The sequence below is a fragment of the Dromaius novaehollandiae genome, chromosome 15 (assembly GCF_036370855.1).
Source record: "Dromaius novaehollandiae isolate bDroNov1 chromosome 15, bDroNov1.hap1, whole genome shotgun sequence".
In the NCBI taxonomy this organism is placed as follows: domain Eukaryota; kingdom Metazoa; phylum Chordata; class Aves; order Casuariiformes; family Dromaiidae; genus Dromaius; species Dromaius novaehollandiae.
In genome coordinates, this window is record NC_088112.1 from 19,034,570 (window position 1) to 19,173,385 (window position 138,816).

General features: G+C 41.6%; 1 protein-coding gene and 1 long non-coding RNA gene across 4 annotated transcripts; one reads left to right on the forward strand and one right to left on the reverse strand.

Annotated features, from left to right (window-relative positions):
* The first annotated feature begins 8,018 nt into the window (after positions 1 to 8,018).
* Positions 8,019 to 85,267, forward strand: TRPC7 (transient receptor potential cation channel subfamily C member 7). Its single transcript, XM_026101928.2, has 12 exons — positions 8,019 to 8,789; positions 33,484 to 33,666; positions 50,056 to 50,220; positions 56,725 to 56,941; positions 61,805 to 62,038; positions 63,663 to 63,927; positions 71,187 to 71,382; positions 74,759 to 74,980; positions 77,802 to 77,882; positions 81,103 to 81,156; positions 82,732 to 82,807; positions 83,509 to 85,267. The coding sequence occupies exons 1-12, from the start codon at positions 8,037 to 8,039 to the stop codon at positions 83,649 to 83,651; spliced, it is 2,589 nt and encodes an 862-aa protein (XP_025957713.1). The 5' UTR covers positions 8,019 to 8,036; the 3' UTR covers positions 83,652 to 85,267.
* Positions 85,268 to 92,137: 6,870 nt separating this feature from the next.
* LOC112984249 (uncharacterized) lies at positions 92,138 to 120,102 on the reverse strand. 3 transcript variants are annotated; one of them, XR_010391765.1, is made up of 8 exons: positions 119,226 to 120,102; positions 117,010 to 118,191; positions 114,885 to 115,033; positions 106,456 to 111,977; positions 95,928 to 98,548; positions 94,856 to 94,932; positions 93,654 to 94,686; positions 92,138 to 92,467 (listed from the first exon to the last, which is right to left on the reverse strand). It is a non-coding gene; the product is annotated as an uncharacterized LOC112984249 (long non-coding RNA). The 3 variants fall into 3 exon arrangements; XR_010391766.1 differs by having other exon boundaries at positions 93,654 to 94,932; positions 118,009 to 118,191; XR_010391764.1 differs by having other exon boundaries at positions 93,654 to 94,932.
* Between the last annotated feature and the right edge of the window lie 18,714 nt (positions 120,103 to 138,816).

The window sequence follows — 138,816 nt, forward strand, 5'->3', positions numbered from 1 at the left end:
CTCTTCCTCCAGGCAGCGAGCCCCTGCCGCTCCCCGGGAGCTCTCGCTCAGCCGCACGGAGGGGATAAGGATGCGGCGCCGCCTCGACCGCGCCGCCGGCGGCTGCAGCACCGCGGACAGCACCCGCCCCGTCCGGAGCCGCTGAGCGGCCGTTCAGCACCGCGGACAGCGCCGGCCGCCGCCGCCGCCGCCGCCATGGGGGGCCGCGCCCGCGCAGCGCCGCTCCGCGCCCCGCGCCTCTAGAGCAGCCCCGGCCCCGACGCGCACATGTAAGCGGCTGAGCCCCGCGGGGCCCCCGGCCCTCCCCGCGCTCCCCCGACTAGCGCCGCGACCGAGCGCCGGTGCCCACTTGCGTGCCGGGAAGTTTTGCTGGGGTTGGGGGTGCCTCGCTGCGCGGTGGGGGTCGGTGCTGGCGTTGCGCTGGGCGGGCGGTGGAGCGCGCAAGCGGCTCGGCTTGGTACCCGCTGAGGGTGTTGGCAACCTGCTCGGTCCCCGTGTGCCTCGAAGGGCTCTGTGTCTGTTGCCGGCTGCATGGTTTGGACCCGCGCGGTTGTCTTCTCTAGTAGCCAGGTGAATTCTTTAAAGGGTTGTTCGTGCTGGAAACAGAGGCATGGCCAAGGCGAAGGGAGACAGGTGTAAATATGGGACACTGTTTGCAGCTTGTTTGTACTTGCTGGGTCTATTGGGTGTCAGGAGTCCTTCTCTCCATGTTTTTTTTTTTTTTTCCTTGTAATAGCTATAGAGTGATCAATGAAGAGAGGTGCAGCAAATGGGAAAATGATATACACCTAGAACTGAGATTTCCAGTTCTTTTCAGAGCATTTTCTTTCTCTTTTTAATGGAATTGTTCGTTGTCATTCAGCATTACACTGCCCCCTGCTTGCACAATTAGAAATATTCTTAGATACTGTCTTCAGTAGTAAGAATTTATGAATGAACAAGTATTCCTCTGTTGTGTTCTGGATACGGTCTAAGTCTGAGTTTCAAAGTGCTTCAACAGCAAGGATAAATTATTACTAGTTGTCAAGGCCAGGTTTAAAAAAGCATTTTCAGGACTGATTTTTTTTTTCCCACAAACGAGCCAGTACATTGGGTGGCCAAACAGGTTAATGAATGGACAATGGAGGAGAATGTAAGAATAGTCTTGTTTTCCTTGTATCTTGTACGTGTTCTGTGATAACACTTCATTTTTCAATCACATTTAGAACTTTATATAAAGGGAAAGTGGGGGGAAAGAACAGTAAGTATTTACAAAACAAAAGATAATTGATTACAAGAAACAAGGTGCTTATTTTACAGTCTCTTGTGCTATTGTCTATTGGTGAGTGACACTGTCTGGAATAGGAAAGAAAATGCTGATGCTTAGTTGACAAGGAGGAGACAAAAGAGCAGTATATGGGGTTTTGTGAAGGTTTTTTATGAAAAAAACAAATCCCACTTCCTTATTCAAACCAGTGGGCAGAGCTGCCTCCCAGTCTTCCTGTAGCGGTTTTCCCATCTTCAGCGATGACCTGAAAATTAGATGCTGATAAAGGTTTGGTGGTCTGCCCTTAATATTTTTGTGGGGTTTGGACTCAGACCTCATGCTTTATGACAACAAGACTATGAGAGTGTTACTATATATCTGTTCATCAGACTAATGACCTGAAAGACTGGGTTGTTTTTTTTTTTTTCCTGTCTGAATATTTCTCACTCTGCCACTTCTTACAAGGATATGAGAAGGTGTGGCTTTGCTGCTTGCACCTGTACCTTGTACAAGGGAAGCCTATTTTCAAAGTTTGACCTTGAAAGATCATTTTCTTTTAGCTATATGATCAGTGGGAATGGGTGTGGGGGGGGGAGGGTATTGCTTCCTACAACTGCTTTGTAGGACTGCTCTGAAAATGAATGAATATCTGGGGCATATAGCACCTTTTCCCCAATGAAAACTTCAAAAAATTCTATTAATGATTCCTGGTTATTTATGCAACTTTTCATATTGCAGAAGGACCACATCGCTAACAGCATTTAGATAGTGCTTTGCACGTCCTAAGATTAAGTAAGATGGTGCTTACTCATTTAAAAGCACAGTAAGCTTCAGAATAAGTTGCTTAATCAAAAGCTACCATCCCAAATGATATTCAGACTGCATACTCTTAAAATATTTGTCTTAAATTTCTTTTTGACTAAAGATTGATGTCTTGTCTTCAGATATTAAGATATATCCAAAGATATTGGAGAAAATGTGGGTATCAGAGAGCTCTGGTAATATATGCCTGTCCAACATTTGGAATGCTAGAGTAGCTTATTGCATACAAGATAATTAATTATGTGCAGTGTGTGTTCAGTCTGTGCTCCTGGCCTGAAGTCTGGAGTCTGCTACAAAATATGTTGCCCTTTTCTTAACTAAAAGGCACAACATCTTAACATTTTTGCCCAGAACAATTTGATTTACTATTTTAAATGAATTAATTTCTGTGTCTATTTGTGTCTGCTTGTAGAATTTCATTTCCTTATTTCTTGTTCATTTTTATTGCATATCTTGGGTGATCGCGTTTTCTGTGTGGAGGAGTTCATAGGGAAAAACAGTCGATTCGATGTATAAAAACTGTGGCAAATCCAAAGAGGCCTCGGGAAATCTTGTAGCCTTTTTATATCCTGATTCTTTTTAGAAATATCGGTGTAAGTAGAAAGAAAAATAACAAATAAAAAAGTGACAATCTGACAGTTTCTGAGGCTCTGCAGGAACCAAGGATAGTGTTTTCAAAATGGCTTTCGGAAACTTAAATTTCATTTTCAACAAGGCAGTACCAATGCCTCATCAAAGCTTAGTGTGATTTTTACTTTTCCCAATGTAGGCACAGTAAAGTTAGGAGGTTCCTTAGCCTACGTTCCCTCTGTAATAGTGGATGAAGGGGGCAGTCGAAAGGGCTCGAGGGAGCCTCCTGCCAGCCTCTCCCCACAGACTGTGACAGGAATCCCAGGAAGCCATCAGAGAACATAAGTTCCAATGCTGCATTTGTAAACGTCCTTCTCAATTTTTAGATTTTTAGGCATGTAAAGTTTGGCATCTCCTGACATTTCCAGAATTGCCACAGTACCTAATACCCATTGATTTCTGTACATATTCAGGCTTTAGATGTTTTAAGAACTCAATTAAACTCAGCCCGTCCTATAGGACTTTAAGATTCTGTTTCAAAGTTAGGTGTAATGACACTTTAGTCCTTTGAACGTTTGCTCAAAGACTAGGTAGCAGCTCTGCCCCTCCAGATGTGCTCGTACTGTTCAGGGATGTGCTGTGTGGGTCCACAGAGGCAGCAGAGGGTCTGCATGGCAGAGGCTTGAGCCTGCAGAAAGGAGTATAGCGGAGAAAGGACATTTGCTGGAGCAGGCTCAATACGAAGCAATCGGTTTCTTCCCTGTCTCTCCCTAGTCCTGCAAATCTGGCACTCAGAGCAACTAAGAGAGGGCAGCTGGGAGATTTTCCAGCTTCAGCAGTATTTTCAGGGACACCACATCAGGAACAAATCCTATGTTATGCGTTGCTCCCCTTTCAGATGTTGAGAGTCTCAGCTCCTATTACCTTCAGTAGATGACACAAGGGCCTGCTCTTAGTCACTTTAATTAGGAGCCTCAGATGCTCCTCAGGAGGACCTGTTAAGAGCTAAATCACCTTTCAAAAGTGATTACCTTTCTTCTTCACTCACCACAGGAGTCCAGCCATCCTATGGCCACCTCAGCTGTGTACAGCTGGATACACATTGCGGGGAACAGTACCTACACCCTGAATTTTTTGGTTTCCTTTTCCCAGAACATATTCTCTCCGAAGACACTGCATACGTTGGCATTCTTTCCTAGAAAAACACAATATTTAATTGCAGTGCTTGATGAGTTTGATCACTAGCTGTCTCAATAAAATATGCAAATACAAAGTCATTTCAATGCAAAGCACCTTTAAACAAAAATGGTAAGATAAATGCAATCAAGTTACAATTACATTTTTTAAGAAGACACATTACACAAGCTCAGTAAATATGATTAGTTCTAAAACTGCCTGCACATAACTGAAAAGGAGAATAGAAAAAGGTGCTGAGTACAGTCATGACATTAAAGTAGGGCTGAGTTTCTAAAATCTTCACCTGCTGCATATATTACTCTTTGCACTGCCACTTCTCTATCACGACTCAGTGCTCAGGTCAAACTTAATTATAACTTTCTTTTCAGAACAGGAGTTGATAGCTGAACATTTCTCATGAAATTATTCAAAGTTAGAAGTATAATTTTTTATTCATCTCCTACTTTCTATAAAGATGATAAAGTGCAGTGGCTGAGATATTGATCTTCCCTGCTCATGCAAAAGACTGGGGGTCATAACTTATCTGAGGTGAAGCCCTCTGAAGTAGGATGCTGTTGCCCTTACCTGCAGGCAGTGGATATCAAGTCTGTGCTGTCAAGGCATCCCTACAGAACATACAATTTGCACAATGTTTTATATTAATTATCTTTTTGGAGAGAAATTAAACTTTTCTGCTGCTTCTTTTTCTGATGCAGTTTATGTCACTAGAAACAGCGTTTGAAACCCATGTTCCCTCTAAATTGGGAAAAGTGAAGTGAAGGTCCTGGTTTTGGCATGTTATTATATATACAACAGATGGGTGTGAATTAGCTCTGGGCCAAACTCTAACCTCTTTTCTCAAGCAGAGCTCTTAGAACTTATCCAGTGGTAAAATTTTATATAGCTCCATCATTTTATATAGTTATATATTACTCTGGGTGTGTTGAGGCAAGTAGGTTATGAGCAAAAGATTATCCATCCCACCTATCTGGGTTCTCATTTGTAGGTGGTAATAGGTCAGGAGACAAAAGCTTTCTAAAAAACAAAATACCACAAACTTCACTTAGACACCAGGCATTCTTCAGCAAAATATCTAATAGATTCCTCTCTGCTGGAAATGCTCCATATTTCTGAGCTGCTTCCGGTACTAACCATTAAATACAACAGCAAATATAAGCTCATCAAATATCTTATCATACAACATTTCTAGAACATAAAAATGGTTTATTTTTGAACTTCAAAAAAGCCAAGTGGAATTCCTTCTGATTAAAACAGCAATTTCAATTAACTGCCATGCAATATTTAGCCACGTGTACCTGCTACTCTCAGGTGTCATCACTGAGCAATCATTGGAGCTAGATCAGTTTCCACTTGATCCCAGCAACAGTTGCTCTGAGCCATCACCACTTCTTCCTTTTGAGGTGCTTACCATTTTTAGAGGTTTGATTTAACATCCAAGAAATCTCAAGACTTTAAGGTGCTTTCTGGTACCATAAGTCCCCACTGAACAAAGCCATGGTTCAGAAGAAAAGTGTTTATCTGTATGTTTTGTTCTTGCTTGAATTCAGTAAGACTTCAGGACAGGTTTAAAACCTAAATGATGTCCTGAATAGCTAAAGACATGAGCCCTAGTTTAGATAAAGGCATTTGCATATGGTTAAATATTTAATTTTAAGCATGTGTTAGTCCTGTTGACCTCACTGGCACTGCTTGTGAGATGAAAGTTAACTGCTGGGGGCGATGTGTGAGTGCGTGTGTAAAATGCGGGCTCTACTGAAATAAATGGGATTTCTGCGGCTGATTTCAAAGGGTCCCAATTTTACCCCAGGCATTCTGCTGCTTTAGAGACCTCAGTCTCCATCTTAGTGTTAGATATGTTAATGATCCAGTTTTTGTAGCTGTTATTGTTTTCTCTTGTAGAAAACTTCAAGCAACCTTAGGAATGAATTTACTTAATGTAACTCCTTCATCATCCTTCCATCTCTAATCTCTGCCTACTTCCTGAATTTTCCTCCTGACTGGAATGGATCAGTTTTAAGAGTCATGTAGCACTTTATCTCTGAGCAGAGTATGTTATAATACACTCAGTTTCTTCCACTTTTTATTAAGTTGCTCTACTGATGCATTAGAGCTTGGTGGGAGAGGTTCTTTCTTCATTATGAACCTAGTGGGAAAGGTTCTTATTTCATTATGAACTTTACTTTCAACTTTGTATGGTCACAAAATTGCTTTCTTAATACTTGTTTACATTTTAATGCAGCTGCTAAAAAGTTGCTGTAAAAATTGTATTAAAAAAAAACCCTCTCTTCACAACTAGTTTCTGCTCTAGACCAGTGAAAAAGGGAAGAATTAAAGAGATAGATACATACATATGTACATATTAATTCCATACAGAGAGTTACCTTGAGAATTTCTGTGTCCTAAAACTCTGAGTATTTTATTCTTTCTGGGACAGTTTTTCTGCCTTTTCGCTGCTTCCCTTACTCTCTTCTCCTCCTAAAGAGCATATTCTTGAAGGCATTGTATCTTCTCCGTATTGTGTCCTGGCACCTTTACCTCTTGTTATTCAGGGCAACACTTTCAAACTCCCACAGTGTTTTTGCAGAGCAACACATGAACTTTTCATTGACTGAAGGTCAAAACTGACTTGGAGAACAGATGGAGTGTCGAAGGATGAACCTTTGCCACCCACTGAGCATTATCACCTGCTTATTTATTACATGTGCCCACTGCAGTTTAGAGGCTCCTGAAGTTTTTACCCAAGTGATTTAGAACTTGCCACTGGACTTAGTACAAGTGCCTTGTGAAAATGGAGAGTTGTTTTTACCTTTTTACTCATTGTATTCTTTGGGCTTTTTACTCAGTGTGTTCTTTGGGCTTGGAAGGTGATTTACTCCCAGTGCTTAGGGTCTAACACAGGAGGACTATGATTTTGTTGAGATGCTACTGCAATAAAATAAAATTAAAAAAAAAGAGCAAGAATGAACAGACAGTAAATGAAAAGTGTGAATCTTTCAAAAACACTGAGAGATTTAGGATTTCAGTTAATTTCATACAACTGGGTGTCTAATTCCTCTGTGAGCTCAGTTGCATATAGCATAGGTTTCTTTGGGCGTTCCACAGAAGATGGGATAGGAAGAATAATTTGTCTCCACCAACTCCAGGTAAAGGCATTTCACTCTCACAATCAGTGGGGAAACTAAATGAATTTCTCATCCATTCATAACTTTGCCTTCTGTTTGTGGTCAGATACATGTCATCTTGTCTTCCTGCAGTAGCTCTCCAAAAGCTGCTAGCTTGAGAGTGGCATGAGCCCCAATCAGGAGTTATACCAGTGTTTATATACATATATATATATATATATAGTGTGTATATATATAGTATACCAGAGTAGTCCCTGGATTTGAGTACTTATCTTTAGAATAGCTGCCAAATGTATTTCAGTGAGAAAATTATACAGTCTCTAATTAAACTGTTCTGGATCAGGAAACAGGAAAATGGTATTACGTAGCATGAGAACAAGATGTGAATGTACTTTTGTCTTTGTAGCAGCTGAAACTTAGCAGAATGTGCAATACATTTATCCCTGTCATATTTAATGTCAGAATCTCTCCTGCCTTGCACAGATGAGTACCACCTAAGGTATGTTTAAGGCCATAATTCAATACCATGGAATTTAATTGCCTGAATGATACCATTAAACCTATGTGCTTAAAGTTAGATGTGTGCTTTTTAATGTTATGGAACATAGTTTATGGGCCTGATCTGAAGTCTATTGAAATGGAGAGTCCACCAACTTTCTTTAGCTTGCCTCATATCCTCAAGGATAAAACCCAAGAATAGTAATTTGGAGACACATTATGTTGTGGACACCATTCCTAGATACTACATAATGGGATTCCAAGAAATGAAAATGGAAAACAATGTGTTTATGCAAATTTTTTCTGCCTGCTTCCAAGTTAAGAGTCTTCTGGAGTATCCCTGTCAAAATCCACAAGGGTTTAAACGTCAGAAGAGAGCTTGGCTGCAGTTCAGCAAAACTCTCTTTTATTCCGCATGTATCCTAAGTGATTTTTAAAATGTGGTTCAGATCATATAAAGCTGGAAAGATTAGATCCTAACGAGACGTTACTTCAGGTTATGTGAGATTGTGAATTTTGAAGAGTATAACCAACCATACTTTCTGGTTTTCTGCAGGTTGAGAAACAGCAATTATAAAAACATGCATCGAAGGCACACAACCCTTCGTGAGAAGGGCCGGAGGCAGGCCATCCGGGGCCCAGCCTACATGTTCAATGAGAAAGGCACTAGCCTGACTGCAGAAGAGGAACGCTTTCTGGATTCTGCAGAATATGGCAACATTCCTGTTGTGCGAAAAATGCTGGAGGAATCCAAAACCTTGAACTTCAATTGTGTTGATTACATGGGACAAAACGCCCTACAGTTGGCAGTAGGGAACGAGCATTTGGAAGTGACGGAACTCCTCCTTAAAAAGGAGAATCTAGCTCGAGTTGGGGATGCACTTTTGTTAGCCATCAGTAAAGGATATGTGCGCATTGTGGAAGCAATATTGAACCATCCAGCCTTTGCACAAGGACAGCGTCTCACACTTAGCCCCCTTGAGCAGGAACTGAGAGATGATGATTTTTACGCCTACGATGAAGATGGAACTCGGTTCTCCCATGACATTACCCCTATCATACTTGCTGCCCATTGCCAGGAGTATGAAATTGTCCACATCTTACTTCTAAAAGGCGCGCGGATTGAAAGGCCGCATGACTATTTTTGCAAGTGCAACGAATGTATCGAGAAACAGAGGAAAGATTCCTTTAGTCACTCTCGATCGAGAATGAACGCCTACAAAGGATTAGCCAGTGCTGCTTATTTGTCTCTTTCCAGTGAAGATCCTGTCCTTACTGCTTTAGAGCTAAGCAATGAATTGGCCAGACTAGCCAACATTGAAACTGAATTTAAGGTAATTCACCACCATGCCTTTTTCCTGGGGCTGAATGTGTTCAGGGTACTCTATATTCCACATGTGTAACCAAGTCTTGATACACAGTTTTGGGGGAGGGAGGAAATGGAAGCTACAGAAACAATCTCAGAAATTCAAAGTGAGAAATCAGATACCAATACAGCCAGGTGAGGGGAGGATTTGATCTGTATTTTGACCTTATGAAGTCTTTTATTGCAAGTGAAAAGGTATGCTTGGGAATAAATTATTCCCACTACAATACTTGGTGAGGAAGAGGGCAAAACAAAAATGAAGATTTTCCTATTTCTTTAAAAGGTAGTTTGTAAGAGTTTAACAAATATTATTTCCTTCTGTGAGGCATGAAAATCGAGCACTTTCATTGCTGTTTTTAAGAATATAGAAGGAAATAGATCAGACTTTCCTCCACCATTTTGTATGTAAAAGAGAGATTTATTAAGTGTGTGTTGCCAGAGAAATGTCATGCTATCCTCCAAATCCATAGCCATTTTGAGCAACTGGTGAGTAGCAAAGTAAGATATTAACAAAGCTGCATGTTAATGCCTTTGATTTTCATGCCTTGCATTTTCAGAATAGTCTCTTTCAATTCTTACTGCTCCAATTGCAAATACATGCATATTACGAACACAAAATGTGTTAGCCCTATGGAGGGAGGAGCATAAAAGTTCTGAAGAATGTTACAGGCAAAAATTATCACTCAGCATTTCAAATGTGTTAACTGCGCATAGAGCCAGGTCACTGTACCTCCTCCAGTTAATAAATATTTGAGACTGAGTATCACATATTACAGCACAGCCATCCTTCCTCAGAATTTTTATGTTGCTCACTGTGATTGCTTAGAATGTGTATTTTTGCAGCAGGAATAAAAACTAGATTATTTTGCCCCAAAAGCAAAGACTCTTATTTCTTATAAGAAAGGTAAGTCTCTTTTGTCTAGCAATCTGTTTCAGAGGCAAAGGTGTAGAGAGAGGTTGGCTTATTGGTTTAGGAATCCAGTAATTTAGTCCAGTTATAATTACAAAAGGTATAAATTACGTACTTCTGGTGCTCTGCAAAATAATTTGACTATGGTACAATGTATCTTAATGGCTGATTACTGCTTCTCTATATGACGGATTTCATGAAAAAGGGGGAGAAAAATTATCAGGATATTGTTTCGATATTTATAGTCCTGCCAAGCATAACAGTGGAACTTGCAGAACTCTCTCTTACAAGTTATTCAAGATTTGCATTATCATAATAAGTTTCTAAATGTCCAATGTCATTTGCATTATTTCTCTAAGTCATTTACATGGCATAAATAGCATTGTCTCCCTTTCTAAAATAAATTAGTCATGAAAAAGCTCATTTTCAGCAGCTCAGTCATCAACCTAAGACCATTTTCTGGCTTATGACTATTGTGCAGCTACAATCACGATTGATGACACTGGGGTAATAAAATCCATGTTCTGAGTAAACTGGGGTAGGATGCCTGCCAGGAATCCATTATTTTTGATTTAGAGAACTATTCAAGTGTTCTAGCATTCTTTTCAGAATTTACAACTATACCCTCTCTAATCTAAAAGTGACAAGAAACACATTCTGAAGCTATTTCCATTGAAACTAAGTAGAAACTCTATAACAGACAGAAGAAAAAAAAGAAGCAAGCCACTGATCTCTTTTAGGAATTAGATTAGGGCAAAATCTTGCAAATTTTTTTACCCGTGTGAATAAGAATTGGAAGGATCCAACATGATGAAAATTTAAAAGGGATTTTTCATTGCCTGTCATTCGGTCCTGGCTTTGGGACTGTCCCTAGTGAAGCAGCCTAATTGAGTTCAGTGAGACTGGCTGCTTGAGCGAGGGTTACTCCAGCGTGAAAGCACTCACATCCACCGTTAACAACATTAATATCTCATTAATGTTCCAGTTTCTTTGCAGTAGGAAAATATACCCTAGGTGGAGCATCAGCAGCTCCAGTGTTACATGCTTGTCAGCTCTGATAAGTGTCTTGCTGCATAAATGTAAATATATTTCTACCAGAATCCCTCCTTTTGTTCATTAAGCTGCCAGCGTGGTCTAGACCAGCACTGGCAGGTACATGAATCCTCCAGAAGCAAACAAGGGATCGAATGTTGAACAGTCTTGTGAGGTTTACCCTGCAGCTCCCCAGCATTAACAAATGGTTGCAAGTAAATCAATAGAGGGAAATTACCAGGAATCCTCTGCCAATTTATTGGTTTTTTTTCAGGAAAGTCTTCCTATTCCATCGCTTTATTGAAGATCCTCTGCAACACGCATCTACCTGTGCTAGTGAAGTAGCTCAGAAGTCAAACCCCTACCAATAGTTCACTTCAAATTTGTCACATTCTTTCAATATATTGTTTCCAGAAATAATAAACAACTGAAGTACTATAATATATTCTCACTGTAGAGAAAATGAGAATATGTATTTATTGAAAGATGTTTATTCTTATTAACATAATCAATGTGACAGAATAGAGTAAGAGTACAGTAGAATTTTTTTCACTGAATATGACAATTCATGATTTTTATGGCTAGAAAAAAAGAATGCAATTACTGAAAATGTATTTAAGAAGCCTGCAAATATGAAAAATTAATGAAATCAGACAAGCTCTGGAGGATATTTTGTGTCTTAAAATAATACTTTCCTCAACTTTTACTTTCAGTTGCTGAAGTTCTGTAATTACCATCAGTGCTCAACAGATTTAAAAAATTATCACTTATGATTATTTGAGAATAGTTATTTCTATGCAAGCTTAGCAATACCATTTGCAGGAGGTATAAAGAGTCCTTGAAACTGAAGGACATGAGTAAGATTTTAATAACGTAGGTGGACAAATAGTAATTAAGGTGGTTAGATAACCTACCTCTGAAGAAACTCCTAGCATGAGCTAATTAAAATATAAATGCGGTGTCTCTCACCTGCTGCTTGCTGCTCTAACTCTCATATGCAATAGCATCATTCAGCACACCAGACTAGCCGAGGGGCCAGGAAATGCACTACGTTTTTGGAGAACATTAATTTTATTTTTAGCGTTAAGGCTTTCTGTACAGATATGAAATAAAGCAGCCATGTAAACCCCACTAAAGGGTAAAAGTTGAATCAGTTATGGTTGGCCACAATTTGAGAGAGACTCCAATGAAGATCACTGAGTGACAACCATTTTATCAGTTCTTTTTTACAGAGGTAGAAGCTGAATAAGTTGTTCTCACCCTAAATCGCTAGATTTCAAGATTTACCCTACAGTCTTTATTCAATTCCTTTCCAAAAGTGTCACACATCACAAAGTAACGTGGGAGTAAAATTAAGGAAAAAATGGGAGTCTAGACATACTCTAAATCTCGCTGCTGGCCCTCTGGAGCCTTTCCGTCAATCGATCAATAGGGCCTTTAAGAGCATAAGTAGGCATCCTGGCTGTCGCTCTGAAGTGGATGTACTGCCCTATTGAACTCCCTTTCTGATGTGCTGATTTTGGCTCAAAAGCAAGATTGAGATAGTCCACTACTGTGTGGCTTTCCACACGCTGAAAAGAATAATAAGAGTGGAGGCTTGGAGCTGGAAGAAAGATGGAAGCTGTCAGAGCCAATCAATACTGATAGTTTTACCGGAGCAGATACTCCACTGGGGTGAAGCAGTGCTTTTCCACTGAAGGCTGGAGGAGTCCACAGCAGACGAGCATCTGTTCCACTGTTTAGAATAAATGCATGGTTTGGATCAATGTTACTCAGCTGTTATTGCAAGCAAATGTCAGCTTTTGTAAGGCTTATTGATGACAAAAAAAAGAAAACTATTAAATAATATTATGTTGGTATAGAAATAATTTCTGCTTTTTTCCTTAAATCTTTCAGTGCCAAAGTCTTTCAAAAAAGATATCTTTTCAATGTGAGAGAACTTTGAAAGACATAGAGCTCTGATTCATGGATCTAAAATTAAAAAATTCAACCCCTTTCCCCCTCCCCCAAAATAAGGCATGAAAAATATTGAACTGGCCATTTCTACTGAAAATTTTCAGTGTCTCTGGCATTGTGATTCCATTAAGCAACTTAGCAATTAGCCTAGAAACAGGGTTGGGGTAGGAACTCCCCTCCCACCTCCCCCCCCACCAAGATGGGGATTCTTGAAATTTCAGGAAAGAGGGAAGCAATGTCCAAGTCACTGTGGCTGCTTGCAGACCTTTGTGCAATGAGGCCCCTCATCAGTGGAAAACAGCCCAAGCCAAAAACCAGCCTTAACAAGCTGCTCTGCCATTCCTACATATCTCATTTGAAAACTCAGAATTAAGAACTAGGTCATGACTTTCTCCTTTTCTGAATTTTTCGTTGTGGGTAAAAAAAAAAAAAAAAACAGCAACATTCACTGGGGCCTGGGCAATGCAGATCAGGAGCCTAATTTAGTCCTGCCCTTTTGGGGAGAGACAGAGGGTGGCCTTTCTCCCTTTGTAGATGAGAGGGATCCAAGCTCTACTAGGCTACAGTTAGTTGCCATCTCCCCCAAAACAGCCACATATTTTAATCCCTGGTCTAATGGCTCTTTCCCACCCTTTATGGAAAAATAAAAAGAGCATTAACTTTGTCCTGTATTTCTGTTTTAATTTTACTTCTGCCATTTTAATTGAAATAAACCCATCAGTTTCCCACCCAATCTGGCTTACAATCTGCAGAAGCGTGGCATGTAATGAAATTCAACCTTAGAATTTAGGCAAATTATAGTTTAATACCTCCCAATCAGTGTGTATATATCTCACATTGTGTTAAGATATTATACGGCTTCTAAGTAGGTCTGAGTGTTAAACACAGCTGACTATAAAGGGAGATGTTAAGCATCTGAAGCTACAAGGGCATGCTGAGCATTTACTTCAATTGAAAAATCTATGTACATTTCCATTTTTTTCAAAACTAGCAGACATTGTACCTGAGTCGTAAAACAAATAATCCTTCACTCATCGACCAGTTGTATCCCGCTGCTTTTACTCATGCAGGTAAACCTGAACTCACTTCCAGTATCAATAACATAGGTAGGACTTGTCCAAAAGAACAAGCTACTGCCCAAGAATCCAGCTGGTGAGAGCTGCTCTCTGATTTGGAACAGACTTTGGCCCAGAGAAATCAATCTCCCTCGTTTCACCTTGGTGCGAAGATGTATGCAGATGTCTGCATAGGTGCCAGCTGTTCGCAGCCAGGTGACTCATTTCAAAGACTGGAATATTAAAAGCAAAGTCAACAGAATCATTTTCATATGTCCATTTTTCCCCTTAGGATATTACTTTTCTAGCAGACAGGCTGCAGAAAATGCCCTTGCAACTGTCTCTTACATGAGACCTAATATTACTACGCACGTTTTGAAAACAGTGAATGAAATAGAATAGTAGCTCTGTTTACTCTTTCCTAAAGCTGTGTCTGTGTGTGCTCCTGTTTCTGGTGCAATCCCACTCTACACACAGGTTGGTTTTACAGCTTCTCACACTCCCAAAATAGCAACCTGACTACATGCTTCGAGATCAGCGAACATCCTTGTGACGAAGACAATCAGCCAATTCATTCCATTTAGCAATCTGGGCAAATTAAATTACAGAATTGCAAAGGAGGCTATGAAAAGATCTCACCAATCATAAGTGGTAAATAAGATCTCAGCTCATGTTGATTAAAACGTTACTGAAGGCCTGATCAAAACCACCACCTGGAAGACATATGGTGTGTGGTCTTTGTTTATCTATCCTACCAGCATTGTCGGTTCCCTTACTGCAGCATAACATGTTTTGTTTCTAAATGAAACGCCTCTTGCTGTCACTCTACTTTTAACTGTTGCCCTTTCTTTAAAAAATGTTGGGATGTGTCTTGATGAAATGATCCAAAAGCTCGGCCTCGCTGTGAACCTGCTCTGCTGGGCACCTGAGCAGGCGTTTCCAGAGTCAGCTGATAGACCACAACTGGCTGCTGGGCTGTGGGGACTGGTGGCTTGTGTGGCACCAAGTCAAGTGTGTAGTTGCCTAGAGAGATGCCTACAAGGAACTACTTGTCCTCTCAGTGGGGCTGCAGTAATGTAAGACAGCTGAGGCTCAAATCCCTAAATTCTGCTACCAAAAGACTGGCAAAACAGCCCAGGAGACATGATGATCTGTAGCAGTTAGTGATGATTTGGCATTCCTGCAATGTAACTCTTGTTCCAGTAAGCCATCCCCACTGTTTTCCTACCCAAATGCAAATTGCTAACTTCATAGCATATGCTTGATGTAAACTTAATAGAAATGACCTTGTAAAGTTTCTCAGTATTTCTGACCTTATCTCTGCAAATGAGGAATTGGGGCCAGATTCTGCACTTTGAAGATGCCACTGTACTGCTGCTGCAAAGTAATAAGAATTTGAATGGTTGGTTATATCTTGCTGAGGAATCGCAACTTCACAGTGTTGCATAACGGCTCCCAGCCTCGTAATTTCTCAAGACATCTGCAAATCATGGACAATGGTGAGGATAAATACATTACAGACTGTAAACTGCCTTGTTTCTCCAGTAAGGAGATCCATGTTGATTGCTAAAATAAATTGGTACCATTTGATTTAATAGAATAAGTCTAACTCATCAAATAGAAAATAAATAGATTATTTTTTAATTTTTAAACTTGTGGGAAAATAATTGTGGTTGTAATAAACATAGAGAATATAAAAATAATGTAAAGTCTTAAGAAAACTTGAAAAGAGCTAACTGCAAAAGTAAGACTCTGTGATCCTGGCTGAGAAGCATTTTGAGATGAAAAGTACATGCTACATGGAGTTAAAAATCATAATTAAGCTATTGCTTTTTGAAATGAATGAATGATTAAGGAAAGAGAAATGAGCACAAAATATCAGGAAAAAAAACAGTAGGAAGGGAAATATTTTGGGAGAATAGAGGATAACGATGAGCTTGGAAAGACAGAAAATTTCTTGAAAAACATCAGGATGGAAAATAGTAACACTACAATCTAAAAATCGGAAGGTAGAACATGTGCTTCCTATCAGAACCGAACAAACTCTTGTATTTGTTTGCTCTCTGTATGTATTGACTATGTGATTGGAGGCAGCTCCTGAGACTCTTTTCCCCATGAAGAAAGACACTGTTGTGGGAACCTCCCTCATTAACCTCATGTAAATCGATCACTTAATTTTTCTCTTCTGGACTGCTCTTCCTTGAATGACTCTCTTATCCCTCCACAGTCTCTTGCCTTAAACTACTCTCCGGCAGGAATCTTGCTTTTGATATGTTTGGGAACAGCTTTTAGAAGTCATATTTATTACCTAAATAAGATGCTCTTTGGAGTTCTGTTGGTTTGTTCATCTGGTCTTACTTTAGTTTTTCATTTAATTTTCCAGCATTTCTGTTCTTTTTTATTTTTCTCATCCAGACAGGACTGGCACTTTTAAAAAGGTGTCTTTTTACTTGCACTGTTTAACTTTGCTGGGCTTGGGCAAAAGAAGAGTTTCTTCTTCTAAAGTCTTTTACGATTAGTGGAGTATATTCGCTCCTTTTTTGCTGCTGTTCTTATTTTCTCTTCCACAAGTATCTTCAGTCTTACATTCCACCTGCTTTGAAAATTAAGCATCACCATTATAAATTATTTGGCATATATGAACGGCTACTGTTACCAAGTGATCATCCAGGTCCCGTGCACAGCTGTAAAGCAAATATAAAAATGCCTAAAAATGTAGCCTTTGAATCAATCATACATGATTTATGCTCTGTTCCCTTCCCTTCACCCACTAAGCTTCTGACTTCACAGTTACCTGCATCACTGGATGATCTCCAAAAATAATCATTCAAATCTGGAAAACAGTAGGACTTGGTGGTACTTGTCATGCCATCCATGTATCGTTCAACATAATACATGAAGTATTTTACAAACTATTTGGCAGTATTTTTCATCCAGTCATTGCTGATGAATGGTGCATATTAAGTTGATAAATACATCCAGTCCCTTGTTAGGTATAGTGTATATATGTCTTTTGCTCCAAAAGCCATTCATTGCCTTTGTTTTAAAGTCAGTATTTGTATATTTGGACCCCATGCGAAAAAATTAAGCACTTCATATTCACTTTTCAAACACATGTTAATCATTTTAGGCCATGTCAGATACGCTGTAACATTTTTATTGTGCAAATTATGTGACAGAGTAATTAACAGTTTTGTCCGGTATTTTGTAGTTTGATGGAGTTAAAGGATAGGGTACATGTAAACTGATCTTGCCGTAACAGTTGAGGCTGATGTAGCCCTTGTATCTCCCCTTACTCCCAGGTCATTAAAACCACCGTTTCCGGGTGCACCCCTTTCCTCTACTACCTCTTGTAGCTCTTATTGCTAAATTTCCATTTCAGAGAGCAGATTATTCAGCTCCATCCCAAATTAATGCCTGATAACACTAGGCTTTGATGTAGCTGGGCCAGAAACATCCTTTTCAGACCCATTTTGTGCTGCAGTCTACAGCCCAATTAGTTTGTTCTCTGCTCCTTCTCTTGGCTTTACACTGCATCAGCATCTTCAGCTTTTCTAGCAGAAATCGGTGATGCCTTTGAGATCATCTGGATACCCAATGTCAAAAGCATGCCTCACTTAATCTGTTACCCAAACAACCGGGATCCCTGAGAAAGAACAAAAATGCATACATTACTGGATGCGTTTGCGCTCTGGAGTCCAGGCAGAAGTGTTCTACACTGCAGTCTGTGGAAATGATGAAAACTGGTAATTCTAAATGTACACTATAATCTACAGTCTTTTTTCCAGTTACTTTTTTTGGATCTGAGTGTTTTCTGTTGGTCTTCAGTGAGAACGTTGTTTTTTGACACCCCCTCTTCCCCCAGCCCCCGGGGTCAGGGGTGTGGTTTGGTATTTTTTAGCCTTGGCAAAGAACTGGTTGTCCTTTTTTCTTTTCTTTTCCCTCTCACCTAAAAGCTAATTTTCTCCACTGCCTTGAAAACACATGTATTTAAAAGGTACAGTTCTTTTTTTGCAATTTTCACTTGTGCAAAGCAAATGCATTAGCAGGTGGACCAATTACGCAACTTAAAATGCAGGTCCAGTACAGGTACATAATTCAAGTCCCAGTAAAGCAGGAAAGTACATTTCCCATTATTAAAATTTTACCATATTTTTGGAGCTATTTAGATGTCGAAATAAGAGAAAAAATTAAAAATTATCATGGAAATAGCCTGGGAGAAGGAGAATATTTTTAACACTTGTAGTGAAATCTGTGTTCAGCTCACTAAGTGGGACACCACACATGAAGAACTCATTCTCCATGCTCTTTTTTTCAGAGACAAATGCACTACTAATAGATGTTAAATTGTGTTTGCCTTGATAGCTAAATTAATTAATTGCAGACATATTTTGCATGGTGTGCAGCAGAGACTGCGGCAAATGGATGCAGAGAATCCTCCTGACCTTAAAAAACAAACTTGTAACTCTTCTATTGCTCTCTTTAAATATTCATAAATTAAAAAATTCCTTTATATTTTGAAGGCTGTTACTGTAAGTGCTCTTTCTATGCCTGTTCTGTGATTAAATTATTTTGTGCCTGGCACCTTGCTCAAGTAAAATGGTTTTAAAATGTTGCGTGTGAAGAAATTCTCCAAAGATTTTCAGAGTGGCTTAAAACTGATGCCAAAGCCATGATGTCCAGTGCAGTCTTGAAAAATATATCTGTGTATGTGAATGTATGTTAGCATCTGTCTGTGTCTACTCACAGTGAGGCAGAATGATAGATGCTGTGGTCGATAGTTAAGGGTATAATTTGGCCATCTAAATCCCACATCTACACCTGGAAAAAATAAGACTGTAATTAGTGAAAGTTGCAACAATAATAGTAACCACTGAGCAGTCGTGTAAAATTGAATCTTGGCCACCACCTACAAGCTCATTTAACCTACTCTTTGGATGACTGGGTGACACTGTTAAACTCTCGTGGCAAACTTTAGTTAAAAAAGAAAGAAAAAAGCCCTGAAGTTGAGAAAATACTTTCTGCAGGAAAACATTCTCCTCCCTTTCCCAGAGGAATAAGCCCATGTCTTTGTTTTGAAAAAGAGTGGAGGGGATAAAAGATTCTTTCAGCATGTCAAGTCAGACACAATGTTTCAATATCAAAAAGTGGAATCTTTTCATTGATGACTAAATGGTTTTGTCCCCTCACAAGCTATTTGGAAGAAAATTTTGCACTTGGAGATGGCAAGCCAGAAAGAACTTGAAAACATCTTTGCTTCCCCTGATGCTACGGCAGGTGGACCTTCTGGCAATGGCAGTTTGCACACCATCAGTGCAATGTTTATTACCTTTTACAGCTCTTTGGGAAGCAATTTCTAGTTCTACTCGTTTAAGAATGGGCTGCATTGCAATTGTGTTTCCACTTTGATTGCACATAAAAGCCCTGGTAGTAGATCGGGATGCCACCTTTGGTAAGCAACAGACATGACCATAAAAATCCATAAGCTTTAATGGGAGGCAACAGGTGAATCTAGCGAACTGTGTGCAAAGAAGCAGCAGTGGAAACCATTAATGTAACAAGAAAGTGGTCTTAGCACAGCTCGCTCACCATTGTCAAGCATTTTAGAAGCATTTTCATGCAGAAAAGTTTTAAGGAGAACAATGTGACCTTTTAGCCAGCTATAGAAATAAGCGTGAAATTTGTAGCAAGTTGGTTAGGAATTGAGCTTAATTCAGCTGCTTTAAGGTCATTTTTCTCCTGCAATTTCACTGTCTTTTTATAAATTAATGCAGCTCCTCCTCTATCAAAAGGACGTGTCTTTCAAGTTGCAGAATTGCTATTATTTGACACACTTTTAAGGACCTACAGAGCCGGAGTTGATAAGGGTGGTGAGCAGAGTATCTCCCATACATACAGGTAATCACAGTGGGGAACGCTGCATAGCAACAGAGGGAAAAAACAGCAATTTTAATAGATATTTCTTCCCTGCCGGGAAAGTCTGGCATTTAATTTCAGAATCTGAAGGTTCAATATTTCAGCAAATGGCTCTGCCTTCACAAGAGCAGCTGCGTTGCACCAATACACTGCATAAATGGCTAGTGATTTTTTTTTCCACTCTTGTGGCCTGATGTAGCGATTTCACAAAGTCCAAACAGATTTTAAACACTGACTGTGATTGAGGAATTTAAAAACTAATTTAGGTTGTGTGGGGTGATTTTTATAAATTATTCTGAACTGTCAAAGCTTAATGGCAACTTATTTTATTTCACCACATAGCATAGCAATACTGAGCCATGATTTTCAGGAAATATATTCAAATATGTGATGCTTTACATAGAGTAACATGGAGCCTATTAAGATATCTAGAAGAAAATGGCTTGGAGTTGAAAGATCTTTTTTCATTCTTCATCATTTGTGCAGTTGGAGTTGTGTCATGTAAAGGTTTTAATTTTATTAATTTGATGAAATTAATAAGAAAGGAAAGGGCGTGAAAGGAAAGGCTCTAGTAAACTTGAAGTTTTGATGAATGAATATAAGGGAGAGAGACACTTACCTTTGACATGGACCATTTCTGGATATTCGGTAGTCAAGGTAAAGACTGATAGAGCTTGTAATGTGTTAATCAAGAATGGGAAGTGTCTTGACTTAATCAAGAATGGGAAGTGTCAGAAAGAAGAAAACTGCCATTTTGAGGTAATTTGTTGTGAATTTGCAGAGGATTTGTAGGAAGGTAAGGTTAAATACAAGGTTATATTAAGTTACAGTTACTATGACTTAAAAGCAAGTGAAATAATGTTAGATTAATTGAATATAGTCTTAAGTTTGTTGTGAAGTCTTATACATCACGTAAGCTGAGTAAAGTGAGTTAGCTGGTTTAAGTAGCTTCTGGGAGATCTTTCACCCAACGTGATGTTATGATGTCTGTTCTTCAACTCATTCCTGCCTCTCTGAGACTGTAAGCTAAGAATATTGTTTGTTTTTAGAGCTGATATTGGTTTTAGAAATGATGATAATTTGCTCACATTGTATTAGTACTTTGTGTGCAAACACAGCTCACTACAACAGCTTTTTGAGTACAGATGGTTAAAAGGATGAACCTAACAGACATAATGACTGTCACAAGTCTAACAGACTGACAACAAAGAGTTAGAAATAATTTAAATATTTTTAATTAAACTTGAAAACTTCAACTTTCCACTATTTCTTGATTTCCTCATGATTAATTCATACTTTAACACTCTGTATTTTTTTAAAAGCTTTAATATGGGAGAAAAGCCTCAGTACTCAGGGTAAAATCATGGCTCGGTTGGTCATCCTATCGTCTTTGGGTCAGTCAGGGTTGAAACCATGATTTCACCCTGGTCCTTGAGGGGTGACATACAGAAGAGACATTCAAAGTGAAGCTGGTGCAATGATCTGTGAGTTAGATCTGAAGCCACCGACTGCCTCATACGTGACTCTCTGTGTAGAAATAAGGAAAAACCTGCCAGGGTTTTGATTAAAAGATCCATCACAGCAAATTAATCAATCCAGCAGTCATATTAGTTCAGACACTGCCAAAAGCTGCAGTTCTCGACCAATGCGAGGACTTTAGGGAGAGAAAGATTAAAAGCGAGTATCATAAGTTATTGGAAATATATTACGGTTTAGGGCATAATCAATTAGAAATACAGGCAGGTTCAAAGGTATGGATTTAGATATATATTTAATTCAGACAGTAAAACACTTTACTTACACAGAGATGTAGCAGCTGTAGGTCGTAATTATGCTCTACCTCTGCCTTTCCCAGCAACCTAGACTAGCCCGTAATAATTTGCCTTTGTCCCTCCAGCCCCTAAATGAGAAAAGGGAGATGATTTCTTCCTCCCCGTCTCTCAGTGCCATGCGCGGCTGAGTAGCTGGGATGCAGGAGACTCGGTTTGTGCAGGGCAGGCGGAGGAGCTGCGGCAGAGCCAGCCCCAGGACTGCACTCGGTGGCCTTTGCTGCTCCTTGGGAGGGCAGCAGCATGTGCTTCTCTGCCGAGTCTGCTGCCAGGTGCTGGTAGCACTGCAGGAAACTGGGGGAACAAGTTGGGCAATTGCCTGTGTTCGCTTATAGTGGTGGAGTGTTTTCCTTTCTTACCCATCAAGCACGCAAGGCAAAATGAGTCCTAGCATCCAAAAATGGTGCGCCTACTAGATGGTAACTCAGAGAGGGCTCCTGCCATTCAGAATCGGTTGTGTTTAAAGGAGAAAAAAAGCATGTGGGTCCTTTCCACGCTAGTCACCAGACCTTCCTGCAAAAAGACAGAGTTTGTGTGACTTTGGACTTGCCCTCGTCAGCAGGCTCACCATTCATTTTAGAGAGTTTCCTCTGAGCACTTGCTGATATAAAATTATGTAGTAATAGAACTACCGTTTCTCCTCCCCTTGGCGGTAAATTGTACCAAGAGGGTATATTCCAGAATGCCAAAGACCAAGTCATTTTTCAAGAAGACAAAATCCAGTTATTGGTGAGGGAAACAGATAGGAAATGATGCTATCCCTATTGCAATATTAAGGGAAGTATTGGTAAGCTTTATGTTTAATTAGTAACATCAAATGCCCAAGTTTCCAGCTAACAGCAGCACATTGGTTTTTAGGGAATAGTTAGGAGTCAGACGTTTTATTATGACCAAGATAACTGAATTCCAAAAACTACTGCTCATTATTCACATTGGGCAAGGATATCTACTGCAACTACAAATGAGCATAATTAGGACTATTGCTCTGAATAGAATACTAATACTAGCTCGGCAGATGGGAGAAGGGAGGCAGGTACATTTATCCAAGGCACTGCAGAGAATTAATAAAGTATTAATGAATGTAAACAGACTAACACATTCTGAGGATCTTAAGTCTGACATTAAAGTGGATGCAGATGGGAAGTGGTTTAGTTTATCCCTCATTGTATTGTTAATTGTTGTTATTGTAGATAATTATAATGAACTCATCCTCACTGCATCTAGACAGACTATGCACTGGATTGTGGATAAACAGGAATGGTATACAAACAATTTTATACTGCAACAAAATGGTACTAGGTACTTTAGTGTTCATGGCTTTTGGCATTTATATGATCAAAAATGGCAGTTTCCTGGAATATAATTTGTTGCAGAGAATTTTACACCAGTACGGTGTGGAAGTTACTCATTGCCAAGAGTGTCATTTTGTTGTCACTATCCAAGCCTCAGGAACTGGGCTCATTTCAGAACTGAGAAATGTAATTATACACTTTTTATATTCACATTTCTGCTTAAGACAGCACTGCAGCATCACCTTTCAGTCTGCGCTTCCTAGAGAGAGGACTGGTGTCCATCCCTGTGGTCCAGGTGGCCAGGAGCGCTCAGTGCTGGAGTTCTGCCAGCCCCACGCCTGCAGCTGGGACCCGAGTGTGCAGAAGTGCTTCCCGGCTAGTTAGAGCTGTGGGGACCTGAACTTGGACACTCAGCGTTTTGCACTCTGCTTGTGCTTGTGACTTGCTAGGGACCAGTTTTCCGAAGTGCTGGTGTTGTTGGACATTGGGAACTTCTGCCGGTTGGCTGTTTAGGGTCTAATTGGGATCATGTGAATTTTAATTATGGATGTAGGGGTATCATTACTCACAGTTAAGCTATCATTCATTTGCAGGTTGGATTTAGGAGGAATCTCTCTCCTAATATAGAGGTGCAGCTTGTAACCGAAACACTGATGAGAGACAGCACTTGTAGAGCCTTTGAACATATAACCATGTTCTTTAAGCAAGTTTAATAAACACGGTCAAATGCTATAGCAAAAAAGCCTGGAGAATATGTGAAAGGAGGGACGTGGCTCAGCGGTAACATTTTTGCTCCGATGCATCTGCCAAGTCACACCTGCAGGTTTGCTGCCCATTCTCCTGCTGCTTGTAAGTGGTCTATTAAAAAAAGATAGATGATAAAACAAGTTGACTTCAATGCTGCATTGGACTCCCAGCCTTGTGAAATGCATATGGGATAAAAGTGGAATTCTCTCTGTATGAAGATGGATAGTAAGGCTAAGATAAAGGTTCTTCTAATGCAAGGGACATTTGTGGGTCTTTTTCTTTCCCCCCCCCCCCCAAATAAAAAGCCATTTCTCAGTTTCATGTCCCCACATGAGGAGCAAGCAAATATTTGAAGATAATATAGAGGCACTGAGAGTTTTGCACTGCATGATGATGTACTTGGTTTTGCCTCTGGCATTAACAGATCCTAAATTCTTCTTCACCAGGAGAATTAGCAGGGTATTATTTTGAAATATGTAGTCTGTGCTTCAGAGAAGCTGTTGACAGGACATAGGGAGAAAGCCTCTCTCCTGCACTGAATGTATATATTCCCCGCACTTTGCATGCCAAAGCATTTACCTAATACCTCTGTGTAGCCTGTTTTGTTTGCATGACATCCAGGGACTCTACAGTTTATCTTCTAGAAACAGGTGTTTCAGAAAAAGCATTCAAATGAGCTTGAGAAAATCTGCAAGAAGGAAAAAAAACCCCACATTTTAATTAGTTGAGGAAACAAAAACATGTGCTTTACTTGTGATGTGGGTTTGAAAACCAGCTGAGATTATATAAAAGAGAAGTACATCAAGCATCAAATGCCATCTTATACCGAGAAGCTGCTATGCCAACCTTGAGATTTTAAACATTCTGATTTTAAAAAATTGTTGTCAACCAGCATAATTTCTGTTCTCTGGGTGTTTAAATATCTCCAGAGCCTTGGAACAAGGTGGCAGCTCTATGCTGAATAGCATTCTTGTTTCTGTGCACATACGTGCCACGGCGATGCTCAATAACAGCACTTGCTGGCGAGTAAGAGCCGAGAGCTGGTGGCATAGCGAGGTGTGCAGGGTCTGGTGTCATGCTGAAAGCTCTGCTGCTACGCACCAGGCTCCGTGCAAAGCCCCTGGCACAGCAGCAAGCTCCCTGAAAGCACCCGGAGAAAGCACGTGGTATGTGTGCTGGGACATGGGAAGGAGGGGATTACTTCATTCGCAGTCATCTTGCCAGACAATGAAAACTGTGGGGAATAAAGTCACTTCAGGGCAAAGGAGCAGAGGAGCTGGAGGTAGTCTTTAGGCAACTTCATAGGTGTATTTTTAAAAAGGATCACACTCTGTTCAGGGTCAGGGCTTTAAATAAGTCAAGTGATCTGCTAACTTCAGTGTACACAGTGTTCCCCTGTACAGGGACCGTATTTTACATCTCTCAAGTAGAAAAAAATTCAACATAAGTGCTAAAAAAATTGAGTGGACTGGTCTTGAAATCTCAATGCAGAGAATCTAAAGTTTAAGCTAAAGAGTCAGGGCCATTTGCAATTTTTGCCTTCATCCTCAGTCCTTAGCTCTTTCTTAAGGTTAGGTGAATAGATTGCTGTCTTTACTGCCTAAAACGATCTTTTTTTGCCATATTAATTTTTAGGTTAAAAAGGAAAATAAAAAGCACATTTCAAGAACTTTGTTTAAAAAAAACATATAAAGGGATATCAAAGGGAAATGTTTTGCATTTTCCAATGTTTTTATTTGTGGAAACAGCTCACTGAATTTATTCAGTTGGTTTTGGTCCAACAGAAGCTGTGCTTCACAGAAAAACAGAACAATTTGCCAGAAGCAAATTTAAGTAGGGTTGGTAGGAAAATAACAGGTAGAGTGCAAAATAGGTAGAAACAGAACAGGTGGATGCAAACCTTTTTTTCTCTGCTGCTCTTGATAGTTCCCACACTGAAGTTCTTGCAACATTCAGCAATAAATAAGTTTATGGGATCTGTTTCTCATACCTATCACTTTAAATGATGTTTTTTGCTCTGCATTCACTATTATGAACTGACTATGGGTATAAATTTTAGTGCACAGTGAGGTTTATATTGAGAAATAAGAAAGAAACAACCTTCTGATTAACATAATTTATATTTGACAAATGAAACATTATTGTACAAAGTTACTCCTACAGCCTGGACTTGTGGAGGATGCTGTAAAAGCACTGTTACAAATTTTAAGGGATTTCCTAAGTCCGTCACAGAAATCTTTAACATCATTCTGGTTAGCTTCTTTACTGATTTGACATGTGTACCAGAGTGGTGTAACATGAGATGCAAAGTCCATGGGTGGTTGGTTTTTTCCTCTTCCACCCTCTTCAGCAACCAGCTTCTGTGCACCCCCCCCCCCCCCCAAGAGATGAATTGCAGCTAGGAAGCCCACCCTTTTTAGGAGAAAACAGGCATGCAAAAACAATTCTTATGGCAAACCAGCCTTAATGTATCTGTCACTGAAATCCCTGTAATGATGCAAGGGATTAGATTTTCATGGCTCATTGGAAGCCATACAATTTTCGGTCCTCAGTCAACTCGTACTTGTTTTCTGAACTCCTTCGAGCAAAAATAATGATGTGAGCACAAATAGCACTGCCTGCTTTGCCCTTGGGCTCCTTGATTGCACTCATCTTTCAGTATCTCCTGATTCTTTCTCGTAGGTTTTAAAAGCACTCTTTGCCTAGAAGGTATTCCCCCTCTGCACAGCCATTCTGCAGCCTGGTGCTCCTCGGAGAGCAAACAGTTGTCACGCTTATCTTGGCTCCCTTTAGAAAGGTCCAAATTGTTTGGAAAGCAACAGACACACATTTTTGAAATGTCAAACTCTTATATGTGAACAGCTTGTTTATTATATTATGCTCATAAGGGGTGAAGAAGTCAAGTTCTGGATCATTGAAAAAAAGATCCGGCGGCATCTGTTGCTACCTCTAGACATGCTTAGCAACATGCACCTGAGTAGTGCAATGTTTTAGACGAGCACTTGGCTTTATTTTCAGAGACATGCCCACCCAATATGACACAGTACACCTGAAGTTCCAAAAACCACCGGTGTGCTGCCACTTGGGAAGCAAGTGAACAAAAATCAACTTGATGTTGTGCTTTCTGGAAAATCAACTGTACAGCCTTGGCATCCTCTATGCCAACAGGCATTTAGACTGGAAATAAATAGAAATGCGCTCAGCTGTGTGCACAGCTATCAGCGGTCATGTGCACGGTTGACAGAGCCCTTTGGAAGTGGTGTGAGGGCAGCACTGCCCAGCTGCCAGATGCCGGGGTGCCGCGTGCTTCGGGAGAGAGCGTAATTACACGAGCTGGACCAATGCTAGGCCGTTTCTTAGCCTCTCCTCTCATCGCCTTCCCTCTCGCAGATCTTGTGCTGTTTTTCCTTCCTAAGTATATGGCCAGTCAGAGACAGTGTAAATACCTAGAAGGAAATTTGTCCAACAGCTTCATATTTCATCTGAAATCTGATTAGTAAATATTTATAAGTGCTTTGAATATTTGAAATGATGGTTTATTTCAAAATGCATTTCAAATCTAGCATGAAATACTACTGGTCTTTTTTTTCTTCCTCCTCTGTCTCCTTCTCTCATTTTTCTTTTGTCTCTACAAGCTTTTTCATTTCAGGGATTTTCTGTTCCTTTTTTACAGAATTACTCCTCCATCTTATTTCCTTTCTGCTGTTTCTCCTCAAAATGGTAGTCTAAGCGATGCATTATTTCTGTCTATGCACGTGTGGTGTAGATTAAATATAAATAGCCAAGAGCTTCAAGGAAACATAAAGAGAGGGTCTATGCAACGTGCTTATACTGTTCATTTGCACAGTAAATTTCATGCTCCCCAGGAGTGCCAGATTTACTGCCGAGTACACAGCTACTGAGCTGCTTACAGATGGGAAGCTGGATTCAGCAGATGTGTGTCATACAATTAGTCTGTGAATGCACTGAACACGTGTAGAGGCTTTCTGGTGCTGTGATAGCCCCAGCCACGGATGCTGGACATTCATCTCCATTAGCTCCAGAAGCCTTGGATTGGTGGGGAAACCCTCAGATTACAATGGACTCTATTTATGAGACATAAAGTGTGTGATGAGCACCCTGTGTCTGCTCCGCTCTTTCTTAATTAACTTTTATTGGATAAATAAATGTGTGTATTGATAAGCAGCTTTGGGCTGTAATTTTTTTCTAGAAAAAGTCTGTAGATGAAATCATTCTGAGCTAGATATGTGGTCATATATTTGAAAGGAAACTAATCTGTGATACTAGCTTTCCTGATCAGAAGTCTGATCTTGTAGCTTCAGTAAAGGCTAACGGAACATTTAGTTGTATACAAGGTAGCAGTATAGACTACGAATCTTGGAATTACCTGTGGTTAGGATATCTAGTGATGGGCTGTGATTCCTGCCCTGCTTTTTATGCCTGTTATTCAGAAGCAGTTATTAGAGTGAATTTAATTACATGTCCTAAAAGATGTCATATGCAGTGATTTTCATGAATAGGGCACTTGTACAGGTTGCTCCGTATTTGTGTGTCATGCACCATCCTGTGGGTCTATTGCCCTATTTACTGTGGCGACTGTGCAGTGAATAATCTCCTACAGCAATTACAACCAAGAAAACTGCAAGCTCATTGACCTAGTCAACTCATTTTACTTCCAAATTCCTGAAGTCTGAAAAAAGATTGCTTCAGCAAAGCACTAAAATGCATGCTTTCAATTATTTCCTCAACATCAGTGGGACTTAAACGTAAACCCAAGCGTATTCTTGAATCTGGGCCTGGGAAGATAGAAGGCTCAAAAGAAATTTTTGAGGGAGCTGGAGGATGTTTGTAATTGCATATATAGTGGTTTGATCCTGTTCGTTTCTGAACCGTTGGCACCACTTCAGTTCCTGGTGAAAGCTCATCTGCACTGAGGGGTTCAGCAAATCATAGACCTGTTCACAATATGTTGCAGCATCAAGGCCAGATTTCGCAGCTTCCCATCCAAAATGCTCCTGAAAAAAATGCTGGCATTTCAGAGGTACGCTCCCATGGATGAAGAGGTTCTTCTTCAATCCTTGACTGTAATTGTTTTTGAAATATTTATCTTTTCATTCACTAACTAAAATAGGTGGCTGGTCTTACTTTTTCCCATTTCCTTTAACTTTTTACTCTGTCTGTTTCCCTCTGACCTGAAACAACTCCTCTCTGAAGGGATCTGGGTGATTTTGAACAGATGTAGAGACATGACAGAGTTCATTTAGAACATAATCAACAGATAATAATAGGGTACTCAGAGAAATTGCAGTGAATGACAAGTACCATCAGCCTTTTCAAAACAGCAAAATTAGACATTTTTAACTCCACATGTACAACAGTGTCAGAAGAAGCAGGAAATGACTAATTTGGAATCTTTTTATTATATTCTAGTTTTTAAAAAATGATATTGTAGCATTCTCAAACATTATCCTGATCCTTCTCTGTTCTCTATAAGCAATAAAACCATGTTCCATATGTTATTTGAAGTAGACCGACTCTCTCGTATACTTACTGGAACCCTTCATCTTCTCTGCTTGACAGCGCTCAGCATGTCAGGATGAGGCCCCAGTGTGGTTCATGTATGATTTGTGGGCTTTCGTTACTATATAGATTGATCTGACCTATGAAATTCACAATCTTCAAACTTCTGTAATGTGGGATTTAATCAGAGTACTTAGGAAAGTTTGGGCTATTGTCATTGTCTAGATACAAAATGCATCCATTTTGCCTTGCTGCAGAGAGAACTGAGCTGAATGTCCTCTCTTCAGCCATCAGTTTGCTGCTGCTGCAGGAAAGGAAAGTTGTTCGCTTGCTGGAGAAGCCACAGCTCATCCAGACAGCCCAGAGGCCACTGAGGACCTTGGCTTTGCTTGCTCCAGCTTCAGATCAGGTGTTCAGGCTAAAAAGCAGCCCAGACTGGTAGGATCTGCCTGGCTCGTGGCTTGCAGATGGGACGGTTCCTGCAGGAAAGTACTTAGGCCAGGAGGGCCTGGTTTGGGGGCTGAGCCTGGATTGCGGAGGCAGGTGGTGGTGTCAGGACTGCCCCTGCCCTTAGCACCCCAGTGACATGACGGCAGTCTGTCCTGCTGTCTCCTGTCAGGATGCACCTAAGGATCTGATCTTCAAGTTGAAAACCTTGGTGTAACTAACAGTAAGCGGAGATGTGTTCTGCTGCTCTTTCACATCTTTGCCCTGACTGTTGCCCCCATACCTCACTAACTGCTGCCCTGGGACAGCAGGTCCTACACAAAAGCCAGACCCACCGTTGTCACAGTGCTCCTTCATTCAGCGTAGTCCTGTATGCTGGGTCTCTTGCTCCCAAACGTGTGAAATGCATGTGATCTGTACAGCATTAGCAGAGAAACCAATACAGCAGTACATCCAGCCCACATTTTGCTTGCAAACCTTCCAGGCAGGCTTCCCTCTGCTTTTTACCCTTTACGATGACTCCCAAGTCAGTATTTTAAACACCAGCAGGTCATTTCTCTTGCTTGCATTGCCAGAGCTATCGTATGCAAGCCAGAGACGTGAGAAGCTTGGCTGGTGGTCTCCTAGTAATGTCAGATTTTAGTGAGGATATAGCCATTAACCTGTGCTTCCAAAGGAAAGGATACATTAGGAGAATCATTGAGTGCTGTATTCGCACTGTCAGACAGAATAAGCTTTTTATGCTGACCATGAGCATGAAGTAAGTCAGTGCAATGATCTTTATGACAGGTGCTACTGTAAGTGGGATCTAGTCAGAAGATGCAGCACGTCCAGTGATCCTTGAGGCCTCTCTTAAGATGTGTGAAGGCTCTCCTGACAGCAGTAAGCTGCCCTCCTGCCCACTTGCACATTGGCTGGAAGGTTGTTTACTTAATTTTATCCTTTATACCTTCTGTATCTTGGGTGGATTCTGTTGCTGCTTTTGTCAACTTAAAAATAATTTTGAACACAAAAATCTTTGAATCACAAAATTCTGAAAATGTGTAAAACCAATAGAAACATTAAGCTTGGAAGAGATGTGAATGAAGTTGGGCCTTGACTGAGTGTACCAGCTTGTCATTTACAGTTGCTTTAGAGGCACTTTCCTGGCTGCTCACGGAATTGCTTTCCTTAAAGAAAGCAGAAGAAGAAAAATAATTTGAGCTAATACATATTCACTGTTCAGATGATGTGGAAATGGTGACGAGAATTACCTAAATATGCTGGCTAAGAGATAAGCTTGTGAACTTTTCAAACAGTGTATAAATAGAGAATGGTATTAAAACTTAGCAAAGTTCTCACCCTTAATTTTATAGCCTTCTGGACTAATTAAGTGTCTCCATTACCTGTGGAAAGTAGGCATTTCCTTCCCAACCTACATCTATTCTCAGATCTATCTACATTTGCCATCCTTCACAGTTTCTGCATTTACTTCCAGGCTGCAATTTCTGTTTGGGCATCTATTCTTTCAGTGAACAGACAAGCTTTCTATTTATTGAAATTCATCTTGGCATGGTGAAGATTAAAGCACAGAATTGATTAGAGGGGAGTGCTTTGAATCCATAAAGTACAATCTGTCTTTCATTTACATTTCAGACCTTACTTCACCCTATATTTGATAACATTCACCCTACAAACTCTATCTTCACAAAATGTTTGGGAACTAGATTTAGATGCAAATGTACAATCACTTTCTGCCTGGCTGTGAACGTGTCTTAAATCTTAGACCCTTAAACTGGCACTTTTACAGGCGTCTCAGTGTCCCAGTTTCTGCTATGGGGCATGCACTACCAGAGATAAGTACGCATTTGTTGGTATATTAAGACTCCTTTTAATTATGATTTTGAGTTTTTGCTGAGCACCATTTAAGAACACTACAATTAGGACATGCTGTCTGGTTACAATTCTCAAGGAGGAAAAGGGAAACCTGAATTCCAACCTTTTGGACAGGTAAAAGGATGTAAAAGCACAAGTTCCAACTCTCAGAAACACTGATGTGTTGGCTCTTCCTCACGTCTCCTTCGTGGCCTCTTCTCCTCAATACCCATCTGAGATGGGATCTTCCCCTTTCTGTGAGACTGCTCTAAATGCTTCTGGATGCCTGTGAGTGTTGAATTTTTCTCCACCGAGTGGAATAGCTCTTCCTCTCTGATATATGCTGTAAGAGATCTGCCATGGGGTAGATGTCTTGCTCCCCAGGAGAACTCATGGCTGGGAACCCAAAGCAGAGACAGGCACCACATTTTCCCTATCATTCCCTTACGGGGCTAATGTGAATCCCAGTTTTAGTGCCAAACTCTCATGCATCCAATAACAAGCCTAGGTACTAAACTCAGGCCTGGTGATTCCCCTGGGTTGCAGATCTTTAAAAGTGGATGCTGCCCAAGCAAACACTTATGTGTTAAAAAGGCAGCACAGTAATATTGTGTTATCCTGACCTAACTTAGGAAGGAAAAGTCTTCAGCACACAGGGCAACATGTGACAGACTATAAGTGGATACTAGATGAAAGATTAAATGTAAACAGAGTTCGGGGGGGAGGAAGAAAGGGGTTAACCAATGGCAAAAAACTGTATCAAAAAGTCATCAACCCAACTTGTATTAGAAAGTATTTCATTATGAAGAACATCTCATTTCTGAAGGGGATTAACTGTCCAAAGAAATTTAGTCACCTCTAAGAATAACACCATCTTTTAGACAGCGCTATGCTGCCTAATTAACTACTGTTTGCACAGTGCTTTGAGATCTTTGGCTAACAAGGAAGGCACGTTGCTATGTGTAAATGTTAGAACTAATAATTTACAAAATATAGGAGTACAAAGGAGTATCATTTCATCAAAGCCAGGTTTAACGATCTTCTTTGGTTGCTTGCTTAATTAGATAAGCTGCTGAATTTAATTAACTCATCAACCTAATTTGAAAAGATCTCTCAAGTCAGTAAGAGCTTGTCTTATGCCTCTTATTTCTATTTGTTGCACCAGGTCTTCAACATCACCATTTTATTAGTGTATTAACAGTAGCCTTAATTGTGTTCTAGTTTATTGCCTTTGCTCAGGTGGTGCCATTTTCCTCACTTTTTTTAAATGCCAGCATGTGAAAATCAATCATGGTTTAATTTAAGGCAGTGAAATTGCTCTTACAGCCTTCTATCAAGTCAGCTATGTGCCATCCCTTTTCCCATAAGTATAATTTGGGTTTGTAAGGTGGGAGGGGTTTTTTTTTTTCCCAAGATGAAATTATTTCATAGGAGCTCATGTTGAGTTTCTGAGGTCATGTTCCCTAGAGAAATACTATGATAGCAATTATTCTCTGGATACTCGTTTAGGACTGGTTAACCAAACTGTTAGGTAATAAAATTTAAAGTGAAATTGATATTACAACTATATAATTCATTTGAACCCATCTGGATACGATGCCACAGCTTGATGAAACAATCTGTAACTCCTTGAAAGTTCCTGAAGAAAGAGTTGGAGTTACTAAGAAAAAATCTAAATTGTAAAACTTTCTGTAAACTCAAACCCATTGGATTGACCTCTGTTTGACCATCTTTTCGTATTCCTAGAAGATATACCACACAGTGAGGAAAGGTGAGGTGATTGCTTAAAATACCATACTTCAAAATTTCTCTGTAAAATATCTTACAAAACTTATTGTTCTGTGAAGTGTATTTTATCATGCTGTAAAACATGTTGCTGATAGGAAAACTGCTAATCGGTTCTGGGAGAAGTTCATGTATATTTGTGAAAAGCGAGCTATATCCTAGATGAAACAGGTCCTTTCTTCCTATTCCAGCCAGGAGGTTTTGCAGAGATAACCTTGCTCTCAGTTGCTCTGTCTTGCTTTTTTTGATTTCATTTTGCTTGTCTGAGGCATGCTTTCAAGTGCATAACCAAATAGCACGTGTCTCTGTTTTCCCCTAGAACGACTATAGGAAGCTATCTATGCAATGCAAGGACTTCGTTGTGGGGGTGCTGGACCTGTGCAGAGACACTGAAGAAGTGGAGGCAATTCTGAACGGAGATGTGAACATACATTTGTGCCCTGAGCACCATCGGCCAAGCCTGAGCAGAATTAGGCTTGCTATTAAATACGAGGTCAAAAAGGTAAGCTTTTCCTTTAGATGTCTGGTGAATCCATCTTGTCAGCTAAATACTGATGCTTTGATGCCAGTTGGAAAATAATAAATGAAACATAGATTGCATTGAGCCCAGGATTATCCCTTGGATTTTAACATTTTATGGCATGATCTGCATTTTTTCACATGTTTTATTGTTGAGAAGAAAATTTGCAAAGTATGAGTTACAGCAGGCATGGCATTGCTTTTAAAGTGATAGAAGTGGATGTACGAATGGCACGAGGGACGTCCACATGGCACAGAGCTTCTTGTGCAGGCCACAGCTGTGAATCTGTGAAGGGGTCAGCAGGGACCAAAGGTTGTTACCATGACAGATTTCCTTCCTTCACTCTGATTTGCATGAAGAGGAGGGGTGAACCTGGCAGAAGCTCTGGCAGCTTTGACCAGAAAATTATAAAAGCAAAGAAATTAAAGCAGCTTCTCACCCTCCACATACAATCTGTCTTTCCTTCAAGCCAGACCTTCACCATAGGCTGAGGAAATGGCTGGACTTTGCAGCCTGACTAAAGTCAGCAGATCAAATTTCCAGTCTCACCTCAGTCCTCTTTCAACTGCACCTTGACCATCTATCTCTGATCCACATCTGGCAGTACTTACACTCCACAGCCACTTGCAACCATGAGGTCTTACCTTTTGTGTAATGTTAAAGAGCTAACATATACAAAAAGCAGCAATTTTGTCATAGGCAAGAGCCCTTAACTGAAGTCTGATGGAAAGCAGAATTCAGAATTAAAAGAAAACAGGTGGAATTTCACTCAGAATTTTATCAAAACCTCAAAGATCAATGTTTGGTGAACATTTTGTTTTTGTTTTTTAGAAGTATGTGGAAAAAGATAAGTATAGGTTTAAAAAAAAAAAAATACATCCCCAGTTCCCACTCTTACAAAGCTCCAGACCCATATTTTAGGACTTCAGGTTTCCAACAAATTTTGATTTTTAGTGTCACTGATTCACCAGTTACAGAGGAGTGTTTTATATGAAAGACACTCAAAACTCCTCTACTAATAAAAGAAAGATATATATTTTAAGGGAAAATATAAAGACTGTTTGACTTGTAAGTTTTTTTTGTTTTTTTTTTTTTTTTAAATCAGCTTTATGGAAGTGAGTTCTATGAATGGAAAATTTAATTCTGGCAAATCCTGGGTCTGGGTGGTCCCAATTAATTGTTCCTACAATATGCATTGATGGAAACTGGGCTCCTGCAACTGGGCTGGGAGAGCTTTCCAAATTTTCCAGCTAACATCTGCTCTCGCTTTCCCCTCACAAACCCGCCACCTGCTTTGATCTGTCTCTCAATAGTGTTACTGTGCTGGCCAGGAAAGGTCTCTTCCTGTTATGAAAGCCATTAATTAAAGAGAATCTTAAAACTCGTATTGGAAATGAATTGCTTTCATGCAGGAACACATGGTACGGAGCCCAGTATTTCCTCCTAAACGTGGCATCTCTGCACTGCCTCGTCACCAGCACTGAGCGTTACATCTCAGGCCACCCTCAGCTGGTGGCTTTTAGCAAGCTGGGTCGGATAAAGCTAGTGAAACTGTTGCTTTGGCAACAGAGCCCCATACTTGCCCGGGTGCTCTTTCAGAAAACCACCTCACTGAAAGGCACTCAGAGTTAGCACAGAGCTGGTAGGAACCTCAAGCCCTCTGAACGTGTGGAGTCTGCGCTGTTCTCCTTGTTCGCTCCTCTGAATACTGGCCTCATCCTTTAGATCCTGAGACCTTTGAAAGTGCCCCAGCCAGAGCTGAACTGCTGTCAGTTATTGTGCTGTTTTGAGCACGTTTGTTCTAGCTTAGCTGGTTTGTTTTTAAGAGGAACATTTCCTCCGTTTCTCATTTGTTTTATTAGTGCATGATTTCATAATGCATGACCACTGCTCTGAAGCCACATAGGATCTGTGGTAGGTCACAGGCGGTTGGTCTCTTCATCTGTAAATAACTTCCTGTGCCCAGGAAAGCTGAGCATCCTCTCTGGATGGCAGAAGCTTGTTGCTCACAGATACTAATTGTTAAAGTAATTACAGAGCATAAATATGAGCTTTAGTCAATCTTGAGTTGACTCTCAGGTTAGCACTTCTCAGCGTATTCTTTTCAGCATGCAGTGTATGTCTATGTGTAAGATGAGCACTTAACTGCTAACTCAAAAGGAAGATAGTTTCATTTGTGGGAGGCAGAGACACATTCAGATAAATGGCTTTGCTTATTGGCAGTGACTTATGATAACAGACTGATATTTATCATACATACTTGCTGAACAAAGAGATTGTGTTATGCTAACACAGTAATGGTTTCCTTAAGTGGCAATAGATTCATTGTACAGGTTTTATATCTACTTGAGAGACAGCTATGCTTATTTGTACAAAATCTGTCCTCTGAATTATATCTTCATTTTAAGACAATTATAGAGAGGGGGGAGGTGGAGGGGGAATTATTATAAATATTTAATCAATTAATTTGGGGGCTGATTCTGTAAATTCCAAGTCACTCTTCAAAGCAAATGAAATGATTCATAGGCATAGCAAGAGCGCGTATGGCCCTCCAAGTACAGAAGGCAAACTGAGAAAGGCGCATTAAGTGACTGCTCCTTTCCACCTTTTTAACTGCACTCTGACACTGGAATGGTACGGGAATAACACTGTTTGCTTTTTGCCCTGGACATTTTGTTAGCTACAACAGGGTTGCAATTCTATATTAAGAAATAAAGATGTTCTTTCTTAAGTGAGTATAGAGAGGGCAGTGAGTGAAATGCTTCATACTTGCTCCTTCCCACGAGCAGCAAGAAGAAGCTTAGAAGCAACATGGCCTTACAGATTTCACAGTGGGCTGAAAAAATAAAATGAACAGGGCAGCAGATGCTAGGGTTTGGGGGTTTTTTCTTCTTTTTCATTAAGTTAGTCTCCAGTCTAAATATTTGAGCTTGCATACAAAGTTTTAATAAATATTTGATATTTTATCTTTTTCTACCATTATGCTTCTTAATTCACATTTCCTTATTAGCACTCTAAGTGCATGGGATAGGCTTTATTTAATGAAAGTTTTCAGAGCATCATTATATTGAAAATTATTATTTAGTATCCATGAATTTACTGTTCCAGCTGCTGCTCCAGTCCGCCTTTTGTCACATCATTATTTCTGGAATCTGAGAAAGATGTTGAGGACTCCCATCCTCAGGCAGGACAGCAATTGCATCCATCAAACTTCATCAAGCCTTTGCATGAACTTCTAAAATCCTCCTCCTTTTTTTGTTTTTGTTTTTTTTTTTTTTACACTCTTTTATCTTTATCACTTTGTAGCCCTCATACACTGCAGTCAGCAGCTGCAGCATCCTTTAGCCGTAGCAGGTGGTCTCCTGGCTTTTCCTATCCCCTGCCCATCTCACAGCTCATGCAGACTTGTTCTTCCCCTCAAAGACCACATCGCCATGGAGGCAGAGATGGCACCATTTCGAAACTGAGACTCATCACACCCATCACGTTGCATTTTATGGATCTAAATTTGCTCTATGATCCCTTATTTTTTTCTTCCTATGTACTCACATGAAAATTTTAGGGACACAGTTAATGTTATATACACAGCTCATATTGTTAGAGCCAGTTTAGGTTCCAACTCAATATCTTCCTGATCTTGAATTCACCACTTATGCTTCCCAATGAGTTGCAGAAGGAAGGGGCTGTACTTCCCCTGCATGCACAGTCACCCTGTCCACATCATGCCTGTGTTACAGGAAACTCCTCCGTCAGTCTCGTGGTTGCTCTTAGACCAAAGCCCAGTGCTTCTCATGCCTCTGGTTTTGAGTCCTTCTCATGCCTCTGCAATCCCACTGACCTCCAGGGCACGACGCAGCCCTGGGTGGGAGGTCAGAGCCTCCTTGCCACCTCTGTCCCCTCTCACCTCCTCTCCCCAGGAAATCTGCAGCTGAGAACTTCAACAGGCTTTGATCCAAACCCTAAATGATCTTTCTCTGCAATTTTTTCCTTTGTGCTTCCCATTAGGATTCTCTATTACTTTGTCCTTCTGTTCTTTCAAAAAGCAATTCACAGTTCAACAGACAGGAGGTAGTTTTATTGATCAGTATCTTTTATTTCTATTAGTACCTTAGAACATTTGAGATGAACCTTGGAAAGTCATTCAAGAATGCACAAGAGGTTCCAAACTTCATGTCCTTGTCTGTCTCTTTTTCTTTTTCTCTTCACAAAACAAGCCACTGGCAGGTATAAGACACTGGAAAGAGAGCAACTTCATCTTTCAACAACATAACTGAGGCACTTTATATAGAAGGTCACTGAAGAATAGCTAAATTTGCTATATTTTACAAAATGGTCCTTAATCTTCATATTTCTCCAGTCCTCTACTCTTCATGAAAGAACTAAACAATCACTCTGTACCCCAGGATTCTTGGAAAACTGCATTCAGAAGTCCTCAAATTCAAGTTTTCCAGAATCACGGCTCTCTTCAAATGAGCTGTCTTAATGATTCATGATTCCTCTAAAACGATTCCGAATGTTACAAAGGGAACATTTTGTCAAGAGTGAAATAAACAATTTGCAAACATTTGGGTATTTAATAAGTCCTGGCTACTTTCCAAGAAATGCACTGTGTTATGGGATTGTAGCAAATTCACTGCTGTCTACCCCGGCATTATTTAGGATGCTTCACACTTGCAAGAGCTGGTCGGGGAGGGGTTTCTCTCTCCTCCAGCTGCATGGACCCCCCTGGTGAAGGCAGCGGGTGCCTCTATTCTGCAGAAAGCTGGGCGGTGGGAAAGGGCAGCAAAGCACCTTGCTGCTGATGCAGAGCGGAACAAGGCTGTTCACGTGATTTCTTTGGGTAACGTAAGAGAGGGCTCGTCACAGTGTGCGAGCAAATGCCGTGGCGGACTCCAGCACTTACTCCGAATGCATGGAAGTGGCAAAATTGAAAGTGATGTTAAGGTGAAGTGATAATCGTTTAGGCTGGCTGTTTCTGATGGACAACAGCCAAGAGTGGTTTGAGTTGCCAAATTTCAGTTCTGGTCCTGAAGAAAGAAAACTGAATTGATCCTAGCCGCAGCATTAGTTTCAGGACTTTTCTATGCTTTTTCACGCAAGCTCTGCAGGAACCAGACTAGGTGCATTCCAGCACAGTTCTGAACTTGACAGGTTCATCTGTCCTGAAGGAAAGGAGCATCCCCCTCCTCTGTAGGGAGGTAGTGCCACCGCTTTTCATATGGCTTCGCTGTGAAAGCTGCCTCAGCCAAGGTTGCTTTCAATCATTCGCCGTGTAGGCGTATAACATCTAAGTGAGAGTAAGTTCACGGTCTTGACTGGAAATTGCACAGCAATGTTTTTTCTTGTCTTGAAGCAATTAGATAATTTTGATTCCAGTCAAATACTGGACATAAAAGGTGGCACAGATTTTCCCTATGAGGGAGTTCATCTCTTAGTAAACCTGGGGGTGATTTCCCCCAGTGAGGGGAACCAACCTTCTACTAATGAGAAGCTGGGAAGACTTTCCCTTCCTCTGTCTGAACCAAGCTGCCCTTTCATCAAAAGGCATTTACTCAAAAAAGGGGCTAGTGGAAAGTTAGGCCAGAGATTTATCCACTTGTGTGGAGAACCAACAGTGATGAAATGCACAGGTTTTGATATACCACTACAAAACCATTTTACTGGTGTATATTAGTTTTACAGAATATTTAAATATTTTATGTTCTCATTTTTGTCCTTACTGCTATGCTCTTCTCTTGTCATCCTTTCATGTTGGCAGGGCGCTTATATGTCGACATTTATCTTTAGGTCGAAAGCAGGAGCTTCTCTGCAGGAGGTAACACCTATTCTCCTGTGTTCCCAATGTCAGAATCATCGTTGCCGTGTTCTTTTCAATTGCAAATGTTGAGTGCCCAGCTCTATTTTCTCAGTTAGCAGCTCAGTTCATGACCATCGCAAAGCCAGAGCACCTTTCTCTTTCACGAGTTTTAATTTAATTAACAGTAAGACACACAAATTGGGTTTGAGGAAAAAAATTAATATGAATTAAACAGAACACCAGATGGCTGCGTAAATCCTATTTAATAGAGAGCTGGAACAGGAACTTTTCTCATAACTGTATTATTAATAATTAACATATGGATGATGCTCCAAACAGAATACTCCTGGCTGCATTAAATTATAATTTTTTACTGCATTGGTCATGCGACGCAGATACTCAAGGGCATGCGAAGTCCTAGCTCTTGCTAACTGCTTGCATGGGAGCTGGAGGAGCACTGGAGTAGTGCTTCGATGGGTAAAAGCACAGGATTCTGCCAGCTCTGACCCCTCTGATAAATGTGCAATAACTGACTAACACATCATTTGCAAGGGTGACTGGAAAAGCTCAGTGTTTGTGAACGAAGCAGAAGGAAGTACACCAGAAAACAGAGGGCTGGAAAACCCAGAGCTGACAAGAAGGGCAGACACTTGGCCCTTGTGAGAGCTAAGAGTGTGTGTGTGCCGTGCCATGGTGGGTTGCCAAGGGCTCTGCGCACTCCGAATTTGCAGTTATCCCGCAGTGCTGTGTCCTGGGGATGAACCGCTGCAGGGAGAAGGAGGGGAGAGGGGTGCTCAGCCCACTGCCTCCCAGACAGCCCCTGCGTTTTTCTTACCGCCACCAGAAAGCTACATTATTGTAACCGAAATGAAACGTTTCAGCTCCAAGCCGGCAGCTTTGGGGGCTGTCTAGGTCACAGAAAATCTCTCTTGTTGATTGCCCTGCTTTGGAACAAAATGAAATTTAGAAATTTCCCACAGGATGAGCTCTGATCTTCTACAACGACTCACGGGTATGGCTTGAAGCAGGAAAGGGTTATGTTTCACTGTCCAAATGTGAGACCAGAAGGAGGAGAATTTCTCAAGAATAAATGCTGGCTTTTTGCTCTTTTTCTATAATCCCTGGTAACTTTTCTCACCTCTTTAGTTTCAGGGGTATTTAACAGGTCATGTGGCTTCGTTGCTGGCCTGGATTCTGGTAGAGGGATGAAAAGCATCTCGTGTCTCTGACACTGGAAAGCCAGTCGATAAAGTACAAATGTAGTTTACCTTCTGTGTGAATCGTAGAAACATGGTGGTCATTCTGGACTCTAAACTTTTTCATGTAATTTTTCAGCCTCTTTTTACATTTTTAATTGTGTATTACAGGCCTTTAGTCAGAGACTGGAAAGGGAAGAAGTTACTTCCTTTCCTCACAGAAAGTGTTTCTATGTCTCTGGGTATTTCATTAGCAAGGTTCCTTCCTCCCACTAAAATCTGTGATTCTGATGATTTCCTTTTGCCCAGATGTTTTAATTTCTTTTCTTTTCCAAGATGAATCTCATTTTGTTATTTCCTGCCCATACATCCATCCTTTCAAAGCTTGAATGAATCATTTCTCCATCCTGACTGGTGTTTTCAATATTCCCAATTTACTGTAATATGCAGACTTAATTATTTTCATTTGTAAAGTGTCTTCGATGTCCATCCAGACAATGAAAAGAGAGCAGGGGCATGCATTGGGTCCTTTGCACAGATCCCCATCACAGATAAAAGGACTTAAAATTCCCTTTATTAATATTAAAATTATTGTAGAAAATAGCAATTAATATGATCTGCTATAAACCTGACCTCAGATGCTCCCAATTTTGGCTTCATTTCTCTCCCCAGACGTAGATCTGCTGATGTGCATTTTGGATGTAAGGTCAGAGGAAGATGAGTACAAAGCCTCAAGAAGAGAATAGGATTCAGTATTTTAAGCTATTAGGGGTTTCTGCCAAGTGGTGGTCAAATTTGGGTGTCTTCATGGGCACAGACCCAGTGTGCAGCTCTCCTGCACGGCTTTCTCAACACCTGTATTTAGATGTCTGCGTTTGACTTGGCTGTTGGGACTCTACCTTATGGCAAGGGGAATCTTGTCCTATGGGTGATTCTTCCTCTCCATCAGCTCTGCGGGGTTCAGGACATCTACACTGGGGTGTCTGAGTTTGAGCACCAACCCAGCCTGTCCCCGTTACGTAGCTGAAGGACTGCCTATAGCTCGGGCTCTCTCAAGTGGGGACAGACTATAGTGTTTTAAATTTCTTATTCCATGCCCCCTCCATAAATTTGTTTCTGTGATTGTTTTTTTTTTAATAGGTACCAAAGGGAGTTTGTTGTTCAGTGGCTTTTTATTCTGGCTTTTTTTTTTTCCAGATGAATAATTAATAATAAGGATTTCCAAGTGGCCTTGATTCTGCAGGGATATGAAAAAAACTGGAATGTTAGAGGCTGGGACTTCCAATTCATTTTCTTGTTTTCAAATAAATAATTCAGTGATAAGGATTTATTCATGCATGTAAAAAGAGGAGAAACTAGACATCAGCAACAAATCTTTTTGTAAAACATACAGTCCACTACAATATGAACTGGAATTTGTTCGAAACCCATCCACCTTATTCACTAGATTATAGAAAAATGTTTAGCATAAAAGAGACCATGTCCTTATCTCAGCGAAGTGATATTATAAAGAAACTTCAGATAGAACAAGCTTTAAACTGAACCAATTACAGAGCTCTTGTACACACTACATTCTCTAGTTGTGTATCTCAAATATATCAAACTTAATTTTATAACATGAACTTAAAATGTAACAGAGAACAACAGCAGCAACAAAAAAATTCTCCTCTGTCCCCTCCATTACCAAGAGGATTATTAACAGTGTTTTCACTCAGCACTAGAAAGCATTTCTGTCAATAGGCAAATTGCATTTGAAATGGTCCTGGCAGTTTTACTTACTCCATTATTTTTGTTTTCTGTTGAACTAATCTGTTTTTGTTTGGTTTTATTTTCTATCTGCTTAACATTTTAAGCCTCACTGAATCCTACTTCCATCTGCGTTATTCGTTCCGTAGGAACCGTGGTGTCTTGTTTTGAGCTCTGCGACGCATGGGTGGCTTTGGGCAATTATGCAAGCGCTGGGATGCTGGCCTGACCTCCATTCCCTCAGCTCTGTCTTCTTGTCACCTCTGCAAAGTGAGATCCTGATCCTCTTAATGTAGTCATTGATTTAGCAGAAGATGTACCCCAAACAGCATACTTGCTTACTGAGTGACAGGAAGGATATGTGGTTGTAAACTCTTGCTGTGCTAAGATATGAAGTGTTCAAAATCAGAAATTTGGCTTAGGTAACTCAGGTCAGCTAGCAAGTGCATCCAGATATTGGACTTCCATAAAGCTGGAGAGTACATGGTTCTCTCAGGATTTGATGCATGTATTTGATGCAGTGGAGAATGTATTTGTCCACTGCAAAATGGCTTTAAGAGGAAAACTCTCTTGCTTAAGAAAGGTACTTTTGAAGGGTTTTACAAAAGGTAGTAATTTGTTGCTAAGCCCATGATAACATTTTTCTTAAGCCTTGAAAGCAATTCAGAGCCTGACATCGCACAATTCATTTTTATTTTGTCCTGGTAGTTCCAGGTCATCTGTGCTCTGCTTAAAGTAAACCCCTTTTTCCCTTCGCTTTGTAAATACTGCTCTTAGACTCTAGCTACCAAGCTGGAATGTTCACCAGAAATGTAACAAAGATCTTCTACAGGATGAGCAGGAACCTCATGAATATTTGCATGATGCCATTAGACAGTCAAATGAACCCCAGCAACAGAGAAAAAGCTCCAGAAATTCTCAGGGCAGAGGCGTTATTGTCCTTCATGTTCTCCGCATGTCTCTGTGATAACTGCAATAGCCCAGAGGGTTCATACTGCAGGAGACCCTTCCTCACATAGCATTTCTGTTTATCTGATGCCTTGGTCATATCCCATTGAAAGTGGTCTTGGTCTGTTGAAGTTTCTCTTCGGTCTATCTTGAACAACGATCCATGAAATCCTTATTTTTTTCTGGATGAAATTTGGGCCAGCTGATTTACTGTCCCTTGTAAGGTTTCTCACATGCAAAATGTTTTAAAAACTGGGCCTGGAGCCACGAACAGGATTTGACTATGTAAATAGAGCAAGTCTCTTTTGCGAAAAGGTCCTACAGAGCACATATTTGGGTTGGAACTTCACTTTACTTATTAATTTACAAAGAGGAGAGCAATGATTTTGAGTCCAAGTAGTTTTCTGTTTCATTCTTAAATTTTCTACAGTATCACTTAAACTGTTATCAGACACTGCAGCAACCTATGAGCCAAGTTCCATCCATATTTACCCTCTCACAATCTCGTTTGCTGTAATTTAGTAGTGCAAGCACCACTGAAGGCGAATCTGTGTCCCTTTCGCGCTCCAGATCATAAAACAAATATATTGCATCTTGTTTTGGTAAAACGTCTCAAAGTAGTTTCTTCAAAACAAAGGACCATTTGTTCACTCAAGGTACACTGGACACAGAGTAAAAGATGAAAGGAAAAAAAGGCTTATTTTCCTTTTCCTGCACTGTACCTTCCCTAGAAAGCTTCAGCAGTCTCCACTGAACTCTCTTGTCGTCTTCTCTGCATTGGGGGAAACCATAGTGCAAGTAGGTGGGTCTTTTTCCAGATCAAAACTGTTCTGAAATTTTTTTCAATTTTGTTTTTTCAAAATTTTTGCAAAGAAAACTTTTGATTGAAGCAAAATATTTTGTTCGGTACAAATCAAGCTGCTGCATTTAGACTTTGATCCTTAAAAATGCTTAAAATACCAAAGGAATCTTCAAAACTGAAATTCAGAATTCAGAAGCAAAAAGCTGCAATGTTTGGTTTTGGTATTTTCCTTGCCTTTTTTTCAGACTCTGTGTGTGTGTGCACATATTTGACCCTTTGATTCAGCTGATCCCCTTTTGTGAAATAGCAGAAAAATTCTAATCTTTCAAATGGAGAAGTCAGGGACACGGCAGTAATATTCTGCTTTCCCCTTTCTCTGAGCATTTTCTCCTTTGTTCCCTGGTCGCACACCAGTCAAAATGGGAAAATCCGTGTAGAAAAACCAGTCAATGCTCCCCTCGTTTTCCTTTGTAGCTCAGAGGCCCAGCGTGCCAATTTGCTCAAATGAGTCACCAGAATTTTCCTCATTTCCACCAAGATCTCTGGCATTTGAAGCATTGCACAGCACAGGGATCCCCCGAGCAGGTATTACAGCTTAAAATGTGTTAGTTGCTGTTATGGAAAGCTTACAGGAGCAAAGAGCTACATAAAAAGATAAATGTTTAATAATGACCCCAGAAAGATTACTCTCAGGGCATGAACACAGCTACATGATCAAGAGAAAAATGACTCGTCCCTGCCCCTTGCAGCATTTCCTGACATTACAAATGTTCCCCTGAAAATCTGTTTATGTAGCTCCATTCCTAGCTCTCATTCACTGATTAAACATACCATGGTTCACCTGAGTTACAGCTTTTGTTTGCAGGCTTTTGCCCGCGTTCGCTCAAAGGCTTACAGTGAAGGGACGAGTGGAGGGAACGTGACGGGAATGCCTGGCTGGAAGCAGAATATTAACGTCAGAAGTTTGCGCTGTTAGTTCTGATGTGGAGTTTTTTAGTGTTTTCACCAGTTCACTGATGAGTTTTTCCTGACTATTTAGTGCAAAGTAAAGCAGGATAATCCTGTCTGGGTGCTTAATTCTTTTGCATTGATGGTGGATTTCTGCATTCAAGAGAATTAGAATTTATTTCAGTAATAGAGAGATACTGCTGTTCCTCTGTGATTAGTTCCAGTCACCTGAAGCTGATCTCTGACATTTACTTGCCATAAGTTTTCCTATTTCTGCTGATGGATTTACAGCATTCATTTATCTGAAATATATATCTATTTTTTTTTCTATGTTTAATGTCTGAGCATTGACTTACACTCTTAGTTTCCTCAATTTCTGTCCTTAGTTGCCCGATGTAATTCATCCAGCATGTGCCGCAGGACAGGAGAGATGCTGTTCAGGTAGAGACCACGGTATGTTTTGGATAGGGTGTTTTTGTGGTACCCAACTCAGCGACGCTGTAGGCACCTGCAGTGCTAATATTAAACAGCACAGATAAGTGGGGTCATCATGCCAGATCCCTTTTCTCTTCAATATGATGGACAGTAAATAAGAAATGAAGGTGTCTGTATTACAGTTTCATAGAACTTCCTATACAGTTATAGAGATATAAAGGCACTTTATTGTCTGTGCAGAGAAACTCATGCATTTTTGAACAAGTGTGCTGAGGAAAAAATTCACTTTCTGTCATGAGAGCTATAAAGTACTTTCCCACAATCCATATACATGATAAGCTAGGAGAAAGAGCTGTCATACATCAAATTAGACAGCAGTGTGGAAAAGTCATTGTTTAATGCGGTGTCTACAGCGGTCTCCAAGAACCTTCTCTTTATTTCTGTGTGGAAAGCTCTTCCTTTGGGCCCTTTTAATCCCCACTGAAGGCTTTGGGAGCTTTTTTCCATATTCTACCCAAAGCTACGCCTAGCCCTTAGTTTAATCACCTCCAGCAGATAACAACAGCTTTTGGAGCTGTCAGCACTGCTGAGTCTTTCAGTGGCTCTCAAAAATGCCGCTTTGGCAGCTTTGCTATTTAGACTGGCTCTTTAGCCCAACGTGCCGATTTTTTAACCTCAGTAACTTTGAAAATACGTGTAACTGATAGGCTGGGGGGAAGTATGGTTTTCCTCATAAACCACATAGGTGTGTATGATATAAGGGAAACCGCCGCCGCCTTGCAGGGTCCCTGCGGCAGGGGGTCGCGTAGCCGTCGCAGCAGCTTCTGAGCGGGGACGCGGTGGAAAGCAGTTTGCTGGAGCTCCTGGTTTCTGATGCATTAGCTCTATCAGCTTGGAGAGGGCTCGATCTGTCCAGAAGAATAAGCACTTAATGCTTTTAAATAGCCCTTTTTGGACCCACGCGATCCCCTCTATGGCCAGTGCTTCCCTTTCAGTCAGAGATATCTTGTCCTCCTGCAAAGCCCCAGCCACACCGGACTTGTTGCGGCACTTTCTGCATTTTCCTCCTTCCAGGATACAGCATGGGAGCAGCCACAGCTGGTCCCTAAAAGTCTCTTGGGCCCTTTTTCCATGCTGAACAAAGAAAAATAGTATTTAATAGGAACTTTGTTTGAAAAAAAGCATTGTAATATTTAGGCCTCTGTAATTACTGTATACGATATCACCATTTTTCACTGCATTTTAAAGCACCGCGCCTTGAAGCTTTTATCTCAAGCTCTGTTCTTTTCTGTGCCTAATATACTAAGCAAACTGTTAGTATAAACTTTAACTTGGTGTCAGTGCCCATTCCCAGGGAAGAGAGAAAGTTAAACAGCTCTGTGATGTGTTTGATGAGAATCTAAGATTAATTTCTCAAATGTTGATAGCTAGCATTGTCCAAGGGTCACTGGGTATGTCATTAGTATCTGATGGAGCAAGTGTAATGAAAAGCTGTACTGCTTGCTGTAAGCAAATAAGACTGTGAATGAATTTTGAACTGTTATCTTCCTTATCCTGATCTTATTTTCCCCTCATTTTTGGTAATAATCAAAAAGGAACACCATCGGGGCTCTATGGCACATTGCCAATCCTTATTGTCTCGTATTAGAAATAAATTGTTCCAATAAATTCAGTTTTATGGCAATTCCTTCTCAAGTTTCTCATATTTGTATTTTCATTGTGGCTGTTCCCAGACACAGTGAAACAGTGAGCAGATTAAAATGTCTGATGAATTATCTGAAGTGCCAATGAGCATGAGACTTTGACTGTCTCATTGCCAAGGACAACTGAATTTCTTTGTCTGAATCAATTCGCGTAACGTGGTGAGCGATTTTAAGAGCCGAGGGTACCTTGGCTGTGGCTTTGGCCCTGCACCTCAGGACTCTGCACACGTACCAGTATGGCTTTCCATGCCCTGGCTGCAGCAATTGCTGTTGAATTCATCAAATCTGAAAATAAAATTTACAAAGGGAATCTGTCCTCTGTCTACTTTCCTTCCAGTTAATCTTTTTTCCCATTTGCCGAAAAAATAACCCTGAGCAGCATTAGCGCAAACATAAACACTGAACATTTGGAAATTCCTAATTGTAGTACTGCTTCCATCACTGCACACTTAAGCTTTAAATGCTCAGAATGATTAGGACTAATGATTTATAAGCCTATCTTTTGATAAACTTTCCCCCTCCCCTAAATAACTTTAATAAAAGAAAGCATAATAAAATGGTAATGTTTCCGGGGACAATGTCTCAAGGAAAAAGAGGGTCAAATAACTTCTTTCACTCTGAAGTGGGAGCAGTAAATTCTTCTTTTTTTTTTCTTTTTTTGAAAAATGCAGGCCCCAGAGCCTAATTTATCTGAAGAAGCACTTTTTAAATGGCCACTAATGTGCCGTTAAAGAACAAAATGCGCTATTCCATAGCAATCCTAATTACTGTATAACTGTATTTCAATCTGCACTAGCAGTGAGCTGATCATTAAAACTCACAATAACTGGTTTGTTATTATGCAAACATCGAGAAAAGAGTCCATTAAATTTCCCATGCAATCATTGTCACAAAGCTAGTGAAGATGCAAGCATGACGGGAGTCTTCTCTGCTCTCCAGCTTTGTGCGTTGCTTTTTGCAGACCCATTCTGGTGGACACTGGAGTCCCACTTTTATCACGGCTGTTGAAATCGCAGCTGGCTGCAGCCCAAAAGGCTGTAGTGGGGCAATGGGGCAGTTCCAGATCTGGACCATGTTCACCACACCAGGCAGGGGCAACAGCAGCTGCAAACCCCTGTATAACCTCCCCTTTCCTCCCTCTCTCTCTCTCTCTCTCCCCCCCCCCCTCCCTTATCCTCCCCCTCACCTCCAGAAAATTCTGCTTTTTGAAATAGTTGAGGTTTTTACGTTTCCCTTCTAAGAACATTTATTCACTCTCAAAGCTCATAAACGAAACTCTCAGCCCTGCTAATGCAATCAATTGCGTTAACAACATATTTATTTTTCATCTTTTCCCTTAGTTATTTTGCTTTTTAATTATCTTTCTTTGTGATTAAACATAGTCACATTCTAAATTCAATCACTCTGAAGAACAATATGAAATAAAGAAGCTTAATCTTTATTGTAAAACTCTTCTGCAGGATCCATTGGTGCTGTAATTTTGCCATTAAGAAGCTGCCCTTTTCAATTGTCTGCTGCTAGCCCCCTTTTTTCCCTCTGAACAATAAACTGGAGAGTCTTAGCTACAGGATACAAAACACGTACTTTCTGTACCAGAGCACCACAGCTCTTCCTTCTGCTTTTAAATTTGTCTATTATTTGTCCCATCAGTGAAGAATGAGCTGTTATTTTTTTTTAAAGGTAATCTGAGATACAGCATTTAAAGTTGCTCCCTGTAAAATACCAGCCAGATATTTTAGAGTTTACAGGAGAAGGAGAACTATGCAGAGTGGTTCATTCTGGTCTGCACGCAGTGAAGAAAAACAATATAAGATTACTGCTGAATAACCAATTTGTTTGAGCTACCCTAATTCTTGAGATGTCTGTCTGTCGCAAATTATCAGAGATTTTTTCAGCTTAACATCAAAGTGTCTCTCCACTTCTTTTCTCCGTCTCAATGTACACCATCTTAGAAGTTTCCACAGGTGTGATTCCCTTCCCTGCTCCTGCCAGTGTTGTTAGTAGTTAAATATTGAAAAGAATGAATGTGATATTGTGTTGTAAATAATCTTAGGTCTATGAACTTTCTGATAGTGGTGTTTTCATAAACCAAAGACCTATTTGCTCTTGCGTATGGTACATGTAGAAAGACCATGGAAAAGCAGATTTGCATTTCTATTGCCTTACTGCAATAGAAAGCTCTTGATTTGTAATGTCATTAGCTGAATTCTTATTAACAAAACTATCCATTTTTGTCCCTATTTAGCAAAACAATTACATATTTGCCAACATACAACCCTCCCCAGACACGTTTATGTGTGAAATTATGGGCTTTCTGTATAACCATTCAAATGGACCTATGCTAGTGTTACCGAATCCAGTCTGTAGAACCTCTTTGCAGCAGCCCAGAGGTTTTAATATGGTGCAAAGTCTTTTAGACTTGTCTCTCATTTCACTGACGATGACAGTGCTGACCACACGCTCAAATCATGGTCAGGAGGTGGAGTTGCAAATCCCAGCCCCACAGAGGTGCTTTGTCAGTACCAGCCACTGTCAGACATGGGGTTTTAGCTGGATGGGCTGCCATCTAGCAAAGCTTGTATCTAGAAATGACATGAAGCAGACAAGTGAAACATGTTCTGCCAGTAAGTGGGAATCTTAAGGGCCTGGTTTGCAGTTTTCTATTTGCAGCACCATAAGCCATGTTGGACTACAAAGTCCCTGTCTCACTCTGCTAGAACATTCAGCAGGTTATGCACTGAAATCTCACCCTTTCAGACCACGTTACTGATACTTTTATTTTTATTTCTCTTTCAGTTTGTTGCTCATCCCAACTGCCAGCAGCAATTGCTCACCATGTGGTATGAAAACCTCTCAGGCTTACGGCAGCAATCTATAGCTGTGAAATTCTTGGCTGTCTTCGGGGTCTCCATTGGCCTGCCGTTCCTTGCCATAGCATACTGGATCGCTCCCTGCAGCAAGGTACAAACTGATTAAGGTGCATTTTGTTTATGGTCATTTCTATCCAGGGCCTGCAATGAAGGCACAAATGTTTCTGTAATACTGCTGCAAAATGATTAATTCTAGCATCTAAGATTGCCTCAAAAGAGGGCAAACTGCAGATGTTTCTTGTTATGCACAAATAGAGCCATTAAGCACGTTCCAAAGTTCCTCCTCAAACATAAAAAAGGCAGGGTGGGGGAAGGAAATATTGAGACAGCAGGTGTGAAGAAAAGAATAGGAACAACAAGAAATGGAAAGGAGATGACAGTATGAGAGTGAGATGAAGAAGGAGTAGAAGAACAAAAATGGAGAATAACAAAGGAAAAAGACCTTTGTTGACCTTTTAGTTCACCCTGATCTTATTCCATTTTCTGTACCTGTGTTGCAGGTATCGCTCTTCTTCAGGGCTTCTTATTTCCCTTTCCTTCTACTTCTTGCTGATCTTGTATTTTTAGTTAGTGGAGCATTATTATGGCACATGCATCTGAGGCTCTGCGAAGCCATGGGGGACTGCTGAATGCCACAGAGAAGACTAGACTTAATCATGCAACCTCTGCAGTGCTGCGGGAAAAGATGACAAAACTTGAAAAGTTGCCATGTATCTAGTTATGTTTGCGCTGTGTCTCACAACATCAGATGGAGCAGGAAGGTTTTGCTAGGACCTAGAGGTCAAAGGACCAGAGCCAGCCACTAGCTTGTGTTAAAGCTCGAGCTGTGCATGGTATGAATTCTGTAGTGAGATTTCCATCCTGAGACTGCTCAAACAAATGGAGATGAATAGGTGTGTGGCTGAGCAATGAATAGCTTTTTCTCTACTCTTGCCACATAAAAGAAAAGGTGGTGGCAGGGAATCATTTCACATGGAACAATACTGGCCATATCATCCATTACAAGTTAGAGTGTCTTCAGCAGAGGCTTATCAAAGCTGCTTAAATCTGATAGAAATGACCTCTGGCTCGGGTATTTTATTCAGTCCTGAAAGCATTTTCTCCCATTTCCTTTGAAAGCCAGTAAAGAATCCTTTCTAAATTTGTCAGGTCCAAGAAACTATAGATCCACTGATGGGTATTAAGGAAAAACTATAATTTCAAAAGAGTTATCCATGAATACATCCAGACAAGCCTCTGAAAACAAATAGCTTTCCAGAACACCTGGTGTAATAAAACATGTTTAAAGCTTGATGTCCTCCAAAGCTTTTCCAAGACAAGTACTTTTTCTCAGAGTACTTGAGAATGTAACTTTATTTTCTCAACATTTATATCAACATAAAAGTCAACAGTTTTTACGAATACTGAACAGGAGTCTAAAATATCACACAGAACAGAGAAGTGAGTATGAAATCAGAGCTGTTTCATGGGTGGTTTTGGCTAGGTCTTAGCAGGAATTCATGTGTGGAATTGACTCCTGACTCAGTCCAGGAGGGATTTAGGAAGCTGTTTAACTGCTTTTACCTCTGTTCAGTGTGCTGGGAGTTGGCACACCTTCCAACTGCAACATTTGTGGTGTATTGTCAGAATTAAAGAGGCTGACCTTAGCAATAGCTGGGGAACACAGCTAGACTAGAAATAAATGGAGGCTTTAAACAAAAAGCATAAAAAGAAACTAAACTGAGAAAGCATTTCAAAGCAAACTCATTAGTTTTACAGCAGAAATAAGGAATGATTGACAAATGATCATTTTAAAAAAATTTCTGGAGGTAGATGTATTAGAATTGAAAAAATGGGGGAAAGAGGACAACACAACCACCCTTAACTTTTAGGTGATCCTGATATCATTGCACTAAACCTTTCATGGAACTTCATTTCTCCCCTTCTCCCTGCTTTAGACTGTGAAAATATATATAGCCTTCTATCAAATTTAAATTGTAAGTTCTTTCAGGCATGAATTGTCTTTTAATGCACAGTTTTGCATCAGTCAGAACAATGTAGTCTTGATTTTTGTTTGGGGCCTCTGACATAAATAACTGAATAATGGAATAATGAACACAGTTTCCCCCAATGTATTGGCACTCCACCCAAAATTGTGGCTATTAGATGTAAGGGCTGAGGGTTGAGATACGAACCTTGTATTCCCTCACAGTGTTATTGTAGACAATTACATATGCAGTAGATTCTCTAAAAGGATGGTCATATTAAAAGAAGATTTATATGTGATGCTGGCTGGTCTGAGCAGCTCAATTTTGTCCTTATCATTTTTTGCAAGGGTTTTGTTTGTTTGTTTGTAAGTCATGTAAAAAATTTTGATGAGATTCAACTGTGTAAGAATGAAATATGTTTTCCATAGCTGCAATCAACTTAGATGCTCAGATTAAAATCAGGTCCGGCTTGGCCTAAAGGCCACATGGGTGCCCAGGCGAACATGCTGCCTGCAGGTGCCAGGACAGCTCCTCAGTCTGTAGGAACCAGCAGGACTATGTGACCCATTCGCTGGCCCCAGAGAATAAAGTATCTTTCCTGGACCTCTTCTGCTGCCTTCAGCAGATGCTGTATTTCCTGATAAATGCAGAGTCAAAACCTCCGGAGAGGTACCGTTTTGAACCAGCCCCATAGTCCACGGATGTGGTGAACATGGCTTAGGGCTCTTTTGTACGGGGCTCCCTCTCTTGACAGATCTTTGCCTGAGGCTGGCGTTGAGTTCAATCTTTGCTGAAGAAAATGAGGAAGAGTCTGTTTTGCAAGCCAGGCAGAAAGGAGGGAGTTACTTAGGTGGATTTAGCCAACTCCTCTGCTTATGCACTGAAGAAAGAAAATCTGCACCTTCTCTCCTTGTTTATTGAACTGAGTATTAGCACGGCGCCTGTAAGAGGGGACTGTATTAGGGAATACAGGCCTATCAGGGATCCATTTCTGAGCTAAAACAGCGAGAAAAATCAGGGAAACCTCTGTAATGTGGAATACAGCTTAGCTGTAGCTGAGCTGACCAATACTGTGGTGCACTACAGTGTTAAGATATATTGGTCAAATTTAGAAGTTTGATATAGAGTAATAGAGGAATTCATAACTCAGAATAATTCCTTTGCTAGTGTATCTCAGCAAAGAGTATGTTTTCAAGCCTTTACTCCCTAATGGAAAGTTTTCTTTAATAAAGGCTCTCTGGTGTTTGAACATGCCATACAATTACTACCCTTGAAAGTTTAGTACACAGTATTTAGCTGATTTTGCAGCTGAACTCTTTGCACAGAGCCATCTTTATTAAAACAGTTTTGGTGCAATTTTGTCCGTTCACATCTGGATGCACAGACTGTTGACAAAACTCCCTGCGTGTAAGCCTATCCCATGCTGAAATAGCCGGGTTGACTCATCCACCTCACGGCAGTTGTGACTCTGAAATTAATTGATGGTTTATATGTTGGTGTCCAAAACTTGTTTCACTGGTGATCAAAAGAGAAAATAAGAGACAGGATGGAAAAACTGCACAATCTACTGCCCAATTTCATGTTGTCAAGAGCAAGGAAGGTTTGGACCGTTTGCAGAACTTCAAGAAGTGTTTTCTTTCTTCTCTGAGCTGTTGAAGTACACAGTCAAATATTATAATGCCAACAGAGATCATTTCTGAACAGCTCTCATTGACTGGGCTGTGCCCTTGCTTTCATTTAGCCGTGCTGGGGATTTATGGGCCACAGGTCCAGCTGGCACAGACCTCACACTGTTTAAGCACTGGAACTTCGTTTGTTCACTGCACCTAAAGACGCACCTCTACCTTCTTAGTCTAGATGTTATCCTCCCCAGCTAATCTACATACGATTTCTAACATGGTATTCTTCATGCTATGGGTATAGCAATGAAAATAGTAATAGCTTTTGTTTAAGTTGTTTCTATCATTATTTGTTCCTATCTCCTGGATTTGAGATTAATTTGGATTTAGACAACTTTGTTTCACTGTCACATTTTATATATTTTCTTTTTGACATGTCTGTGTGATTTATTGTTTTCCAGTAATACAGACTGGATATTAAGTAATGAAATGAACTATTCTCCTAAGAACGAACCTTTGTACTCACATTCTGTAAGTGTTTCTGTCATCTTAGCAGTGACAATCAGGCACTTCCCTGCAAACCTGGTTTGATGAAACACGATATTTTGATTTAATAAAATAATTGAGAAATGGATACATCCAAGTAGTTACACACCTTGAATTTAACTGTATCTTGTCGCTTTAAAAATGTTGTTGTCATAAGGCATTAAGCTGACTGAAGGAATTCAAGCTTCATTAATTTTTCACAGAATATTCTAGTTAACACTTTCACCTCCTGTAGCACTTGGATAAAAATCAGATTTCTGAGAAGATATGAAAAACATCAGCTCAGGAAAAAAATTATAGCCTTTCCTCAGTAATAAAGAGTATAAAACATTGATGTAATGCTGAATAAATGCAGACTTTTGTTAAATTACTAGAGAACTAAGTGAAATTATCCATATAATTCACTTAGTTCTGCAATACTCAGTATTATTTCTCTGATAACCAAAACTGTACAACTTTAATCTCAGGTCTCTATTTTTTAAGTTTCTACAGGCAAGAGAAAATACCTAATTATTTAGAGAGAATTCATGGCTCACAGGAGAGTACTTTTTCCTTCTGAGTGAATTTAGAGTGGAAAGAAGTCTTAGGCAGACTGCAAATGCATCTTCCTCAAACCTTCTCGGTAATGACCCACACACCCATAGTTGTAGCTTTACTTATTCTCTGTGAGTTCCCTTGGCTGGGTCATATGAGGGAAGTCTCTGAGATCATTATCATGTGGGAATTCCCTTCTATCGTAACATTTTTCAAATATCCCATCACTCCATCAACCTTGTACTGCAAATACAAGGAGTTCTGCTGTAAAATTTAACTATAGCCAACACCAGCCATAAAAACTGCTGAGAATTAACACTACATCAGCCATAAAAACCGCTGAGAATTAACACTACACCAAGGCATACAGTACCACTATCAGTAGAAGAGAAAGACAGTGTCACAAATGATGGGAACGTTTTTATCACACTTCATTTAAACAGAAGAAAACCCTACATCTGCCCTGGTATTCCTAGACAAGACTAAGGAAACTCGGACTTCAATTCGGTGAATATCTACCTGCTTAAACATTTCCTCGTTGACTTCAATGAGACATACACATGTTATTAAGGGCTCAAGAATAGATCCAATTTTTCCATTTTCATTTCTGGAAAGTCTTTCTGGGATTTAGAAACATGCAAATTTTCCAATAGGTTTTTCTGTTATGTCAACCTCATAAAAGACTTATCTGACATTTTAAAAATTCAGAGAAGAAAAACAGATAAGAAACAGAATCATAAAGCTTCCACTAAATTTCTGTTAGACCTAAAGAGCCCTGGCATAGCTGTGCCCTGGTTTGAAAATATTTACTGCTCTGCAGTGACCAGAGACCTGGGCTCCTTAGAAATGGGCTTTGAACAAAGCTGCTGTTGGAGATAATCAAGAGAAAAAGGAATTTAGGTTTTCTTTCCTTTTTCATATTTCCTATGAAATTTTATGGTCAAGTCAGTAGATATTATGACTTATCATCGAGGGAGATTAATCAATGAGTAATAAAATGCAAAAAATCCCATGCACACTGAGGCAGAATTTGAGGAAAAGGCCCATATGGAACAACTTTCTCTTTGCTGTATATTGTGTCCAATGCCATGCGCAGTGGTCCCTGCACCCAAAAAGAAAGCTTCTAGCTCTGACACATTCCTGGAGTAATATTTTCTTAGATTGTGGAAAATATAAAATGAGATACTATTTAAATTGATTAGCAAGCAATACTTTTTAAGAAGGAACAAATATTAGCTACAGTGAAGAGATCTTGGCTCAGATCTTACTTCACTTGGCTTATTGTATTGAAATAAAGCCCTGTGTTCTAATCAGTGGATCTCCCGCTTTTATAGTAATTATAGTAGAATATTCTCATACCAGGGCACATTAAAAGCATTACTAAAGAATCTTTAAACAGAATGAAATGTCTTACACAGTGTTAATGAACAAAGAACTCAACGTTAATTAGAGGTTCTGATCTGGAACAGTTCACGATGCTCTAAGGAGGAGAGAAGTAGGATTTATATTGACACACATGAATACATTCATATCACACACACACAAGCATACCTAAGTGTGTGTGAATAGATGAACATCCATCTCAAATATAAATGTCCTGTCTCTTCATTTTCCACTCATCATATGAACAGGACATGTACATATCGTGTCTGGGCATAGCGGTGCAATATAAGATACTAACATGCACAGAAAATTATCCAAAAGGCCTAATTTGTAATGCAGTGCATAATGTCTAGTAGTAGCAAAGAACAACTTGAACAAATCTAAACCCAATCTAATTCATGGTCTATAATTAATTTCTGAAGTTTTTACTAAAATTAAAATCATTTCCATCTTGGGCAAACTGTTAAAATTTTTACAAGAAGAATCTTCAGTTGTGACTGTGGATGAGAAAAAAATATCTTCTGTCTTGTGTATGTTTCATTTCAGTTGGGACGGACCCTCCGAAGTCCTTTCATGAAGTTTGTGGCGCACGCAGTTTCTTTTACAATCTTCCTTGGACTGTTAGTAGTGAATGCTTCAGATCGGTTTGAAGGAGTAAAAAATCTTCCCAATGAGACCATCACAGATCATCCTAAACAAATATTTAGAGTAAAAACAACTCAGTTCTCATGGACAGAACTGCTGATCATGAAGTGGGTATTGGGTAAGTAAAACCAAAATAGCTCCTAGTCCTTCAGGGATGTTCAGAATGACTGGGAACAACTGTAGTGTTCAAGGTAGTGGTATGTCAAAGAAAAAAAATGGGGCTAAATTTTGGGCTAATGGAAGTGTTTTGATTAATTTAAATAAGATCAAAGAAGACTGGATCACTGCTTTTGAAAATACTATTTGATGCTTAGCAAATTCCTACTTTCCAGATTTCTCACTTTGCATGATGAATGCCATAGATGCTGTTTGCTTGCCTCAGTTGGTTTAATAATTGCATCTTAAAGGAGGTAACATATTCACAGAAAATTATAGCTTTCCTACAGGATATACCTCCTTTCGAGTCCATCTAAAGCGAGCAGAAAACATGTGTCCACTGGGACATGGGTGACTAGCCTGTCTTAGGCTATAACAGGATCCATTGCCACGGGATCCTACTATAACTCCCTGAACCTCATTTTCCTTATCTGCAAAATGGGTGTACTGTTGTTTATGTCTTTGTAAAGCAGCCTGAGATCTAGAGCTGAAAGTAAATAAGAGTTGGATTTTATGAAATTAGTAGTAGGAAATTATTACTGGTGAGATGACAGCAGAGCGCGCAAATCTTTTAAAAGGAACGCAGATCTCTGAAAATTATAGAGTATGGTTTCATTTCAATGAGTTCTGTTAAGTGCAAAAGTATGTCAGAGACACAAGTTAAACTGCCAGGGAGTTTTAGGCAAATTGAGATGTATGTATGCCTTTTTCTGTAGGCACAATTTATTCCTGGCAGGTCTGCTACCTTGAACCACTAATCTAAACAAGCTAAGAAGGATTTATTGGGAAATTGAGCTTATCAGCTCTGCAGAATCTTTATCTACCTTTTCTGTATCTATTTTTACTCATCATCATGATTTTGATTCTTTTCTTGCAGCATGACAAATAATTCCACGGTTCCACAAGTACTGATGGCATTGAACCCCTCTGAAAAATAGGGTAGGGCTGCTCTATCTGATGTCCTGCTGGCCACTATTTCTTTGTTCCCTGTCCCTGCAATAAGCAGAATCCCATACAGGATATTAGGCAAGAAAAAACTGAATAGATGCCAGACAGGACTGAGTAAGTCTGTAAGATATATTTTTAAAATGATATTAAAGCAGTTGGGACAAGATGATTAGATTTTAGACTAGGTATTATGTTCTCATAGGCAGTAGGTATCTGCCTGCCTGGGTGAGTTCCTGAGAGATGAAGGAGAAAACATTTCATTTAAACTGAAGGTTTTCAGTTTTCTGGGAGAAGAAAGGTGATTCATTGTACAGGCTTCTGAATATAATGAGATTTTTTAATGACTGCCTAGATCAGCACTGACAGTATTCTGTGGCCACGTTACCTATCTCCCTACCTACTGCTTCAAATACTGTCTCAGCAACAGTGAAGTGAAAATGTGGTGCCTGTGGAGAGCTGGCTCAGGGCTTGGTGCTTGCTGGGCCTTGTATGTAACCCGGAATTTTAAGGGCTGTAAAAGGAGAATGGATGATGAAGTGCCCAGCCTTTTGGTGCAAAAATATTATAGATATCGTTGATATGTAAATTTAAGTGCAAATATAAATAAATAAGAGCAAACACTATGATAAATATCACAGGCAAAGTTACAAAGATATGTTTTTCCAAAGATAGAAAGGTGAGTATACACTAAGGATATGCTAAGAAATAGTAAATCTAACATTATGTACTAAATCGACACATCTGTATTTAAGCTTGCCTGGCAACATCTGCAGTTGCTGTTTTCAGACTGGACAGTGTAGGTGTGCTACCTATATTTCTGTTCATAGCACAATCAAAAAGCGTAATTTTACTTATTCTCAGCTTGTTAATCCCTTTCTTCTGTTTCCGTGTCTTCTCTTTTCTCCTTCATACTGTGTCAGCAATGATGAATGCTGATGACACATTACTCGTTCCACACATTGCTGATCATTTCTGATTAATTAATTTACAGGTCCCTGATCTTAGTTCTTGTGAGGGGAGAAGATTGGTTGTTTGAGTTATCTGGCTGTCAACCGTAAAATTATGAGCCATGTTCAGAATAGCATTATTCCAGGATAAGGTGGTAGGGTGAACATAGCGTGCTGTAGCCAGGAGTGAGCCCGGCCCGTGATAGTATTGCCAGCGATTAATTTTGCTGGAGATGTAAAAACTAAGCCACATGCACATCCTACAGAAAGGCTGGGATTTTCTGCGTGAGTGCAACAGCCAAAAATGCACACTGAAAGTGGAGAAGTTTCGTTTGGAGAGACAAAATCCCTGCTGCAAAGGCAGCTGAGGCAGCGGCTAAGCTCGGAGTAGACGCAGTCGGAGCACAACCATCTCAGTTAATCTGACAGCCTTTGGAGGCTTGGGGAAGGCTCAAAGTCATCTCGTTAACATCAGCTGCTTGTGATTTATGTATTAGGCCAGAGGATATAAAAATCTGACAAACCGGTCCCGTCTGTGCACAGGTGGTGAGCGGTTCTTCTTGCATACTCCCATCTTCCTTCCAGACTGGCTGTGCCTGTAACTCGACTCTTTTCCCTGCTGAATCCAGAAGTGCCCACCAAGGTGGCATTTCTGGCTTTTTTTCTGTTCATATCCCCACCTCTCTGGGCATCAGACTGAGGGAAACAGCTTCTCCCAGAGCCTGCAGGTCACACAGCCTTCAGAGAAAACCAGGGGCCTCAAAAACGGGGCAGTGAAATACAAACAAATCCCAGCAAACCTGCTTTGCCCTAATCTCATGTTGGCTGTCATTATTTCTGTTCTGATATCTCGTCTCGTATCCCGTCTTCCGAATTTCAGCTGCTTGCTTTCTCCTCAGTATTTTTACTTAAGGAGATGCTTTGAGTTACCCTCTCACAATGCATATACAGCTACCCAGCAACATTGACCACATCATTACTATAACTCTTCTACATATCTCAAACAGATATTTTTCCATATGGATGGATAAAAAATGATTGTCACAGAGTTGGCAAAAAGAATGATGTAAATTATGGGCCAATAATGTGATACTTCCACTGAGTGATTCTAATGTTAGTCAGTCTACTCAGTTTTAGACATTTCCTACTTCATTAATCTATGACTTTGGTATATTAAGTGGCTGAGATTAGAAATAAATTTGGGCGAGAGAGTTAATATTTAAACCAGGAAAGACATTTATGGGCATCAGTGAACTAGTGATCTGCTTGGCAATGCCTTGCATATGGTATTTCCTCAAGCACTTTAGTACTTTTTATACAATATGCACATATAATACATTGAGCTAACGTCTCATACTTATTTCTTTGGGGATTTTTTTTAAGTTAGAAATGTATTTCTTTAATATTTCATCCTCATGCCAGGACAGTGCCTGAGAAACCAGTTCTTCCACCCCTCCCTTTGGCTATTTATTATTAAATTTTACTCATGGTGAATGACAGCTGAGGGATAAAGTTCCTGCTTTTACACAGCCAAACACCTACAGATTTTAGCAGAGGAGCTGCCTGAGCGCAACGTCGCACAGCAGTGAGAGGAGTCCCCTCCCGAACGTTGGGGAGATAAAGCACTAGCAAGCCACCAGGATGGGGAAACACGCAGGCAGGCACTTGCACCAACTACACCTTACGCTCATCTGCATGCTAAATACTGGCCGTAGCCTTTCACCAGAAGGTTGGTCTCCAGCTCCCAACACCACTGACTAGTGGTGCCTTAACCCCAGGTGTCACAGAGAGTTTAGCTTTTCTTTTTCTTTCAAATCTTTCCCAGTTCAGGATGATTGACAGCATGGCAGGTCTTTATTCCTCCACCCTCCGGCTAGATTCACCGTGACTTGTTTCCTCTCTTACAACCCAGCCTCCAACTATATCTCTCGGGACACCATGTGCTTCCAGGAGTCTCTAAAGTAGCCAGGCAAATACATTTTCATGCCACGCCACAAAAGCTTCCGGAAAAGAGGATGAAGAAGAATTCACAAAAAGGACAAAATCTCAGGAGACCACTTGGAAATAGGCAGAGCCTGTTCCTGCTTAATTAAATGTGAATTTTGCTGCTGCTGTGGAAAGAAGATTGGTCACCTGGAGACGTGGTTGCAATCTGGACAGTTCAGGAAATATTTATATTTATCAGTGGGTTTAATATTCCCATGTTTTAGCTATTCAGAACCAAGATTTTGGCTCTGGAGCTCTACTATGACTTGGGCAAGTTGACAAATCTGACCTGTGCACTTGGATCCACTTTGCCCAGTGAATTCACCTCTCCTCCCTAGCACTCCCCATCAGAACACAGATATCAAACATTTTTGAATTGTCTTGGTTTGGCATTTAGGTTTATCTGTAAGTCTATTGTTAGTAGGGTCATAAATTCTAAATTCAGGCTAAAGTCAGGATTTTCAAAGTGATAGATCAGATTTAAATGTGTGGAAATTTGTTATATCTAAAAAAACTTTATAGAAAAGTTCTGCAAGGGCAGAAATTCTGGCTTTCCTTTTCTCTGGTTATACTGGTCCCCTGTATTTTTCAACTTGTCCAAAAAGATAAGACGCAAGTTCTTCTAATGTGTTCAGTGTTTCTGAACTGTGCTTTCTCTGAAATCACCGGGAAGTCTACTTTACTGTTGAGTCATACAGTAAACCTTTGAAAATTCTAGCTCGTACACACAAGGGGATATACCAGATTAAGGTTTTGAATCATTTTTAAGAAAGGAGGACAGAAACTGTCCTCTGGCGAGTTCAGTGGAATTGAAGGGTGGGTGTGTTACATAGGATTATTTGGTTCGGTCTTACAAGCCATCCTGAGCCAGAAGGTGGGTCTGCCTCTGACTACAGAAAGCACCTTTTGTATTTGCCAGTTAATGTGCTATGGTCTTTCTGCAGGCATGATATGGTCAGAGTGCAAGGAGATCTGGGAAGAGGGTCCGCGCGAGTACGTCCTGCACCTTTGGAACCTGCTGGACTTCGGGATGCTGTCCATCTTCGTGGCGTCGTTCACGGCCAGGTTCATGGCCTTTCTCAAAGCGACCGAAGCACAACAGTACGTAGATCAGTACGTTCAAGATGATGACCTCAATAATGTCACCCTCCCCCCTGAAGTTGCTTACTTTACTTATGGTAAGACGCTTTTTGCTATTTAATGCTTCCTGTTCTTTCAGACTAATTCATGGTAGTGCCAAAAGCAGCAGCTTACTTTCTTTTTTCTGCTACCTCTGAAGCTTTTTCAAACTAAAGCAAATTATTCTTCTCAGATCTAGCCATTCCAGCCATCTTCATAAACACCTAGAAAGGAACGGAGATCTGAGCCTCATTCAGTCTCTGATCTTGTATTGAGGCTACATTCAGGTCAATCACATACTGGCAAAATAGCTTGAGAAACAAATAATCATGAACGAGGAGTGAGCAGAATATAATTTAAATTGTGGATGAATGAACCTGCTTGGTTTTCCAGATGTGAGAAGAGGGAGCAGTGTGAACAAACATAGGAGCTAGAACTGCATTTCTACCTGGTGGTTTGCTTTGCATCTGTGTCATGTCCAATGCCCATATAATGGCAAATATAGACATAGACTACACCCAGGAGAAGCCCCGTCCCCGAGAGAGGACCTTTATTTTGGAGAGCCCGTGTCTTCTATAAGTGATAGACAGCATTTGGAAATGCAAGTAGTAGCAGAGTTTGATATCATTATTTTTGATGGCTGAAATGGTTTTTTCTTCGCTATACACAAATGAATGGAGCTTTGCACCAAGGTGTGGGGACTGGATTCACTGCACGCCTGCCTCTGAAACTGTTTTATTGTGCTTTTCCTCTCTCTGGTTTGCTGCTGGCCCATTTAAAGCGAGTTCACTGTACGGTGCTCCCTCCCACGGCGTCAGGCTGTCACGTGCAGGCTGTTGTGTTCGGTGCGAGGGGTCCAGAACACAATGTCACAACTGTATCCTGTGAATTGCTCCATCTGCTGTTTTCATTTGGCTCAGATTATTGCAAATAATACTTCAGTTTACTGCTGTGCCCTTAGAGATGTTATGTTTTAGCTCTGAGTCGCAATCCTTCCATCAAGAATCTTGGTTGATGCAAGAACATTTATAACCTATATCAATAAAAATGTCCACATTTTCAGTAGATTAAATAGATGTATATCTAGTATCAACAAAACGCTTCTTAAAGGAAAAAATGTATGAGTGACCACATTACAAGGATTGGCTTTAATTAAAAGGTAACATGAAGCTGGTACACCTTGTGATCATATTTGCTTTATCCAAACAAATCCAGGTTTCCTTGTCTAGTGGTAGGACAGAGATCTCAACCTTGCTAATGCTTCCTTTCCATATATTGACACAGTGCCACACGTCCAAAGCTATAGGCAAACTCCACTTCATTGTGGTTTCAGTGCTGCATCTCAAGGGCTTCAAATGGAAAAGGGATGGTGCAGCTGGTGTACTAGGAAACAGAGAGTATCAGCTTGGTTTAAAAGCTATGCTCTTTATTTGTTGTGACATCTCAGTAAATCCCAGTGACTTGCCTATTTCTCTCACCTTTTCAATGTGAAAAAATATGACTAATCCTTCTCACCCATCCTTGTAAAGCATGCAGAGGACTTCAGTGACCAATTATTTAAAAGATTTTTTCCTTAGCTCCTGGACAAAACTGAGATACAGTCTTGAAAATGGGTCATTTATCATGATAACTTCCAACTAACACTTTTCATTACTAATACCTAATGTACGTGTATTGTTTTAGCCAGGAACAAGTGGCTTCCCTCGGATCCTCAGATCATTTCAGAAGGACTGTATGCAATAGCTGTGGTACTCAGCTTCTCCCGCATTGCTTACATTCTTCCAGCCAACGAAAGCTTCGGCCCCCTCCAGATCTCTTTGGGGAGGACTGTGAAGGATATCTTCAAGTTCATGGTCATCTTCATCATGGTGTTCCTGGCCTTCATGATTGGAATGTTCAACCTTTACTCTTACTACCTTGGTGCAAAATACAACCCTGCGTTTACAACGTGAGTACCCAAGAAAAGGTGGCTGCTCTTGCAGGGCTCAATCCAACCTTGTCTGTCACCGAACTCATGGGAACCCAGGCACAGGTTGTACCAGGCATGTGGGTCCCTCCCTTCTCCCATCCTCAATGAGATGATTTGCTTTGCAAACCCAGAGCCCCATCGTTCCCAGGCAGTTCAGGCATCCCATTCTAGCTAGTTCTGCTCGTGCCTGCTCCGTGTATCTGCTGTGCCCGACACGGTTAGTACACTGCTAGCACTGTATTGCTGCTGCAAGGTCCATTCGGATATTCAGGATGGTGCAAAACACTGTTCCACTCTGGCTGCTGTAAAGAGATGCTTGGCTAAAAGCAGAGAGATATGTAGTCTGTGTAGCTGGTACTTTTATATGCAAAGTACAGGTCCTTTTCTGAAACACGCTGGAGTTATCTGTGTTTTCCTCTTTCTTCCTTATGCGAGATCAACAGTCTTAATCCTCCCTTCATCAGCAGCTGCTCCCTTCCTACTGCTGCCTGGGCTTCCCACTTTCCTTTTCAAGCCTGATCCTTTCATTTCGTTAGCTTTCATCTCAGCCAGACATGAAGCCAAGGCACATCTGCAGGGATATGCAGGGCCAGTGTTTGCTGGGCTGGCTGCTTCTGACCTTGCACGCAGGGACAGAGCTATGAAATGTGGAGGCCAATATGCAAGACAGAAGGAAGGTAGCTCTTCTGTAAGTAACTATAAAAAAGGCTGAAAGTGATTTAACTAATATATTTTATCCCCCTCCTTCTCATTCTTATTTGCATATGTGCTTGATCTCATTGCAAATAATTAATGGCAGTGGATAAGAGACCCTCGAACTTAATAAGAATTCTGTCACTTGGGAATGTTTCAGGCACAAGGCACAGTGCATCCACTGGGGTAAAAGACTAACCTCGAATGCATATTTTTTCCTTTGCATGGCTTCAGGCAGGGCCTTGGAAGATGATATAAATGTATGCTCTTTTCAGCTTGGACAGCTATACCTAAAGTTTCTACTCCAGCTGAGTAAGGAAGGCACACCAAAACTTTGGCTGGGAAGCTTGTACCAACCACCAGCCCAGGCAATCCACTCAAGGCCTGAGGGAAAGGAGACACCTAGGTCAGAAACGGTTATTTCTGGAAATCGAAGTAACTGATCAGGAAAATGTTTTGTGGTGTGGGCTAGAGGTATAAAGCTGCTCTATGGCGGCCACGGTCCTGCCAACTGTGAGCTTGTGCAGTTGGTGTGTCAGAGCAGCAGGCCCTTGCTTGAATAACGCATTTGCTGATGGAGAGCAACGTTTGTGGTTGAACAGGAGTCAGCTGGCTCTCCAGAACAGTGTGACTATGCATGAGGAAATAATTAAAAAGCTTTGGCATTTGTCCTCATTCAGGGTAAGCGAATGTGTTGAGCATGGCCATGTGTGTATAGATCAATACCAGTGAATGAATCACACCATTCACCTCATCAGGGCTATCAGAAAGGGAGAGAGAGGCTGGCAAATGCTTCGGGAGTGAGATCCAGACTGATGCTGCTTCCAAAGCGGGCAAGCCTAGAAGCTTTTGGAGGCATCATGAAATGTAGCCTGGGAGCCCCAGCCCCAACCGGGCAGGTGACAGCTGAGCTCTTCAAGTACATTTCTGCAGCAGCACAGACCCTGGGAGGGTTGTGCCACAGCACGTTAATAGCAGGTTGGGTATGATCCATTCCAACGTGTAGCTCAAGCGAGAAAACCACTGGGTCCCTGCAGGAGCATTGCTCTTCCCTGACATGACCCCAAAACAGGATGGGAACTCGTGTCTGTCAAATCCTAGATGCCAGGTATGAGACTTGTAACGCCTGTCTCACGCCCCTGCACAGTAAAGCCTGTCTCTCAAATAATAATAGTGCGGGGCAGCAGCCTCTCTTCTGCTCCCTGACCCCGTGTACTGAGCAGCCTGATGTGTAACACAACCAGGACATGAGGTTTTAGGGCAGCAGCTCTCCTGATGCTCAGCTGCAGCTGAGGGATGTGTCCCAAAACCAACCCAAACCCCTTCAGGAAACCCTCTTCCCTCATATGCTGCCGTGGCATGAGGTGGTACCAGCGTGGTGCTCTCTCACTGAGTTGTCTTACCGGTAGAAATTCTCTGAGAGTGAGTTTTGTGTCTCTCACAAAATCATCATGACTTGACATAGGGAAATGGTGGGGACTTTCCTTCTCACTCTCTTATCTGTGAAGGAAGAGGAAAGTGTGACATAATGTTTTCCCCTCATCCTGATCTAACTTTTACAGACTTGTAATGACTGAGCCTACGGCATTTACCAAATCCGGAGCAGACCGCAGCTGGCATTTGATGTGTCATTTCTCTAATGTGTCACACAGTGAGCTGAGGGCTTTGCTTGTAGCTCCTCTACGAGGCAATGACCTTTCCAGCATCATTTCTGTTCCCTCAGCGGCTGTTTCCTTCCAAATGCACAAGAATCAGTTTTATCACACCCCCATCTAGTGAGACCTGTGCCTTATAACATAATGTTTAAATTTTCTAATCAAGGCAAATAGGCCTTCTAGACTTCTCCTGTAACCTCAGGATACATTTTAATGGAAAGATATATGAGACTAAATGCAATTATATTTATCTGTTTTCGTAGTAAGATAGAAGAAAATTGAATGTGTGGGATGTAACCTGCTTCTTATTTGTGGAGAAGATGCCCTTGAAGCATAAGAGTTAATCAGAAGTTGAGTAGATCCTGTTGCTGATCACCTGGTGGAGCAGGAACCATCAGTTATGGTACTCCACCATGCACCTCCAGAGCATGCCATTAACAAACACAACTCTCTGATTCAAAAGTATTGCTGCTCTCTGATTAACACATGTAATGAAGTGGATCTTCCAGTAGTCACTATCTGTTGATGAAAATGATGAGCAAACATTGACCAAAATGGTGGCCGCTCACTAAAGATTGCTCACGCGCCTGAGAGACATACGGCTTGTGGGCAGAGTCTTGTCAAAAGGCAGTGCTCTTCCTCCTTAGCTGCAAGCAAGTGATCGGTTATCCTGGAGGGACTTAACGTTGTACGAAACAAATTTTCCATGGACACAGATTTTCTTTTTGAAAATTTGGAGGAGATTTAAAACAGACTTACTTTCTGCTAGTTAAACACACAAGTGTGTCAAACAATCAGTAAAGATGAACCTTTTCATCATATGACACAAATATACAGAGATAAACATTCATCCTAAAAATCCTTCTCAGTCATATTGTGGTTCAGGAAGCCAGAAACCTACAGTTCCAAATGATTTCAATAACCTAATGCCAAGGATATATTGGCAGATGGACAGCTGCCCGTCCTAGCAACATTTCCTTCTCTTTTTTTTCTGAGCTGCCTGTGGGGCCTGCTGTGCATGGTGGGTTCCTACTGACACTAACTTGTTCATGAAAAGAAGGAAGATTTCAGTATTAGAGCTGAATAAGTAACTAGAGCAAGTGTTCTGAAAATTCACTGAGGCAAAGAAAAATAATGCTTACTTTGCTCTGCTCATAACCATTTGGTGACTTCAGTGACTTCACTGAATGCATTTCTTGGCAGGCATGTTTGCAGTTTCATAGATGAAATTTTACAGAGAGCAAGTTTTATACTCAAAAATGTGACTATTTTTCTATGGGACTTGATTTTCAGATATCAGTTTGGCTACTCATGCCACAGAAAAAGAGCAGTTTGATTTGTACACTGATCAGATGGTGGCTAGTTTCAACAGACGTTGAATGGACAACCCACTCTGCATATCACATTGCATAGCGTCAGTGAGCAACTTAACAGACAAAGAACTACTCGGTGAAATAGCTTTGAATGATGAATACATCTGAGAAAACCATAGCTTCCCAGGGCAGTACTTAGGCAGAGAAAAGGCTACATTTCTCCAAATATTATTGAGAAGAAATTGCTTGCTTAGTTCTAATGATAATAATCGGTGAATATCCTTTGTGACTTAGTTTTCACCTTCCTGTGTTACTGCACTTTTGAAAGCATGTGTTCGGTTTTGCTTGTTCTGCCTTTTAAAGAGCAGACACTTAACACCCCAGTGGCTTATGAAGCAAGGAATCAGGCTGCATTTCTATTGTTTCTTGAAGTTATATCCTCTCTCTGCAATGGAAATAAAATGCAACATGGTTTATTTCACACCATTAAATACAGAGATTATTTAGCTAAACATGGTATACTTTCAAAAAATTTTTTTAAGTTCTTAAATGTTGAAAAGTAGACAATTTTCATGACTGGTGCAACCGACCCCGGTTATGTTTATCTGTTTATTGTATGCTGTGTACAGAACACAGCTTTGAAACAGCCTGCAATTAAGAACATGCTATGCAAACAAAACTGAAATGGAGGCAAGACTGTGTTCATCTTGCTTTCTGCATCAGAAATCAGGCTGAAGGCCACTGTGTGAGCTTTTCTGTGTCCTTCTCCCCAAAGTATGAGTCATTGTTCGGTGCAAATGTTACTTAGAGGTTCAAAGGCTTTTTTTTTCTTCTCACTTTGCTTTGTCAAAATGAGATGTTTTTGTAGATTATATTGACTGCATCGCTTGTTTGGCTGTGTGAAGCTCTGCCAATCAATTCAAGGGGAGAACTCGGTCTGAAAGGATGCCTTAAGCTTTGTTAAAGAGGAGGACACAGGAGAGGGACTGACATGAAATTTTGGCCTTGCCGTGATCTTTTTTTGATACAAAGCTCATTGCTTTGCATCAAAACCAACAAGGAAGCAAGGAAAATCTGCAACTAGATGGTGAAGTACGGTCATGTTTTCTTCCCCGATGCAAAAATCTTTGTTTAACTTTCACAGGACTATGAGTATGGAAAAAAAAATACCTCTGTGCTCTCTTCCCCCGTAACAGCCAGCTCTGCCACGGTAGAGCGAGCGAGCGCAGCTTGCCCACCTCTGCGAGGACCCGGAGTCCATCTGCCTCCGCTCAGATCCTCCTGCTGTCGGTGGCGGCCGCTCTGGCCACGATCCCTGGCTTCCTCCGGACCTTCATTTGTCCACCTTAGGGGAGGACGAAACCCCCGCTGACCTTGCAGAAGGGGGTAAATTGCACAGATCAAACCAGGGACCCGTCCCTGGCGCTGGAGATGGGGGCTGGTGGCACCGGCAGAGGGGCCGGCTCCACCACGCGGGACCCCAGCACCCGGCCCGTGCCCGACTTTGCTGCCCCACTGCTGGCGGCCAGGGCCACGTGCACCTCGCAATTAACGTTTCAGAGAGGGTCTGGCAATGCTCCAGAGCAAAGGTTAATGCTTAAGCTGCGGAAAGGGAGCAGAGTTGACACGCTGTATTAAAATCTGCCAGCAGGGTAGAAAACTAAGGGAACCTTTCCAAATTAAAAAAGGAAGGTTAATAGCAGGGTGCTGCCGGGATCAAGGCTGGCGGTTATACTTTTTATTAGTTTGATAAGTGACTTAGATGACAGGTTTCAAGAGCAGAGATTTTTGGTGTTATAAATATTCTTTAACTGAAAAGCACAACTTTTAATGGAATAAGCATTGGCCAGACTGCTACTGTGTAAGCGAAGCGTCATATTAGCGACAGCTACCTTTTACCGTAGGCAAAGGCCAAGGGCAAGAGCAGTGGTATTACGGGAGAAGAAAAGGCCACAAAGTGGAAAAGTGGTGTCACTTGTTGGCAGCGGCATGCGTGCCACTGCAAAGTCATGCCTCATCCCACCGGTCGGAGAGGGGCTCCGCTTCCCGCAGGAGTCAGCACCGAACTGGTGACTCTCTGAGCAACAGATTGAATAGCAACCCACATTTTTTAAAAGTTTAGACGTTTAAAGCTATTTGAAACGGCCACTGAGGGTTACTTCCCACAAGTCAAGGCAGCTCCACTGGTTGAGCGTTCCTCCTATATATTTCCTGCAGTCCTCTGACCAGGTGCAAACGGAAGAGGGAACATGATGAGCCGTGATGGGAGCTAATACTGGTTTGCTGTGGCAGCAGGGCACTGCCCAGTGCACGGCACTGTGCTTTCCGAGGGCTGAAATTAATTTCTTTTGCTTCCGTGCATGGCGTAATTGACACTGGAGCTGATGCAAAGCGTATTGTTCCCTTAGGGCGTGTAGTAGTTTTGTGTCTATAATCTGTTTTTATAAACACACTTAGCAGGATTAAGCTGCCATGCTAGTAGAAAAACATTGCATCAAAGTGACTTGTAGATGCCATTGTTTTCTTAGAAGGCATTTACACCCTTGGAGGCAGTGGGGAGAGGGCAGGTGATTAGTTGTTACCACGCTAAGGATCACTAAGCAAAAGCAAATTTGTTTATAAATTAAAAACTACACAAATTGCTTCCAAAATGTACCAAGATCCCTCCTTGTCCTTCCTTTTCAGCTGTGGCTGCTCCCCTGCTGCCTCTTACCACTTTGGCTTCTCTGAATCAGACTCTACTTTTGACCTGTCACTCCAGCCTCATCCTTCCCTGCCCCACTTCTCTTTGTCATTGGCTTATTCCCCAATTTTTCTTTCTCCTGATTTTTTTTTTTTTTTTTTTGCTCTGGTTCCTTCCTACCTTCAAACAAAGGTAATAATCAGATTGATATGCCTTTCTGCGACCTCTTCTACCACCCATGGATGTCCTTAATTTCAATTTCTTTAGGAACTTAAGTTTGAGCTACAAGTCTTTGGGCATCTGATTTGTCTGTAATCCCGAAGTGGCATGGGGAGAAAACCCAGATTATGGGCTGTTTGTGTTTGCACTGTATCCTGGTTATATTAATGGCACAAATCAGGACTTTTGCCTGGCTCCACCTGGGTAAAAAGTGATGCTTCCCTTCTGCTCTGGAAAATCCATTATAAGGAGGTTGGAATAGGGTCCTTCCTCCCTCTCCTGGATAATGTCTGCCTGTCTTCTCTGGAGGGCAAAAGGGTGAGTGAGTAGAAATATGCAGCCCTACCAAAACAGCTTCCAACTACAGGTAGCCCATGGATAAGAAATCCCTCATCTCTATAAGGACACAGAATAGAAGTCGCAAATAATACATCTGAGAAGAACAGATGGAGCAGACAAGGGGACACTGTCACTTTCTATTATTCGTCAGAAAATTTATTTCTTTATCAGGTCAGGAAATGTGACTTGGCAGGTCCCTGGGTGATGGATAATGGCTTGCAATGACTGTGCCAAGATGTCATATTGTTATTGGCAGAGTGCCACTTTTCTTATTAGCATTTGGCCTGGCTAACCTGGCATCAACTCTATAAAGTGATTGTTTGTTCTGTTTTTTAGGGTGGAAGAAAGTTTTAAGACCTTATTCTGGTCAATATTTGGCTTATCTGAAGTGATATCTGTGGTGCTGAAGTACGATCATAAATTCATTGAGAATATTGGATATGTACTCTATGGAGTATATAACGTGACTATGGTGGTGGTGCTGCTTAATATGCTAATAGCCATGATCAACAACTCCTATCAGGAAATTGAGGTAAGATAAGAAACTAGATTACAAACTCAGTGTACATTAATATCATTGATAGTGAAAATGTTAAAAGAACAAGGAAGTTGCAGCTTATTCCATGGCCAATATTCCAGTGTTGTTGAAACACAAATCTCTGTGAACTTTGTGAGCATCAAAGCTATCTCTCCCCCCAGATCAGGGCTGAATTAATAATTAACAATGAATCATTATTATAACAACTTAACTTCCTTGTTTTTAATGACTATTTGTGAGCAAACTCCAATTTCCTTTGCACGTATTTAATGAAAGAAGTTTGTCATACTTTTTAGTCTCTGGAGTGGTTATGATCAGCTATCCATGTGTATTACCTTAGCTGTATTATTTATGATAGATCAAATAGTATTTCATCTGGCTTTTTTCCTCGTTCTCTACTGGTTAAATACACAGGCCCATCTAGGTTTTAAACTCATGTAGGCATATTTAAAATCCTATATTTTCCACGCACTAGGTATACAACCTTGGTATAGAGTTTTTGAGGAGTGCCTGGGTCAGCAAAACATAACTGCATGAACATTCACAAAAAGCAACATTTAAAGGGCATGAGCGCAACACTCGGGAAATATGAATAGGTTCCTGCAGAGAGGCATGTGTATGGTACAATCAACGTCATTCAGTATTGTTGGTATTTGCAGACTGGACTTGTTAAATGCTTTGGGCATAAACAACTTGGTGCTAACATAAAGCCAGAAAAAAGATAAATATTTGGGCCATGTTCGTGCTGATTCACCTCTTTCTTCTTCTGATTTCTTAAATGTCAAGTTTCTGTAGCAGAGTTTGTATTAATTATTTACTCTAATCTTCCCTCAGAACCTGACACTGCAAAAGGCCAGAGCTGAAAATATTTTCTCACTGTAATGTCTGATTCCTCCATGCACTGAAGTGCAAATATAGCTCTGTCTTGTGTGTGCTGCAATTAAGTCTAAATGTCAGCAAGACCTTACATCTGCACTCTGCCCCAGAAGCCCTCCTGCATGCAGAAGACATGGTCATTTCTCCAAAGGCTTCTAATCACTTAAGATCAAACTCCTTCCTCAGACCTCTTCTACTGAAACAAGATTTACTTTTAAAGGGCTCTCAGCCTCTTACTGCATTTTCTAGTTTATTGTTGTAGGCAGAAGTGCTCTCTAAAGTCTACAAAAGAAAAACCTCCTCTAAAAGTGTCTGGCTACGTGGCCTATATTAGTCTTTTAGTTTAAACTTCGTGATGGCCAGGCAGTTTGCAGGAAAAGTGCTTTATCATCCTGTTTGGTTGTCTGGAAATTTTCAAAAATTTCTTAACAAATAGTCATAACTACCAGCAAGGGAAACAATTTTGAGTTATTTGGCCCAGATTCTCCTTACTTGAGGACTGGGAGAAATCTCATACTAATTGCTTTAAATGCTCGGTACCAGGGATATTAAAAAAAGACAGTTTCCTGTTGACTGCAGAGAAAGTCGCTTTTGACAGTGTGTTTATCTGATGACAACAGTATCGATGACAACAGAGGATGGTAATTGCTTAGGAATTAAATTCCATTATGGCCACTGAGGCCATGCTTTCCTGTTAGCTGAAATTACAGGGCCATCTTCTTGCACTTTCCATTGGACACCTCTCTTTGGCTACTTCTATTTCACTCCTATTTACCCCTGACTCTCAAATATCAGTGCTCCCACCATACCTTTCATTTATGGAGAGAAAAAAATCCTTTTGCCAACCAGAAACCAGGACTACTTCCATCAGTGTGTTCTTAGATATGTAGCAGAAAAGCATTAAAAATGCTAACGAGTTGTGTATACTGTAATTGGGCTTAAGACTTTTGTTAGGTTTAACTGAAAGCAATGAAAAGGCCAAATGGCAGAAGCGAATGCTCCCCTGGCAAAGGCATATTGCTGTAACTGTGCTAGAATTAAGTTCAAATCCTCTATTTTGTGTTCTGCCAGTTTTTGACTGTGTTTCAGACATAAGGGGTAATCAGCTATACACTGAGAAGAGAGTTAGATGCATGCATTATTAATTCGAGCAGACGCTGATGGGCATGAACACGAGGTAGGCGCAACCCATGCTTTTACTGATGCCTCTGGCCTCCATTTAAACGCCAGTGAAAACTGCTGTAGAGCAGCTGCATCTCAGCTTTTCCTTGGCCTAGTAAGTGGTCTTGATATATGAGTCTGACCATCCTACTGTATAAATGCCAAGCAGATCCATAAAGTATGTGCTACCCTTGTGCTTGGAAATGATCTTGGCTCCCCTTGCCAATTCCTAAGGGGACTTCACAGGCATTGAGAGATGGACCTGTCCTCTACCTGCTCATGTGGCAGGTGGGGAATGCTGAGAGAAATAAGACATACTGACCTAAGGACACACGATGGTGAATGCAAACAAGATCAATGAGGAAATCAGCTGATGATAAAAGAAGTCAGGGACCTAACCTAACTCCCCTAATCCTAGGGGGGACTCTCATTAATCCAGCGATAACAGTTCCCTGGCAATTAAATAACATTGCAGTTAACTGGAGGCAGGCTTTGTTGTTGTTGGATACATGTGTATACGTAACAGCTTTTTCTGCTTTCCATGGCTCTATATGTTCTGATACTTCCATCTATCAGCATAGCACAAGCACCAGATTATTATTTTTTCCTAGATATGAAAGACAACCCCTTTGATACTTAAGGAATTGTTTGACTCAGCATAAAAGAATCACGGTAATGTGCAAAATATCTTCAGCAAATCTACTTACTGGCTACTACTACCAGCCTTCCTATAGCCTGTGCCCATGTCAATATAAGAAAGACAAACTGGGGGATAAATACCAGACTTTGAATTGTAGCACACTTCGTTCATTCATCCGTCCTTCTTGTTGCAGCAGGGCTCTGCTCCAGGCTTCGTAGCTCCCCATCCTCCTTCCCCCAATACATTTCTTTCTTTGTGGCACTCTGCTGCATTTTTGCAGCCCTTGCTGGAGAGAAATGTGATCTCGGAGTTCATGCTGACCTTTCAAACTTAGGACATTTGCCTGGTTTAGAAGACAAAAACAGTTTGTCCATTCCCAACCAGTTCTTAATAAGCAGCTTGTAGAAAAATTCTACCTAAGTAGAAATGACATGACATTCGGTCTAGTATGTGGAGGATTTGTACTCTGTATGTCCATTACTTTGATCAAACTTTCCTTATTTTGAGATCACCACAGAGAAGCCTAGAAAGACACATCATGTGTGCAGGGGTCTTGGTTTGGCAAACAGAGGTCTGATTCTTATTAAACCCTATCTGTATGTTTACCCCTGCGCTAATGAAACCTGGTAGCCAAATCCCTTCCTATGCACTAACTATGCATTTGGGTTTTTTTTCCCCTCTTCCCTTCCTAAGGAGGATGCAGATGTGGAGTGGAAGTTTGCACGGGCCAAGCTCTGGCTATCCTACTTTGACGAAGGAAGGACTTTGCCTGCTCCTTTTAACCTAGTGCCAAGCCCTAAATCATTTTATTATCTCATACTGAGAATAAAAATGTGCCTCATAAAACTCTGCAAATCTAAGGCCAAAAACTGTGAAAATGATCTTGAGATGGGGATGCTGAATTCCAAACAACGGGTATGTCGCAATTTCACTTTTTGCCTTCTTTCTAGAAAGGATTCAAGGACTTTTTGGGAGGGCGGTTACATAGCTTGCAGGGAGACAAGGGACCAGCATAGCCTCTTACTCAGCCTTGTCATTACATGTGACTTGGACCAGAGCAGCACCTAGAGGGTCCTCCCAGACTCATGGCCTCATCGTACTAGACACTGCCCAGACGCCAGGAAAAGAGCAATTTTTAAAAATGTAGGCACTTTTATAAGGGAATTTCCCAAGGCCAAATAGGGAATGTCAAAGCCCAAAGTCCAAAGCAGATGCACAGATAAGATCCCAGCTTGTCTGACTCCTAATCTACCCACTGGGCACTGCTGCCTTGCCAAAGCATCCTTTTGCCTTTAAATGATTTCCAAACTACTTTTGCAGTCACTACATAAATATCAATGGTTCCTGCCATTCCAGGTTTGTGAACAAGTTTCCAAGCAGGGATTAATGACACCTCCTAAATACCTGACGCTATAACTAGCAATCTCTCTACTTGCATCTGCCTAATGGCAAGCGTGGCCACGACCGTGCAGGTCCTGCCGCAGCCACCACCTGTTTGGTCTTTCGAGATGTGCTTGGGAAACCAGAGCATCTGCTGCCCGCACAGCGGCACGCTTTCTGCAGCACAAGTGAGCAGCGGAGAGACATATAGGAACATGCTTAAAAGTCAGACACTTTCCAACAGAACTAGCTTCGGTCCCTCCCCAAGGAAATGCCAAAGAATCGCAGAGAAGGATGTTGCCAAAGGAAATTATCTGCAATACTGTGCAGAGAGTCATTGCGACCAAAGAGTTCTTAACAAGTAAATTTATAATACGCACAAACACACTCAGAGGGCAAATCCACCTGCAGCACTTCTGCTTTACATTAGTGAAGAAAATGCCCAGAACGTTCACACCAGCTCAGAGAATTCAGCTGCAGCTGCTTGGCTGTAGTCATCTGATTCAATGGATTAAAGGACGTGAGGAGACAGCTTTGCTTAGAAGGGTCCCCGCCTTTATTTAATTTTCCCAGCTCAAGCTGGGTTTCAAACAAGAGAACCGCACTGGGAACCAATTCCTGGAATAAAGAAAAAGCCCGCAGAAATGTGTTCAGCCTGTTTTCTCTTACAGTCGCTGGACAGGAGATCCGAAGTGCTGTTCCTCAGCACTTTCACCAGTCATTTCTTGGGGCTGCTAACATTCCCGCAGCCTCCTCCAAGACCCATCAGTTCATGCTTTATAAATTTCAGCTGTGTGTCTGCTGCTTATCACGGTAAAAGCGAAAGCCCTGCGCAGCGCTGAGGAAGGGACCATGAGTTCCCCTGCCCTGGTGGGACCACGGCAGAGATTGTGGGTGTTGATGCCAGGCGTGGAAACAAGTGGGTCCCTCCCACTGTGCCAGGCTGTGTCCTAGATGGGACCAACCCCACCAGACATGCTTGAGCATATGGACCTATTCCTTGTTTTCCACCAATTTAACTACCTGTTTTTATATGAGCACTGCCAAGATAGACAAACATTTGGGGACATTTTATGCTACTACTTCATTTAACACTAGCATCGATTACTGAACAACCCATTAAAATAGTAGAGTCTTGAAATTAAAAGGAATGCCTGTCCTTCAAGTATTGCAAACAATAATTATAAAAGATAATATTTTCATAATATATTTGAATCAAACCACACAAAGCTCACTTGGTTTGGAATTTAGTTTCTGCTTCAAAGCATAAACCAAAGTAATGAAAGTGTTCATTAAGCCTCAGTTTCCCCAAGCCATATGAGCGAAACTGTCTGGCTTGCCTTTTTTCATGAAACTCATGCAAAATTCATAGTTTCCATGGCTTTCACCTAAGCAATGAAGAAACTCGGTCATTTCTTGCTTGCCTCTTGATTTTGTTCACAGACCATGTTCAAACCAGTCTCTGTAATACCATGGCACGCTAATGAGTGAAAAAGCAAAAAAAAAAAATTACATGGGTACTTCAGGCTATTTGTCCAATAGTTATTACCATCTTGATGCAATAAATTTCACCCGTTTCTCAGGATCACTAGTCCTGTTAGGAAGGAAAAGCCTTAATGAAGGCCTATCCTGTGCATCTTCTTGCATCCAGGTGCAGGGGTCTGTGATGTGAGTTAACATTTCTTAAAAAGTGATTTTTCTTTTCTTTTGGCAATTGGACCAAAAAGTTCATAGATGAATAACAGAGTCAAAGAAATGGCTTAAAAATATTGGGTATAGTCATTTTGAAGACTCCTTGGAAGCTTCCAGCGTACAAAATTAGTCACATAATGTGATGCCATAAAATATACTGCTCTGGCTAAAAAAAATCTCATATTTTTGTTGAGCAAAAAAAAAAAAAGTAGCAAGCTGCACTGCTGTTTTAATAAGAGCTGCTGAAGAAAATTCTGTTTCAGAATTTGTTTCCATAGCCCACTGACTAGCGCTCTTTAAACCTGAGCGTTGCTTTTCTTTCTTTTTTTATACTATGTTCAACCTTAAATCTTTTGTCATAATCACCAGTCTATTGAGATTAATATCTTTTGTTCCTCTTAGCACCTTCTTCTCTAAAAATTGTATGAGGTTACCATTTTTGGCTACATAATTTAGAATCCTTTTCCTTTCAGTAATTTGTGCCTTTCAACCCTTTTCTGCCTCCCAAAAGTTAATTTTTTTTAGCCTGAAGGTGTTGGCTTTATTCTACCCATACATTGAACCATTTCCTGCTGTTTTTATAAGGCTCTTCTTTTAGTTGTGGGCTGTCTGGGGGTGAGACACTATCATTGATTTAATATTTCATCATGTTTTATAATTTCAGAAAGTTCGTTTTCAGTCTAGCACTCGAAATACAGAAAATTTTTCTGGGAAGAACGCTTATAACAAGCCCACAAGATATCAGGTAATAACAGCATGAAAGCAAGAGCAAGGGAAGAGATTTGTCAGTGAGCAGCTCTGATCTGCAAGGATCGTATTTGCTTTCTTACAGTGGGTGCCATCCTGTGACGTGTCAAGCCATGACTTAGCACTGTCATGGGACTGGGCTGGGATGCTTCACGTTCCTCGCACTTAAAGACAAACGCAGCATACCACCTATGGAAACACATGGTGTTAACGTTTGTCGTGCTAATTAATTCCGGTCAAGTGTATTTAATTTAATACAAGAAATATCATTCGAGCTTTAATTCCCTAGTCTTGCATTGACAGCATTTCATTTTGTCATAACACAGCGTCATCTCTCTAGCTTTTACATTAACATTCGCATGTGCTTTCTCTGGTGTTGACTTGTCGTACGGAGCTAAACCTGCAATGTGGTATGGTTCAAAAATACCTGTGACTGCAGCGGTGGCATTGGTTACCCTAGCCATCGCATGAACTAACACAAGTGTCTGTCTCAGCTTGAGTGTCCATGCTAGCAGAAGTGCAAGCAGTGGATTTTGTGTGTGGTAGCTCAAGGCAATAAGCAAAATGTCCCCCATTAGATTTTTTTTCTTTTTTATATAAAGTGAAAGGAATGATGATAAGTGAATTGTCTGAAGAGATCAACTTTAGAGCTGAGGAAAGCAATAGTTTAGTGGGACATAATGTGCAATGGCAATTCTAGGACTGGTTCGTCTTCTCTGTTGGTACAGCATCCAGCACGGTGGGCTCCTAGGCTGTACAGCAACACCAGTAATAAATTCACACTGGTTTTAAAAGGCATCCAGGCTCTTGTGCTAGGATAAAAGGTGCATCTGAAAATCTCAGTTAGAAATGACATTCATTCACTTTAGCCATCTGGAGTTAGTTGACTTGACATCTTCAAAGGCAAAGGGGAGAGATTATTGTGTCCCACTCAGAAAGGCACTAAAGCATTTTTGTCATTTTCCTGTAAATTCAAGCCCGCAGGTAACAGATAGATGTATCAACCTCTGCTGGACTCATTCTCTTCCTGTAGCTATTATTTCTAAATGAGACTGCCTAATGTTTGTGGTAAATTAGACCCTTATCTCCAAGGGAAGTAGGTAGAAAAAGGCAAAGGAAGCTGTGAAAAATAGATGTATTTTCAAAGAAAGTGATAACTACATGTTCTTTTGCTTTAATAATGTTCCTACTAGACTTGTCTTCAAATGATGTTAGAAAGTTTCAGTTGCTGCAGAAAGAAATTGTCAAAATAATACAGGAAAAGTGTAATGGTCTTGATTATCTAAATATAAAGAAGAACAGTTTGATAATCTGGCCAGCCTGCAACTGTGAAAACCTTTGAAGTAGTGGCTTCTCTCCGAACTGTTTTCTTTAGTGAGATTTATGAAATGATGCATCTGCACTCTGTGTACCTCCAGTGTATGTACATAAGTACGGTCCTCTTGAGGGATAACAAAAATATACAGAACTTAAACGTGCAGTAATTTAAAAACTAGGAAGAACAAGTCAACATGCAGCTGCCATGATCTGGGGATAAACTAGTCTAGGCGAAATCATGATGCTTTTACCAGACACTCTTGAGCTGAGACTCCAAGATGCAGCATTGCTAAAATGTTGTGTTGGGCTCACAAGTTTTTCCCACTTTCAGAGCTGGCAGTCTGTCATCTTATCAACAACATCTTGGTTTACAAAACTCAAGAAAGGATTTTTCAGGAAAAAAGAATAGAAGGAATAGTTTGTGCTCTGAAAGGCTCAGAAGTATCTTTCTATCCAGTTCAGAGAGGGAAAATAATAAAAATGAGCAAATTCCTTTGCTCACTTCACTCTTGAGCTCTTCCACTACCTAATTTGTAATGTGTGGGTCTGAGATCACCAGGTGACATCTGATCCCCCAGGCAGCGGTAGTCCTCTCTGGTCACTGCTGACTGTGTCCGATTTTGACCAGGGACAGGAAGGTAAAAAGCATTTCCTCCCATTAATACTGCCCTGGGGCACACCATATGCATGCCAAGCAACATCTGCAGTCTCCACAAGCAGAACATCATCTCTCCTTATTTCAAAAGAAACCTGTGAATTAAATGGCAGTATTGAGGTCTGTAACGATGTGATCTTCAAAGGCACATGTAGATGAAGGCAGGATAAGTCATCATAAAGAATAGTGAAGTGAAACGCATCATGATCCCCACATTAAAGACAAGAAACTGAGGTCCAGCAGGACTTTACCCAAAAAAACAGTGGTCGAACTGAGCCTAGATCGCCCTAGTCCAATTCCAGTGCCTCAGCCACATATCTGTCCTTCTGTTCCCGTTTCCCACTCTGCTAGAATCTATAAAAGGTGTTCAGACAGCTGATGGCAAATACAGAGCTTGAAGGCTGTGCCAGCAAATACGTGGAAAGACTGAACTCAGTGCAGAGAACTATAACTTACAAATGACTGGGCTGTTCCTAGAAACTTTTCTCTGAAGACTGTTTTGCTGCTGATTGATAGCAATTAAGGTGTTTGCGGAACAAAGGAAAAAGGAGGAAAGCCTCAGCTGCTGTGTTTTACATAGTATAAAAGATTTCTAAAATTGGAAGAATTTCAATTAACTTTCAGCAAATGGGGGAACAGTATTTTTTAGAATCCAGGTCTGTTTGAATTGTTTCAAGTTTAGCATTCATTATCAAGAGGCTGTCTGGAAGGTTTATTCACAATTTTCCTACTGTAACAATGATTTTATTGCTAAGAAGCTGTTTCACTTACTGTAGCTAGAGGGAATAGTGCTGGGGAGAAGAGGAGGAGTGAAGCTTGAAAGGCACAGTGTAACGTTGAGGCAAAAATGAATCATTTTCTTAGAGCTATTGGCAGAAATATCTACTAAATGACTAAGGTGACTCTTGTTAATATTCGATATTTCGACAAATCTGACTACAACATATGTTTGATAAACTAGGCACCCTTAAGCTTTTGACTTTCATCACATGTAGTGGTGAATACAGGACAGCATTTGAGTAGTGGCCATCAAACACATAAGCTGTATGGGAACTGGAGTAGCTAGATATTATGTTATCATATGTTTCCAGGTAATACCAGCATTCATTGTGCGTTGATTCCTTGTTTTATTCTAAATCTCCTGTGTCTGTCGTCTGTTCTGAAAAATCTTTTTTTTTTCTTTTTTTTTTTGGATCCAGGATTTCCCTACTTTCCCCCAAACATTACTTCATTTATGTTTTCTCAGGTGGCAACCCTACCTCCCTCTGGATTCTACTACCTTGGCCATCTTCAACACACCGTACGTGCGCTGTGCCTCATCTCTATTTCCTTAACTGACTCACCCGGTTAGCCAGATACCTCTTTGATCCAAGGACAGAGTCTTAAACATCCCATATTCCATGGCTACATGACCTATATGCAAATGACCAGATCCTTTTTTTTTTGTCATTCATGTGCCTTTTACACTGCTATACTAAGAAAAGGAAAAAGGGCGGGTGTATTAATTCCTTAATTCATGTTTCAAACTCTTGGCAGTGTTTTTCAGTGATGCTCAAAGCAGAGAGGTTGTTGCTCAGTTAATAGGCAAGCCTGCACTGGAGAGAGGCTTTTCCTTGAGCAATGGCCTTCTGGTCTAGGGCAGGACATTTGTGCATCTGTTCGTGGATGTTCACTTAGCTCTGTTTGCAGAGAATGCGGAAAGCCGTGAGGGCACAGAGACATTGATTGAAATTACTACTCTTTTCTCTCAAAGAGAACAGAAGGGAAAATGCCGTTTAACACTGCCTCTTTCTGGAAGTGCTGGAGTCAAACAGGAAACGGGGTAGAAGGCTCTCTCCTAATTTTGCTCTGCTGTCCCCAGGCAGGATAGCATGTACTTCCAAGACTGACCTACAGTGATCAAGCACTTGGGTGCCCAGAGAAGTAATGTCTGAAAAACAGATTTAGGTATATAAGTCTGAACACCTAAATCATCTCTGAGAGATCAATCCCTTTTCCTTTATCACAGCTGAGATTTTCTTCCCATTTATGATATTCATTTCAGTAGTAAAAAAATGGAAATGTTGCAGGCCTTCGGCTGTAACCCAGTGTATAGCTCAAGACTAAGTTACTTTTCTCCTGTCTCTAGATAAATGTAGCTTATTCATTTTTGAAACAATATCACATTGCAAGCTCACATTCATAATTGTCTCCTACCATTTCCATATATGCTGTTGTTTACTAATGATCATGTCTCATTTACGTCTATGTGGTATTATTTTTTCCCTGTGTATGTCCCTTAAACTCTGACATTCCCTAAAACACTTCACTCACTAAAGCCAAGTTCCTCACTTTTGTTCAAATGCTCTTGTTTCTCTGTCCTTCACTGCATTTCATTTTTCTGCTAAAATACCAGTTCCCAAGCAAACAGAGTCTTTCTGTTGTTAGCTTGTGTCAGATGTTTAGTTCATCATCATGAGTGAGTTTGCTAAGACAATTAATGAAACTCTTATTTTTTTTCAGTAGACTGTTTGTTATTGATACATTAAACAGCAACACACTAAATGAAGACTCTGGATCCCATTTCTTAGTTTGCTATTGGATCATTTGTGTTTTCTTTTTGTCTGTGGGGCATACTGTGCATTCATGTGCATCCCACAAAATATCTCAAAGTTCCTTATATGTAGGATCATTATGGAATGGCTGTCAATCAACTGTCGCAATATAAAGTGCATACTTTAAAGTATAAAATCAATGAGAAGTCAATGATAAAATTCCATTTTCTCCAGGTTTCATCCATAGGGATATCAGTTGCTTGAATTGTTCATAGTAAGTCTAGAATTAAGGCAGCGTGGATAAGCCCATGTTTAGATAACTGTTTCTGTTCACTTTTCAGAAAATAATGAAACGTCTGATTAAGCGGTATGTACTGAAGGCTCAGGTTGACCGAGAAAATGATGAAGTCAATGAAGGCAAGTGGATTTTTACAATTGTCACAGATTAGAGCATGTAATGTTATTGCACAGTTCCAGAATAACACATCCAGTAAGACGGTTGAGCTTGGGTAACATCCTCTGGAGAGACCATGTTCAGGCTCACGTGAGGGTGAGCAGTGGTGACTCCAAGCCGCCTTTATGCTCTTGAAATTCTGGCACTGTCACCTCCCTTTGCAGAACACATGTACTGTAGGATCTGTCTTTATGAAGTCCTGTTCTGCCCCATAGCTCTACTTTCCCTTGCTTTATGACCCCTAAAGTTTTGCCAATATATAGCCCTGTCTTGGTGCCTAAGCAAAGCAGTTTCTAACTTATTGCCCATGCCTGTCCTGAGGACTTCTTCTGAACTGGGTAAGGCCATGCTGCCATGTAGGAATTGTAAGCAGATAGAAAAGACCCTCCTTCTAACACCTCCTTGCTGCTACCCTCCTGGAAATGCCCTGTATATGTTGAGATCTATGTGTGGAGAGGGAAGAGACTTGAGAAAAAAGAACTTTCCGTACATCATTACTGTTGGTACCATTACCATAAGCAGAGTTTTTTTCCTATAAGCTGAATATTAATTCCATAAATGCACTGCTACATATGCAGCTTCACACACGTTCATGACCAAGCACACCTAAAGGGATGACTTATTTGATTTAGTATTACTAACAAGAACATTTTCTTCTTTCTAGGAGAACTGAAAGAGATTAAGCAAGATATTTCTAGCCTCCGCTATGAACTCCTAGAGGAAAAGTCACAAGCTACTGGCGAGCTAGCAAGACTAATCCAGCAGCTGAGCGACAAATTTGGGAAGAACTTAAATAAGGACATTTGATGGTGAACAAAGAGAAAGACAACTGGTTTTATAAACATTATTCAGTCTCAACCAGCATCCTAGAAGGGCAAAACAGTGCAAAGATGGGTACTGCACACTCAACTTTTGCTAACTAGCAAGTATTAGTAGGAGCACTTTGCATTACTCCTGTGTTTGGTGAATTACCAGTTAAATCCTTTATGATATGGAAGTGACTTATTGGTAAAAATACATGCCCTTTGACATGAGAAATAGATGCACCACTTCCATAAGGTAATCATGCCTACCCTAGATTGGGAAGGCACATTTAATTAAAGGCAAAAAAGCGAGATCTTCACCCATCTAGCTCTGCTGAAGGCAACACAACTGTCCTGATTTATATCAACTCAGACTGAACTGATTAGAACTGGGTGAAGTCTGAAGAAGAAATGTGCCATGCATAATCCTTGAAAAATTTTAAAAATTCCTATTCTTAGGTGTGTGCTCCCCTTTTATGTTTACATGGGCATCTGTGAAGCTAACTTCGAACAGCACTGTGGTTAATGAAAAGCAAATGAGAAATCATCTGCTGAAATGAGCAAGACAGTGTGTCAGGTAGAGGTCATATATTCAATTAGACTGGATGATACAGCTGGAAAAAATGAGCCAAGCTTGCTGGGTAAAGAGTCCTTTCACCCCGCTGCTTGAATTTGCTAAAGGGATTCTGAGCCAAAACCTCCTGTCTGCCTTTTCCAGCTGTATTAGCTAGTCCACTAATAGATATGATCTCTTCATACAGACTTTGCCTCTCTTTTATCCTTAGATGATCCCAGCTTCAACAATGGTATGTTGAAATACTCACAGTGATACGAAATTCACTTCCCAGGAATACCCCCACCAGAAACATTATACATTGCGCTAACTTGTTCAGTTCAAGGAAGAAAAGTAATCCAACGACAGCCACGCAACTGAGCTCAGCTTTTGGATTCCAGAGATCAGATAGCAAGCCATAGGGTGAGACACATCACGAAGAACATAGTCCAATAGTTTCAAACCTTTAAATCAATAAGGAAAGTCTTCAATTCCACTGAGGACATTCTGATGAAAAAAGGAAACAAGGAAAAATCATCAAAAAAATGATTGTCTTCTATGTTCAGCTCTTACAGAAGAACAGAAAGGAATTAAAACTGTTCTAAAGGCTGCAGTAATACAAGTGCTCAGATGGCACTTTTATGGAAGGAAAAGTGCTCAGTCTGTGCAATGCAACTGCAAACTTGGATTGCTTGGTTTTTTTTTTAAATTTAGCTATATGATTTCGACTATTTAAAGCACACCTTACTACTTGGGAACCACTAAACTGTACTGTTTGTTTACAAGACACACCTATAAGATGACCATTGCATTTAGATATCAGCTAAAAAAAGAAGCAGAACCAGAATGTGACCTGTGATCAGTTCTTAAGTGCCAGATGAGAACACAGATAGCCTAATAGAATAATAGTTATATTTGTAAAAAAACCCAGAAAACTAAATAAAAAAAGTGTACTGTACGTAGATCTGTTTAGAGAAAAAGCAAAATACTGTATTTTTACCTTTAATAAGATTATCTTGTATACTGTAATATTTTTACCTAAAAATGGGAAAAAATAAAATTACCTCATAATATTTTGTTGTACACTGAGTGAAATATTTGCCTGATCTTTTGAATATGCAGTACATGGACATTTTGCCAGCTTTCTGTGATGTGCAAGCAATGAAATTATTGTATGAGGTAATTTTGCTATAGGAATTCTAAAGCCTGAGAGAGACAAAAAGCAAAAATTAAAGTAAAATAAAGAAAAAGTGAATAAAACTAAAAATTTATAGGTTCTATGACCAACCACAGTCTGCAGAAATGACTTGCAGGGCTTAACTTGAAATTATGATGTCCTTATTAGCGCTTTTGCAAAATATCTTCTAGCTAACTGAGACCAAAAATTCAGCTAAGCTAGCTTCAGACATGCATACTTCTGGTACTGAGTTTGCAGCCGAAAGCTAGATGAGTAACATTTTTGCAGTAAATTTAGAGGCTTTAGCTGAGGACATAGGTGAAACTGCATTTTTCTCTGAATTACCCTGTCCAGAGAAGCGGTACTTTACAGTGCTCCAGCAGCGTAGCCTTTCCCGTAGCTCTTGTTTCCAAGAGTGGGAAATCTGCTGCCTTTGCATTATAGTGCTTGCAATGTAATATCATGATAAAACACTTAGGTGCCAATGTTCATCAGAGGGTAACAAATGCCTGCGTATGACAGACACTGCATGCAGCAGTATTTGCAAGAATGATAATGCACCGGTCATCGCTTTGTGTTATCTTCCTCTACTTAAACCAGAAAATGTTGCTGATTGCAAATATTCGACTTTCACCATGAGAAGTGTAGGAAAAAATGTCAAGTCTGTACCTGGCAAGGGAAGGATTTGTAACAGGGATCTTTGCAATGAGAGGACATAACCATTGCTGGAGCCAGCCTGCCCTTGCTGCAGGATCTGCTTGGGGTAGGGTTTGGGGCACTGGGCAAGTGCCTCATGGGCTGCGGGCAGCATCGCGGCTGGGAGGCTGGTTGAGAGGGAGGGAATCACCTTGTCTGTCAAAGAACCACTCTTCTGTGTTTTTTTTTTTTTTTTTTTTAATTTCCTTGAATGCTAAGGAATATCTTTCGTGGTTATATTGCTTTTTTTTTTTTCCCCTCCCCTTCCAGCCGCTGTGTAAAGCACTTTTCATTTTTGGAGAACCAGCTCTATTGCCATGCTCCTGTCTTAAAAACGTGTTTCATTACAGCTCTAAACCTGGCTCTTGGTCAAAGTCATTGCTTTACCCTTCCCATTCAGTATTTTAACATCCTCTAGGAACTTAAGCAGAATTATTCTAGGTAGAACAAGTAATAATACTCATAATTTCCATTTCTCATGATATTGTACACCAAGTTGCATATGAAAGGTAAGACCTGCTATGATGCACTTGCTTGCTTACATTTTGTATATTTAGATGCAACTCATCAAAAGGCCTATTCTAAAGTCCAGGAATGCCTATAGGAGTGTTCTGCTAATGCTGGATGTTGCAGGCAATGCGTGTTCTGTCGGCACAATTAACACCCTACTGTGAACAGCTTTGCTGAACGACGTGGCCTACGTGGAGGCAGACCTGTGCCCTGCCAGCTGCCACCGGCGCATCAAGTGTATAAATGCAGCAGTGCAGTCGTGCCACAGGCAGGTAGTTAGCATGATGTTCTGCTTACAGTAATTTGCTATGAATGACCACAGTATTTTCCTAGGACTTCAGAAGGAGACTAAAAGAAGCACAGGGAAAATATTGTGAAAAAAAAATGTAATTCCCCCCCCCCCTTCCGCATTTACATTCCATGAACTATCAAGGCATTGAGGCTCCTCATATAAATATTCATGAAAAGCAAAACCCCACTTCATCAGAGCATTTTTTTTCATCTAGTCCCAGGAATACATACACAGAAGCTGCACACAACTTATTAATATTCTATCAGCAGAAATGATGTTAAGTTCCTTGCATGGTTTATTCTCCAAGCTCTGTTTAGAAGAAATTAAAATTAAAAAGCCTTACTAAAAGATCCCTGAGAGAACCAAGAGAGTCTGAAGAGGAAAAATCAGAGCAGATAGGTCCCAGACCTGGAGCGTGCAGGTAGCCCAAACCCTGTCTCCCATGCCTGGGGGGATCCCCTGGCAGGCCAGTGTTGCACAGAACCATCTGCCAGTTTAGGTTTAATCCAGTCTAAACAGTGCTTACCTTTGGCCTTGAAGTGTGAGAGCTAATACTCCTTGGACAAATTCATATCACTAAGGGTATGAAGGCTTTACCCAAACCATCTGTAGATACAGAGCTGTGAGATTTTATGGGAAATATGCTAGAGGGGTGTCAGAGAAAGATTAAACTGAGTTAAACTCATCCACACAAGAGTGAATATTCTTCCAAGAGATCTTCCTAATTCTGCAAATCCTTCAGGCCAATGAACTAGAAGTTCAACAAGCAAACTGTGAAAGAGGGAACGAAGGCATTAACTAGCCCAATATTGGTTCACTGACCCCCCACCCATATGTTCAGTCAATTGTTCATGTCTTGCAAAGACCAAATCAGTCAGCTGCCACTAACAGAAATGGGGCTAACAGCAGAAAGAATGAACATGCCTTTTTAGATGGAGCTGGACTGCAAAGTTTTAAATCATAAACCCCCGCTGGGCAAAGATGCAAATCCTGACCCAAAGGTGCTGCACAGGGGCATTAAGCCATCATGTCATTGCTTTCAGCCACACCAGATAGGCCTTGAGGCCACAGGGTGAGGGTGACGTTTTATACATAGTGTTGACTTCAGGTCTGGATTAGTTTTGCCCTTAACTTTACAGAGCAGTGCTGCTGTTCCCAGCTCCCTACAAGACACCATTTAAAAGTAAATAAAAAGCAAGAACGGTGTCATGAATAATTGCTTAGAGGATTGCTTGCATCCCAATTAGAGCTTACAGCACATTAAATTGTCACTGAGGCTTTATTTTCAATTAATCTACTAAAGAAATGCACCTCCAATGAGCCAGAAGCAACTGACCTGATTTAAAGATGTCAGAGATTAAAGAAGACTCAGCAAGAACAACCCGGAAGGTAGTCTATTACCACAAATGCTGGGAGACACATTCAGCATAGACAGGGCTTCAAACACATCCATCAGCTGGTGGCGAGTCCTTCCCTTCCCTGGCGTGTGGGCTGGACCCAGGCCTGTGCTGGAGACATGGTCCTCAGGTGGGGGGGGTGGACGGGGCGGGGGCATTTGTGCCAGCATTGCAGGACGGGTCATGCCTGCAGAGCACCTCTGCTAGTTTTCACACCCTGAGGAGGAACCTGGCAAGATCTTCATCCAGGAAGAGACAGGTCAATCTATAGCCTGGGCTTAAGAGGCTGTAAAACTGCCTGATGCAATCGGAGGCTGCGTTACTTTTCTAGCAAGTTGCTCCGCATCAGAAGCAACCCCCTGGCACTCACAGGCTGGCAGGTCTTTCACTCTTTTTCTTAATTCGGCTTAATTGGCAAGCGACCAGGCCCTTGCTTTGACCACAAATCTCTCACCACTGTGGAGGGAGAGGTGCTACGGCCAGCAGGTCTCAGTGCTCCCCCCTTCACCCTCGTGATGCATTCCCTCTGTTTTACCTTGCCGGTGACTGCACACCCTGCAAGTGGACACCCACATGCTGGACACCAGCCTCCACAAGCTAATAGAAAAAGACCCTTCAAGATCTTACATTTTTAGTGAAAAAGGATAAAGAGCGAGCAGGAGAAATATCCATAGCTTATACTGAGGGAATGGAGGCTGAGAGAAATTCAGGGACTTGCCCTTAGCGAGCTGGAAGTCAGGGACCAAAAATGGATCCCTGACTCTGAGTCCTGCTTGGTGCTATAACCATTAGCTTCCCCATCTCCCGCTCCCTGTCCTTCATCTTTGTAGGTCACATCCTCTGCTGTGAGGATAAGATCTTGCAATGCCCAGTGCAAGTAGCACAAGAATGACAGTAGGAAAGAAGAATCATTACCTCAATTATCATATATCATTTTGGGAAGCGATTCCCTAAACTGCTGGGAGCTTTTAATGGGTCCATATCAATACTGAGATAAATCTTGACTATAGTTTAATTAAAATAAAGCCAAACGGAAAGGAAGATAATGCCCGAAGGGGCAAAATAACTAAATTGGTTGTGGAATTTCTAATGCCTTTAGTAGAAAGCAAAAGTGCTCTCACATTAGGTCATTTGAGGGAGATATTTAACACAAACCTGCAGTGTGATAAAGAGGATTTGGAAGGGCTTACAAGGTTAATGAGTAGCTAACAACCTTGTTAATATTCAACTAATATTTACTATAACACTGACTAATATTTAATTCTCTTACTAATTATTAATTATTCTGCTGCAAGGGCTTAATTAGGGCAAACACAGCAGGTTGGGCCGGGGGGTTCTGGCACTGAGCTGCATTTCCCTGCCAGTGTAGCTGACCTTGATTCTGGACTCTCCTCTGGCAATGAGTCCTCCGGCGGTAGCAGATTTAGACATGTGCATGACAGCATAGCGGTGTGAACACTTAGAGAAGAAGCAGGAGACCTACGTTTCAGATCTTCCTTCGGATGAAGTGGTTCAAGCCTTTAATCCCTACGTAAGGAAACTCTAAGTGCTCTGGGGTAGGCGAGGAGGGGCAGTGGTTATCCTCCATGTCGAAAAGGGTGGCACACAGGCTTCGTAGCAAGTTGCACCAAAAACCAAACCAACAAATCCCCAAAGGAAACCTGTACCCAAGGTCTGGCAGCACCCTGCTCTGCAGTCGTGCTCCTTTCCTTAGAGCAGGTCTCCCAGCCACCTCTCGTTTTTGTGTACTCAGCACCACTTCTGATTGCAAGGGCTGTGGGGAAGGGTTTGTGATAGCTCATTGGGTTTTCATTTGGAAAAAAAAAAAAAAAAAAAAAGCTTCCACTGAATCGAAAAGTTGATTTTATGGAAAAGTGTCTTTTATACAAAAATGTGCTTTGGGCCAAATCTGCCTAACGAACCCCAACCTCAGGTAATAAAACTTCATTCATCCTATGAAGAACCTTGGTGTGCACTTGCATGTAGACACAACACTGCTTGGTTTTGTCAATCCTACCTGAACCAGCTGCTAAAAGACAGCCAGCCCTTCAAAAAGTTACTCATAAAACCACACTCCTCTCCTTTACCAGGCAGCTCACTGGAATTCCTAACTCTGCATTTTCTGCCAGCCGAGTGAGCTCATATTTTAGCGACTTTCATTTTGCGCTTTCCCTTTTTCCCCTGAAGTCCAGGAGTGTCACCATATCCATGTCACAGCTCCCAGAGCAACCAAACCTGAAGCCTGTCGGGTAATAACACGTAGGCATGCCTTTAGCTCCGGAGAAGCTGCCAGTTTTGTCCAAAGGGCAGCCACCAAGTAAGCCTAAGAGCAGTCCTTCAGCACATGCCTTCCTGGCAGCTATTGATTTCCAAAAAGTAGTGGTACTGAGATTAAAGGGTGGATAGTAAATACCTTGTTAGAAGCAATAATCACTGCAGAGCAGAAAAACACAGTTTGAGAGAGACTACTTTTTAAACATACTTAACCATATGTTGTGTACTTAATAAGAGTGACTTAGTATAACAGAGCAGGTCTACATGTTAAACTAATTGTAAAGTTTCAGAAGGAATAAGGATAAAGAGGAAACTAGAAACTTTTTTCTTTTACCTTAAAGAAAAGATCTGTGGGGTTCGTGCGCTTTCCAACCTCATGGAGAGCGGGCTGATACAGCTGATTAAATGAAGAGGGTTAGCCGAGCATAGCTGGCTGCAAGGACATCCCTGTTCCTGTCCAAGAGACTGAGGTAGACTTAAAGCATTCCCAAAGGCCGAACACGATTTAATGTGGACAATGCAGGTTTCTCTGAGGAGAAGCGGTGACTGCACATACACAAGCTCTGCTCTGTCCTTCGCAGGCAGAACCAGCAGGCTGTGCTCGAGAACAAGTAATCCACGGCGCTGCTGCTTCCTGGGATGCTCTGAACTAAAACCAAAGCTACAGCGGGGAAAAAAACCCTCTTGCAGGCTTTTCTTCAGCTCATTATAGCAACCTTCCTACACGCTTTAACAACACGCAAAGGCTCAAGAATCTGGCTGTATTAAACTGTATCATTAAAGCAAGGAAATGTTAGAATGCTTGCTTGTTGGAAGTAAAAATAGCATTTCTTCATTTTTTGATTCATCCTCAAATAGATTTTGTTCTTTGTACTATCCCACTCTTTTTTTTTTTTCTTCTTCTTTTTTTTTTTTTTTTTTTTTTGTTAAACCTCTGTCTTACTGTGTGGACCATACTTACCAGTGGACCATAACTTTCAATGTCCATTCAGTCACACCTGCACAAAGCTAAGATAAAAAGATACCTAAGCAGAATTTTCCCTTCAGCTGGCTTTTGCATTTAGGACCTACTGTGGCCACATCACTACCTACTGCTTCCCCAAAGCAGAGATTCTGCTGTTTATACTCATTTACTAAATATAAAATTGGTCTTTCCTCTGATCCATACTGACATAAGCCAAAACCAAATTGCTTTAAACGTGGAAACAAAATCACATTTCTGACTACTATCATCTGACATAATAAGCCTTTTTCTTGAGCCAGCCTTCAGATTTTAATAGTATTACTACCAAAATGTATAAAGTACCTAGATGTGAAGTACACTCTGAATACATATTATACAAATATCACACGGTCCATACCATAGGAAGCATTTAAAATATCTAATGGTAGGTGACCAGCAACCGTTCCCATGCAATAGTCTCTTTTGGACTCCTCTCAGATTCCAGCAGGGAATCACGCTACCACGCAGCCCCATGGAGCTGGAGTGTAGCCTTCATAGCTGGAAACTGCAGAGTTTATAGGCACAAGATCTTTCCACTTCAGTAATAACCAAAATTTCTGAAAGAACAATTTATTTCTTGCTATTTTTCTTACATAGATGAGTCAGAAAGATTAGCATTATGACAGCTTAAACCAATGAGCTTCGTGCTACTAGATGCAATTTAAGAGTCAGGCTATAGATAAGGAGTCGAGTGCACCTCTCCTGCGCAAAATCCAGCATAACCTCATTAATGACATTTAGATCTTCGGTGATACAGAGACGCATTGTCGGTAATGAGAGAATCCGCTGAGAGCAGGATGAAAGACGGTAGTGATACAGATTTAATAGGATGACAAATCCGCAACACTTTCTTCAATCTTAATTGGGGATTCACAGTAGAAAAGCTGAGTTGTCCCAAATAAGGAAGTTCAGCAGTTTCTTGAAAAAGAATTAAGCAAAGACACACAAAGAGCATGTCACAACTCTATTAGTGAAGATCAGAAAAATCAAAACTAGTCTATTAACAGCCTCAATTTGTCAGTCCCACACATTCCCCATAGGCTCTCCGATCTCCAGCACAAGATTTGCCAGGACACCGGAGACACCCCTGCACCACGGGTGCACTGGCGTGTCGGTGACGTACACGGAATAAACTACAGCCTGCATCTTATTTGGGCACAGGACTGCGGTTTAGAAACACATTGTTAACATCTAAGTCAGCCCTCTAAACCAACCAATTCTGCCAAGGCGCTTTAAAAATACCACCCACGTTCCATAAGATTTCAGATATGAGATGCAGCCCACGGAAATTAATGAGGGTTTGAATTTATTCCTCAAGAGATTCTAATGGTTTTATTTTTCCACTATGCCACTATAATTTTCCTATACGTAAAGGTTGCTCACATACTTCCAGCTAAGGAGAGCGCTTGATTTCACAGCTAATAAAAATTGTATTCATGAAAAAAAATAAAGTAAAGCAATTGTCATTACTCAGGCTGTATTTTAGCACAAAGTTTACTTATGTAAATTGACACATAGTGGACAAACCAAATTCCAGATGATATTTTTCTCAGCTGAAGCTTCTGAGATTTCCAGGAGGGCACTATGGGACACTCCATGGCCTCGCTAATATAAAGCCTCACTTCTGTCCCAATGCCGGGGGCAGCTAGTTTTCAGCAGTTTCCATAATATTATGGACTGTGGAGGTGGTCCCAGCTGAAAGCCTTTTAGTCGCAATTTGAGGAGTGAAGTCAGCAAACATAAAGCACCGAAGGCAGCCAGCAAGACCCTTCCAGCATTCCTCAGCTACAGGGACCTTACGGCCACTACCTCTCCACTCACGTAGCAAATGCGGTTGAAAGCCACCCTACTGAGAGCGCCCACGGAAAGCAATCAAGCACACCTCTCCACGCTCACCAGGCCTTTCAGTGCGAGTACTAAACAAGCATGTCAGTCAGGGCAGAGCCAGCTGGAAAACATCTCTGTGAATTTATACCATGCAGCTCTGGCAGGGCACTTGGGCTTTAGCATCTCTTTTTCCAAGTTCTTTTTTTTTGCAAGTTTGAATTGGACATTTTAGAGGGGTTGGGGGGAAATACCAGTACTGGCTGAAAAGCTAACTAACCTTGTTCTCATCGACTCTGACAAAATCTGTCCTTTCCACCTCCTGTCAAAAAGAAACAAGAGAGAGTCAGAGAGAGAATGTTTATCTTCACTTGGCCACTTAGCTTTGAATACCTCCTGTTAATTTTTGAGAGATTTCAGTCCCTATAAAGCTGTAGGAGAGAAAAAACATTCTTCCTCTCTATACACAAACTACGTGTTTTACACCCTTACATAAATCTCAGAACTGACCCGAAGACTAATAAAAGACTGACAGTATGAGCTGCTGGTGTCTAACACTTGCGATATTCCTGCCTCGGAGTGTATATCTGTTTGAGTTGCATTACGCATAATTTAGCACAATTATGCATGTTTCTTGGTTAATGCACTCAAAATACGCTTTACTCAGCTTGACAACTAGATCTTCAGTTACAGCCATCTGGATGATTTGTTTTATAAAGTGATTTGGAAGAACAGTGCTTTATTCATAGATATTATGTGATATGGTTTCACCGCTGGGTTGTAACTTGGGTATTACCCAGCCCTTCCTCCCATTCCCAGGCAAGAGCTTCTCAGCAAAGGGTGCTGGATCAGTCCTGCTGGATCACCACACTGCCGGAGGAAAGCAGCCTTGTGCTCGGCCCCTGGAGGACAAAGGAGCTGCAGGGATGGATCTCCTTGATGTTTTGTTTTGCTCCACTCCCAGCCGTATACTAAGGTTTACCTTAGCAGTTCCCACATTCTTTGAATGAGGAACATAAAATTTATCATTAACCACAACACACTCTTATCATCAGACTTTGAACTGAAAGCACCATAAAGGCCATCTGGTTCCAGGGTTCGACTTACCTTAGACTACGAATTGAGAGTCACTGGCTTAAACAGAGCGGGCACGTGCCGACCTGGACTGGCCTGCAGCCAGGTAGCACAATTACGCTGAACGTTAATGCCAATGGAAGTTCAACCAGCAGTTGTTTTCACTCACCTTTTCTGAAAGTGCCACCTTTCAGCATGATAGTTCCTCAAACTGGAGCCATACCTGAAGACAGCAGGAGCTTGACAGGAGGAGAAAGGGGCAAGATTGTTTGTCCGTGCTTGAGGGAAACCTTTGTGACCTTTCTCCAAGCTGATCCACCTGATCATCCACCTGATGTGGCTGGAAGATGTCATTTGACATTGAAAATGTTGCTGCTGATGGGTGCACCTCTTGCACAGCTGACTTACCTGCCTGAAGAAACGCACCCCAAGTATGGGATAAGCTCAGGACGCCACTGACACAGGCTTGAGAGGCTGCAGGCTTTCTGCAATGCAGAAGAGAGCAGCACTGTAAATTCTGAAGGTGTCTTGCACATCTCAGCCAAGCCCCATGGTACTTATGCGATTTACTGTGCATTTTCAACCCTGTTAACTGCACACACAAAGAACCTGTGCTAGGAACAAGGACTAGTGATTTTGCTAGAGATTTGATGCATCATCCTAGATCCAATGGCCTCTTTCACTTTTCCTCCAAAGGAGAAAGTACCATGCTATCTTCAAGACAAGTATGTTTCCCACTGGGTGAAGAGGCTTCCATCAGTCTTTGGAGAAGCAAAAATATGCCCAGCAGCCACTGCAGGAGCTGAAAGGACCCAAAGGGCCCTTGAATAAACCTTTGTTATGAGTGTGATCTTGGGCAGTGTGAGTAACCTGGCAGTCTTGGTAAGCACAGAGCACGTACATCCCTCGGAGAGTACACAGACCCTCTCGCAGTGGCCGTGTACCCAGCCTTTTTTCTTGGAAGAAGCTGTCGTGATTGTCAAGCGTTTCCCGTCTCTGAACAGCATCAGGGAACGGCTTTGCCCTCCCCAGCCTGCTCCTGCCATGGGGAGCAAAGCCTCCACGCTGCTCATTTCCCCTCAGCGTCGGAGCCGAAGCTTCCTGTTTAGAAAATATTTCTGTCTGTAATTACGACACAATGGGATGAACGGAGGATGCTTTGATCAAGGATTCATTATATCTCCCCTGCTTTGAGGATAACTTTGCAGAGTGGCAGCATCTATTTTAATCCCCAGGTGGTGCCAATAAATACAGGAACTGGTAGTTTAAGACAAAGCTATCTGCAGCCTAATACTCCTTTAACAGTTAATAATAGAACAAAACTACAAAATATAGCAATGATCCCACTGCTGCAAACTACCCGTTAAACCAACACGGGACATGAGTAAAGGACGGCTGCTAGCACCCTCAAAACCAGTGAATCATCTAATGCCCTCCCACCAGCACAGAGGATTTCAGATTTCATTTATTTCTCCAATACCTGTCAGAGCAAAAATAGAAGTGCATTTTAACAGGGCATCAAAAATCATCACTGCCAGGACCAGGACGGAATGTCTCAAATTGACAGATTTCACAGCAGAGACTGCATGACACTTCTGCAGGTCTTTTATCATCTTGCCATGTCAGAAAGTTACAGGGCTGCTTGTCATTTGATCTGCAAAGGAATGGCTAGTTAAGAAAAATAAGCAAAGCAGTCATCTGTTATATTCCATGCAGAACATAACTGAAAATACATAGCAAGGTAGATAATAGATTTGGCTTGCTGAAACAGACGGGTATTCCTTCAACATAGATTACCAGTGCCAGGAAGACACACCAGTTTCTTTCCCACTGTGGATTTTTAATAAAAGAAACAGAAGTAAATGAATAGGGCTGAAACTGCGCATCTGCAAACATGTCTGTAATGTCAACCTAGGAAATTTTGGCTATAGTGCTTGCTGTGTGGCCTCTAGGGATATATTCTTAGCTGGCATTAATTGGCATAGAAAATCACTGCAGCCATGTATATAAGAAGGGTGTTGCCTAGGCCTTTCTCTTCCTTCTGCCTTGATCACATAGAGGTGATATATACTGACAAATTGCTTCTTGGGATGCTATGTGCTAACACCACAGTCCCTCCCGTAAACTCATTTTTCTTTAATCCCTTCTAGCACAGAGGCTCATGAAGGCAGTTGTAATTCCTGGATCTCTGCCTTTGGCTACACCTTTGATTAATGCTGTTCCTGGGTCTTAGGACTTGGGATTTCAAGAATAAGGTTGAAGAAAACTTTAATTTGCCAGGCATCAGGAGTCTTTTAAGTTTTTTTTAGTGCTGTTTCCTCTGTGGCGTTAGATTATCCTAACTGCTACAGTATTATCTTATTCAGACTTCCCATTTCAAATAGCAGTCTTGTAGGTGTCCCTTGTAGCAGTCATTTTTTGTTGAGCACGGAGAAGCATCCTCAAGCTTTTCTGCTGCTCTTTCTCTGGATACTCCATCCCTTTTAGACTGTACCTTCCTGCTAATCCTTCTGACTTAAACCTGAGCGATTTACATTTCTTTTCCACTTCTACTCAGTTTTTAACTTGTTTCTTCCTGGTCTTTGCGTTTTTCTGGTGCTCTTGTGAGTATCCCAGAGCGGGTAGCACTAAAGTCATCCAGTCCCAGCAGAGTGGTCCCCTCTTGCAAGGGACGTGTAGGTTTGAATCATATCAGCTTGAAATTGGGGAAACTTACTCTGCTTCCTAGCTAGTCCTGTAACCACTGGGCAAAGAGAAAAGGAAGGGTTGAATACCATGCCTTGTTCTTTTTTTTGGATATCTATAAAAGGCTGGAGAAATAAATGTAATGCTCAATCCAGCTCAGGTGGGATACACATGATCTAAAGATGCATACAGAACTGAGGCTGGTAGGACATCTTGCTGGAGCCAAGGGAAAGGCCAAGCTGGTGGGTCCCGATGCAGCTCAGCCTAGGGACAGACATCCTCCAGCTCAGCCCTGTCCAAGCTGTGTGCTCTACAGCAGGAGGTATTGCACCTTTCTCTGGAAAATGCATGAGTACAATTAGCACCGGGTTAGAGTACTCCTTGCAGAAATCATTTTGCTGTCTCTACTCTGCAGGACTTCATTTGCTGAGGACTGTTCTCACTGCAGAATAAAAGGGAAGGAAGATAAATTCCAGCAACCTTTGCCTTGTAGGACATTCAGTGCAGACACTGGGTAAGTCTCTTAGAAGACACTTTACATGGATCCCAACAACCCTGCAACAGAAATCAGAATTATGACAATCCCATAAAAGGTTAAAATGGAGCTAAGTGGATCTCTGTATTTCCTTCTCAATGGCTTCTTCACTAATCCAACATTAGAGCGATTTGCTTGCTAGTAGCTGAAACAGATAGGAACTTGCAGTTCAGATAAATACTATAAAGAGGGAAACAAATAATTACATGGATTATACTTACGTGGGAATGAGACCTGTAATGGTGGTATAGTCATAACAGCATAATGCTAAGTTTGTAAGTGTCCTGAGGAATAGATGTTCTACCCAAAACCATGTCTTTTCCCAGAATTATCATTCTAAAAAAAGGCACTGCATTTCCCTACAGAATTCGCATCAGCTGCGGATTACACACTCCCAGCGTGAGCAACACATGTAAGGGAGATTCCCCCCCGCTTTCCTTTCTCACTGTGAGGTCTCTCCATGCAACACGTTTGGGCTTTGTGTTGCCAGCTGACATAGCCCTGCAAAACGCGGGAGCTGGACTCAAGGATCCCAGCAGCTTGCCTAGCCAAAAGAGCTGTCAGCAGGCTGGCCTGGAGACTCATTTGCCTTTGGAAAGGCAGCAGTAGGAAATGTTCTTGAACCGCTGCCCTGATCCTGTTGAGGGCAGGAGTTTGAAAGGCATCCTCCGACTGGAGATTATCCTACTGCCAGCACTCCTGGACGCTGGGGCAGGTGACAAAGCTGACAGCTCAGACACCAACATGAGAGGGAGCCCACTTGATCCCAGCTTCAGCAAGTGTTAAACCTGGATTCCCGCTGTTTGAAGAGCTGTCCTCTTTGGATGCTGCCATAGCCATGGTACAGAATCAGAAGAAAAATGCATCCAGCCTCTGCAATACTGCAATACACAAAGGAGAAAATGACCCTGACTAAGTGATGTTATCCAAAAAAAAAAAAAAAGTTCTCGTATCACTGTAGATCTAAATTATTCTACCATATATTGCTTCTGGTAGGAGCTGTTGGCATGGAGACTGATGCAAAATGTGATACAACATAAATAAAATATTAATGATATAGGAGAAACTGCTAGTGATTCAAAGAGATGCTGAGCTGCCAACCAAGCTACAATTTGGAGATTATTGTACAAATAACAAGGAAAAGCAGCCTGATTAAAGCTATAAAGGGCAATGGGGAACACTTCCACTCTGCCAAGTTTCCTGGCCTTTGAAAAGATTCAGAAAAGTCTAGTTTGGCAGAGGGATGAAGTCAAGAACTTTCTAAAAAGGTTTCTCCTTTTTTTCACACAGAAATGAAAGGAAGCCTCCTGTATAACAAAGAGCAGGGGCAAGCAAGCAGTCTGTGGGACATTACTTAGAAGTGCATGAGATACATCACAGCACTTGCCAGAGATCAGAAAAATGCGATCACAGCTCCCACTCACAGTCTTGGGTTGCCTTTGCAAGAAAATCAATATACAAGGGGGATGAGGAGACAGGACATTGCTGAGGTGAGCTGCCCAGAGCCAGGAACTCGGAAGCATTTCTGATTTTAATAACATGGTTGTAAACGAAGAGATTCAGGTTCAAGTCCCTCCTCCAATAAGAATGCTTCCAGCAGGTTCATCTGCATGAGAAACCAAGCCCAGAGTGGCAAAGTAGCATTAAGGCAGGAAAAGGCATTAAGGGAGGAAAATGCAGAACAAAGAACATTAGTCCATCCTGGTTTCCCACACCCCAAGCAAACTGCTTGCTATGGCCCTTCAACTTTCCTGGTAGAAATGTTGCTTATATTTGTGCATTCCCAGTTTGAGAAGTCTTCTGCAAAGATATTGTGTTGAAAAAAATCCCTATGAGCCCTAATTCTGAATTCTCATGTTGAATTACATTCAAAATCACACACTTCCAAAGCACGCAAATATGTTGGGCATTTAGCATAAGCTAAAGCATGATGGAAAACCCTAAGTGAAATGTAATTCTTATATATTGAAATATGAGTTTTTCACAGGCTCAAATGGTTACAAAGCCTTTGAGTCAGCAGAGGAGCATAAATAATCAGAATAGTTCCTGAGCTGGTACCACCAAAGTACATCTCAAAGCCAACCCTACATTATTATAATAACTAGCCTCAACAGAATTGCCCCATTGACCATGGAAGCAGAATTTCATCCCAAAGCAGCATGTTTTCTACTTACTAATGCTTAAAAGAATGGGACTTAAGTCTTCTTACATTCTCTTTGTTCTTTGTGAGGCTTTGTGATACACATCCCTTGCTCCAGATCCTGTTACTGGTTCCTCAATGTGTATAAACAATATTAAAATACAAATAAAATTTCTGAAACCTGATAACTTGCCATTTACGTAAATCATAAATATTATTCCTAAGGAGTGTGGACTGGAAGAGAAAGACTGGGTGGTTTGGGAATAATATAAGTCTATCTGAACAAAATATTTGAGGAAAAGCTGAGCATGAAAGACTCCCAGATACAATGCATAAAATCAGTTCTAATTCAAAAGCCCTGTTGTCTGCAGCACATAAGACTGTCCCAAACAACTATTATTTCTGATACAGAACTTACACCACTTCTTGCTGAATGCTCTGTCCATCATAGAACAACAAGACAAAGGCTGCTGGACAAGGATATTGTGATGGATGACAATGAAAACCAAAACATAATCACTGGAGATTTGTGTGCTGTCATTATCTCGCTATTCACAACCAACTGGAGACAATTGAGACATACACATCCTCAAGAGCCACGGGGCAACGAATTCAAAAGCCTTTCTCTGTCTGCAGGTGCAGACAAATAGGGAGTGCATTTGCGCATGCGCACACAGACTTGTGCAAAATTTGTCACAATACTTTTTGCATAAACTTGTACAACTGTATCTAAAATATTTTAAGCTCAGGTAGGTGGGCATAAGCCCATGCTAGGAAGCTTCCACAGGAAAAAGGCAGTACTAGCAAAATTATATATAGAGAGAATACAATGGAACAAACTAAGCTCACATGTCTATTAGATATTTAGTAAATGAAGGCTAACGTTTGGTCTGGTCCATAACTGTATCAGTTTAAGATACACTATCTAGAAAGCTGCATGAGGTGCTTATTGACTCACGAGGATGGGGAAATACTGGAGAATGGTGTGGAAGTGCTCATTAAAGTGTTTAGCACATGCGCCTATTGTGCTTGTTTTCCTCCTATTGTCTGCTGGACAAGCTAGGAGGCTGGGGTGTTCTCAGAAAGAGGATGTCATAAGTCAACTTCAAAAATATGTTCCTGGGAAGTGGATGCTGAATTTATAAACAGAAGCATTCTCAGACAGGGGCCAAATGTCGCCTTGGCCTGGTTAACGTCACTTCTGCGCCTGCCACCCCTTCCGCCGTACCTGCTGCGTTTGGATTTGGGAATGGGCTTTGCTTCACCATAGTGATGCTGAATAACTCCTGCTATACGGCTGCTCCATATAACTCCCCTCTAAGGACACCATATTCTAGATAGAAACTGTCTTTATTCAGAAATCAGTATTCTGCTTTGAATGCGGACCAAGTCCTGGGTCTATCATCCACTTCAGGGGCTTCTCAGTGTAATTGAGGTTTGGCTCTCCACAAAGTCCCTTGAACAACACTCAGCCAATTTACGGTCTCCTCTCCTCCCTGATCCTTTCTGTAGCTCTCCAGAGCTCTCAGGCTAGTTTAATGACCATTAATACTAGAGCTGTGCCTACCCCCTAAGCAGCACCAATTTGAGCCAGATCAGAGGTAAGCATGTAATTGCATTTCTTCCACATTACCCAGAGTTTACATTAGCTTTATAGCAGCTGGAGGAGGACAGATGGCACTCCATGAGACAAAGTTAATCAATCCAAAATTTCTTAAGCGGCGGAGTGAGTTTCTATTAGATCAGTGCTTCACAACCAGCAGAGTCCTAAACCTAGATTTACTGCATCATCAAACCACAAACTCAGTCTGGTTCCCCCCCAGCTGTCTTTTTAAAATGGCTTAGTCTTCCCCAGGTGAGCAGGCTGGAGCCGCTGAGGTTACTTGCCCTGTTGTTGTCTCTTAATGAGTCTTAAGTGAGAGCTATTAGAAAGTGCCTCATCCCTCAGCTTTGCTATCCAGACAGAAATGGTACTTGTTATTATCTCGTATCACTCTTACCAAAATTAAAGTAACTCAGTTCGCCAGTCAATACAAACAGCCAGGACTTCTCTAAAATAGACAAGTCACAAAGAATTTCTTGACAATTTTTGTACCAAGTATCAAATAATGCATACGTTGCTTGGAGTGGCCATAACAATTTTAAGAATTAAGCTGTTCTTCAAGATGATGAATTAACAATCTAGGGAGAATGCATCCCCGGCAAGTCAGTAGTTACTGACTTTGACTTGTACTCTGACTTTGTCCAAAGCACAGGACAAAATAAGCTGAATAATAATGTGAAGGGTCAAACCCTGCCTGCTAGAAACTGCTCCAAGTCCTGGACCACCTGCAGTTGCCCAGGCCCAAATGTCCCTGCTGAGGGGGCATGGATCCCCCTTTTCCATTAATAAAACCTCCTGTTCTGAAGTCCCCGGTACACATATGCCTCCCGGCTAACAGTGGATGCCCACAGGCGACCTGCACAAAGTTGTCACTCAGCAGCATCAGTGGCTTCTCCAGTGTAGCAGCAGGTGACAGCACAAAGTCACACTATGTGCTGCTGCCCTTGGGGCCCTGCTAGCTACTATTCATCCTACAAGATATTCTTCTAGGTAAAATGGTCAGTATATTTGTAGGCAATTCTGCGTGTTGTGTGGATAGCAGCAATCTCAGAACCAAATAGCCAAAGAAAAACTGTTCTGCAGCCAGAGACGCAGTGATCCTTCACTTGGCAGTGAACGTGGCTTGTCACCATGAAGATGGGATTGACAGCCTTATCTCCTGGCAGTACTTCCAAGACACTCACAGCACGGACACAAGACCTCGCTATCAGGGAGGCCTGCAATTCTGACTTAATCTCAGAAGAAAAACATAAAGAAAATTAGGATTTCTTATTCAGAGTACCTATCACTATACATATATATATTATATATATATAAAAAGAATGAACAACTGTCCAGTGAAAACAAATATAATTTGTGGTTTCTTTCTGACTGTGCCCACTCACAACCCCTAGTCTGACAATGCTTCTAGAAAAGGGTCCTTACTACTTGCTGCCCTGCAGTACACCTCTTTTATATAACATCCCCACAATCTGCCCTGCTGCCTATGCTCTCTGCCTGCTGCCTGTTCACACTGAATACTGTTTAGAGCAGTTCCCTGTGCTGTAGCCTCCAACATATTCTAACTATCCTTGCCTGCGGTTGGGATCTTGAGACACTAATCCATTCAGATCAGTCTTGGTGTTATTATTCTTATCATGTTCTATTATATTTCCATTACTATAGCTTCAGATGTTACTTTATTCCCATTAAGTTCCAGGGAAATCATTTGTGGAGGCATTTGCGATTAGGCAAATAACTATAAACACATTCATAATAATTCATCTAGGAGGCAGAACATTTAATTGTTCAGGAAAAGCTCATTTCCAGACAGATGGGTCTTAACAGCACTAGCACATTCTCACTGCAAACGATGAAGGTGATTATAGATGGATAGCGTGGCAGTGAAACCTGAGCAGAATGATATCTCCTGTACCACGGAGCAGCCTGCGCCCAGTGAGGTGCTGAGCATTGTCCGTTCCCTCCAAGCTCAATGAAAACCAAAGACAGCCAGAAGCATGGAGCGCATCCCCTCCATCAGGGACATAGAGGACTCGTATAGCCTTACGATATTTTTCTGCGGAAGGATCCGCAGGAGTGTATTTTCCTAGCTACCTTCTGCTGTATAGGGCAGGACACGGATAGCATCCATTGGAGCAGTTATCTCTGAACATCATCTACACGGCAGGACTAAGGAATAATATTGGCACTGGAAAAGAACAACAGAAAACATTCTGCTTTGAAAGCTACCAAACAGCAACAGCAAGGCAAGAATGTAGGAGAAGCAAAATGAGAGGCCTCAGCAGCATTTCCTAATCTTCTCAACTGCTTGTTACGACATATACAAGTAAGATCTTTCCGCAACTACACCAAAAGTACCCATGTGCTTCATCAGACTTCTTCCCAGGGACTTGCCTGGAATGATTTAAGAAATTATTTGTGTTGCTCCCCTTCCACTTGCAGCCCTACCCCTGTTTGCTCTTGACTCTGCTGGAGGAGATTGCCTCCACCACCAGCCTGGAGCGACTGACCTTGTGAACGCTCTCCCACTGTCCCTCCTAGTTCAGTTCACGGGGCTACAGTCCCCATACCACCAATAACGTCAGGGAAGGCTGCTAAAATAAGCTAGCTGATTTTGTGCAGGAATAGCTGAGACGTGCCCTTATGCAGTTTTTGACAACTTCAGCTGTGACAGCAGTTAGCAGCAGCAGCAGATTTGTAACAAACACCAAGCGAAGGTAGTTTCTTCAGCTGCTTCAGCAAGATCACAGGAGAGCTTCTGTCTATGTCCTTTAAACATTTCTCGGACTGAGAATCCAAAACCCCTGAAAGGCTCAGATACTTTCCTTGCCTGTCATCTCACTATGGCCAGCCTAATAACACACAAAGGGAACTGAATTGCTTTTTGAATTTCAAGATTTTGCAACCATGGCAATACACCAATGTATTTCATTTCCCCTTCTCGAAGGAAAAAAAAAAAAAAAAGAAATTAAAAAATACACCAACAAAAGAAAAGCTCACATGCTTAGTGACTCTTGTAGTGAGCAAGCAATATCAGCCAGGAAGGACTAGCCAGTCACATCCAAAAGTGCCTAATAGAAATTCTCCACAAGGGATTGACAGCTTGGAAAAATTCATAAATGTTAATCTACTTAGCTGAGTTTCCATAAGCTTAGTGTGGCTTTTTAAGACTTGCTATGAGCTACCCAACAACCTTACCTGATTTGTTTTAGTCATTCCAGCACAAAATTTTTGAGTCAGAAGAACCTAGTTTTTAATACTGCAGAAAATGATAGTTCCGCTTTGTCGGAGTAGTATTTATATGCACTGAAAAGTCAGGAGGTGAAAAAAACCTCAAGGTATTTTCACCTCATTGCATCCTCTGACCTACACGCATTTGTTTTCTATAACAAAAATACATTGATATTTTATATATACAACTTTTTTCCACCACAACAAAATGTTCACATCTTTAATTAAACATGATCATATAGTCTGTGCTTCACTTTAGATGTTCATCACACTGGTGACTTATACCCTACTCTTTCCACACACCATTTCTCTGGGCAACTGCAACCCATTTTCTGAAGGTAATTTTAAAAGTCTCATTGAAACATGCCACAGAATTCCTCCCGGCAAAACAGGGAAACATTTTCAAAACTGCTCTGCAACTACTGTCCAGTGAGAGATTTGTCTTTCATCTTTGCTGGTGTGTTTGTATTGTGGACAAAGGCATAAATCTGCTTTTCATCGAAATTTTGCTTGTTTTGCCGAGTTTCACCCTCCCGCACCCAGTTCTCCTTCATCGGGTCCATGTTGTGCTCTTTAGGATGCCCAGCAGCAGAAGCACTGACATCCAGGAACGCACAGCTCACCCTGTGCTTGCTCCACCAGCCCGCGGACGTGGATGAGAGCCTTGACTTCAATGGACCTGAGCCAATCCCACTCTAATTTGCCTGTAGACTTTAAGCACAGCGCTTTTGACAGTAAAAGGTAAAGGCAACAACCTTTCCGTCTCTGTGTACCTACCAGGAACAGCTGCAAGGCACGTACTGGCAGCATTCGGCTGTTTCTGAAAGAGAGCTGCCCCAAAAGAGCTTTCCTGTGTCACCCCGTTCCTCTGCTAACCCACACTGCAATTCTTTCCTTGCTGGCCAAGACACGTTTTCTGAATATGCAAACACTGGCTGGAAAGGGCCTGCCCTTTCCTGGGACGCAGTGGGGCTCAGTGCTTAGCCAGACACTTGTTTCTGCTCCTTGCAAACTGGCAGGCATGTCTCCAGCTTTCAGAACCGCAATGGTTTAGTAAGGAGCGTGTACGTGGGCTGCAGGGACAGTGTCCCAGCTGCTACGAAGCATGAATATGGGAAAGGCACTCGCCTCTGACTCCCTTCGTTTGCACCATAACAGCAAGTTTCTCTCCAGTGGCAACTCCCTTCCCACCCAATGCCACACAGCCACGCTAACTCACCAAAGCCCACCATCGAGTGCAGCCTAATAACGAGGAGTGCGCACGCACGCACACACGCACACACACACTTGCATGCAGGAGCAGGCTGCTGTTGCTAATAGAAACAGATGCTCGATTTCTATAGAGGAGGCTAGTTTCCTAGGTAACTTATGCTAACATAGGGCCCCATCCTGCACTGTGCTGGCTGCCCTTTCCAATGGGAGCACAGAAGTACGTAGGAGGTGCTGAGCATCTTTCCCTTCCTGGCTCCATTAGAAATGGGCATTGTCTATAGTTGTTTCAGAAGTGGATTTTTATTTCCCTGTTGTGAACTAATTAAAGGAGGGAGGAAAACATGAGTAGTACATTCAAGCAAATGCTCTAATATAAGAATAGTCACTAGTCTGCAGTACACAAGCCACGTCATGCCTTTAATCTGACATTTGAATATATCACTGGTAACTCTTTACTACTCTTGGCCATTAGCTTCAAAATCGAAGAGAAGAAACTCCAGTGGAGCAAAACGGTAGGGAAAAATGGTAGGGAATTCACCTAAGCATTTAACAAACTGCACATAGGCCACACAGTGCAGGGCTTCTTCTGTGTCCATACTTACCTGGGAATCCTAAGGGATTCCTGAGGCTGCTTCCGCAGCAGTGAAAGACTGTGGAAACTCATTCTGTTGTGATAGGGATGGATTCACAACACCATCTTCCCTGTCCACAAAGATCACAGGGGTTATAGCAACAAGAAGAAGGATGGAGAAGATGTGAATTTATGTCAGAGCTCATTTTGCATTAGGTCTGAGAAATAAGAAGTAAAAGGCCCAGAGTGTTGTCCTGGAGTAAATCCTGGTAAAGAGAGTGAGAAACACCTGGGCATTGAGACGAGAGGATCCTGGAGGGCTCTTTACATCTGTCTACAGCTCCCAGGCAGCCAGACCCCGCAGCAGGGCCTCTGAGGCTCCAGCAGCATTTGTTCAGTGAGAGTGTTTGGAATAACGAACGAGGCTTGTTTGCTCTGAGCAGGGTTTGCATGGGCTTCACTCATTTGGCTCTTCTGCTGCAAGACCTGAAAGTAGAACAAATTTGACTTAAAAAGGGGAAAAAAAGATTGCACTCAAAGTTGCAAACGAGCAGGTGAAAGTTGGAAGGTGTGAAATATCCTGCCATTTCAGGGCTGCAGGCCCCAAACGCAGCTCCCCGCGTGTGCCAAGCCCCGCATCTCCCAGCGCAGCTCCCGCCTCATCCCAGGGAGGAAGCAGCTGCCCACACTGCCTTGAGCTGGCAGCCACTAACTGCTCCCAGTGAGTCATGCAAAGCACCGCACTGTGCTGGTCTAATTAACTGGAATATCCTGCCCTGGGTTAGCTGGGCTGCTTGGAGGCAGCTGGAGTTCAGGGGAAATCAAAGTTTACATCCCACTTCTTGTCTGACCCTTCCAGCCAACGGTAGGCAAGAAGGTTGCAGGAGTCTGACCCGTACCGGTGGAAGTACCTGGGACACGGATACGCACCTCCTGTTTTAGAGCGTTCCCAGCCATGGAGATCCACAGGAGACAGGGTAAATGAAACAGGACTTTCAGTAACAGGCTTTCCAGATACCCTTTCCAGATACTCTCAGCAGCTCAGCACAAAATGCTTGCAGAGCAATCCCTTCACCTCCAGTCCTGCCTTAAAGGAAGAGAGGGACAACTCTCCAAGCATTCATGAGTACAACACCTGCTAGTCTTTCTAAAATGGGCTAAGAGACACATATCCAATTAAGCTCTTGACAACTGTTCTCAACTTCTATTTAGCTTTGAAACCTGCTGTTCCTACTCACAAGTGCTTGGATACTGAGAAGCTTTCCTAATTTTCCACTAATATCAGATCCTCAATAAAAGATTTTTTTCTACCTACAAACCTTGTGCTACCAAATATGGTCCAGCCTTGTGGCCACTTGACAGGGTATCGGACAATATCATATGCAAAGTGCCTACATCAGTGCTTAATCTGGTTCTGTGGAAGTCCCTGGTAGATTTTCCTCTGAATCCTGTAGGTGTAGCATCAAGCAGCAAGAAAATCTGAGATTCTACTGTGTTGCTTTATTTTCTTTCTTCAGAAACAATGTGAAGAGCTGTTTCATTTTCCTCCCTCTGTCCTCAAATCTCCTGCCTGATATCTCCTATAAAAGAGAAGCAGGTCTTTATTCTGCTGGGAGCTAAACTTAAATCAGAAACTATGGCTAAATGCAGGCTTGCATCTCCTGCGGTGATAGGAGAAGACATGAGGTCCACACAGAGCAGACGGACCCCACAAAAGCTTCTCTGCTCAGCGAGCAAAGCCATGTCCAGTTGCAGCCGCTCTTTGGAAAGCTAATGCTTTACTGCGATATTGATAAACCTTTGTCTTGAAGGAAAAATGACAGTGATGGAAGCGGGTAGAGCGGTGGCTTGCTAGAGTGTGCCACTGAAAACACCACTGAGGAACAACCACAGATCAGTCACTGTCACTGCCAACCACCCCACACCCTCTGCTTCCTGCTCTCCTCCCTGCAAAAAGAAAGGGAGAAGCTAAAACACGGCAAAAGAAACCTTTGAGAGCAGCACTGTGCAGAAGCAGCCTGGAGACTTGCAGAGACGCTGCTTGGCCAGAGAAAGCAGCGGCTGGGACCAAGAGCTCCCCTTCCTCCACCTCTCAGCAACATTTCGGAGACAGAGCTGAGGACTGCTGTTTCGGGTTTCAAAGCACTTACCTGAAGTCCCTGGCTCGCACACACACTGATGACGTTTTACTGACAGCTGTTGTACTGTTAGCTGTACTTATCATGGAAGTACCAGGGAGTTCCTCCCGAGTTCCCGGAGGAAAGATGTGTTTACCGGGTATCTGCCCATTGAACAAACACAGCTGGACATCAGCAGCACTGGCCGCAGCTGGACCTGAGCTCTGCACGTGCTGGCCGGTATATACGTGACGTTGGCCAGCTGGCAGGCCAAGCAGAACTGGTCTCTCAGCGTTTCCCTCAGCTGGCTGCCCACTGTGTTGGCTGGCAAGAGACTTGTGAGAAGGTCTCACCCATGACGTGTCCACCCTGATATCCGTGGCTGAACACAGCCGCAGTTCCTGAGCAGCCTGGGAGGCGTGGGAGGCAACCAGCCGGTGGGGACCTGAGGAGGCCTGGCCACGAATTGAGTGAGGAGAGACCTCCAGGGCTCATCCCACCATCTCCACACCGAAACAGGATCCAGCATACCAAGGTCACCCCGACAAATGTTCTCCAGCCTTTGCTTAGAGAAAAGCACATACTGGCAGCACCAGTGACACCAGTGATGGCATCTCCAGACCCTCTCCTCCTGGGTTTGCGTCTATCTACTTCATTATCTACCAGTCACTCAACCGACTGTTGATACCCTCCCTCCCAATCAGTCCGGTTTTGTCTTTTTCGGGTTTGTTCTGTTCCTTTTTCTTTTCTCTCCTTGTCATTTCTTTCTCTAATTCCTGACATTGATTTGTTTCTCCTCCAGTGCTGAGACTAATCTGAGGTTTTCAACACATTTTTTTGTTCCTCCTCATACTTCTCTTCATCACCCCCACCTCGTTCTTTCTTTTGTTGGCCTAAAGTGCAGCACTAGGCTGCTGAAGGCAGTCTGCTCTGAAAACCTTTTGGAACCGCATTTTCATTCTTGGAAAGGGTCCCAAAAACAGATAATAAATGTTTTTTAATTAGTGAGAGACCACTGGCGTAGCATTAAAATTACCTTCTGCTGACAGGATGCACTTAACTGACTGCTGATTTGCTCAGTCAACAGGGCTGCTGGGTTCTTTCATTAATTCAAGCAGAGAAAAAAGTCACAAAACAGATTTGGCTCTGCAAATAAACAACATCCGCAATTATGGCAACACATCTGTAGTTAAGGTTAAACCAGTGTTCTTCTGAAACCCATTATTTTCTAGGCTTTCTAACTTGGCAATAATGGGACACGCTGACCTGAAACTTCTGCACTTTGCTCTTCTGCAAGCCTGTCTCACCTATAGCAGCACTCCAGAAAGGAATACATTCTTAAGCCAAACAACTCAGCAATTAAGATAACTTCCCACAGCCAAAATCTAAGGCCTTATGATGTTCGTCTTCGCAGCAGATAATTGCAGTGAAACGGGAAGCTCAGCCCTCCAGACTGAGCAAAGGCACATCTCTGAAACTCCTGGCAGTCCTTCCCTGGTAACTGGGCATGGTGCATAAGGCATGATCTCAGGTTTTCTTTATGGACAATAAGCAGACATGACCCAACCTAAAGCTTTTCTGATTCTCTGGGATAGGAGAAATCACTTGTTTCATCTTTGCAAGCATCTTGGTTCACTTCTCTTAGTATCAATAATTCCTTGGTTTCCTTTTGAAGGTTTTTTGGATTGTTTGAGGGGAGATTTTTTTTGGCTGAAGATGGATGCCAGTTCTTCCACTGGCCGTCCCGTGTGGCGGGGGTGAGCACGGCTGCTGGGGCTGACCCCCCCCCCCAACCTGGGCAGCACAGGGCTGTTCTCTCCTCACCGCCTGCTCTCAAATGCACCAAGCCGACAAGTTTGCCCACTGTTATTCATCGCTAAACCTGCGCTACACTGCTCTAGGTATTCATACCAGCCAAAGCAGCCCCAAACGATACCCTTCAAAATATTTTTTTCCAGACAGTGGTTGTGATACACCTGCTTGTGAAACAGGTGATATTGCCTTTGTTAGCATTGCTACAAGCTTGCATCATGCTGCAGCAAGTCTGCTCAATGGTGGAAAATTTTCTCACCTCCCTGCTAAATTCTTGAAAATGGACTTTAACAAATAGATTTGTTTTAAAGTTTATTTTAAATGACATACTCCATATCTCCTGGATTCAAGGTTAATATTTTTGCTTGTTTAAGAGATCAAGCCTGAATCTGAGACATCAATCAGCCCTTTGCTGGCTGACATATCCCTATGGGCTAAGACAGGCTAGCTTGTTAAATTCCTGCTGCCACACAATATCAGATATTATTTGTTTATTGTTCAGAAGTTGTGTCTGACTAACATGGCTATAAAAGGATAGGGAGGGCCTATGGTGGAAGAATTATTGTAAAATTCATGCAGGCTTGTCACAGTGCGTTATTCTGAAAATTAATATGACGGCATCAAATGCCAAATTCCTATTAAAAATTAATCTTTTAAAACAAATCCCATTAGCATCCCATCCCTTTGCTGGGGCAACCTAACAGCCAGCCAGGGTATTAATAATTGTGCATTCAAACGAACCAGCCACTATTTGTCAGTCTCAGGCATCAGGAGAGAAAAGTTTGCAAGCACCCTGGTACCTGCCTTCAGAATAAGAAGTAGGATTTCTGAGGGATGCGTTTGCAGCTTGCCTCTCTCTCAGGAATGCAGCAAGGCACTATGTAGCCTTTCAGGAGCCAGGAATCGTCAAGCTGAAACCTTTTGCTTCTGACAATCTGCTCGGTAAAGGTCAGCCACTTAGTAATGAAGCCATATACATTACTGGCACAGAGAGAATACAAATGACAGCTCGTTCTGGGAAATCGCAGGGACAGCACTGCACATGCCACAGTATCTGTCAGCAATAGTCCCTATTTTTAATTTGCCCTGGTGCCCTCTGTTAAGGGATTTAGAACAAATGATGGAGTCAGAAACGAGAAGTCATCTGTTCGCTTACTTGTTCTGCTTAACATCTGACCAAACACATATCTGAGGCTTTTTGGGTAGAGGTTCAGACAGGAATTCACTCACTTCTTGTGCAACGCCGAATCCTACGCACACCCACTCGCTCGCGTGCTGGTATATCACACCGACTCTTCGGAGAGCTGCTGGTGTGTTCCCCAGGGAAACGAGGGCTTTCTCCCCTCCTTCTCCATACTAGCATTTTTGGAGTGTGATTTTGATCACTTTTTGTCTGCTGCTCATCCGGAAAAGAGCATCTCTTCCCTTCTTATGAGCTGGAGGAGGCACTCCTACAGGGAAATGCCATGATGGCACGTTCCCAAAAATGCTACAGGCTGTCCCATAGCGGGGTGCTTTGTGTCACCTTGCAGCGGATGTGGCTGTGATGGCTCTCCTTGGCTCTGACAGACCTTTGAAGATGTTAGCCGTGCTAGGATCAGGTGTCCATCAATGAATCTTTCTCCTGATAAAAATATATAGAGAAATACAGACATACTATAGAAGATAAATGACACCATTGGACCTGCAGATGTGTTACTGATTCCCTGGCATAATGAAAGAAGAAAGAAATTTATTTTTTCCTACAGAATAAAGATACTTAATGAAATTATAATTCAAACATAATTTATATGGGTAAATATGACTCCAAAACCTCTTGCAGGGGAAATAATTTAGGGCTCATTCGTCATGAGCAAATGCTGCTATTCCAGTCTCCTTTGGCAAAGTTTCATATCACTAAGCAAATTTCCCAGGATTTCACTGAGCACCTGGAGCTGATCCGATCTCAGTTACTTAAGGCCATATCCTGGTGCTTGCTTAATGTGCCCTGCCTGCGGGAACAGTCTGGATGAAGTCAGCACAAGTATTGGTGTAGTCTGGAGCTGCCTGATTCAGATAACCAAAGTCTGATCCCTAGGGCTTGTCTGCACTGAGAAATTAGTGCAAATCATCTAGGATGCGAAGTCTAAGTGCCACAAGCATTGACATTAAGTCCTCCTGTTCTCCACTGAAATTAGTTTTTCCCAGTTCAGACTAATCTAGTTCCCCAACTGGACTGACCACAGCGACACAAAGGGAATTTCAGTGAGGAATGAAGGGGTTGCTGTGGAAAGTAGTGCAAAAAGCTGCAACTTAGCAACATCTGCTCTGTTTGCTGTTTCAGATATTCCAGATTGGTCTTCAGACATATTGCCATTTGAAGGTAGGAGCGTCATCTTCCCTCACTTCCTACCCACTATTTTATTTTAAGTAACAAAATTATGTGTATTACTTTTTCTTCTTGTTCCCTTCTAAGGCTCAAATTGTAGAACAAGATTTTCTACTCCTTTTAAGTTCCAGACTTCTGCAATACCAGTAGCTAGTAATGTCTTTCCTGCCATCAAAGGTGTTCTACTGTTGTTAAATGTCATTTGTCATAGAAGAATGACACTTTTTTTGATCTCTTAAACTTCCCCATGGTGATAGACCTTTGTTTTCCTTAACCAGCAAACTCACTTCTGAGATTCAGAAATAAGGTAAATATTCCACTCTGAAACTTCAGGATTAACTGGAATTCACATCCAGGATGTCTGTGGATCTCCTGAGGAATGACTGAGCTGAGAAGACCATTAGCTGTGTGTTTTGTTTTGTTTTTTTGTCAGAGAAAGATGATTTTGTATACTGAATAGAACGTAAGACCTTGGAAATTATTACTGTGTGAAAAACGACAGGAAAAAGCAAAGCAGTAAACAGAACTGCCCCAGAGCTGATTGCATGTCACCAGTGCAGCATGCGAGATGTCCTTTAGCTGACAACAGCTTCATTAACAACAGAGCACGGCACATTTGCTCTCAAGTGCTTGAAATATTCCAGACCAACAGCTCTTCAGTTGCTTACTCTATAAGGTCCATTAAAGATGGTAGCAAAGAAGCTATTAGAAGTCAGAATATTTAAGTGCTGCCTTGCACTACTCAGCCCACTGCAATGGCTCAACCAGCATTTCTTCACCAAGGGGCTGCCAGCATTATAAGGAGTAGTCAGAGACAGCGATACCAAGGACAAATTGGCCCTCCAAACGCCTTCATGGCTCCTCTGGGACACAGCAGCCAAGCTCACAGGGCAAGATATTAGCCTGAAAAGCATCAGCCTTTTTTTTTTTAAGTTATTCCCTGCAGTAAAAAGCTCAGAGGGGGGTGTGAGGGGGGTCCTGAGTCAATCCTGTCAGTCAAGTGTCTTTCTCAGGCAGCAAATTAACTTCAGATATAAAAGCCAAAAAAACTGAAGACTCACAAAGAGGAAAAAGAAAGTAGGAAGACAGGGAAAATAATTGCCCTCTTGGTCAGACTGAAAGCAGCAAATTGCTTTGCAAACTTATTCAGAATGCATGCAACCTGCCAAGTGACTTTTCTTTCATAACTGGTTAAATAATCAATACCTACCTACTATCAAAGTTTAGTGAAAATAATGAACTGGTGAATATTTATAGCAAAAGCCATGGTGCATTAGGTATTCCAAAGGACTTATGTAAGCACCTCTTTCTTTAATACAGTTTTAGAGGAAATGCTTTAAGAAGCTTTATCAGCATAAAACATATTTTGAAATTCATGAAAATTAATAACTGGCAGAGCAAAGTTAATTCCATCTAAGTGGAATGAATTGACCCTGCTGGACAATATTTTTCACAAACTATAATGGTTAATCTGCCAGTTGACAGAAGAGAATTCACTTCTGATGTTAAATTTAATGAAACAAAGAAGGAAACCTCTGCAGCTGAGGAGGACTTTATGGAAACACAATAAAGGGTCTTGTTCTGTAGAATAAGGTCCATTCTCCAAAATAAAACCAATTAACCCAGACTAAGTTGAGGGAACTCAGAGCAATTGTCTTGCGACTGAGCTGAACAGTGGGTTTCGGTCTGGCCTGAGCTTGTATCTCCTGAGTGGAGAGCTTCTTCGGACCAGGCCCTCCATATGGAGCTGGCATGAATTTCTCATCGCAGTCCTTTACAGCTCTGAACTACTTTGCACCAACTGCTTTAATACCCACTCAGTGCTTGACTATAACATATATTTTATTATATACATGGCAGAGTCCAAGGCCTGGATTTTCAAAGATAGGCTGCAAGTCAGCCTCTCCAAAACGGGAGTCCTTAGCAGGGACCGCTCACAGCAGCTGAGCAATTGCAGGGCTTGGAAGGCAATAGTGGTTAGTGGGCCAGGGCAGGAGCATCCTATGCTGCTACTTACATGGTGAATTTGCTCACTTAAATGTGTGAATTGAACACTGGGAGAAGTGTTAAAAGGCTCTGTGCAGTTCAATTTATACCCTGAAATTTGTTGAGCTTTGTACCTTACACTTTCTTCCTTGCAAAGAGTGGTCAAAGCCTGCTTACCGCAGCAGATGAATTTAGCAGAAACTTCCGTGCGCTCTGGTCTCAGGGTACTTTTGTGCTTTACAGAGCAATTCTGGATAGTTAAGGGCATCTCAGGCGTGGAATGCATTCTTCTGTAGCTACAAGCCAGCTTCTGATAGCAATTGTCCCTTCATGTCAAGAGAAAGATGAAAATTCAATTTCTTGGCATCAAAGGCGTCAGTATTAACATCTAGCAGCTGATGCTCCCTGCCAGCTGAAGCAAACAATTTTTTCTTAACACCAACTACATGTCTTCAAGCTGTGTCCTAACAAGAGCTGAAAACAAACCTCTCTGATTTATCCTAAATTGAGTTTACCTTCTCTGTGGCTAGTTTCTTTCATGTTCTCTACTGTTTGCTGAAATATAATACCAGGAACATTGGCTACGTAACCTGGTAGTTGAGTGCGGTAAATGGGCCTTTCTCTGTTTCCTATTTAGGGGAATCTCCAAGTGCCACCTGCCGGTAAATCTAAGATCTTTCGGTCTCTCCACAGATCCCCCCACCAGTTTCCTTCTGATTTCTGCCTCTTCTTTAGTCTCAGACTGCCATTTTGTTAGAGACACTTCTCAGAGTTGTTTAAAAAGAGATCGTTTTGCATCAGAAGACTTTTTCTGAATCCTTCTCTTTTCTGGGGTTTATCACCTGCTGAATTTTGAGTTCTGCATTGGAAGAAGTCATCATTTCAAAACAAAAGCGGTTGTCAAGTTTGTCAGGTTTCAAATGAAAGCCACACACACCACCAAGCCTCGTAGTATTTGGCTAGTTAGGTTAGAAGGGGCTAAGATTTGTAGTCTACTGAAATCTAAGATCAAATGAAATCTCCTCCAAGATTTCTGTACCACTGAAAAGAATTACTCCTCCTCTACAAATTGAAACCACTGTATCTCTCAAGGGTCTCTATGTAATTTAGTCAACTGATAGTCATTTCTATTTCATAGATATAATTTTTCTTGTTACTAAACTATGAACTCTCAGAAACACACTGTCCGGCTGTCACTGTCTTCCACAGCCTCCAGTACAGAACTGACAATGCAATTTTTCATAGTAATCCTCCCTCCTTTCCATCCTGAACTCCTTGGGGCAAGGAATGACTTTTTTTCTTTTTCTGTACCGTGCCTAACACAGCAGGGCCCAGATTTGCAGTTAAGAAGCATGTAATAGGATCTACAGTATAATAAGTGATAACAAGCTGAGTGGCAATTGATGTCATTTGGTGTATGCTATCCCTATAGTTCCCCGTCATAAGCTCTTTATTGGATAGACCTGTCCTCATGATTTCTTGCTGATCTAAAAGGCTGTCACTATCATCATGCCTGTCTGGCATAATGCTGTCTATTTAATGGTTTTCTACAGCTCCCCTTGCTGCTGATGGTTCAGAGGTGCAGAGATGACTTAAAATGGACTTCATGGAACTGCCCCCTTTCTCAGCTCATGTGTGGGGCCTATATTTTTGCTGATCTCTTTCTTTTATTTCCTCTCCTGCTTCACTTCCTAGCTTTGTAGGCAACCTGGATAGCTCAGAGCTTCTGAAGGCCAGCATCTGATACGGAAACACAGAGGCAGATTGGCCCCGAATCAAGACATGATCTTCACAACACCCATTCTGTTTCTGCTCCTGTTTACGAAATTAAAAGCAAACACTTTTCAGTCTAGCACATCGCTGCCAACCCTTCCTCGACTCTCATTAGCATCCACTCAGGCTGCGTCTGAAATTCTCCTTCCAGACCAAAATACACGAAACGAGAAGCCAGCTTCACTCTAATCTGCATCCTCCGACTAATGCATCTCCCATGGACTTGGCTCCACCCAGACCATGCAGGAAAAGGACTGAGGAGTTTCACATCTCTTTTGCTGATCTCTGTCTCAGGTCTTAGCTCGCATCGTTAGCAGTTCGCTTTCCATCTGTGCCACCTCCTGCTAGTCCCATTTTCAGCCCGCACATTTCGAAACAAACAGCAGCAGCTAATACAAGGATGCTTGCTTATATTTCCATTAATCATCTTCCCTTCATTCCATCTGCCGCCTTTCTTTTTCAGTCTGGCCCACCCTGCTCCCAAATTTATAGTGTCTATGATGCAAAAGAGTTAAAACCAATCTCTCACCAAAGTCTCTAGCATCTGCTGTTCCATATTTGGTCTCCAGTGAGGGCTGCTCAGTCCCAGCCTCATCTCCATTGTTTGTACCATGGTTTGCATTAGATAAAACGAAGTATATGAGTATATAAAATGAGTATAATTAATTAACTGGTATCTGAATTGGAGAGCTCCATATACGTTATTAGAAATCATCAAAATAGCTCTGCTGTATATGAAAATGTCTTTTTGTAATGTCTTTTCATTACATTTATTATTTACATGCTAATAGTAGCTAGAAACCCACCTAACCCTGCGTTCTCAGTGCTGCAGGTTTGTTCAGAAGGAAGCGAGGGCTGCAGTCCACACTGGACAAGCAAGCAGAGGAAAGGGGGAGCAAGGCGAGCAAAGACAGGCAAAGCTTCTCCATGGTCCAGCCCATATGTTTGCTTCGGATCAATAACGCTTGCATGAGGGTATTTTTCTAATGGAAGCTATTAATATAACTTCTCAAAAAAAAAAAAATCAGAAGCCGTACATACACCTCTACCAGGCTTATCTACTTTCTGTACAGAATTTTCCCACCAGTCACTAGATTTCAAAGAAGAGATTTTTAAAATTGTAACCATAATGTTTGGCTCATCAGAAATATCAAAGCCAGGGGTGTTTCCCAGCATGATAACAATGAATTCTAGAGGTCAGGACGGGCAGCGCCAGGGAGGGTGAAGGAATCCGGGCAGCGACAGCCAGCTCTGAGCACCGTCAGGTGCAGTGGGGTAAGTGAAGTCCCAAAAGCCAAAAAAAGCAAGACAGTCCTGGGAACCAAGGAAGCTCGGGGGAACGGCTCTCTGCATCTGACGGTCTGGAAAACAACTGCTGTCTGGTGATGTGGTGATCACAGCTGGGGAATATTTAGGCTGACACTGTACCCACGCCTCTTTTGCCTTTAATTGCTCTCATAAGCTCTTCAGATTCTCAAACTCTGCTGTACATGTTGTTTCCCTAACACAGCTCATCACAGTCACTTACCTTTTCAACACCTTGGCTGAGTCCTCAGCTGAGCGTTGCGGCCTGTCGCTGGGTCATCTTGGTTTGATCATCTCCAGACCCAGGAGAGAGCAGTCTCTCAGCGGAGACTTTTAGGAGACTCCATCCACTACAGTCCTTTCGTGCCCCTTGTTGTCATTCTCTTCATCCCAGCTGTGGTGTCAACTACAACAGAAGGGAAGACATTTCTTTTTATGATAGACCCAGTTATGCTGCCTGAGTTTCTCTCTGTGTCCTCGCCCTTGAGGAACACCTTGTCCTGCTTGGCATCTGTCTGTATTTACCATTCCTGGATTTCACAGGCACATCTCTCCAATTGCATGTGTTGGCCCTTTTAGTACTAACGTCATTGCTCTGCTGACATCAACCTAGTGAAACAGTGGGCCTGGGGATGTTAATGGAAAACCTATTATCCACCAGTTCAATCCCACTTCTACTTTATTTTGAAGGATGGTACCTCAGGCATTCATTTGTTTGATGTTCATTAGTTTTTCCGGCCCCCAGCTGTTTTAGCTCTACCCCTCCGTTCTTTTCTTTGCAGCACAAATCATTTATATGTATGCAGAGCTTTGAAACAAAGCAGCCATTTATTCTTGCACAACTAAGCCTGGTGTGTTCTCCTGAAGATAATTAATGAGCCTACCATTCACAGCAGCAGGGAAGTAAAAGGAGTGAGTTGGGATATGTTTAATAAAAATATATCTCATAATGTTTACTGACCGAAGAGGTGTTCGACAGATGCTCCATCTTTAGCTATGTTTAAATTATTCCCTAAGCAAACAATACAAACTGCACACTTCATCTTACCCGATATAAAAACAAACAGAACACACAAAATGTACGGTGCTGGTATAAGATCACATACAAAGCATGCTGATTTCTCCTTTCCTTAAATATTTTCTGCATGACGTTTTCTCAACAATTTATTTTTCCGTTGGCTACAACAAATAAAACATCAAAATCTGTTTATCTTGTGAATTCTCAATAATAGTGAGTCTCCAACTTCAGCTTAAATAATGCTGCTGGTAAGATACCTCTTGATGGATTGTGTAAATAAAACTTCAAAGATAAAAGAAAACCAAAAGCTGCTTTTTTTTTTTCTTAATTTACCAGAGACAAGTGAATACAGTGATAAGCACTATATTCCTTAAAACTTCTGAGATGGTTGGGTCCTCTGGAGAGGAAAGAAAAATCACTACCTGCAATGGATTAGTGAAGAGTAGCTTTGCTTCTTTCAGATCCTTCCCTCAAAAGTCTTTCTGTCATCTTGCCTACGGAGAGGAAGAGAGGGAGGTAAGGAGCAGACTGGAGGAATGGTCAGAGGAAGCGTTCCTCATGGTTGCATGGGGACTGGCAAGGCTGGACCTCAGTGCACCCAGCACCCGCTGCCCTCCAAGGCCTCCTGCACGCATCCGGGGAAGCTGCGTGGTGCCCGTGCAACACCAGGACGGCTAGACGAAGCTGACGAGACCGGGCACGAGCAGAAGACCTGGTCCCAGCACGCTGCTGAGGCGACCGTGACATGTAGGCTGCCCTTGGAGACCCCCTGCCTGGGGAGCACCAGCCAGGGCCACCCCATCACCAACCCCCGGAGCACTCGTGCAAGCCAAAACATGCAATTTGGCCTTCAGCCCAGCCTTGCGGGTCTTTCCCGTACAGCAGTACAGACATTGCCATAAAAACTGATAAAATCGCTTGTCACCTTGACCTTTGAAACCTGGAGTTATGTCAGACATACCAGACACCAAATGAGGGAGCGGGAGCCAGTGTATCTAAGGAACAATCTGACCCGCAGCCCATTAGTCTACGTCAGCTGGAGCTGGATCTCCCTGTGGAGGCTGCAGAGTGGAATAAGACTCTAGCCAATAGTCTTTGCATGCACTTAGTATATTAGTGTTTCCCACTAATTAATTTATTTGCTCACAAGTTGTAAATGGACTCAGCCTGGCAAAGACCTTTTATATCCGCATAGTCACCATATGATTATTCACAAATTATAACAATCTATTCTTCAAGAGGCTTAAAAGGAAGAGGAAGGAAGACTCAACTTGGAAACAGTCTGGCACCTCCGCCAGGATCTTCCTATCATTTTCCCTGCAAAAGCATGAGTTTGTTTCTTTTCTTGATTTCTCAAAGCTCAAAAACAAAACAAGATTTTATATAGCTCTCAGAAGCTTGAGAGTCACCATACACCTGCTGCCAACAATTCCAGCTGACTGTGTTGTGCTTGGAGTCTATTGAGGATAGAAACATGAATTTTTGCATCGAAATTTTTGTAACAAGGCCAGAGACAAGTTCCTGCATCTCTTTCATTCTTGGCAGGCTTAAAGTTGTCTGCAACAAGGAATGGAAGGGAGGAGAGGAGCCTGTTTACTACTGCATATATATATATAAAATTCACGTGCTGTACCAGGGCTTCCATCGGGGAAGTTCAGATATTTGCTTTTTGGTTCTGTCTCACTGTGTCAGTTGTCACCATACGCTTTTAAACAGAAACTGAACAAAGGAATAAAACATTACGGATCTAATGGGTCTGATTCATGGTGGTGTTTCTCCAGATTTAGGTAATTCCTTTCACAACTCCGCTTCAGAAATGAAGAAAAACTGAATACTGCTACAATAACACAAAAACCAGAGTGCAGCAATTTCTCTGATGCATTGGCATGAATAGTGACGCAGCCTTTGAGGAAAAGGAAAGATCCAGGTGGAAAGGGAAGAATAAAGAGAAGGCCTCAGTTTAACACTCACTAATGCAATGAACAGATTAGCAAAATGACAGGGGACTTGCCTAGCTAATATTCCTGGCAGCCACTGCCGCGGTGGTGGCAATTCCCTCTTACAGAGAATGGAAGTGTTGGAGATTTCATGAGTCAAGGAAGGCTTTGGGGGCCTGGAGACAGTACCCTACCTTTCCCTTGCAGCTCTCTGAAGTGTGTGATCAAAGGGGAGTAAGCAAGGTTGGTGTGGTACGTTGCATTCAGAGCTCATCGATTCAAACTAATCATTTAAGTAGAATGAGAGTTTACATGCTGTAGCGTCAAAGTTCAATAAAAGCAAATTATCTCCAGGCAAATTGAATAGAGAGTGTGAATTCTCAAAGAAAGTGGGGGGAAAAAAAAGATGCTTAGCTGTTCACAAGATCTGACTTATATTTGAACATTAGAAAAATCATCTGTGTTACAGAATTTCTTAACCACCACCATCATTCAGAAGGGTTTTGCTCTTTCAGCGCTCCTCTGACAGGTTTTGCAGTGATCGTCGCTCTCGCCCAGCAGGTCACTCGCTTGCAGGCTGATGGAGCCGGCTACCACCTCCACTCTCTTGCAAAACATCCAATTACACCCGTGGCAGGTGACAAAACTCCACTGACAGGTATTTTGCCCATGGTGGGTTGTAGATCACATATGCACAGTAAGAAACACCCTGCTTGGAAAACGGAGGAGGCGAGACTGTCAGGAGCGACCTGGCAGGGCACAGCGACACAAGGGATGTTCCGTACTCACCACCTGATGAACCTGGGCCTTCCTACACACGTGGGAAACGGTAGGCCTGCACGCACGCAGACACATTTCCCCCAGTGGGGCCAAACTGCAGGCACTGGTGGTCACTCAAGTCTGCTGAGGTTTCATCACAGGACACTCAGGAGAGCAGAGGGCTGAAGAGGTGAAGGAGATGCCCTCAAGGAGATCAGGAGAGATCAAAAGCGCAGCTGGTCAGGTAACTGGGATGTCTTGCTCTGGCCCTATGTGAATAACTGCTTACACATCCTCTTGGAGAGGATGGACCAGCGATAGGGACTGCAGAATATAGACCTTTTTATATAACAGGCTTTCTGGCTGAGGATAAAAATGCATCTTCGATAAGTAAGGGGGCAGGAGGGATGTCACTGACACGTTCCCTAGGAAGGGAAAGCACAGTACAAAATACCTAATTGCTCACATCACAGCAAGGAGAGAGAGGCAGAGAATTATCAAACCTGAGAGTCCCGCTATACCTCTGGGTGTTCCCAAAGTAGCTGAAGAAGCATGGCCTAATTTCTCTCCATGGCCAGGGGATTACTTGCCCCTGCCAAAAGGCTGACTTTGCAGTGGGGACGGAAACACCTGTGCGTAGAAGTATTTTTTTCCACTTCTCCAAGTGCCCTTGATAAATCACATCTCTATTGTACTTAGAGGGCTGAAACATCCATGTACGTTACTGCCCAAGCGGCCAAGTTTGACCCATAGGTTGGGAAGGTGTTAGAGAGGGTAATAAAACTGGCAGAATCTAGTCTAGCATCTTGTGAGCTGTATGATAAATGTTGCTAATGAAGGGTTGCAGAGAGGCTCTGTTCAACACTGCTGCACACAGCTTACCTGAACCAGGAGTCAGGAGGGGACAGGAGTGATGGGAGATATATCAGATATCTACTGCTATTCCTCCCCCGAAGGAGTCCAAGTTTGACATGGCTCAGGGAGAGCTCTCAGGCTCTTGCGCTAGCAGAAACATGAGGGAAATTGCTTCCAGCAAGGTTATGCTAATATTTTCGGGGGAAAAATATCTTCAACAGGCCTGTTTGTTACATGAACATAAGAAATCTGATGTGTTACCTGAACTGACTCCTCAGAAATGCCTTTGATAAAGATATTTCAGTAAGACAGCCCTCAATTTGTCAAAAACAAGTTGAACTAAAGGAATTTACAAAGAATATATAGTAAATAGAAAACAGTAATCTGCTTTAAGTACATTAACCACAATCCAAATAACAACACTGAAATGGAGGTAAGTAGAACACAATAGCTCCCGTATGATCTCTAGCTGCCGTATGCATAAAGCAGTTCCTTCATTTAAATAAACAGTTTTGCAAAGTTTATTTCTTACTCAGGAGTAATACTAACAGGCAGGGAAGGTTTCTTAGAGCTTCTTCTAAGAAAATTTCAAACTCAGGACAAGATAACTATAATTGAGAGAATCTACTTCAGTTTGCTTTGCATTCATGTACATTTCTGAGTTTGGTGTTAGTGAATTATTACAGTTATGTCAAGGCAGGATCTTATTAAGGGATCTGATTCCAGACGACTGTAACGAGTTATGGAAATATTCCATTCAGACTAAGGATTAGGAAAAGATACAAACTCCTGAAGTGAAAATTGGCAGTACCTCCAAAAGGATTAATGGTCTCCGTTTCCTCCGTTCTGACACCAAGGAGCTTTCAGTTCTGCAGCCAGTGACGGTCTCAAACTGGCTGTCCCAGCTCGATTACGGGTGTCAAAAGCTTTGTGACAAGTGAAGGAGATGCAGGGTCTGCCCCTCATCCTCAGGGACCCAGGCAGCTACTGCCGAGAGACACCCAAGCACGCGCCTGGCCCGGGCTGGCCACCCAGTGAAGGCACGCAGACCCGCTGGGAAGGATCGGACAGACGCAGGACTGAACGTCCTCCGTCCCAGCTGCTGGTTCTGCCAGAGGCCGCATCCACCCCGACACCGAGCACAGTTAATGGTCTAAGAAAACAGTGTGCTCTTGCCAGTAATAGGTCTATTACATCTCTCGGCTGCTGCCAGGGGAAAGTCAAATACAAACACCGGCCGCCCAGCACACTTTCCTATTCCTGTAAATTGGCCATGTCACAGTGAATTGCGGTGAACTCTGCCTTCCACCGATCTGCAGCAGCTACGCGATTCGAACTGCCAAGTGTTGCTCGGGAGTTAAGAGACCTCGTTGTCGAGGAACCACAAGCATATATAGGGCGGTTTCATTAGGACTCACAATCTGGAGAATGCTTTCAAAATGCCCTAAATAGAAAGATAGATTAGGACAAAAAAATACATTTTAAAATGCCTCTTTGAACATTATTGTCGATGAATCCAGTAGACAAATGCTTTTATGATATGTTTGCTTGTGAAAGAGACTGTGAAAGTCTTTGTTTTGGAAAATATCACTGTATTTTCTTTTGCAAGATGATATTCCGCAGAGGTATGAACACAGGCCCCAAGGTAGGAACAACCCAGCTTATCTTGAATATCAAAATGTAGAATTGTGCAGTGCCTGCAAAGGAAATAAGGATAACTTCTTACTGCATAACTATAGCCTCATTATCATCATGAGTCACTTATTATTTTTACAGCATAGCTTCTTCCAGTGTCAGACCCGCAGTTATCTCCAAATAAGAGGTTTATATATTCAAGTTCTTGTAAATCAATCTCGCAACAAAGTTTTGCAAAATTTATTTTGCTGACCTTTTGCTGTTGCCTTCATGTTAGCCCCTCCCAGCCAGATCCCTGCATGTCCTCTTGGACAAACAGCCAAGCTACTTCTGCTGAAATTACACACAGATTCTGTGTACTCCTTATTTTTAACTATTCCATAAGAGAGTAGAAACAACAGCAGAAGTCTTATCTGAACAATGACCCCAGAACATGAGAAGCTTGCAACCTCTGCACAAACATACAATGAACTGAAAAAGGGTTCAGTTACTTGGCTAACAGAAATATTTACCCAGCTTTAGGGAAAATAGTCAGCTGAGGATCCGCAGATTTTTATCTAAGAACTTCTCTGATGACAACTTAATATGGAATTTGGACTCAAAAGGGTAGCTGAGCTTCAACAAGCTCTCCCTACAAAGAACACTGAAAATTGTACTTCCTTCTGGCCTACAGATGCTTTTATTATTTATGATATAACATTCTCTCAGCATATAGGAGTTTGATTACTCACTTTACGCATTTATAGACATAGGTCCCAGCACAAACACAGGCATTGTGTGTACTGCTGAGATAGTGTAGGGAAAAAACTCTGACGTTTTTGGCATCTTGGGAAAGGTTTTAACCTGTTCCCAAATGTCATATGGCAGTTAAAGTGGAACTATACTCATGGTTTTATTCAAATAGCTACTCTAAAATTACAAAAGATAAGTACCACCTTTCAGCATGAATAAACTTGAATACATACTAAAAATAATTCTGCATTAACTCCTGAAGTTACAGCCTTCTGGAATGAGTAAATGGGTATGGTTTGCTATTACATGCTTTACATAACCACATGTCAAAAAATTCAATAGGATGAAAATTGCATATCCAAAGAGTGAATTTTCAGCATTCTGAGATGTATTTACATGAAAACATTTTTTTTTGAACTATCAGGTCTTTTAGCTAAGCCCAAGCTCTTTGAGATGATTCATTTTTTCACTCTGGTTAGGTGACTTCAGTATTTTAGGGGATGGACAAACAGCTCTGAAACACAATTTAGGGATTAGGGTATGATTCTCTCACCCTTAGTTCCAACACTTCGTACCTACCACAGCGAGCAGCCCTGCTGAAATCAATGAATCAACTGCAGAATAAGAAAATATTTGAAATGAGCAAGGCAAACAGCATCCAACCCAGCACTATATCCTAGTGCCAAGACCCTTTTTAAACCTTTCTGCCCTCCTCTGGTTTCGCATGTCACACCTGCATTTTCATCCCAGCTGGCTGCGTGTTGGACGAGCCGCTTCCTTGAGCATGTGTGTTTGGGCCAAGTTGGCCCTGGATCATGCTACGAAGAAATTACTAATCCACCCCACGCCCTCCTGGGAAGCACAGAGAAGTGGAAGCAGAAGGGGCTCTGGTTATCGTCCTTCCACCATGGTATCTCAGCGTTACCTCCTGGCCAACGGAGCAATAGGAAGGCAAAGTTTTCAGTAGAGAAAGAAAAAAAATCCACTGCACATCTGGCGCTTAGACAACTGTCTGTGGGTTTCTTGAAGAACAGGAGCACTGGCTTGCATTTCTTTCTCATAACTTGGAGGCAAATTTTCATTCTTGAATCAGGTATTATCTTCAAAAAGTGCCGTTGCTGAGATTCTCTAGAAGAATATTGGAATCCGCAGAGAGTAAAATATTTGTTAAATTGAGTGCAGCAGATTAGAGCCTTTTATTCCTAAATGATATAGTGGAAACAGCTTCTTTATATATGCAAGAATGAATTCTGTAAATCCAAATAAAGCAATGCGGTAAGCCAGCAAAGCGTAATATAAAATGAAATCATAAGTAGCAAGTAAAGAGTTTGAGAATTACTGCAAAGGCTGACTTCAGATCATTTGAAACACTGAAGGCTATAATTTACTGCTAACAGAATACTATAGGATTGATCTTTGGGGCTGTGTTGTTAAACAAATGGTCTAAAAATACCTTAACCTTAACTTTTGTACACATATTCTTTAATTACATAGGCACACATTTTTTGGAATAATAGAATATATTATTATAGAGCATTTCTACTCCCAATAAATATAGATAGTGGTATCCAAACTTAGAGTAGATAAATGCACAATTAGAATAGTTACTGTAACTCCAAGTTCCAAATTCAGGGAGGATATTAACCTCTGGAACAGCTCCCAGAGGGAGCTTGTAAATTAATTTGGAGTCTTTAAATCCCTGTGGATGTAAGCTAGTTTTCAAACACATTATGCTGTTCAACAGCATCACTTATAATTTGGGGAGGAATAATTCCCTGCAGAAATTGCTAGGGTGGGTAGTTATTCCATCTGACTTCAGGCTTTTCACCTAGATGTGTAGGGTAGGAGCTGAAACTCATATAGCCAGGGAAGCAGTTCCTAACAGCTCTTCTGAATCATCCTCTCGAGGAGCCCACTTTCCTCGTAGGTAATAGAGGAAGCACAGATAACTAATTCAGTCAGACCTATAAAGTGAATAGAGTAAATGCCTCATAACATGAAGTTCAAAAATATTAAGTATGAGATGAGACTAGATGGTTCATAGACTGTTCTGGACAGAAGGAAATTAGCTACGATCCAAACTCCTGTGTGTCACGGGTGACCATACCCAGCCCTCTGTACAACTCAAAAGGTTGTGTTTGATACAAGTATATCATCCTGAAAGGCCCCCAGATGTAATTAAAGAAAACAAGACCTAAAACACTGGCCATTTTCTTAGTGCTAAGAAACTTAGTACTAACTAACCAGCTCAAGCTCTGAGACATTTTTCCAGCTTACAGAACATTTAACTATAACAGTCCTTGTAGCATTAAAATCCAGTCATCTGCACCAAATAATAAGCCTGACCATTCTCTCGATGGGTAGTAATGGTACGTATACGTGCTACGCTCAGTACCTCTAGTTGCGAGTCACAAATGCAACACCTGATGGACAAACTCGGCTGTTTTACATGTGAGCGCTGTGACGCTGAACTGGGACAACAATTTGAATATATGTTTGAGGGTTTCAGAACAGATTTTCAAAACAAGTGAGCAACTGTCACTTTTTCTAAAGGCAAATCTGACCATAGTTGTGACTGTGGAACCTGTTAGGTGTTGGGGACTTCTGCAAATTTGTCCCTTTCAGTTCCCTGTGTTGTAGCCCAACCCTACACTCACAGTAAACAGAACTCCCTAATTTTTCCTCACTAAAAGTTATATTTTATATGCAACTTTTATAGTTCTCCCTGCTGTAAGTCTTCTCTGATGGCTTCAGCCCTGAGGAGGTAAAACTGCCTATCACATTTGGACATGAAATACTGCACATTTCCCATGCTACTGTAGCAGGAATTTTGAAAGTCCACAGCACTGTCTTTCTGTCACTGTCTCCTCTGTTCATCAGAAATTTCCTTCCAACTTCAAAGGGAGCAGAGCCACAGCAGCACGGGCTTCCTTTTACAGTGAGTCCTTGCAGTCACAGATCTGTAAATCACTCTTAGCTGTGGATATTTATGCTGCAAACTTCTTTATCAGTAAATGCCCTTCAGTACCATAATCTCTCCAATATACTAAACCCAGCTTCTAAGGGATGCTGCCTTTACTATGCAACAAACCTGAATCCAACAAGTAGATTCTAGGCCTTTCCTGAAGAGCCAGAAAATATGAACAGGCAATGAAGAACCTTTATTTTTGGGAGAAGAGTCATTTGCCATCACTTTCTTTCTCTCTACTGACATGTTTTAGCAGAGCAGCATAATTTTATGCCTTACATAAGACAGCCCAGATAATTACCACATGTCCCATATGTTGTAGGTCATTCCCACAGCTGTTGATGTTTAATCTCTTGTCTGCTGTTTCTCCATGAGCAAGCATCCTACAAATATTTGATGCACATCATATACTGAGTAGAGGAAAAGGATCCCTTTTTAATAATAACGCATAAGAAAAGAATATAAAAAAGAAGAAGGAAATGTTTTGAACTAGCAGAGCAAAACATTTTAATTGAGCCAACTCAAAAATCAATCCAATCAAAAAAATTATCAAAATCTCTGACTAGAGGGAAAAGTTCATCCGGCTCTGAATTTGAGGGAAGTAATTGCTGAAGGCAGTCTGGAAGCTGAAACAGAGACAAGAAATGATACAAACAATAACTGTGTGAGAAGATCAGATATTACGGGACATGCAAAAAGCAGCACAATGCCTGACAGAATGATTCGCATGGAAACCATCACACGATCCCTCTTTACTGATTGAGACCTTGCAATTGCAGATCCCGAGACGAAGGATTCTCGTGGCACCGGCAGCCTCGTGTATGGGGAAAGGCAACGAGAGAATTTTGTGAGCAAAGTAGGTCACGGCTCAGCAGGAGAAGCACGTTGTCAAATTAAACTACGAAGACGTGTGGCTTCCGAGAGGGCGTCTCTTTTCCTGCAGTTATTTTAGTTAGCCAAGTAGAATCTGTATTTTAAGCGAAACAAGATGGTCATACTTTGTGGGTCAGCCCATTGTTCTAACAACAGCTTTGTGAAAGAGCAAAGCGATTGCACTCGCTCATTACAAAAGATGGTGATTTTGGTAAGTAAGCTCAATTGTTTGAACAATACTCTGCAAATGAGTATAAAAAAAATTACATCACAGAGCAAAGTGTGAGTCATGTAGAATTACTTAATAAGAATCAGTAAGCCAACTTTGACAGAATTTGGGTAATGTGGATATCTCCTGAAGTTATGCCTAGCTGTAGCACCAGTGGTGATGGAAACAGGACGGGGAATGCAGCAAAAATATGGAGCAGTTTCAAAAGTAGTGAAGGCGACAAAAGGTGACAAAAACCAAACCAAACCAAGACTCAGTCACGTCTTATTTCTTATAGCTCAGATAAGGTCTGAAAAGTGAGCATATAAATTATCAAAAGAGTCTTAGGGACTGTGATTTTTTGCCCGCTATGCTGTCAGGAACAAGAGACTAATGACAACAATGACTGAGGCGAGATTTTGACACTTGAAAGTACATAGAGTAGGTGTAGAGAAGATTACAGTTATGCATACAGTTGGAAAAAGTAGATCACTGGAGAACTCAAGTGTGACAGTATTAAGACAGATAAAGTAATTTAGTTTAGAGGAAACGATTATACAGTTAAGCATCATGGGGCTTTTTTTCCACTGGAGTGAAAAAGAAAGAATATCTGATATTCTTTCACATGATCTACAAGATGTGTCATGTGCTTTTGATGGTGTCAGAGAGAAAGAAAATAGTTTAGGGAGTGGGCGAACATTTGGATTTCTACCTGACTGATAATGTGCAAGTCAGGGAATTAGCCCAGCATCAATGAGCAGCTAATTAATTTCCACAGCAAATACCACCAACATTGTAGGAAAATGGTCATGTTCAGAAACAACACATTGTCCTATATTTTAAGATCCATTCAAGGGAATAATAATTTTATTAATTCCCTATCCAAGACTTCCCCTTACAGAATCTTGAACTTCTGGTCTTACGAATGTTTTGGAAACAGTGTTTCTCAGGGGTCCATGTAGTCTAGTGACCAAACATTCAAAAAAAATTACAAATTTGTAATTTTGGCAAAAAAGCCGAAGGCTGTCATCGCTGGGAGATGACCAGATCTCAGTGAGAACTTCCTCCCCAACCTGGAAGACTTGGCTTTAGCCCTGAATTGCTGGACTTTGTATCACTTTGCAGCAGTCACACTATGCACAGACCTGAAAATGTTCTGTGCTGAGGAACTAAGACGTTTGCCCTTTGCACGAAATAAAGGGAGAGACAACGCTTGACTGCAGCTTTCTACCATCAGAATGATTTGCATTCTGGCCTGTTGAGGCAGAACCCTCTCACAGCTAACCCAAGAATTTCACATAAATTAAGAGACCAAACCTGAAATTCTATTAGAAAACGATAGAAGAAAATATTTTGTGGTTGGAAAGTAGCTTTCAGGTAGCTCAAAATTATTTGAGATATTGACTTTGAAGTAATTGACAGTACTATTTACGCACCAGGTAAGCAATTGTTTCTTCTATAAAGCAAGAAGAGCTCAAATGCATTTTAGGAGTGGAGGGCAGAATACTTGTACAATATATATATATTTTTTCTTACTGTTAATCTTCCATAATTTTATCTGTAAAAAACATGCAGACATTACAGAAATGTCAGAGCCCCTCACATTATTCTATATACTCTTCCTTGCCATATCTCTGTGAGATAGAGAAATTAAGAGTTGAATAAATCATCAAAACAAATGTAGGTACCTAAATCCTATTGATATCAGTAATCTACGTATTTTCTGAGGATCTGGTCCAGAGACACCAGATGGTTGGGTTTTTTCCAGATATTTAGGCACCTACACATGCAAAAAGGTGCCCAGACATATTCACAACCACGTCCAAATACTTAGATCTCTAAATAACCGTTAAGAATACAAATGCAACGTTTTCCTCCTAGTAAAACATACATTAGATCTCTATACCCTCCTTCTAAAATATCAACAGGAAAAATACTTCTACTGAAATTTTTAGTAATTGAGAAGATGTATGTCTCCAGGCTGTAGAACAAGTACCGCATGTACGTATGATGTTGTAGCCATAGGTAATACTAGCCAGGGCTAAGAAATACCAGTGGTTCTAGGAACAACATGGCATTGGAAGAGTTAAAAACCCTAGTTAAAACTAGTTAAAAATGAAGGACCAACTTGTCTGTATCATTATCATGCAATTATCACTTGTGATACATAGACTTCATTAAAGTAGAAAGAAGGGCATTTGCACCACCTGATTTTAGGTTTCTGCCTTCAGTGTCTGAATGTGGACGATCTGCATGATGCTCTGAGCCTCCCCAGCGCATCCAGTGGCCACCATAGACCCCCCCCCCCCCCAAAACCACCTCCCAGAGGCTGCAGCGACGGCATGAGACACCTGCACACCCAACTCCAGGGCTGTGAGCCTGAACTTCCACTGCTGATCCTGCCCTGTCCCTCACCACCCCGCCGGGGGTGCCAGATCTCTGGATTCCTCCTGGACCCCAAAGCTGGGTGGGGGACCGAAAAACATGTTTGGGAAGGCTGCTTTGAAGAAATTCGGGAAATATGAAGGATCCGACTCAAAGGTATACCATAAACATTCAGTGAATAGTACTGAGCCACAAAAAAAGGAAAAACTAAGGCAGAAATAAATGCTAAAAAAAAAAAAAGTAAAAAACATACCCAAGATTTATTTAACCCTTTCTATGAGCTTGGATTCTGTGTACTCTTAAAGCCAGTAAAACTCCCTATTAAACCAAACAGGCTGCATTGGGGGTTTTTTTAGCCGTGTTTGCATTTTGTGAGCCTCCCCTTCAGAATCCAAAGCTGTCACAGAGCACTAGAGGAAAAGAGCGTCTTCACCTTAAAGCCACTATAAATGGTTAGATACTGCATGTCTTGGCACTCAGCTAGCACGAATGCTCTCAGCCACTGTTTAGGGTAGAGGCCAGACATGCACAGTATCAAGAAGCTTCCTGATTGATCACAGTATATGCTAAAATAAATATGCCCTTTTCATTTGTGAACAACAGTGTGCAAAGCAGCTTCGCATTCTTGAACTCTCGCATAAATATTGGATAGCGCGACTGAAGGCAGCCATCTAAGCTTCGTAACAGCTTTATGGGAAAGAGGAGAAAGGTGTTACTTTGGTTCTTACAAAGAACATGTGCTTTTAAAGCTGCTCTTGCAAGATTATAGGTTTTTACTTAGAGATTTTTTTTCTTTAGGTTCCTGACAGTTCAGCAAATTAATTTGCAGCCAAATACAAAGGGAGATTATTGTGTGGAACAATTAGAGAGTTTTAAAATTAAACAGAAAAGTCATGGGGAAGAATATCTTAGCTATAATTCATATTTTTGTCTCAAAGGTAATCAAAAAATTTTTATGACTTGGATCTTCTGAAGAATGAGCTTCATAACTTCCTTAGTCATTTTGCTCAGTTTTAAATATGTATTCCAGGAAAGATTTTAAAAACATTTTTTAAGGTGCAGCTCCTCCTACATTTGTCAAAATTGCCCTACTGTAAAACTAAAAAAGTTCAATGAAAGAGATTTTATGGCAGATGTAATGAGTTAAAGTTAATGAGTATTCATAATTAATGCATGGCTTGCTGTAGCCTGGGGAAAAAACTAATTTGAGAATGATCACAACCTTTCTCTTTACGCAATCTATTTAAAAATTTAGCAATGGGTTAACTGATGGCAAAGGTTTGATAATTCCACTATTAACTGAAGTTAATAGTCCCTCAGTTTGCAGTTGTCAGAGACTGTATTAACTGTACTAATTATTATACAGCATGAATTTTAACAACAGTACTGTACTGTATTTATCACAGGCATGAGTTCAAAACTAATTAAAACACAACTAAAATTTTTTCCTATACATAGGAAAATGTTTCTCATTACTAAGGAACATTACATACTGAATAATAATAGCTTATTGCATAGTCTCAAAAAGAAACAGCAATGATAAGACTGCTTTCATCCTCAAATTTAAATGTCAGGTGACATTTTACTCTACTAAGGAGGGACCTCAGTGGCAAATATTTCAAAGGGCTGAGAGCTGAGGTATTTCCCCTGGCTTTATATTTCATGCAGCTTTCCTTTTATGACCACTATTATAGACTATTATTATCCTGACTAATATTAGTTATTGAGCTTTTGAAATCCATTTCCATGAAGTTATGGCAATGAAATTGAAACCAATTTAATTAGCTCCATGAACGAGCAGTTGTTCCAGGAGCAGTAAGACTTAGGACTAACTTTCACACCATCTTCACTGAGGGCATTTTACAATTTCTCCTAGGCCATGGCCAGCGAACGCCAACATGCTGCACGATCATGAGTGCCTCACCGAGGAGTCACCACCCTGCAAGGCAACAGCCTCTCCAAGCCTGAGCCATCTCTGCCACGATCTTCCACAGCAGCTCACTATCGACACCCAGCTAATAGCGTGTGCGAAAGGGATAGGTCAAGAGAGCCCACCTGGCAACTGCAAGCACCTCCCTTGACTAATAATGATTACAGTCTTTGGCTCTGAGAGTTGGAGAGCCGAAGATACCAAGCCACAGGGCCACTAAAGTTAATGAAGACAGTGAAGAGTTAGGACTTACCAAGGTTCAGTCATGCTAATGGGAAAACTGAGCAGGCAAGAGGTGTTTCCTTTCCAGCAGACATTGCCAGCCGGGCTTACCTGGCACAGGTCTCTTTTCCCATCTCTGCCTGGCCCCTGGGCCTTCGCCTTTCTTCTAGCTTATCAAAAAAAAAAAAAAAAAAAAAAAAGGAAAGAAAAGAAAAAGAAAATAGCAGAAAGAACCTAAAACAAAGCTTGTTTCAAAAGGCAGTAAAGACCTGACCAGTAAACTCCCCTAGAAACAAGCAGGCAGCTCTCCTCGGTTTATAAATCTGGAACACTACAAAATTTCTGATTCAAGCCTTGGCCTGCTCCGGTCAGGGATATTGCATAGTCACTTATATAATTAAATAGAACCCAAATGTAGAGCAGTGATAACACACGTCAAGTCCTTCTCCAGAATCTAGACTCTACCACAAAAGAAAGAATAAACTGACACAGACACTTGAGACACAGACCTATGAGCCTTCCCCTCTCCCCCAGCCTCCCAGTACCCTTTTGGGGGGAATATGTTCTGTGAACAGTGCAAATAAAATCCAGCTCTCCTTTCGTTTGACTCCCTGAGATGACCCTTCCCAAGCGTCCCAAAATACTCAAAATTTAGGAGAATGCAGAATTCAAAATTTAGGAGAATGCAGTACACCCCTCACCTCCTCCTGATAGACACGACATCAGACTCCATCCCATCAAAATGATGAGGGGACACAGCCCCTTTCGAAATAGGGGAGATCTAAGCGTTGTTCACAATGCCGTCGCTGCTCCATCCCCGATCCCATTCAACCCGCCCTGTAAGAGATTATGGCAGTGTTATTAGTGGCATATGCAAGGCTATCATTTTGCAATTTCCTCACAAGTTTCAGACCAAGTAGCCATATGGCTGCCTAAGGAAAAAAAGGAAGGAACTTCAGGAACATTTCTAGTAAATTCAACTTTCTTTTATTTCAGATCAGCTCTACTGTAGTAATTGAAACTACAGCTTTTTGCTCAAACCTTTCCTCAGTACTTTTCTTGTATTTCTGCAGGTCTTTCTGGAAACGGAGAAAGAAAAGGGTTGTTTTTCTTCATGAAGGACTTTGTTTAAAAAAAAAAATGAAACGAATCAATTTATTTTGTCATCCTATGGGTGACTGACTTTAGCGTGGGAGCTTGAGAGACGAGTTCAGCTGACCAAAACCTTGGCTCCTCTAAGGAGGAGCCACATCCTCCATCTCTGGCTGGCTGCCCTGCTCTTTCAGAGATGCTCTTTGGGTTTTACACAAGGTTTCTATCCTTAACACTGAAAAGAGTTAAAAAGAATCAGCAAATTTAGTTTGTTGAGTCAGACTGTTATGAATGATAAATTAGCAATTATAAAAAGGAACGGTTTTATCAAGCAGCACACAAACAATTAAACATCAGAGCTCTTTTCTGGCCTGCTGAGACGCTCTATGTTACATTTTCGTATTTTTTTTTTCAGTCATTGATGAAAATATGCCTTAAAGTCATAGCCAACCATAGAGAGAACATGGTATCTTTCTGAAATAATGTTTATCTAAAACTCTGACATTTATGCCCACTCTGGAAAAGGCTATGTGCTACTCTTTGATCGGATCTGCTGTTCCTATTAGATGGCTACACAAGCATCTCTAAGTTAGCACCGTTTATGTGAACACTCTTCCTCTGAGCTAGCTCTGCAAGCAGGCTTAGCTCACGTTGAGACCCATAATAAATAACTGACTTTGAGCAATAGATTTGCTCTATTAATGCACGTAAGCAGGGAAGCACGCATGCAGCAAACCCTCGTACTTCCTGGCGGAAAGAATTTCCTAGTTGGGGAAGAGGTGTTGCGTTAGAGTCACGGTGGCTTGGCAGCAGGCAGGAAGATTTAACTGTCCAAAGAGTGTTGAAATTTATTAAGATTTTAGATCCACTGTTCAGTGCCGGGCAGCATCTCTTCCACACTATTTTAGATACTTCTTTGCTCTATCATATCAGACCACCTTGCAACCTTCAGGGATTAATTCTCCTGGCCCCACCCCTGCTGGGCAAGGAAGTACTGTCCAATCCATTTTTCAAACAGAGGACTCAGTTGCAAAATAGACAACTTCTCACACACAATATAGTCCAAGAGATACACAGGCTTGGTATGTCTGCAGAAATGGGGGGGTGCTGCTTATTTGTAAAAAAAAAAAAAAAAAAAAAAACACCCTTCCATCTATGTCCAGTGGATCATCTAGGTGTAATAATTCATCCTCCTCAGTTGGTGTTGACTCTCCTCAAAATGTACATTCAACACGGGTGTTGACACAAAGCAAAAAAAAAAAAAAACATAACCAGAGAGGGAAGAAAACCCCCTCTACCCAACCTATCACCTCAGCCAAATGCCTAATGCCGGCAAAAAATGAAGGAGGACAGTGTTGGAGAAAGAGAATTTCTGAGAGCTTCCTCAGAAGATCAAGGACACACCCCAGTCCCCACTGACTGAAATTCCCTACGATGAAGCCGATGTTATAATTAATCATGAAGTTTTAAAGCATAACAATGGGACTTGCAGGAGGATGGTTATATAGATGTGGGTTGTGTTTTGTGCAGCAGCGGCAGCAAGGAGAAAGACTCATTCTAGTTCCTTTGAAAAGGGGGTTGAGTAGGAAGTAGATTAAAAAGCACTATTCCCCACAGCCTCCCCAAATCCATTTCTGATCCCTAAAGAACATATTCAGGATGGGATGGGCACTGCCTTTTATCCAGCCCCCAGGTTCATACGGGATCTTTGGCACCAGAAGAAAAATATATTTAAAACAAAAACCTGACAGTGAGATGTAGCACATCATCCCTTCTTTTCTTAATCAAAATTGAATTACCTCTATTTCAGGATGGTGTGGGGCTAATATGCACACTGCCTACAGCCAGCTAGACTCGTAGACCTTTTAATGCAGATACTTGTTCTCGGACATATCTCCCTGGCCAGGGCCAGACTGCTGAATACTGGCTAGAGGAGCATGAACCAGCCCCAGGGAAGAAAATGAGCATCATGCTGGACAGACAAGACTAATATAGTCACGTGCTGATGCATTTAAGCAGCTCAAAGATCAGGAGCAGCTTGTGTGCGTTTGAGGACCCAGCTGACAGATAGCGTGACAAGGTCACAGCACAACCACCTCGCTGGCCTTCGCTCCTCTCCAGAGCCCCACAACCTCTCGCCGCTGCCCTGGGCCAGCGCAGAGCACGAGCTTGCAAGCCCCACCGAGCTGCTCCTCTGTTCTGCACCTAACAGCAAACGAGCCAAGGAGCCTCGTGACCAGGAATCAGCTCCCTAAGAATGAAAGGGGTGCAAAAAGCCACCTTTCTCCACAATTATACCTTTTGTTTTAACTTCCAAAACTACTGCTCACCTGCTGATGCTGCATCCACTTCGGCATCACTGGATGGCCTTCCACACATTCTCCACTACATAAAACCGTATTGGTTGTGCTTTCTCTTCTATACATGCCAAGCAAGTTATTACAAGTGGAAAATCAGCTCCCCGCCTCCCAGGACACAGGGAACCCATATTCCTACCACACAAGGAGACAAAACCTTTTGCTTCTAGCATTGCAAAAACCAGTACAAGCTTGTCAGCTCTGTCGACCTGCTGGAATATGCTGGATGGGAGGCGGGAGAGCAAGGAGGGCTGGGATGGAAAGGAAAAACAGTGCTGCCACTGTTCAAGAAACAGCTTGAGCTATTTCCCCACACCTGCCTGAGCAGGGGGCAACCAGAAAAGCTCACCTAGATTGCAGGAGGTGCAGGACGTTTATTGCTAGCGGCCTTTTCTCAAATAGAGCTTAATGCAAGCTTGTCTTGCTGGATCACGAGGCTCTTCACAACCCAGAGAAATGAGAAAGATTTGCACAGAGCAACAACCTCCTGCACTGGAAGGAATTTCTGCCCCAATAAAATGCACACAAGCTCCCTCTTTCACGAGACGCACAGATTGTCTGGAAGCTTTCTAAATACCTCTCCTTCAATTGCTGAAAACACGCCTCAAGAAACCTAATGTTAGAACTGTATTTTAAATATCACATGCAAGTCCTCGTAAAACAAAAGATTTTCAGGCTTCTCTGTACTTAGGCCAACTTCTTCAGGCACCCAGATCCATATTTAAGCCCTAAAATGTAAGATTCTTGATTCTCTGATTAGGGATCTAGTGCTTAGTTTTAAGACCCCAGACTTGAAAACATTAACCTCAATATTTGTTTCACAGACACTTGGTAATAAGTGTTTTCCTTTAGAGTGATTAAAAAAGAAATAATTTCTGTACTTTATTTTTATTTTCTTTCCTTTATAGAGCTTTGAGGCTGCTTTTATGTGGCACTGGAAAAATACAGCACGTGATTTGTTACATTCTGGTCTGCTAATAGAAATAACTCCCCCCGCCTGTCATTTGCTCCTAAGAGCAGAAGGATCGTAACACAGATTGTAAATGGTTACATTACTGAGAAAGATAATGTTTCTTTCTGTTTTCATTTCCCTGGGGTAATATTTATCATGGTAGGGGTTGTGTAAGCATATAAGAGAGAGATCATTTATTGTTTACCAGTTTGGAAATGGGAAAAGACCCCAGGCTTTCACAGTGGGACCAAATCCTAACCAATTTTTACCACTAAAATTTGTATCCTGTTTATTTGCAGCTTGGCTGAAAGATTGTTAAAGCAAATACTACCCCTCTGTCAGGCTGCAGAGCATCCAGCTGACCGATGCTGAGGTTCACAAGCAATTCCTGCTTCCCCCTCTTTCAGCTATGAATAATTTATGCTAGTATTTATTTCAGACAACAGCAAGACTGGACCAAGCCCTTGCCAGAGCTGCCACCGAGTCAACTTGGGGTCAGACTTCCCCAAGGACGTCCTCTCCCCTGCCCTTCACGCGGACGTACGCGCTTTCACTACCACCCAGCCACGGACGGGAACGTTGGATCTGGCTGGTACCTGCTCAGCGCCTGGTCTCCAAGCCCCAGCCCCAGGGGAGAAGCTCAGGTTTTGGTCTGCACCGCTCCAGGAGGCTCGAGCACCTTGGAGATGGAACATCTTCTTGGCCTGCGTCTTGCTCTTGAGCGTAGCTGGAGGAACACACGCTCATTGGCGAGCTGCTCTTACCGCTGTTGGCCACCGCTGGGCCGCCTTGCACCGCACCTCCCGTCCATCTCGGCATAAGCAACCAACAGTGGTAAGAAGCAGTTGGCACGGGCAGTGGCGTGAGGAAGTAGATGACTCTTCTCCAACACACAACCCATGCTCAGCCTCGCCTTGCCACTGCCGGCCAGAGCAAGGGCTTCCCTTTTCCCCCGTCACCCCCCAGGCAGAACGGTGCCGATCCCACTTCCAAGTGCGCCATGAAGCTTCAACATCGACAAGCTTATTTTTATTAAACTCCAGCAACGTTAGAGGCTCCATATTTGTCCTTACAGCATCGTTTCCAGGGCACATAAAAAACCTAGTAA

Excerpts from the sequence above, each read along its gene's own strand:
- TRPC7 (XM_026101928.2), top strand. The coding sequence starts at position 8,037 with ATGCATCGAAGGCACACAACCCTTCGTGAGAAGGGCCGGAGGCAGGCC. Across the intron at positions 63,928-71,186 it reads TACAACCCTGCGTTTACAAC|GGTGGAAGAAAGTTTTAAGA; the intron begins GTGAGTACCCAA and ends TCTGTTTTTTAG. Across the intron at positions 74,981-77,801 it reads TGCTGAATTCCAAACAACGG|AAAGTTCGTTTTCAGTCTAG; the intron begins GTATGTCGCAAT and ends TTATAATTTCAG.